The sequence below is a fragment of the Dromiciops gliroides genome, chromosome 1 (genome assembly GCF_019393635.1).
Source record: "Dromiciops gliroides isolate mDroGli1 chromosome 1, mDroGli1.pri, whole genome shotgun sequence".
NCBI classification, from domain to species: Eukaryota; Metazoa; Chordata; class Mammalia; order Microbiotheria; family Microbiotheriidae; genus Dromiciops; species Dromiciops gliroides.
The window spans coordinates 126,075,600-126,219,778 of record NC_057861.1 but is presented as its reverse complement, the minus strand read 5'-3'; positions in this window follow the sequence as shown (position 1 = coordinate 126,219,778).

Sequence of the window (144,179 nt, the reverse complement as noted above, 5' to 3'; positions counted from 1 at the left end):
CCTTGCACATTGGGTATGGAGAGCTGTTATTTGACATGTAATAATGTAAAAACACAGCCAATCTCAGGGGATGTGGCAGAAGAAATGCATGAGATTACAGTACTATAATCAGAGATGGAACAATGTATTAGTACTTCAGCAGCTCAAGAAGAAATCTCTTGGCTCCATTATTTCTATCACTTTGAATTACTCTGGCAGCACAACATGATTATACATATGTGTGTGTATATACTTACGAATACACATATATATATATATATGTGTGTGTGTGTGTGTATATATATATATATGTATATATATATATATACACACACACACACATATATATATACACATACATACATACACACACACACACACAAATATATTTATTGCAGTCTGGATCACCAACCTAATAAGACAACTTTGTTCATTCTTGATAAATTTTGTGAACCAATTCTCTTGAATTTGACCTTCCTTGTGATTTTTGTACAAATGTTGGTTATAGTGATGATCTGTACTGTTCCAATGACCCCTCCTTAAAAGATTTAAGTGAGGTAATTTTATCATATTTCTTGGAGAGAAAGAACATAATATGAAAGGATGATCCTGAAAAAGAAATTACTTCTAAAACAGATACATTTTGATATGCTCATTTTAATAACAAAGTCTTTCTTTAAATGGCTTACCCAGATAGATAGAGGATAAATGATTTAGGCAGTTATTTTTTGCTTTTCCACAATTACAAGGGACTCTTTGCTGGGGCTGTTTGAGACCCTGTTGCATTGACCATATATAGTTCCATGTCATAATCCAAGGGCCATTTTTATATTTTTAAATGGTTATTTTCTAGTCAGTAGCTTCTAGGTGGCTCAGTGGATAGAGTGTTGTACCTGGAGTCAGGAAGATCTGAGGTCAAATATGCCCTCAGACACTTTTTAGCTGTGTGATCTTGGACAAGTCACTTAACTTCTGTTTGCCTTAATCTTCTAGAAAAGGAAATGCTACACTCCATTATCTTTGGCAAGAAAACTGTGGACAACATTGGCAAATTTCATGGAGTCATTAAACATGAGACAGAAAATGTTGGGGCAGCTAGGTGGCACAGTGGATAGGAAACTGGCCCTGGATTCAGGAGGACCTGAGTTCATGTCTGGCCTCAGACACTTGACACTTACTAGCTGTGTGAACCTGGGAAAATCACTTAACCTTCATTTCCCTGCAAAACAACAACAAAAACAACAAATTTTGAAAACTATTTCTACATTTAACTGGAAAATAATGAAACAAACTACTTTTTTAAAAAAGAGTCAGAGAGGACTGAGCATCGGCAAAATATATTCTACCACATGTAGACAATTCTTGTTGAAGAGCTTCAATGGCACATGACATTTTGCAACAGACAAGAGCTTTGATACTAGGGTATTTGGAGAATATAAGCTGAATATTTATATTGGCTTGTTGCCTTTGATTCCAGCAATTTTTGTTTCTTTGTTTGGGGTTTTTTCTTTGTTTCTTTTTGCAGGTCAATGAGGGTTAAGTGACTTGCCCAGAGCCACACATTTTGTGTCAATGTGTCTGATGACAGATTTGAATTCAGGTCCTCCTGAATCCATGGTCGGTGCTTTATCCACTGTGCCACCTAGCTGCCCTAGGAATTTTTTTTAAAGGTTCCAGTCAATTGAAAGAATACTTCTTTAAGACTGTCAATTAAATTCATACTCTAGCATGAGAATTTAAAACTCTATTCTTACTCTATACCACATGATATCAAACTAGAGGCAGCTTAGTAACAAATTCAAATGAGCTCTTGACCTGGACTCAGAAATACCTGAGGGCCAATCTGACTCTAGATATTAAGCAGCTTTGTAACCCTGGGCAAACAATTAAACCTCTTTCTGTCTAGGTAAGCCATTTAATCTTTGGAGATTCAGTTTACTCATCTGTGAAATGGGATAATTATAGTGCCTTCATCAAGGATAGGTCAAAGTGTGATAATATTTATGTATCACTTTATAAACCTTAAAGTGTTATATAAATACATTGTCTCATAGCTGGAAGGGACCTCAGTTGCCATCTGACCAATATTCTCATTTTATAGAGGAGGAAATTAAAATCAGGAATATGAAATGACGTGTAGAGTAAGGTCACACAGTAAGCATCAGTCAGGATTTAAAAGTCCTATGTCTCCAAAGTCAATGTTCTTTCTACTGTCTCATGCCTCATATCAGATGGGTATACTGAAGAATTAGGACAAAGGAAGAACTGAAGTGTTTGAAAACCCCCAGAACAATTTGTAATTGTAGGGCAAATTGAGAAACATGGATTCTTTTTTTTTTTTTTTTTTTTTTTTAGTGAGGCAATTGGAGTTAAGTGACTTGCCCAGGGTCACACAGCTAGTAAGTGTTAAGTGTCTGAGGCCGGATTTGAACTCAGGTACTCCTGACTCCAGGGCCGGTGCTCTATCCACTGCGCCATCTAGCTGCCCCTGCGCCATCTAGCTGCCCCGAAACATGGATTCTTAATAGTTCACACCAAAGGAAGTTAAAACTAAGTTAGAAATCATAGATCCTTTAAATGTCTAAGGGGAAAAAAAGAGAAGTAATGTGGCTTAATGGATAGAGCACTGATATCAGAGTCAGAAAATCCTGCATTCAAGTTCCCTTAAAACACAGACTCATTGTGACCCTGGGTAGATCATTTAACATTTCAATGTCCTTCAGTAGCTCTATAAAATTATAAATGGTTGCTGACCTGTTTTGGTAGAGACCCTTCTCCACTAAAAGTTCTCTAAGCCTCTGTAGTCATGGAACCTGTTGAAATAAAGAGAAATGATATTTAGAGAAAAATAAACTAAGCTAGAGATACATGGACTTTCAAGGAAAATAACACATTAATACATATATTATAAATTCTTCTGATGACTTTTGCATTTGATTAAAACAGACATAATATGTTCTACTAATTCATCTTTCTTTGATGAGTTTTTTAAGCATGTTAGTACCTAGAAATTTCATTGATAGATGTGTGAGCAATACATTAACCAATCAGTTAACAAGCCACTAAAACCAGTAAAATTCAAATAACCCCTTTTCTCATGAAGCTTACACTCTAACACAGGATACATAATGTACACATAAAAGTCTATGAAGATTATGTTGTGGGGAAAATAGGGTAGGGGGTTTGGGAAAGGGGTAGGAGTTTGGGGTAAGGGTCCTCAGGAATGTGTCTTTAAAATTACACCCTCTTGCACACAAATCCAATAGAATAAGATAATAGTTACCTTAGGGGATGGGGAAGGGAGACCAAGAGAGAAATCCTTGAACTTCTTCTCATGGGGAGAAGGTATGACACAGAGCATGGTTCTGAGATACCAATCTCCTCGAGCAGTAGACAGGCAGATATTTTTATAGAGGTGGGATGGTGGTCTGATGAGGTGATCATCTGACTGGCAAGTTCCCCTATTGAGGGAGCACCATCACCCACTGGTGGTGGCTGGGGAAGTTGGGTGAGGGGTGGCTGTAGATCTTTCAAGCCATCTCTCTCCTCTCTGCACAAAGGCAGCAGCCACTTTTCTCCCCAGGGGTGAGGGAGACTGGAATGAAGGTTAGTGGTCCCAGAGCTAGCTCAGTCCGTATCTGCTTCGACTTATCTCTTTAGGTGTGTCTGTCTCTTGGTTTAGTTTCTCAAGGAGAAGGTTCTTTGATGTACCCCATAAAACTTCTGGGCTGCTAGGCCCTATAACATTTCCCCACTTCTCTATATCTAAGGAAAAGGGACAACAATCTTTCTTCTGTAACTGCTTCAGGCTGAGGGGGGTCGAAGAAATCACAGCACGGGGAAGGAGTGGGGAAGTGGGGAAAAGTGGGGAAGGCCTGGTGGAGTGCAAGGAGATGTGAGGTCCTGGGAGTGAGAGGAGACACATAGGCACAGTGGGTAGCTGCCATGAGGTTGAATCCTTGAGCCTAGATGGAACAGACTTAAACAAAAATTTAAAAGAGACCGGGGCAAAAAATGAAAAAGGACTTATCAGATAAGGAGTAAAATGTATCCACTTTTCTTCAGCTGAGGCCAGCAAGGCTGAATGCAAGAAAGGGTGTAGCCTGCCTTACAGGAGTTAAGTAATCAGATCAAAGCTTAATTCAATGGTTCAATGGTTAGACTAAAAAATATTTTTCTTTGCAACTTTTACAAGTTACAAATAATTCCCAATTTAAACTATTCTACCAAGAAAGATTTTAAGAGTAGCAGTAAACAGATCAACAACTATGAGATAGCTATAGGTTATTTCTTCTGGTCTATGCAGTGAACTAAGAGCCCATAAGCTAGGAACTTCTCACTGAGACATCAAGCCCTAATAAGGGCCAAGGTGAAGAGGGTAGAACCAGGGAGGGGTGAAGGAATTTCTGATGCTCATGTATACACATTTATAGGCAACATTGGCCTACGTTTAAGGAGTGTTCCCCTTAAACTCCCCACAACCTGTAGCTTTGATGGAATAGTAGGACCTGAATGAGAGAGTAAGACAGGAGTCACCCCTGTGTCATCCATAGACTTACCTCCCACGTCCAGCTTGACCCTGGGCTTGACCATAGAAATGTCAGTAACAAGGAACTGGCCAGGAGACAGAACTGCAGGGTTTTCTCTCGGCCTACCTCTTGGGGGGCTGCACTGGGGATAAGGAGTTAGGGGAAGTAGCCTCACCATTGAGGAGCATACCCCTCTACTATGTCCCAGTTTACTGCAGGTGCCAGAATCTTGGCCACCTGGAGATCTGCTGGTAGCAGACATGATGGCTGCTGCTATTAGTGAGGCTTATTCTATGGAGCGGGAACGAGCCATCTTTTCTCTCTCTTTGGCTACCACAAGATATCTGCTATAAAAAAATCTTAAAAGCAATATAAAGGGGGCAGCTAAGCGATGTAGTGGATAAAGTATCAGCCTTGAATTCAGGAGGACCTGAGTTCAAATCCAGCCTCAGACACTTGATACTTACTAGCTGTGTAACACTTGGCAAGTCACTTAGCCCCCATTGCCCTACCAAAAAAAAGCAATATCAAGGAGTTGTGAGGGTGGGGTTTGGGGACCCCAGTCTGGAGTTTTCTCCTAATGTCAGGAGCAGATGTGCTAATAAAATGTATACTGAGGACTGTTATTCCTACATCCCTTTCTAGATCTAGATTAGTATATTTTTTTCAGAGAATCCACAAGGCAACTCATGAAAAGAGCTGGGTTTTTGTCTGGCGCTTGTGTGATCTCCTTCACCTTCTCATAATTGACTTGTTTCTTAATCCCTCCCCACACTTCTCATTCCCTCAACCAGTCAGGTGACCATGTGATTTCTACCAGCCCTATCCTCTCTATCGTGATAGTCTCATTTTGGGTCTCCAGCTGGAACAGTTGTAGTTCTAGGATCTCTAGCCCAATATCCAACCTGTGAGTATTCATCAGCCACTTGTACAGTCAGGTCCCAAATCTGTTTTTTGCTTATCAGGGGTACAACAACACTCAAGAATAATTTACAGGTGGGTCCAGGAAAGGTCAAACTGTCACAGACTTAAAGCCATCTATGAACTTTGTGGGTTTCTCTGAGTAATACCCCAATTTCTCTTTAATCTGAGATAAACTGCTCATGGATAAAGGAACATGTATTATGGTTGTACCCTTCTCAATGGGAAATCACCTTAATGGAAGCAGGGGAGCAGTGGAAGATGCTGGTAGGGACCTGAGTAAAGCCAGTTGGGGAGGGGATGAAGGGGCTAATGGAATAGATGTAGTCATGGGCAGAGGTTCAGGTGGAAGCAGGGCCAGGTTAATCTGTGAAGTGGGTCAGGGAGGGGTAGCAGTCTTGGCTGTGGGGTGGGTGGAGGAGGGGTAAAGGAGACAGCAGGGAGTAATGGGGATAGCAACTGAAGATTAGGTAAAGCAGATGAGAGCAGCTGCTGAATGGAAAAAAAATAGGAGAATAGGGAATGTATTGGAGCCCCCCAAGATTATGACAGGAGTATAGCTGTGAGGGGTACAGATGAATAGGTTGTGGAGACTGCGGGTGGGTGGGGCAAATAAATGAATACTGACATCCACTCCCAGGATGGCCGGAGCTTGGCTGTGGAGGGCACAGGAGATTGGTTCTGAAATCAGCCAGTTGGCAAAGAAGGGTCTCAGTCATAGAGTGGTATGACAGTGGTTGACTCATAGTTGCAGAAGCAGGTGGGGAAGAAGTAAAGCAAGGAACAGGTAGTGAATGAGGCTGAGGATCAGGAGGGGATGGGGTCCCAGAGGAGGAGGGTGTGCCAGAAAGTTTAACTAGTCACCAGGACTTGAGGTGGTTTCCTACCAGCAGTAGGATATCATCCAATAAATCATTTAATTCCTGAGCCTCCTTAGATTAAGTTGGTTTTGCTGGGCATATTTTGTTCTGTTCATTTCCTTTTGAGTTCTGGCTTAAAGCCATAAAGGCCAATATGTATGGAATCTCTGTCCATTTCCCTTCATGCGTGCAAAACTTGTCCAATTGCAAAATGGTGTTATAGTTAATAGTTCCATGTACAGGCTGGTTCTCTTGACATCCTTATGGATACTGTGGCCAGTGTTACAATAATAGATCATGCATCTCTTTTTCAAGTTTGTAAATTCTAATTTAGTCCAATCTCTTAGGATGCACCCCAGTGGTGAACCTTTTGGTACACTCCTTTCTGCCCCATGGCTGTACCCAGATATTGTCCTGTCTAAGGAGAATGATCTGAACATGGTTCAGATGTTAGGTTGAGCTTTCTCAAGGGAGGGAAACACTGGCTGCCTGTCTTATGGAAGAGCCGAGTGCTGGCAAGGGATAGACACACAAAGATGAAAGTTGTTATCCAGAAACATGGAGTCTGAGGGTCTGGCTGAGCTTTTGGTGAGGGAGGGAGACCCAGGCTGCCCCCTGCTGTCGTGTACAAAAGCTGACCATATCTACCTCTCCATGACTCAAATAGGAGGTTGAGTCAGGTGGGAAAGGGATAAAAGAAACCCAAAAGGGAGCTTCCTAACTCCAGGTTTTGTGTGCTAAGAGGAAAGAGGAAATTTCCTGTACCCTTCATGTTGGGCACCAATTATATTATGGGGAAAGCACTTGGGACCTTAGGATTCCTCTGTAAAGAATTAGACTCTTGTGCAAGTCCTAGTTAGGCATAAAAGAACAAGCTTATTGGATCCAGTAGAAACTGTCTGGGAGGAAGGTTAAAATACTTTCCTCCATAACTAGACTGGAGAGCACCCTTTTAAAGGGCCAAGATGGCATGGGTGAAAAGTCCCTTATTGGGTGGTGGGTTGGGAGTAGTCTGATGGTGGGTGGTTGCTCTGTCCTGGTGGGTTGCAAGCAGTCTCATGATGGGCAGTTACTCTGTCACCTCCAGGTGCAGCCACACCTAACAGGATTATCTCATCATGGGGGTAAGTAGGACTGGAATGAAGCGTGGTGGTCCTGGAGCTAGCTCAGTCTGATCCTGTGCTGCTTGTCTCTCCAGGTGTGTCTCTCCTTTGGTTTAATTTCAAGGAGAAGGTTCTATGATCTCAAGGGAAAACTCCTGGGGTTTCAAGGAAAAAGTTCCTTGACCTCCCCAGACAACTTCTGGGGTAACTGAGGCCCATAATATTCCCATAACAACTATATATGCAATTAATACATTTATTTTTGGAGGTAATGCACCAGTAGAGGAGAGGAATCAGGAAAAGCTTCATGTAGATGGTGGCATTTATGAAGAATAAAAAGGCATAGACTGTCTCAAATTTGTACTAAAATGTATTTAACCAGTGAAAATTATGCCAATTATCAATTAAATAATTCTCAGCAATATATTCTGATGAACTTTTCAGTGAATTGATCAAATTCACCCTTTGGTTTGCTATTACGTAAATATCTCCTGAAAGAAATCAAGAATACAGGAAAAAGTGGAACAAAAAGTAAAATAATAATAATAATAATAATAATAATAATTCAAAGGCACTTTCTCAAGAAGGAATGAATTAACAGGATTTATTAGTCACTTACCATGCCAGACACTGTGCTAAATGAGATAATATTTATAAAACACAACATAGTGCCTCAAAAATATAAATGTTTATTCCATCCCTTTCCCCCCCCCATTCCCCTAAAAGTTGAGTACAAGAATATGAACAAATCAATCAAGTCCTTGCCTCAAGAAGCTTATGTTCTAATATGGAAAGTTATATGTATATATATATATATATGCATAAACATTCATGTATATGTAAATATGTATTGTATAGAGAAATAATGTCCTCGAAGGAGTGTTTGCATGTGAAGTTCAGGTCAGAGAGACTGCTGATTTGAAAGTATAACAACTGATTTGGCAGCTCATTTGATTTTTACCAAGAATGGTAATGTTGATTTGATCACAGTTTTGAGAGATGAAATTGAATATGATTATGGGATCTATGTAGGGGGGACAGACTCAGGAGGATGGCATAGATATGTCTAAGATGTGGAAATGGCTGGAGGTAGAGATAGGTTTGACACTAGGAAAGATAAAGTAAAATGCACCTCAATTCAATTAAATAAACATTTAAGTGCTAATTATGTGTTAAATACTTGGGATACAAAAGAGGCAAAAGACAGTCCTTGTCATTAAAGAGCTTACAATCTAATGGTTCAGTAATGGGGAAGAAAAGATCACACTCACACACACAGGCTTTACAGGATAAAAAAGAAATAATTAACAGAGAGGACGCTGGAATTAAGGAGATTAGGAAAGGTCCCTGTAGGAAGGGGGATTTTAGTTGGGATTTTTAAAAAGCCAGGGAGATCGGTAGTCACAGTGGATGAGAAGGATCATTTCAGGTATGGGGGACTAGAAGAGAGATGCTCCAAGCCAAGAGAGAGGGTGTTTAGTTTGTGGAACAGCCAGGAGGAAAATGTCACTGGAGAGAAGAGTATGTGTTAGGGAGTAAAGTATTAGAAAACTGGAAAGGTAGGAGGTGGCTGGATTATGAGGGCTTTAAATGCCAAACAGAGCATTTTTTATTAGTTCCTGGAGGCAATAGCAAGTCATTGCTTATGTGTGTGTTGGGGGATTGGAGTGTGATATGATCAGACTTGCCTTTTAGGAAACTTTATATAGTGGTGGAATGGGGAATGGATTAGAGAGGACAGAGAATTTAGGAAGGTCTACCCATCAGCAGGCTATTGAAGTAATCAAGGGGTGAGGTGGTTGAGGTCCGTTATAGTGGGGGCAGTGTCAAGAGGATACAAGGGACATATTCCACAGAAGTTGTAAAGGTGAAATTGGCAGACCTTGAAAACAGTTTGGATTTGGAGGTGAAAGATAGTGAGGAATCCAGGATCACTCCTATTTTGCAAGACTGAGGGACTGGGTGAATGCTGTTGCTCTCTAACTGGGCAGGTAGGAGATAGGGAAGGTTAAGGGTAAAGGATAATGAGTTCTCTTTAAGATTACTGGCTGGTGATTAAGGGAATTTTTGTTTTTGTTCTTTTCTTGAAATTTGGGTGGCAGTATCATGTTGTAGAAAAAGAAGTGACTGCCATTTAGAGGTCCTGTATTTAGATCAATGATGTGCTCATACAGACTTGGAAAGTGTGATGTTAATTCTTCAGTGTGAATATTACACCCCAGAAATTGGCAAATGCTACAAATCAAAGCATGATTTATTGTTTTGTTGATTTTCTGGAGGAAAAAGTATTAGTAATACTGATTATAGCTATGTGTGCATCATAGTTTTGGACTGTTGGTTCTTAAATCAGCACATCCCTGGTTCAAACCCTACTTCTGACCCTTGCTCCCTCTGCAACTTTGCACACATACTTTACCCTCACTTTCTTCATCTTTAGAAGAAGGGGGTTGGACAGGATGGATTCGTAAGCTCTTTTCCAATTCTGCATGTACAAGTCTATGAAATCTAATAATTTTTGCTTTCTTCTACCCAGTCAGGCTTTGTGGAATTCAGCTCAGTTGTAAAAGTCAACTGAAAATAGCAAGTTTTCTCAAAAATGAATCTGGAAATGGAATAGTTTCTGAGGTCAAAACAAGTCACTTGAGCATAAATTATAACTTTTCATATGTCTACTATGTACTCCATCAGTAACTTTTTATTTATTGTCTCAGCTAGAGATTCCATTCTTTATGTATTTTTTATATAAGGAAAGCTAAAAGGAACAAGTGTACTAATAGTGTTAGAATTTCTAAGATAGATAGATAGATAGATAGATAGATAGATAGATAGATAGATAGATAGATAGATAGATAGATAGATAGATAGATAGATAGATAGAGAAATTTCATTTAAAACTGTGGGGACCAATTTTTAATTGGGGAGTGTTAGCTAAGCGGCTCGCCACAATATTAGGGCAAGAAAGGAGACCGGCAGCCTCCCTCAAAACAGAAAAAGATTTATTTTAACAAGAATGAACTTAAAAAAATAAACACAAACAGGATCAGTAGGATCAAGGGAAAGGAAATAAAATGGGGAAAGGGAAATTATAATACCTGAAAAAATACCACCGCCCAGGAATCAGCTGAAAATACGAAGCAGAATGCCTGTTGCTTTCCAGCTTCCACCTAGAATGCCCAATTCTCCTCCCCCCAAATCTAGAAACACTCCACAGAGCCCCAGACAATGGGATGGCCACTCTGACAGTCACATGACTGCCCTCACTAGACTTCCAATCATTACAATTTTGCCAGGCCCATGTAGGCGTCCGAGTGGTGATGACGTGAAGTGCCAGAGCCCTGGCAACAGCTACAACCGTGGTTTGCGGAGCCCCAGGCTAGGGCGCACAGAGGCATAAAAACCTCAAATAACAATTAATTCTTTACAAAGTAATGGTAGAGGGGCAGCTAGATGGCACAGTGGTAAAGCACCAACCCTGGATTCAGGAGTACCTGGGTTCAAATCCAGCTTCAGACACTTGACACTTACTAGCTGTGTGACACTAGGCAAGTCATTTAACCCTCATTACCCTGCAAAAAAAATTAAAAAATTAAAAAATAAAATTAATGGTAGATAATATAAAATACTTGGGAGTCTACTTGCCAAAACAAACCCAGGAACTCTATGAACACAATTACCAAACACTTTTCACACAAATCAAATCAGATCTAAATAATTGGAAAGATATCAATTGCTCATGAATAGGCAGAGCTAATATAGTAAAAATAACAATTCTACCTAAATTAATGTACGTATTTAGTGCCATCTCAACCAGACTACCTAAAAATTATTTTATAGAGCTAGAAAAAAATAATAACAAAATTCATCCGGAAAAACAAAAAGTCAAGAATATCAAGGGAAATAATGAAAAAAAAATGCACAGGAAGGTGGGTTAACTGTACCAAATCTGGAGTTTGATTAAAAAGCAGCAGTCATCAAAACTGTCTGGTACAGGCTAAGAAATAGAGTGGAGGATCAATGGAATAGGCTAGGCACAGGAGACACCATAGCAAATGACAATAGTAATGCAGTGTTTGATAAACCCAAAGACTCCAGCTTCTGGGATAGGAACTCAGTATTTGGAAAAAAAAAAAACTGCTGGGAAAACTGGAAGAGAGTATGGCAGAAATTAGGCATAGACCAACATCTGACACCTTATACTAAAATAAGGTCAAAATGGGTACATGATTTAGACATAAGAGGTGATACCATAGGTAAATTAAGAGAGGAAGGAATAGTCTACCTTTCAGATCTTTGAAAGGAGAACAGTTTATGATAAAACAAGAAATAAAGAATATTATGAAATGCAAAATGGATGATTTTGATTACAATAAATTAAAAAGGGTTTGTACAAATGGAAGCAATACATCCAAAATTAGAAGGGATACAGAAAGCTGGGAAACAATTTTTATGGCCAGTACTTCTGATAAAGGTCTCATTTCTAAAATATATAGGGAACTAAATCAAATTTATAAGAATCCAAGTCATTCCCCAATTGGGAAATGGTCAAAGGATATGAACAGGCAGTTTACTGATGAAGAAATCAAAACTATCTATTCCCATTTGAAAAAATGCTCTAAATCACTATTGATTAGAGAGATACAAATTAAAACAACTCTCAGGTACCACCTGATACCTATCAGATTGGCTAATATGAGAAAAAAGGAAAATAATAAATGTTGGAGAAGCTGTGGAAAAATTGGAACACTAATGCATTGTTGTTGGAGCTATGAACTGATCCAACCATTCTGCAGAGCAATCTGGAATTATGACCAAAGGGCTATAAAGCTGGGCATACCCTTTGACCTAGGAATACAACTATTGGGTCTTTTTCCCAAGGAGATCATAGAAAAGGGAAAAGGACCCACATGCACAAAAATATTTATAGCTGCTCTTTTTGTGGTGGCAAGGAATTGGAAATTGAGGGGTTGCCCATCAGTTGGGTAATGGCTGAACAAGTTGTGGTATATGAATGTAATGGAATTCTATTGTGCTGTGAGAAACGATGAGCAGGAGAAGTTCAGAGAAACCTGGAAGGACTTGCATCAACTGATGATGAGTGAGATGAGTAGAACCAGAAGAACATTATACACAGTATCATCAACATTATGTGTTGATCAACTGTGATGGACTGTATTTTTCTCAGCAATACAATGGTACAAGAGTGTTCCAGGGGACTCATGATGGAAAAGGCTCTTCAAATCCAGAAAAAAAAAGGGGCTATGGAATATGGATGCTGGTTGAACCATACTATTTCTTTTATTTTTGGTGCTATTGTTTTTCTGTTTTGAGGTTTTGCCTTATTTCTCTGATTCTTCTCTTATAGCATGACTGATGCAGAAATATGTTTAATGTTATTATGTATGTGTATATGTGTATATATATATGTGTGTGTGTATGTTTGTGTGTGTGTGTGTGTGTGTGTGTGTGTGTGTATAACCTATATTGGATTGCCTGCTATCTGGGGGAGGGAGAGAGAGAGGGAGAACATTTTGAAATTGGAAGTCTTATGTAAACAAATGCTGAAAGCTATCTCTACATGTAACTGGAAAATAATAAAATACTTTTATTTTTTAAAAAAATAGTTCTGGGAATACTGTATAAAACAATTGCTCTAGGTACCCAAATAACCTGGGTTCTGGTTCTAACTATTCTTAGACACACATTTCACCTCTGCATCTCACTTTTCTCAGCTGCAAAATAAATGGGGTTGGTGTAGGTGATCCCAAAGGTCCTTTTTGCTCTAAAATTCTATGACTCCTAGTCAAGCATAAAGTGTCTTTTGGCTTTGACTCAAGCATTGTATAAGTTGGCTCCGTGCCCCAAAGTGCTCCATATGCCTGCTGGTTCTCAGCTAAAAGCTCAGTTGCTTGTCAGTCTCCCTTTAAATCACTATAAATTTAGTCTCCTTCCATGAATTTAGTTTGAACTCTGGTGAGCTACATTTAGGTATATAGGAATGTTAATTAAAAAAGGCAAAATGCCCTTTTTTTCCTAAACTTTTAAAAATTAATTTTACAAGACCTCTTTGTAGTCTGTCACCTACAATGATTCATAACTGCTTCTCTCTCTGGTGAGCATACTTCTTATAGAAAACAGGGGGCCATGTTGTTGTTTGTTGTTTGTTGTTTGTTGTTTGTTGGTTGTTGGTTGTTGGTTGTTGGTTGTGGTGGTTGTGGTGGTTGTGGTGGTTGTGGTGGTTGTGGTGGTTGTGGTGGTTGTGGTGGTTGTGGTGGTTGTGGTGGTTGTTGTTGTTGTGGTGGTGGTGGTGGTGGTGGTTGTTGTGGTGGTTGTTGTGGTTGTTGTGGTTGTGGTTGTGGTTGTGGTTGTGGTTGTGGTTGTTGTTGTGGTTGTTGTTGTTGTTGTTGTTGTTGTTGTTAGCCCAGATGCTTAAAACCTGTATTTCCCCAGATCCAGATTCAGTAGGTGACACAATTCTCTGATGAGTCCTGGGAAGTTTAAGTGAGCTTGGCAAAATCATTCTGGACAGGAGAACATTAGCACTAAGCTAGAGAGACTGGTTGTCTTTGCCATCAGGACAAAATAAGGAAGATAAAAGGAACCACAGACCTTTTTACATAAGCAGGAAAATAAAAGGTCAAAGAATATGTAGTAATCAATTCCCAAACACATTATAGGAAGCAGATATAATGTAATACTATTTCTATCAACAAGGAGAAAAAGGTTAGGCTGTAGGAAAGAAAGCAAAGGCCTAGATTTTAATTTTATAAAATTCATATTTTGGTCATCTCATTGAGCGATATGGTAAAAATTACATTTGTGGGAATGCTGTCAACCAAAGGTTAAGTTGAGATGATGCTTCTTAATTATAAATTCTCATAGTTGACTGATAACAACTAGACATGAAATTATTGTGTTCCACATTCATGAAATGTAATGCAGTTGGGTTTTTGATAGCGGTTTCTATGGAAAGTGGATTGTTTTGGGGAGTTTGTTATGCTTTTAGCTTAAAGCAAAGGAAAAATGAAACTCATTGAAAACCCATGCCTCAAAAATAAAAAGAATGACAAAAGTTCTTTCCTTGAATTTGTTGGTAATACAATTCCACATGCGAAAGCTTTGGTACAAGTTGAATACAGTTGATACAGTATAAATTATACTGATTATCATAGTCCTTGGTTATATAAATATTAAAATCATGGTAAGAATATCTCTCAATAATTCACTATATCTATGACCTATGATTTCTTTGGTGTGAGATTTAAATTTCTATTATGGGAATTGGCCAATGGGGAATGGATGTCTGATTCTCAGACCAATGTACTCTGCCTATTGCCAAAGAATATGCAAAAGCTTATTAAACCTTCATCCATCTGGAAGTTCAAGATGATGTATGATAGAAAACCCTTCTCTCCACTTCAGACTATATGAAGGTATGATTCTTTCTGGTACACTAACCAGAAGTTAAAAATCAGACTTTTGATTGACTTCTGCATGGATAGACGTGAAATTGAAAGATTCTTTTGGGGCTACTAGGCCCTATTTCCTTCCCTGGTGTCCATTGAAAAGAACAAGCTACTATGGGGCTAAGAATTGTAGATAATCTCATATTCTTTCTCACCTAGATTAAGCATGAAGCCCTAAGTGAATGGGACTACAATTGTGACATTCCACCCAGGTAGAAATGAAGTCTTGAGGACATGAAATTGCAATTGCTTTTATCCATGTTGTATATTTTCATTTGTGCCTTAAGAGAAGATAGCCTAGACAAAACTATGAACCTGTGAGATTCAAAAGATCAGCTTCCAAAGGTCTAGGAATGGGAAGTTCATGCTACAGTTTGCAGACAGTCAAGCCTTATCTGTGTACATTTCCCTTTCTTAGTCAAACTCCTATAAAAATTAAAAAAAATACTCTACTCATTCTCTTTATTCTTCTTCAACTTCCCTTGCAGTCTGACTTCCCACTTCATCACACAACTAAAACTGTTCTCTCTTAAAGTTTCTTAATTGTCAAAACTGATAATCTCTCATTTCTCATGTTTATGGACCTTGTTAATTAACTCTTTGTAGATTTACTCTCTTTCCTAAGCTTTTGGGTTACTCTCTCAGTTTTCCTCCTACAGGAATAGTCCCAAACTTGCATTCTCTTCTGCAGGACCATATCTATGTACTCCTCTCTCCTATCTTTGGTTGTTGCCCTAGGGCTTTGAGTGAGGCCTTCTTATTTGGTATCTATATTATTTCCCTCAATAATCTGGTCAGCTTCTATGTTGTTATGGTTGTTGTTGGTCTTTTCTTTCCAAAGAGGACCAATTATATCATAGGGTAATATCTTTATTTGTGCATGAAATGGATTTAAGTGAGGCAGAGTAGCACAAAAGTTGTCAGCCTCATTCTCTGTTCCAAAGTCATAAAAATCCAGTTGGCAAGACAAAACTCATAATCATTGGCTATAGCCCAGGATGCAGTGGAAGAACTTGGCTTCTTGAATATCTGACCAGTGTCAGCTACTTTGTATTCAATTATCATGTCTATGAAACTCAATGCCAGATATAAAAACATGTTTCCCATGCCCATATATCAAATTTTTTATCGGACATTTCCCACTGGATTTAGGTTAGGCATCTCAAACTCAAGTTGTCCGAATAGAACTGTGTCTTTTTTTTTTTTTTTTTTAGGCAATGGGGGTTAAGTGACTTGCCCAGGGTCACACAGCTAGTAAGTGTCAAGTGTCTGAGGCCGGATTTGAACTCAGGTACTCCTGAATCCAGGGCCGGTGCTTTAACCACTGCGCCACCTAGCTGCCCCAGAACTGTGTCTTTTATCCAAAAATCAGATCCTATCCTTACTTCTGTATTTCTATTAAAAACTATCCATTTAATAGTGCAATTCTTTCAATCATGTATATTCATACATTCTGCTCTGAGTCATTCTTGGCTCTTGACTCTTTCTCATTCCTACCTATTCAAATTCTTGTCAAGTCTAGTAGATTCTATAACAATATTTTTTTTCATCTATCTCATTTCTCACCACTGGTCCCAAACCCCTTAATTCAGGCTTTTGCCACCTCTTGCATGGATTGTTGGTACAGTATTCCCATTGGTTTCCTTGCCAATCATGTTATTTTCCCCCTCTCTAATATGTCCTGAAAATTATTTCCAAATTGATTTCAAAATCTACTTATTACTAGAATATGCTATGTAAAATTATTACTTCTTATTACCAGAATACAAATCCGCTAATTTGAAGCTCACTGTTTCTAGAAGGTTATTGGTATTGGGTTGCAAAATGGAAAAGATACCTGATTTTTATTGGTTAGTTATAGAATGTCATGACCTTGTAAATAAGAGAATCATAACAGCTATTTTAGTGGCCACAGTAATTAATATCCCTAGTACATTTCATTTCATGTCATTGTGTCCATAAAATATTTCAATTGCATTCTACTACCTTTATTTTGGGTAAAGAGAAGTCAGGGATAAAGTAAGGAATAGGTGGAATTATTCAAGAATCTATGACTTACTCAACTTTATTGATATAACAAATACCATACTTCAACATTTTAAAAATGCATACTACAGGGCAGCTAGGTGGCGCAGTAGATAAAGTACCAGCCCTGGATTCAGGAGGACCTGAGTTCAAATCAGGCCTCAGACACTTGATACTTACTAGCTGTTTGACCCTGGGCAAGTCACTTAACCCTCATTGCCTTGCCCCCCCCCAAATAATTGGGAAATGTTTAACAAAAATAAATAAATAATTTAAAAGGGGGGGGCAGCTAGGTAGTGCAGCGGATAGAGCAGCAGCCCTGGAGTCAGGAGGATCTGAGTGCAAATCCAGCCTCAGACACGTAAACAAACAAAAAAAACATGCATACTACATAAAAAATAATTTAACCTCCAATCTATGTAGATCTTCGGGTCACCTAATGTCTATATCAGATATATGTCCTGGTGTCATGGACAAATTGTCTGTCAAGGGAGTGTCTTATTAAACTGTTACTAAATGAAAACAAGATAAAGTACTGGTCATTCCCAAGAAAGTGAAAAACAAAGCTTTCATGTTCCTAATTTTAAAATTCTTATCTTCATAATGATATGGAGGCTATTCTGGGAGCACCTTCATTTAGGGACCATCAGATAAAGTTATTGTAGATCCTTTCATTCCTTTGTCTCTCTAAAATTTTGTCACTTCTCTGTTCTTCCTTGGAAGTCATTTCCTGTTTTTCATCCCTTCCTATATAAATTTTTTTTGTGTTTTATAGAAATAATTTATAGAAAGAATTTTCAAGTATGAAAACTAGAATACTTCAAGGTTACCCTTAATATGTATGACTAAATGACTGATTTAAGTAAAAATGTATTGGTCTTTTAATAAAGAGTTGAAAATAAAATTTTATTTTTAATGATCTAAAATAAGGATGGTTAGGTATCTCATCCAGAACATTTTACAATATTTCAGAGCTTGGTGCCTTCAACAAAAAGGACCTTCTCTATGACCTCATCATCCCTCTTAACTTGGATTCTCTACTGGATCTCCTCCATTGCAAGGTTGGGGCAGTCACCCTTGGCATGCTTCATTATTTGGTGATTTTATCAGCTCCCACAGATTTAAGTAACATCTCTTTGTTGATGATTCTCAGATTTACCTGTCCTGCCCCTGTCTCTACTGATCTCCATTCTCATATTTCCATCTGCCTTGCAAACATCTCAAACAGGTTGTCCAGTAGAAATCATAAATTCAATATATGCCAAATAGAACTTATACCTTAAATTCTCCCCCATTTCTTCCTTCCTTATAACTATAGAGAGGAACACCATCCTCCCAGTTGTTCATTCTTGGAAAATAGGAGTGATCCTTGGTTGCTCACTATCTCTTACCTCCATATCCAAACTGTTTCCAAAATCAGCCAATTTTATTTTTATAACATTTATGGAATATGCCACCTTCTATCTGCTGACATTATCACAACTCTGGTGCAGGCCCTTAATACCTCATAACTTGCATTACTGCAATAGCCTACTGGTGGGTCTGTCTGCCTCAAGTCTTTACCCACTCTAATCCATGCTTCATTCTGCCACAATAGTGATTTTCCTAAAATGTAGGTCCAATAATGTCATTACCATACTCAATAAACTTCTGTAGCTTCCTATTGCCTCCAAGAGCAAATACAACATGTTCTGTTTGATATTCAGATCCCTTTATTGTTTAGCCTCTGCTTGCCTTTCTACTTGCCTTATACCTTATTCCCTGGCATATATTCTATGAGACAATAACACTATGCCCCTGGGTGTTCAAAGAAAAAAAGGTATAATCTCAGCTGTTGCCACTCTGTCTATCTCCCATTCCTGAAACATTCTTTCCTCCTCTTCTCTCAATAATTATCTTGCTGGATCCCTTAAAATTCCAACTAAGATCCCACCTTTTACGGGAAGCTTTTCCTAACCTCTATTAAGTCCAGTATCTTCCATCTGTTAGTGTGTGTGTGTGTGTGTGTGTGTGTGTGTGTGTGTGTGTGTGTGTGTGTGTGTTTCATTTTGTCACTGAAATTAGAGTGTAAGCTCCTTGAGGGCAGGGACTGGCTTTTGTCCTTTTTTGTACTCCTGGTACTTAGTATAATGCCTTGAACATAGTAGGCACTTAATAGATGTTTATTCATTGATTCACTGTAAAATGTAGGCCTGGAAAAAAAAAATAACCTAGGCCTGGGACATAACATCTTTTAAAATATGCACTATTAACCAATAACTGCATTGCAGTAATTCAATTGATCTATAATTGTTATGCTTTCCTTCTTTGATTAAATTTTAGGTTCACTTTATTGTCCATTTGCATGATTTTTAATGAGTGTCCATGTGTGTATGTGTGTGTTAGCAGTATACCTAGTCAAGAAAATGATTTTAAATCAGATCCTTACTAGTGATATGACTTGACATAAGTCATTTAACCTGTAATTGCTTTAGTTATTTCATCTATAAAATAGGGTTAATAATAACACCCACATTCGGCGGAGCCAAGATGGCAGAGAGGAAGCAGCAAGCTGCCTGAGCTCTCCTTCTGTTCCCTCAAAACGAACATTAAATCAAGCCTCTGGATGGATTCTGAAACTACAGAACCTGCAAAGAGACAGAGAGACACAGTCCTCCAACCAGAGATAATTTAGAAGACTTCAGGAAAAGGTCGGTCTGACTCGGGCAAAAGGGAGGCCCAGCGCAGGGCAGCAACCCAGCGCCGAGGGGGTCGGGGCAAGTCAGCAGGACCTGCGGGCCACAACCAAACAACTGAGGCTCCCGGAACCTGGTTCAAAAATCTGGTGGCCAAGAAGGACAGTGGAAAAACTTACCTGCACCGGCCAAGAGGGCCACGAACGGCGGGATCAGACGCTGGGGTCTGGCGCCTGGCTGGCCGAGCACAATCATACAGGAAGTGCAGGGCGGGGCATCTCCACACACCATAAAGGCCTCAGAGTAAAAGCCCGGTCACACAGCACCTATACACCTGCACAAGAAGCCCAAAACAGGGACCCGGGTGCCCCCAGAGCAGACCTCAACTTAAAGAATAAATAAATAAGCTGCAATAATGAGTAAGAAGCAAAAAAGAGCCCTCTCCATTGAGAGCTTCTGTATCAATAGGGAAGAAGCCAACACAAACTCAGATGAGGACAATAGCCTCAAATTGGCTACATCTGAAGCCTCACAAGGGAAGGTGAATTGGTCGCAAGAACAAAAAGCCTTCCTGGAAGAGCTCAAAAAGGATTTTAAAAATCAATTGCAAGAGGTAGAAGAAAAAATGGGGAGAGAAATGAAAGCAAAACAAAAAAACTATGAAAAAAGAATCAGCAGCTTGGAAAAGGAAACTGAAGAAAACAAAGCCTTAAAAAATTCATTTGGCCAAATGGAAAAAAAGCTGCATAATCTCACTGAAGAAAACAATACCTTAAAAAATTCACTTAGCCAAATGGAAAAAAAGGTACATAATCTCACTGAAGAAAACAATACCTTAAAAAGTTCACTTAGCCAAATGGAAAAAAAGGTGCATAATCTCACTGAAGAAAACAATGCCTTAAAAATTAAAGTGGGACAGTTGGAAGAAAAGGAATCCATGAGACACCAAGAATCAGTCAAGCAGAATAAAAAAAATGAAAAAATAGAAGAAAATGTGAAATACCTCATTGGAAAGACAACTGATCTGGAAAACAGATCGAGGAGAGACAATTTGAGAATCATTGGACTGCCTGAAAGCCATGACCAGAAAAAGAATCTAGATACCATATTCCAGGAAATTATTAAGGAGAACTGCCCTGATATCATAGAATCAGAGGATAAAATCATCATTGAAAGAATCCACCGATCACCTCCTGAAAGAGACCCCAAAAGGAAAACTCCAAGGAATATTGTAGCCAAATTCCAGAATTATCCAGTGAAGGAGAAAATACTCCAAGCAGCCAGAAAGAAGCAATTTAAATATCATGGAGCCACAGTCAGGATTGCTCAGGACCTGGCAGCTTCAACATTAAAGGACAGCAAGGCTTGGAATATGATATTCCGGAAGGCAAAGGAGATTGGATTGCAGCCGAGAATCTATTACCCAGCAAAAATGTGCATTTTCTTTCAGGGGAAAAGATGGACATTTAATGACATTGGGGACTTTCAATCTTTCCTGGTGAAAAGACCAGAACTGAATAGAAAATTTGATCTCAACATACAAGACTCAAGAGAAGTTTAAAAAGGTAAACAGAGGGGGAAAAAAAAAGTTACCCTATTAGGTTAAACTGTTTATATCCCTACACAGGAAGATAATACTCATAACTCTTAAGAACTGTAAATGTATTTGGGCAGAGAGAAGGACTTTATATAGAGGGTATAAATATAAATTGTCTTTGATGTGATGATACAAAAGAATTAAGGGGATAAAAAGGGAGTCTATGAGGAGGAGAGGAAAGGGGAGATGGAATGGGATGAATTATATCATATGAAGAGGTGGAAAAAAACCTATTATAATAGAGGGAAAGAAAGGAGGGGGGAACATGGTTTCAACCCTATTCTCATTAGATTTGACTCAAAGAGGGAATAACATATACGTTCATTGGGATAAAGAAACTTAACTCATTCTTTAGGGAAACAAAAGGGGAAGGGAAAAGGGGGGACTGATAGAAGGGAGGACAAAAGCAAGGGAGAAAAGGGTAAAGAAAAGAGAGGGGGGTGATAAAAAGGGAGGGCAGATTGGGGGAGGCAGGGGTAAGAAGTAAAACGTCGGTGAGGAGGAATAGGGTAAAAGAAGGGGGGAAAAGTACAAAGGGGGTAAATAGAATGGAGGGGAATAGACAGTCAGTAATAATAACTGTGAATGTGAATGGGATGAACTCTGCTATAAAACGGAAGCGAATTGCAGAGTGGATTAAAAACCAGAACCCTACTATATGCTGTTTACAAGAAACACATTTGAAGCAGAGAGATACACACAGAGTAAAGGTAAAAGGCTGGAGCAGAATATATTATGTCTCAGCTAAAGTAAAAAAGGCAGGGGTAGTAATCCTTATCTCAGACAAAGTGCAGGCAAAAATAGATCTCATTAAAAGAGATAAGGAAGGAAATTACATCTTACTTAAAGGTACTATAGATAATGAAGTAATATCAATATTGAATATGTATGCGCCAAGTGGTATAGCATCCAAGTTCTTAGAGAAGAAGTTAAATGAGTTACGAGAGGAATTAGATAGTAATACTATACTAGTGGGGGATCTGAATCTCCCCCTCTCAGAATTAGATAAGTCTAGCCAAAAAATAAATAAGAAAGAAGTGAAAGAGGTGAATAGATTACTAGAAAAGTTAGACATGATAGATGTCTGGAGAAAATTGAATGGGGATAGAAAGGAATATACTTTTTTCTCAGCAGTACATGGCACATTTTCAAAAATTGACCATGTATTAGGGCACAAAAACATCATAGTCAAATGTAGAAAGGCAGAAATAGTAAATGCATCCTTCTCAGATCATGATGCAATAAAAATTACATGTAAGAAAGAGCCAGGGAAAAGTAGAATGAAAATCAATTGGAAACTAAATAATTTCATTCTAAAGAATGAATGGGCCAAACAAGAAATCATAGAAACAATCAATAACTTTATCCAAGAGAATGACAATAATGAGACTACATACCAAAATCTATGGGATGCAGCCAAAGCAGTGCTTAGGGGAAAATTTATAGCTCTAAATGCTTACATGAAAAAGAAAGAGAAAGAGGAGATTAATGAATTGGGCATGCAACTTAAAAAGCTAGAAAAAGAACAAATTAGAAATCCCCAATTAGACACTAAATTAGAGATCCTGAAAATTAAAGGAGAAATCAATAAGATTGAAAGCAAAAAAACTATAGAATTAATCAATAAAACTAAGAGCTGGTTTTATGAAAAAACCAATAAAATAGATAAAATACTGGTTAATTTGATTAAAAAAAAGAAAGAAGAAAACCAAATTACCAGTATCAAAAATGAAAAGGGTGATGTTACCACCAATGAAGTGGAAATTAAATCAATAATTAGGAAGTATTTTGCCCAACTGTATGCCAATAAATTTGACAATCTAAATGAAATGGATGAATATTTACAAAAATACAAACTGCCCAGGTTAACTGAAGAGGAAATAAAATCCTTAAATAAACCCATATTAGAAAAAGAAATTGAACAAGCTATTAATGAACTCCCTGAGAAAAAATCCCCAGGGCCAGATGGGTTTACGGGTGAATTTTACCAAACATTTAAAGAACAATTAATTCCAATATTATACAAATTATTTGGAAAAATAGGGGAAGAAGGAGTTCTACCAAAGTCGTTTTATGACACAAATATGGTGGTGATACCAAAACCAGGCAAAGCAAAAACAGAGAAAGAAAATTATAGACCAATTTCCCTAATGAATATTGATGCTAAAATCTTAAATAATATATTAGCAAGGAGATTACAGCAAGTGATCACCAGGATAATACACTATGACCAGGTGGGATTTATACCAGGAATGCAGGGCTGGTTCAACATTAGGAAAACTATGAACATAATCAACCACATCAATAAGAAAACCAACCAAAATCATATGATTATCTCAATAGATGCAGAGAAAGCTTTTGACAAAGTACAGCACCCATTCCTAATAAAAACACTAGAGAGTTTAGGAATAGGGGGAGCTTTCCTTAGAATAATAAACAGTATCTACCTAAAGCCATCAGCAAGTATTATATGCAATGGAGATAAATTAGAGGCCTTCCCAATAAGATCAGGGATGAAACAGGGATGTCCATTATCACCCCTATTATTTAATATTGTCCTAGAAATGTTAGCTTTATCAATCAGAGAAGAGAAAGGAATTAAAGGAATTAGAATAGGCAAGGAGGAAACAAAACTATCACTCTTTGCAGATGATATGATGGTATACTTAAGGAATCCTCGAGAATCAACTCAAAAATTACTTGAAACAACTAACAACTTTAGCAAAGTAGCAGGATATAAAATAAATCCACATAAATCATCAGCATTTCTATACATGACCAATAAAGTCCAGCAGCAAGAGATAGAAAGAGAAATTCCATTTAAAGTAATGGTAGGTAATATAAAATACTTGGGAGTCTACTTGCCAAGACAAACCCAGGAACTCTATGAACACAACTACCAAACACTCTTCACACAAATCAAATCAGATCTAAATAATTGGAAAGATATCAATTGCTCATGGATAGGCAGAGCTAATATAGTAAAAATGACAATACTGCCTAAATTAATTTACTTATTCAGTGCCATACCAATCAGGCTACCTAAAATTATTTTATACAGCTAGAAAAAATAATAACAAAATTCATCTGGAAAAACAAAAAATCAAGAATATCCAGGGAAATAATGAAAAAAAATTCACAGGAAGGTGGGTTAGCGGTACCAAACCTGGAGCTTTACTATAAAGCGGCAGTCATCAAAACTATCTGGTACTGGCTAAGAAATAGAGTGGAGGATCAATGGAATAGGCTAGGCTCAGGAAATGCAGTAGTAAATGACACTAGTAATGTAGTGTTTGATAAACCCAAAGACTCCAGCTTCTGGGATAGGAACTCAGTATTTGACAAAAACTGCTGGGAAAACTGGAAGATAGTATGGCAGAAATTAGGCTTAGACCAACATCTTACACCTTATACTAAAATAAGGTCAAAATGGATACATGATTTAGACATAAGAGGTGATACCATAGGTAAATTAGGAGAGAAAGGAATAGTGTACCTATCAGATCTTTGGAAAGGAGAACAGTTTTTGACCAAACATGAGATAGAGTATATTATAAAATGCAAAGTGGATGATTTTGATTATATTAAATTAAAAAATTTTTGTACAAACAGAAGCAATGCATCCAAAATTGGAAGGGAGGCAGAAAGCTGGGAAACAATTTTTGAGGCCAGTGCTTCTGATAAAGGCCTCATCTCTAAAATATATAGGGAATTAAATCAAATTTATAAGAATCCAAGTCATTCCCCAATTGAGAAATGGTCAAAGGATATGAACAGGCAGTTTTCTGATGAAGAAACCAAAGCTATCTATTCCCATATGAAAAAATGCTCTAAATCTCTAATGATTAGAGAGATGCAAATTAAAACAACTCTGAGGTACCACCTGACACCTATCAGATTGGCTAAAATGACAAAAAAGGAAGGTAATAAATGTTGGAGAGGCTGTGGGAAAATTGGAACACTAATGCATTGTTGGTGGAGCTGTGAGCTGATCCAACCATTCTGGAGAGCAATTTGGAATTATGCCCAAAGGGCGATAAAGCTGTGCATACCCTTTGACCCAGCAATCCCACTTTTAGGTCTTTTGCCCAAAGAAATCATGGAAGGGGGAAAGGGACCCACATGTACAAAAATATTTATAGCTGCTCTTTACGTGGTAGCAAGGAATTGGAAGTTGAGGGGGTGCCCATCAATTGGGGAATGGCTGGACAAGTTGTGGTATATGAATACAATGGAATACTATTGTGCTGTAAGAAATGATGAGCAGGAAGAGTTCAGAGAAACCTGGAGGGTCTTGCATGAGCTGATGATGAGTGAGATGAGCAGAACCAGAAGAACATTGTACACAGTATCATCAACATTGAGTGTTGACCTACTGTGATGGACTATATTCTTCTCACCAATGCAATGGTACAGAAGAGTTCCAGGGAACTCATGATAGAAGAGGATCTCCAAATCCAAGAAAAAAAAAGAAAGAAAGAACTGTGGAGTATAGATGCTGATTGAACCATATTATTTCTTTTGTTCTGGGTGCTGTTGTTGTTTTTTTTCAATTTTGAGGTTTTGCATCACTGCTCTGATTCCTTCTCTTGTAACAGGATTAATGCAGAAATAGGATTAATGTTATTATGTGTATATATATGTGTGTGTATATATATATCTATATGTATATGTATAGAGATATATAGATATATCCTATATCAGATTACCTGCTGTCTAGGGGAGGGGGGAGGGAGGGGAGGGAGGGAGAAAAATCTGAAATTGTAAAGCATGTATAAAAAGTTGAGAACTATCTTTACATGTAACGGAAAAAATAAAATATCTCATAAAAAAAAATAATAACACCCACAATCAAGGTTTGTTGTAAGGGTGAAATGAGATAATTCTTATAAAGCACTTAGTAAATTTTAATGTCCTTTGACCACACAATTATTATCATTACTACAATTATAATTATTATGATTATTATAAGTAAAAAATCATACAAATACATGTATTTATACATAGAGGTCTACATATTTAAAGTCACATATATTCATGTGTGTGTATATACATATACATATATGCACTTATACAAACATATACCCATTCGTAACATTTCCCACATTCTATTGTATTTTGTTTTTACTTATTTTGTTAAATATTTTCCAATTACATTTTGATCCAGTTCTGGTAACACTTAAAAGAATATTGTGGGCAGCATGTGTACCATCTCTGAAAATGGCATCCATGATAGTTCAGAATTTGACTTATCTAACCAAATAGGAAAAATAATAATGAGAAGTAAATGAAGACTATTATCTAGATTCTATTATGTAGTTGTGTGGGGGCCAAATTTAATATAGGGAGAGTTAATTGAGTGGCTCACTGTAATATTGGGGTCCCAGAAATAATGAGGGAACTCTAGGTCCAAAGCTCTCTCCCCTCTGAACTGCCTTTTTTTTTGTTTTTGTTTTTGGTGAGGCAATTGGGGTTAAGTGACTTTCCTAGGGTCACACAGCTAATAAGTGTTAAATGTCTGAGGCTGGATTTGAACTCAGGTCCTCCTGACTCCAGGGCCAGTGCTCTATCCACTGTACTACCTAGCTGCCCTCTAATTGCCTTTCTAGATATTTCTCCCAAGCCAATAAGAAAGAAGCCTAACAGCCTCTTTCCCACAAAGAATCAAGTTTTATTAATGGAATTAAATATATAGCAAAGGTAAAATTAAAAAAAATCAAAGACAAGAGAATAGGGAAATAGAAATATGGATAATCCCCCTAACTCTAAGCTAAGTCAATATAATCCCCAACCTCACTTCCAGTTCAGCTAATTCAAAAGAGCAGGGCTCATATGTTAACTCACCACCTAGGATCTGTAGCTTCAATGGGAAACAGCTTTGCAGTCAGGGCCTTCAGGACAAGACTGCCAAGAAAGAACCTCTTTCTCCCCACTTTTGCAGCTCACATCACCTGAAAGAGAGTGTGCTCCCCTCCCAAGTGTTTACTCTCCCTCCCCCAAAAGGGGAGGTCCTTCAAACTCGATTGCAGAGTGGTTTCTCCTGCTCACATCAGCAACATACGTCACTCAGGCCAGGCCAGGTGTGGCCCATCCCAATCATTCTGCCAAATTATTTTACCATAGTTGGATGAACAACCTATAGAATATAGATTAGTGATAGACTAGATAGAGATAAATAAACACATGTATGTAACTAGAGGTTACTATATCAATATCCATACATATATATCCAGATAAATAGATGATCTCCATAGATTTTACATGTAAATGCAAGTTATATCAATAATAGGCAGAATTCATATACTTAAATTTGTTTTTGGTTTTCTTTTGGATTTGTTGTTGTTTAGTAGTTTCAGTTTTGTCTAACTCTTTTTCTCCCCATTTGGGGTTATTTTAGCAATGAAACTTGAGTGACTTGCCATTTCCTTCTCCAGCTCATTTTATAGATGAGGAAAATGAGGCAAATAGCTTTAAGTGACTTGTCCAGGGACACAAGCTAATCTGAAGTTGGATTTGAACTCAGGTCTTCCTGACCCTAGGTTTAGCACTCTATCCATTGCATTAGCTAGCTATCCTATCTATTTGGATAGATAAGCCAAATACTGAGCGATTCTGACTATTACTTTCAAAAGAGTCAAACATACTGCCCTGAAATATTTCCTGTACGCTTATTATTTTTTCTCTGTACTTACCAATCTTCACGGAATATCTAATATTAAAGTAGTGCCTTTTTGTAAATGTGAACACAAGCATACACTTCTCACCTGTCTGATCTACCATCTAGAAATATTTCAATATTAAAAATGTAAAGAATCCTTGGATTCCTGATAGTTCTTGTAAATAGGATGCTATTGATTTTTCTACATTCCTTGAATCTTCACAAAATATATTGGTAGAAGGTATTGAATTTCACTGTTTATTATTGTATTTGTCAATTTTATTAAGCATCTAACATTTTGTATAATAAAGACACTTTACAAGCACTAATTCCTAGTAAAATATATTACTAGGAGGTATACGAGTTAATATCATTTAACATATAATATATGGTATGTCTCTTCTTAGTTGACTGTTGTCCCTTGGAACACTATTGACATTCTCCTGCTTGCTCCAAATTCTAATAAGGCTCTTTGAAACCCATAAATGATAAATTTAAGACAGCTTTAAGGGCCACTTTGGGAGACAAAAAACTAATATTGCTTCAATAACATGTAAGACCAACAGAGTACATATCACTAAACGATAGAATCATTGGCTCTTGAAAATAGTAGTAGTAGGCTTCCACCAGTCGCGGATGACCATGGTTCAGCTCCTTGAAGAGCCACAGGCCACAGTGTGGCTGTGCGGTCTGGTATGGGAGCCACAGCTCCTGCCACAACGAGAATATCAGAAAAAAAACAGAAAAACTTTTGCCCATCAGTTCCTGCATCTTATTCGTTTTTCTTCCTCCTGAGCTTGGAGGCCCATCTCAGTTGTGCACAAGCTGCTCCTGAGTACTCAACTCCATCAGGTGCGGTCCTTGGCCATCTCCTCCCAGCTGCAGGTGTCTATTCCCAGAGCCCTCAATCTCACTTGCATACATCTCTCTAGGGAAACTGGGGGTGGCTAGCAGGTCTTTGGCCTGAGGCTAACTCGCCACAGAGTATGTCTTTAGGAATGCACCCATCTTGCATGCGGTGCACATGAGCGAGCCAGCGTAGCCGTCTTTGTTTTGGTACTCTTGGAAATAGAGAAGGAACAAAACTATTTCCACCATCAAGTACCATCCCCACTCAACCCCTTTCAAATAATAAATTGAATTTTATGACAGGGCTACATGGATCAAAAACCTACTATGACCAGTATTATATCCCTGTCTTATGTGATATAAAGCAAGAAATTCTTGTCTACAGGATAAAGAAGCAAGTATTTTGGAAGAATGTATAACATAGGACCAGGATAATCTGGAAAAAAAATGGTTCATTGTTTTCAGGGCCTAATTTACTTTAGGGGAGTAACAAAGGTAATTGGTAAATTACAAGATTTGCATACTATTGCTACCCATACCAGTAATCTTGGTCACCCTCTGACTTTCAAAATAATTTCTCTCTTAAACAGAGCTAGAAAGATCCCAGAAATCTTTGAATCTGATAAGGTATATAAAGAAATAAACTGATGTTGCAGAATTTTTATTCCATCAATACCATTACCCAGGTTATTTCCTGAGGTTCTCAATAGATGCTACAAATCAAAATACTGACCTGAGGCAGAAGCCACTTATTTTTCAAGTGAACACTATGGATACCAAGACAACTAAGCTAATTGATCAGGTGCTATAAAACATTTTTAATTCCTGCAAAATCAATATAAAAAATGTTTTTCCAGAATTGGACAGTCCATATGATTGTCCCAGTGATATATCTGAATACTAACAAAATATTTTTAAATAATTTTAAGTTACTTTGGATTTATTTATCTCTTTCTGATATTACTTCTTGAAAATTATGCACGGTAACATGACCCATAAGATGAGGACTAGACAATTACTCTGATCCTTATGATAATAGAATATATATCATGGGATGGGAATAGGATGGAAGGGAAACAGTTAACAATAGTAATCATGAAAAAGAGAAAAGGGGGAAAATTGTACAAAAAATAAGAATCAAGAATTAAGGGAATGTATATCAATTGAGGAATGATGGAAAAAGCTGTGGTATATGATGGTGCTGGAATAGTCTTGTGCTATAGGAAATGACAAACAGGATGATCCCAGCAAAACCTGGAAAGACTCATGAACTGATATATAGTGAAGTGAGCAGAGCTGGGAGAACATTGTGCATAGTGACAGCAGTATTGTTCAATGAGCAATTGTGAATGACTTAACCACTCTCAGCAGTGCAATGATCCAAGACAATCCCAAGGGACTAATGATGGAGCTTACTATTCACCCCCATAGAAAGAACTGATAAAAAGAGCACTTGTGTATTGTACATATATAACCTGGTTGCTGTCTTGTGGAGGGGGGAGGAAAGGGAGAAAAATTTGGAACTCTAAATCTTATGAAAATGAATGTTGAAAACTACTCTTTCATGTAGCTGGAAAAAAGAAAATAAATGTTTGTTGCTAATTCAAAAAAATAATTACTCACTTTAATTAGAAAATGCCAAATTCCTTTACAAAATAGGTATACTGATCCATGCACAGTTTCACTAACATTTCCCTAGTGTCCCCATCTTCCCACAACCCTTCCAACATTGACTATTATCATATTTCATCATACTTTCTAATTAATAAAATATGAAGTAAAACCTCAATGTTTTGATTTTCATTTTTCTTTTTATTAGTAATTTGCAACATTCTCATATATTGTTGTTTCCAGTTTTTCTAAGTACTGTTTTTCATATTCTTTGTCCACTTAATCAGGGGATGCCTTACTAGGTAATAAATATGATGAATAAAGAAAAGCATAGTTAGATCTACTTGAACTGATGCCGAATGAAGTGACTAAAGCCAAGAAGAAATATATTCAATAAATGCAACAATGTAAACAGAATCATTACCAAAAAAATAATCTAAAATGAGTGTTTGAGGCAAAGCCAAAATTGTAGGAAAAAGGAAAGTAATTGAAACTAGTTCTCTTGTCAAACTGCCTTGACAAAGATCTAGAGAATATTCCAGACTCTGATTTTTAAAAAGCTAATAAAAATAACTATGAGTAATTTTTCCTGCTCAGGTGAATTTAGGGAAATAAGCAGGTAGGTCTGTATACACAAGAGGGGATGGTCTGGACAGGAATTTGGCCCAATGGTCACAGTGCTGGGGAAAAATTCCAGTTCCTACAGACTGAGAGTTGAGACAAGGTACCATAAGGTGATTCCAGAGAGTCCTTGAGCAAATACTAGGTGCAGGAATAAGGGCTATCTGACAGATTTATAATCTATCACCCAATATTCAGTCACAGATCCAGGTCAGAGAGGAGTGATTTCAGTCTAAACCTGAGGACAACTTCCAGAATGCAAAAGGTAGCTGGGTGGCTCTGATCCCTGGAGTAGAGTATCCTCAAATGCTCTGAACTCGCAGAGTCCTTCCAGCTGGTCAATAATATCTGAGTAAAGCATCGGTCTGCTGAAACTCAACCAGACTTAAGCTGATAGACTGAAACTTGAGTTAAGAATTTGCAGAACTCATACCAAGAGGAGAGTAAACAGATAGACCCTGGTTCATAGCTCTTTAGGAGCACTGAAAGTTTGCACACACACACATGCTCCATACACACTTCCTCCACCTCCATCAATTTGGACCAGTGAAAGCAAAAGAAATATGAGGACTCAAGCTCAAGCTAGACTCCAATCACCACAAGAAGTACACAGAAATAAGCATTAACATAAAGCAGAAAGTTAAATAGACTAGAGGAATGAGTAAACAAACAATAACAAAAAAATACCCAACAATAAAGAACTATTATGAGAAAAAGGGAAGCTCAAGAAAATTATTTGGAAACATTTAAAATCAAAGTCCCAAATGTAAATGCAGCTGAGACAGATATCCAAGAAGAATTCTTAGAGGATTTAAAGCAAGAAATAGAGAGACAAAAACTATTTTTAAAAATTGATATCAGTGCAGGAAAGGATTGGGAAAAGGCAAGAGCTAGAGAAGAAAGATATGAAAAGACAATTAACAACTTGGATAAAAGGTACAAAATTTAATGAAGTTAATAACTCTTTAAAAATTATTTGATCCAAACTTGATTAAAAATAATTTTAAAATAACATTGGAAGCTAATGACACCATGAGATATAAAAAATAATAATAACAAAGTAAAAACACCAACAATAGAAGAAAATTTGAAATAATTCATAAGAAAAACAATGAACTGGAAAAAGACAACAAGGCCAGATAACTTAAGGATAATTGGACTTCCTGAAAGACGGCAATTAAAAAAACATAGATATTTTTAAAATCATAAAAATGAGCTGATATCAATAGAACCAGAAGATGGAGTAGAAATTGAAAGAATCCACCAATCTTCTCCTAAAAGAAACATCAAAATGAAAATTCGTAAAAATATTATAGCCAAAATCTAGAGCTCCCAGTTCAATGAAAATATACTGCAAGCAGGCATTTTTTAAAAATCCACATATAAAGGAGCTATAATCGGGAACATATAAGATATAGCAGCTACCACTAAAAAGCAAAGTACTAATTATATGATATTTCAGATGGAAAAGGGGTCTAGGCTTACAACAAAGAATAACCTACACAGAAAAACTGAGTATAATCTTATGGAAAAAAATGGATCCTTAATTAAATAAAATCATAGATTCTTTCTGAGTATAATTCAAAACTAATGATAAACTTATAGAAGGATCTTCTAAGCATTCCTTATGGAAACACCTTAACTGAGCTCTAATTTGACATTCAAATATGGGAATAAGGAGAGGCATAAAAGGTAAACATGAATGAGTAATTATAAGGGACTAGACAAAGTAAAATGCTTCACCTTATTTTATGTGAAGAAAATGTATGTAACACATGAGGATTGTGACAATAAAGGAGATTTCTGTTAAGTCTAATTAGAGAAAGAGATTTGGTATGTTTTTAATGTTTGTATGATCTCAGAAGGAGAATGGAATGTTTAGGAGAAAAGAGTGCTCTAGGAAAAGATGGAAGAGAGAGGAAGAATAGGGAAAAAATAGCTCACATAAATGGAGTGTGAAGAAAAGAAGTTTCTATAACAAAGGGAATAGTCAAGGGGGAAGCTTAAAAGAAACATAAAGAAACAAAATCAAACTTTAACCTCCTCTCATTTGAACTGGTTAAAGGAGAGAAGAAGAAACACACACACAGTTGGATACAGAAATATATTGTTCCCAAAAATGAAATAGGAAAGAAAAGAGTTGAAGTAAAGGAAAGAATTAAAAGGGAAATTGAATAAAAGAGGTATTGATGCAAAATAGATTCATACATGTATAACATATACTTTATTTGTGTGTATACACACATATATAGTATATATATATATATATATATATATACTATTTATATTATATGTATGTGTGTTAAACATCTATAATATGCACTTTTTATATATACATGTATTAAACATATATTTCCCCAATTACATGTTAAAATAATTTAAACATTTAAAAAAAGTTTTAACTTCCAAATTCTATCCTTACCTCCCTCCCTCCCTCACTTTTTCCCCCTCTTTCTGAGATGGCAAACAATCATATATACATTATATATGTGCAACGGTGTAAAACATTTACATATTAGTCAATTTATACAAGAAAACTCAAATAAAAGAAAAAGAATAAAAAACTGAAAAACAGCATGCTTCAGCCTGTATTCAATTACTATCAGCACTTTCTCAGGAGGTGGAAAGTTTGCTTCATGATCAATCCTTTGGGATTCCCTTGGATGATTGTGTTGCTGAGAGTGGCTAAGTGATTCACAATTCTTCATTGAACAATAATATTGTTGTTACTGTGTATGATGATCTCCTATTTCTGTTCATTTATTTGCATCGATTCATGTCTTTCCAGGTTCTTTGGAAATCATTCAGCTTATTTTTTCTTATATCACAATAATATTTCATCACAATGATATAACAGTTTGTTTAGCTATTCCCCAGTTGATATGCATCCCTTCAATTTCTAATTCTTAGCCATCACAAAAAGAGCTGTTACAAATACTTTTTGTACAGATAGGTCCTTTCCCCCTTCTTTTTTTTTTTATATTTCTAGGATATAGACTTAGCAGTATTATTGCTGGATCAAATTGTATGCACGCTTTTTTTTGTCTTTTGGGCATAGTTCCAAATTGCTCTCCAGAAGGGTTGGATCACTTCATAGCTCCACCAACAATGCATTAGTTTTCCAATTTTTCCATAGCTTTTGCAACGTTTATTATTTTCCTTTTTTGTCATATTAGCCTATCTGATATGTGTGAGGTGGTACCACAGAGTTGTTTTAATTTGCATCTCTCTAATCAACAATGATTTAGAGCATGTTTTCGTATGGCAATAGATAGCTTTGATTTCTTCATCAAAAAACTGCCTGCACATATCTTTTGACCATTTCTCAAGTGGGAATGACTTGGATTCTTATAAATTTGATTTAGTTCTTGATATATTTTAGAAATGAGGCCTTTATCAGAAGTACTGGCTATAAAAATTATTTCCCAGCTTTTTGCCTGCCTTCTAATTTTGAATGCATTGTTTCTGTTTGTACAAAACCTTTTTATTTTAATGTACTCAAAACCATACATTTTGCCTATTATAATATTCGTTATCTCTTGTTTGGTCATAAACTGTTCTCCTTTCCATAAATCTGCTATGTAAACTAATCCTTCCTCTCCTAATTTATCAATGGTATCACCTTTTGTGTCTAAATCATGTACCCATTTTGAACTTATTTTTGTATAAGGTATGAAATGATGGTCTATGCTTAGTTTCTGCCATACTATCTTCCAATTTTCCCAGCAGTTTTTGTTAAATACTGAGTTCCTATCCCAGAAGCTGGAGTCTTTGGGTTTATCAAACAGTACATTACTAAAGTTACTTAATACTTTGTCTCCTGTGAATAACCTACTCCATTGACCCTCCACTCTATTTCTTAGCCAGTACTAAATAGTTTTGATGACTGGCACTTTATAGTAAAGTTTCAGATTTGGTACAGTTAGCCCACCTTCCTCTGCATTTTTTTTTCATTAGTACTCTTGATATTCTTGACCCTTTGTTATTCCAGATGAATCATCTTATTATTTTTTCTAGCTTTATGAATTAATTTTAGGTAGTCTTATTGGTATGGCACTGAATAAGTAAACTAATTTAGGTAGAATTGTCATTTTTTTATATTAGCTCAGTCTATCCATGAGCAATTGATATTTTTCCAATTATTTAGATCTGATTTGATTTGTGTGAAAAGTGTTTTGTAATTGTGTTCATAGAGTTCCTGGGTTTGTCTTGGCAAGTAGACTCCCAAGTATTTTATATTGTCTACCATTTCTTTTTCTATCTCTTGCTGCTGGACTTTCTTGGTCATGTATAGAAATGCTGATGATTTATGTGGATTTATTTTATATCCTGCTACTTTGCTAAAGTTGTTCATTGTTTCAAGTAATTTTTGAATTGATTCACTAGTATTCTCTGAGTATACCATCATATCATGTGCAAAGAGTGATAATTTTGTTTCCTCCTTGCCTATTTTAATTCCTTTTTCTTCTCTGATTGCTAAAGCTAACATTTCTAGTACAATATTAAATAAAAGAGGTGATATTGAACATCCCTGTTTCACACCTCTTCTTATTAGGAAGGCCTCTAACTTATCTCCATTACATATAATGCTTGCTGATGGTTTTAGGTAGATACTGGTTATTATTTTAAGGAAAGCACCACCTATTCCTAAACTCTCTAGTGTTTTTATTAGGAATGGGTGCTGTATTTTGTCAAGTGCTTTCTCTGCATCTATTGAGATAATCATATGATTTTGCTTAGTTTTCTTTACATTGATACTTTTCCTATGATTGAACCAGCCTTGCATTCCTGGAATAAAAGCCACCTGGTCAAAGTTTATTATCCTGGTAATCACTTGCTATCATCTCCTTGTTAATATTTTATTTAAGATTTTTTCATCAATATTCATTAGTAAATTGGTCTATAATTTTCTTTCTCTATTTTGGCTCTGTCTTGTTTTGGTATCAACACCATATTTGTTTCATAAAAGGAATTTGGTAGAACTCCTTCATTTATTTTTCCAAATAATTTGTATAATATTAGAATTAATTGTTTAAATGTTTGGTAGAATTCACTTGTAAACCCATCTTGCCCTGGAGATTTTTTCTTATGGAATTCATTAATGGCCTGTTGAATTTCTTCTCTAATGTGGGCTTATTTAAGGATTTTATTTCCTTTTCAGTTAAACTGGGCAGTTTGTATTTTTATAAATATTGATCCATTTCATTTAGATTGCCAAATTTATTGGCATACATTTGGGCAAAATATTTCCTAATTATTGCTTTAATTTCCACTTCATTGGTGGTGAAATCACCCCTTTGATTTTTGATACTGTCAATTTGGTTTTCTTTTTTTTTTATTCAAATTAACCAAAAGTTTATCTTTTTTATTGTTTTTTTCCATAAAACTAGCTCTTAATTTTATTAATTCTATAATTTTCTTGCTTTCAATTTTATTAATTTATCCTTTGATTTTCACAATTTCTAATTTAGTATTTGCTCATTTTGAAGTTTATTTTTTTATAGTTGAGGTCTGCTCCTGGGGCACAAGGGTAACTGTTTCAAGGTTCTTGTGCTAGGGTGTAAGGGTTTTGTCACTGTCTTTCTACTCTGAGGCCTCTATGGTTTATGGATTCCTCAATGCCCTGGGCTTACTCCCTGATCATGTTCCAGGTTCTGGGGTGGCCAGGCCCAGTCATGCCTGTCCTGTGGGTGGCCCTCCAGTTGGCAGCGTGTCCTCTCCTCTGGTGCTGGTGGATCTCACAACTGGCCTGCTGAGCCACCAGTAGTGAATAGCAAGATAAGCTCAAAGTGGATATATGATTTAGACATAAAGGATAATAGCTTAAGCAAATTAGTGGAATATGGTAGAAATTACCTGGTGCATATGTGGATAGGGGAAGAATTTGTGGCAAACAAGAGAGAAAGTTTCACAGGAAGTAAAATAGATTATTTTGATCATATAACATTTAAAAGGTTTTAAATGAAGAAAATCAATACATCTAACATTATAAGAAAAAATAGAAACTGGGCTTTAAAATCTCATTTTTAAGATATATAGAAAATTGACTAAAGTCTACAATAATCATAAGAGTCATTCTGACAATGATGAATGTTCAATGGATGAAAATAGTTTTTAGAGGAGGAAATTTAAACTATCAATAACCATAAAAATGTTCTAAATCAATAATGATTAGAGAAATTATTATTTTAACTCTGAGATACCACCTCTCTTTGGTCAGATTTGTTCCAATGATAGTAAAGAACAATGAAAAATGCTAGAGGTACTATGGGAAAATAGTCATCCTAATGCACTGTTGGTGGAGGTATGAGCACACCCAAACATTCTGGAAAGCAATGTTGAACTATGCCTAAATGTTTTTAAAGTGTACTTATTCTTTAACCCAGCAATGCTCATACTAGATCTGTATTTTAAAAGAGATCAAAGAATTAGGAACAGGACATTTATATTCAAAAACATATATAGTAGCTTTTTTGTGATGGCAAAGACTTGGAAACTGAGGAGATGCTCATCAATTGGACAATGGCTGAAAAAATTATTGTATATGCATGTAATGGGATGCAAATTTTCATTTAGAATGTTAAAGGGGATGGTTTCAGAAAATAATTGGTAAGACCTTTATGAACTTATGAAAAGTGAAATAAAAAGAACTAGGAAAACAATTTATATAATAATAATAATATAAGAATAACAAACTTTGAAAGACTTAACCACTTAGTAAAAGAAACAGTAAAAATCATCATTATGACCAACTACAACTCTAAAGAGTTCTAATAAAACAGGCCATCCTCAAAGAGATAGTGACATGATAGACTGAGTACAATTTGAAAGATAGTTTCTTTTCTTTTTTCTTTCCTTTTAAAAAAAATACCCAATGGGGGAAATTGTTTTATATAACTATATATATTTGTAATAGGTTTTGTCATTCTTGGTTCTCAATAGATGGGGTAAAGGCAAGAAGAAGGGACAGGATTCAGAATTGAAATAAAAATAGAATTTCTAAAAAAAGGAGAAAGAAAAATAATATAGGAGGAATTTTGGGGAGAGGGTTTACTATAGTGCTTGGAATATAGTAGCCTCTTAATAAATACTTGTTGCCTTGAAAAAAAAATGAATCTTCCAAAATTATAAAGAATAAGCATGACTCCAAAGAAGATCTGTGAGAATATTATTTCACCCTACCACTTTCAAGAGGTGGGATCTCCACAAATGTTGTATAGTATAATCTTTTAGGGTTTTTTGTTTGTTGTTGTTGTTCTTTTTAAAAAAATATTGATTAGCTAGTTGATTTTTTTTCTTTTTTTCCCTCTTTTTTGTCCCTAAAATAATATTGTTTTATGTGATCATTTTGGGGGGAAAGGCAAGAAAAAAGGTATTGAAAATGGTGATGTAAAAAAGACATCAATAAAAATTTATTTAAAAAGTGAAAATAAACTATGTGCCTTTTCTAGGCTAAAAAATGAAGTAAATTCCCATTATGATATGTGTATATCATTCAGTCTTGGAAGTGGAGAGTTTTTAAGTTTATTGATGTTGTATGTAATTCAACTAACCACTAACAGGTGGCATCTGTAGTCAGTCCATCAATCAGTCATTAAGCCTAAAATGGCTACTAGGAGCCAGGTACTGAAATAAGACAAATTGTCATTTTCAGTTCAATAAATAGTATTAAGTACCTATATGCAAGACACTGTTCCAAGTGATCAGGATAAAGTGATAAATATGTTAGGTAGTCCCTAAATTCATTGAATAGATTTTGGAATTAAATGCCAATTTAAGGACCTTATATTTGATCTTAGAGATAATAAAGAACCACTAATTTGATCTTTCAGTAGAGCAATGATATTCAAACCTGTGCTTCTGGAAAAGAATTTGGGCAATTCTGTGTATTATAGATTAGAGAGTGGAAAGAGCGAGGTAAGGAATTCATATTAGGAAGACAATAACAATTATCTAATAGAGAACTGATGAAAACCTGTAATTGAATGATGGCAATGTAGAAATTGGAAAGAACTTGCTGCTTGCAAGAGATTTGATATTCACTTGTTCTATAGAAACTAATGGTTAAGAATCCAGAGAAACTCACTTATTACCCCAAAAATAGATTTTTTATCAGAATTATTAATAATTAATTTATAATCAAATGTATAATTATAAGACACAAAACAATTTGAAGAATTTCTAAAAAGAAAAAAATAACTTCTAAGTTCAGTAAAGGACTTACTATCTCCCAAGTCACACTTTCTGAATTAAACATCTGATATTTTCTCGGAATCCAAGTGAAAACTTATTGAACTCCTTTTCTTGAGTATGTCTCAAACCTTTTTGAGAGTCTCTTCTTGAGATGGCCTGCTGTGAAGCCTGCTAGGTTAGGTGCTGAAGATTTTCAATTAGTTAAACTTCTCTATGCAATTGTGTCTCTCTAGACTTCAGTTTATACCAAGGCAAATGTTACTAGAGAGAATCTTTCTCTACTTCCAATCTTTTTATGCTGAAAATGAAAAGCAAACTTTCCCAAGCATAGAAAATATTCCTTTCTGTTCCATATTTCTTAGGCAACTTTTTTTTTTCATTCAAAGGACCTGCTTGTGGCCCAGCAGAAATGGTGGACTGCCCATTCTGCTATGTCAAAAGGAGAGTCACTTTTGTCCTCTTCCTCTATGTACAAATCTGCATTAGAAATCAAGAGAGTTGGTCTATACAAGATACATAAGAAACTTGTTATGGGGGAAATAGAGTTGGGGTAAGGGTAAGGATTGGGATAGGGGTTTGAGATAGGGGTAGGGGTTGGGGTTCTTAGGACTTCCTCTTTAAAGAATTATACCCTCTTGCACACAAAACCAATTAGAATAAAATAATAGTTTATTTAGGGGGTAGGGCAAGGAAACCAAGAGAGAAATCCTTGGACTTCTTCTCACAGGGAGAAGTCATGGCACAGAGTGTGGCTCTGAGATACCTATATCCTCCAGCAGTAGACAGGCAGATACTTTTATAGAGGACTGATGGGGGTGATCATCTGACTGTGGAACATTCCCTTATTGGGGGAGGACCATCCCCCACTGGTGGTAGCTGGGGGAGTTGAGTGAGGGGAGGCTGCGGATTTCTCAAGCCATCTCTCTCCTCCTAACTCCACAAAGGCAGCAGCCACACCTAATCTGATCTCCTCAGGGGTGGGGAAGACTGGAATGAAGGATGGTGGTCCTGGAGATAGCTCAGTCCTAATCCAATGCCATTTATCTCTTTAGGTGTGTCTGTCTTTTGGTTTAGTTTCTCAAGGAGAAGGTTCTTTGATGTATGCCAGAAAACTTCTGGTGTGCTAGGCCCATAACAAACTGATAAAAATGTATGAAACTAAGAACCCTTCCTCAATCAGTAAATGGATATGCATAGGTATCAATAGATATGTACAGACAATTATGAAAAGAAAAAATAATCTAAGCTATGAATAACTAACTATATGGAAAAAGAAAATAGCTTTAAAGTGCTAATCATTAGACATATTCAAATTAAAGCAAATTTGCGATTCTATTTCATACCTATGGCATTGGAAATGATGGCAAATATTGGAGCAGTCTGAAAAAACAAGCTGTTCCCAAAGAGCAAGACAGCTGCGCCCTGTCTCTCTCTCCAGCTCACATGCCAGAATGGTGAATCTCTTCCCTTCTCCTTCCCAGCAAACCGGCCCCGCCCCTCCCTGGCCATCTCACACAGCTCTAAGCTAATTGGCTAGCAGCCCTGATTGACAGTCACATGACTGCCCTCACTGGACTTCCGGTCATTATAATTTTGCCAGGCCCATGTAGGCGTTGGCTCCTGGTGATGACTTGTGCTGCCAGCACCATGGAGACAGCTACAGCCAGGGGGTGGAACACTGTGTGGTTTGGAGGGGTGGTGCCTGAGCCCCAGCCGGTCCCATTGCTTCTAATTTTAGCCAAAAGATGGGGTCATAAAAACCTCAAATCACAATTAATTCTTCACATTAAGATATTATAAATGCATAAAATAAATAAATTTATATCAAAATAGTATTTTAAAAGAAATCAGGAGATCTAGGTTCTGTTCCTAGCTCTAATCCTAATTAATCTGTGCTCCTAAAAATTATTTGGGCAACTCTATGAATGAGAAATTGGAGAGTAAGCCTTTTGGCTGGTCACTGACTATATCTGGACATCAGTTCTTTATACCTAAAATGCTATTGCTTCCAAATCAAAATCTATCATTTTAAGGATAAAATAATTATACAGTTTGGACAAGATGTGTACCTTGGATATCTTTTAGCTGAGGTATACTCTATTGTCATTCCTAGCTTCTAACCTCACATTGCATAATTTACATACAGTATGCTACATTGTTTAAGGCAGCTACTGTTCTCCAAATGGTTGAAACTGCTTTTTAGCCCTGCCAGCTTCTTTATCAATATTTCTCTTTTGAGGAATTTGAATAAAACATAATTTACACATATTTGATGGTATACAGTGTCAAATTATGTTCCCTGGAACATAAATGCATAAGGTAAAATCCCAATGTTATTAAACACATGCATTTAAAAAATATCTCTACAAATGCCAATACAAAATATATTTAACACTCATATATACTATTATTTTCCAAGTTTATATTAGTTAAGCTTACATGAAAAACTCACCTTAGTGTATGTACGTAAGAAATTATGACAATTTTACATAAGCAACAGTAATTCTGTTATGGTGGTGGGTTTATGTTTCTTGAAAATTGTAGACATACTTAAATTTGACAAGGTCAATTTCCCATTCTAAGATATCACAAATAGGCCTGGTTATTTCCCTTTTATATTTTGAGCTTATTTTCATTAATCTTTTTGACATGGGCACTTAAAGGCAGATGGCTAAACAAGATAAAATCCCTTCTTTTCTTGTGATTTTAGACCTAATTCAATGATATCCAATGTTTGGGGGGACTTGGTACCTGGTTTGGGGGGCTAGCTTATCCAAAGAATTGGAGGCTCACCACAAATGTTGTAAAATTAAAAGAAATTTATTAGGAGAGAGTAATAAATGGCTGGGAGACAGAATCGCTATGGAAAAAAACTGTCTCTCCTGAGTGAGAGAAGACCTGGTCTTTTGTATGTTTACAAAACCAAGAAATCTGAGAAAACTACAAAGCAAGAGGAAATGCAAGAACTGGGAAGGGCAAGATAACTGGGAGGGGATATTTGAATAATGTGGTATCAGTAGGATAGGCAACATCCATCCATATCCTGATATCATCTTAGAGACCTCTGTATTGCTTATCAGCTTACCAGGATCAAGCTTGGCAACATACATTCCTGGGGTGGGAGACAGGGCTGCTTTTCCCTTGGCAAAGTTTAAGGATTCCTTAGGGGTTGGGGTCTGTCATCCCACAACAAACTATGTCATTGGATAAAACATCAGCATTGCTGAGATCATGAACACATCTCTATTTGGGTACCACTAAGCATGCTTCATGGAAAGAGTATTTTTTTTCTATGATGCTCTTGTTATGGGAATACAGTGGGAACCTAAGAAACCTAAAGATCCCAAATCCCAAGACCAAGGGAAAAGAAGTTCTCTCTCCCACCTCAGGTATGCAGTGTGACAGGACATGGCCCCAGTATACTGATAAACAATACTAAGATCTGCTAGAGGATATGCAGGATATGGTTGGATGATGCATTTCCTACTGATACTCTGTTATCAAAGACCTCTCTTAGTTATCCTGTCCCAGTCTTTGCATTTCCCCTTACCTGGTAATCCCCTTCCCTTTCTTAGTTTTGTAAAGATACAAAAGACCAGTCTTCTCTTATTCCAGTGGGACAGTCACTGAGGTGATCTCTTCCCCAGCCATACTTCTCTCTCCTAATAAATCTCTTTTTATTTTACAAGGTTTGTGATGAGCCACCAATTCTTTGGGTGAGCTAGCCCCTTGATCCTGGTCACAAGTCCCTCCAAAACACTCTGATAGGCAAAAAATAAGTGAACTCAGAACAACCATTTCACAACTGCAAAAATGCTGCTAGAACTATGATTGTGCACAATGGACTAATAAGCAGTCAAATGAGTTAAGCTTAGATATGCTTCAAAGTCTGTGATCTGATTACACTTCAGTCATGTGTAGCAAAGCACAAAAGGCACAGGTGGGTAGTGGTGGTAGATTGTGGTAAAACAATCCTGTCTACAGAAAAAAGGATATCCCCTCCTTCTAGCCTGTATCAGGAAGGGGAAAAAAATTCCTTTGTCTTAAATGTTTATGTGAATTTAAAATTGGAATGAAGAGACCTGCCTGAGCTGCCTTCAGGGAATTGAAAAGTTCTTTCAAATGAATCCAGATTTTTCCTTGCAAAAATATCAACATTCTTCTGGTGCCTTTATATAGTTATAAGTTATAGAACACTACTACAATTTCTACATAAATGAGAGTAAGGATTACCAAAAGAAAATGGAAAGCCTCATGGGAACTCAAAGCAAGTTGAAATGTGTAAGACTGAGAAATTAAGCAGAAACTAAGAAATGTAAAGGGTTTCTATTTTCAGAGAAAAAAAAATGACAAAAAAAAAGACTGAAAACAACATCCCATATGCACCACTCCTATTATCACATAAAGAGAAAAGGAGCTACTGCCCTCAGTATATTTGGTAAACATCTATTTGTAGACTTATTGAAGGACTCATAATAGAATGAGCAGATAGAGATAGCTTTCAGTCAGTATCATTGTAGGGCATGTACATATCCATGAAATCAGAGGAAAATTGTTATATCCATTAAAAAATTATATCCCTGAGAATTGAATTATTATAGCTGGGTACACATTGACCTTTATGCTTTTTTCTTCATTTACATTTATTTAGAGATAATTCTGGAAATATTTAATGTGTCATGAAATATTGCATTAAAAAAAATGGGGGAAAGGACCCTGCTATTATAATGTACAAGAGAGGTTTTCAAATAAATTAAATAATAACAGGCCACTTTTATTGATATTAGTGTGATAAACACAATTTACTAACAACTGAATGATCCTTACCTGGTCTACATTTGCAGGCCAATAAATTGCCCGAAGCTGACCTGACAGTCAATTTTAGTCTCTGATCATTTTGTGGATCTCCCAAACTATCCCCTCTCAGAAGCTCCCAAGATTTCTTCTTAGACTTTAGCTTATCATGCAAAAGAACCTGTCTGTGAGAAATATCCTTTTCTCAGAACTAATGTCTGACCTCTCCATTCTGTTACCCCATATAAACCCTGTCCCCAGTTCCCATCTTCAGGCGTTCTTAGCATTTGCTATGAAATGTCTCAAGCTGCATCTCCTCTTCCCCAATTAAAGACCTTAATTTTATTTTGGTTGTTTTATTAATTTTCAGGTTGACAAGTGCTAAATATCACTAATACTCATTGGTAATAATTAATCAAGTACCTATCATGTGCCAGGAAATATGTGAATAAGTCATCATCCTCATAATGAGCCATATTAGAATGATGTTCATGAGTCCAGGATCATTTTTCATATAACCACATAGGGTAGCTAGTATAAACTTAGCCATCTCCATTTTAGAGATGAGAAAACCAGACGTTCAATAAGTTGTTCATAATCACAGTATATAATGCTGAATTTGGAACTCAAACTTTGATCATATTCCATATAAACTGTTCTTTCTACTATGCAGCATAGTAGAGATGATTTCCCCCAAAATTTCTAATTAAAAATAATGATTAAAATCATTTTTAAAGTTGAGAAACCAGGCAATAAATGGCATTGTCTTTAACAGATTATATGGGGAGATATTATAGATACATGTCTAGGCTAGCAGTTGATTGACTTTCTAACCAAAAATGTCAGAGCTACCCAATCTACCTTCTTTTTAGTGGTTAAATACAGTATCAATTAGGCTATTTTTGACTGATTTAATGGAGGTTTACAGAAGTGATTTTACTATGCTACCACAGCTTGCCCAGGGAGATAAGTTTCTTAACTTCTCTAGTTCTCTTCTTATTAATCTTTCTTGAATAGAGTAGGTTTGGATGGGATAACCCCTGATATCTCTTTGTTTAAATCATAAAAGTATGTTATTATTTTCTAGTTACATGTAGAGGTACTTTTCAACCTTTGTTTTTATAAGATTTCTAGTTCCAAATTTTTCTGCCTCCCTCCCCACCTCCCCCATCCCTAAGACAGCAAGGAATCTGATTTGATGGGTCATTATTTAGCAAGGGTTTTACATCAGTATAAGACAAGCAATATGTGATAATTTGGGGTTAAAATAATTGTAGAATTCATATGTGAAAGAAGCTTTCATTATGTAAAATTCATTGTTTCCCTTAATTCGATTAATATCCTTTCACATATTTCTGCTTCATTTTTTGGCTTTCATAAACAAAGCTCATTGGTTGTTAGTTGTTTCCCCAAGCCTATGTAACTAACCACTGAAAACTCAATGTATTCTTGTCCTTGTCAAAATGTTTGATCCAGAAAAAAAAAAGACCTGTAATTATAGAAAAGCAGATTTGATTCAAATTTTCATAGATATGTCAAAACTATAATAATTAAATAATATTAAATTCCATTAAATAATAGAATCTTAGATCTAGAGCTTTAAGAGATCATACTGATTCAACCATTCTGGAGAGCAATTTGGAAATATGCCCAATACCCTTTAACCCAGAAATACCACTATTAGGTCTTTTTCCCAAAGAGTTCTTAAAAAAAGGAAAAGGGCCTATATGTACAAATATATTTATAGCTGCTCTTTAGTGGTGGCAAGGAATTGGAAATTGAGGAGATGCCCATCAATTGGGGAATGGCTGAACAAGTGGTGGTATATGAATGCAATGGAATACTATTGTGCTGTAAGAAACGATGAGGAGGCAGATTTCAGAAAAACCTGGAAGGACTTACAAGAACTGATGCTGAGTGAGATGAGCAGAACCAGGAGAATATTGTACACAGTATCAACAATATTGTGTATTGTAGTTTAATATGACTGTACAGATACAACCTATATCACTTTATGCAAAGTGCCTGGTATATAGTAGGCACTTAATAAATGTTTATTAAATGAATGAATTAAATGAAAGATAACTTCTCTGAGAACCAATTAAAATAGCTCAGTTAATTTCCCTATTACTAAGTGGGCAATCTCAAAATCTATCTCTTCTGCCCATGTTCCCTGGGGAAATTTGGTTAAAGACAAGATGTTGTAGAGAATTTAGACAGTCAAAAATGTGTTGTTTCTTGTACATATGAAATGTGTACAATGTAACCATGGAAGGAAAGGAAGAGACAGGAAATAATCTCTAGCAATCAGGGGTTTGATGATAAATGTTTAAGAAGTTGCTCTCTGAAAATACATGGCATACCCTTAAGTTTAATTTGTATTATAATTTTCCATCACTTCCTTAAGTCCAATCAACAAAATAAATCAATCCCTCATTTGTAGTATTTGCCAAATTGCAAGGTATAAATGCTCACAATAAAACTGTAAAGGTTTACTCAGGAGCCAATAAAAGCTGACTCTCAAATACCTATCCTAGCAGTTCATTTCCATATTCTTCTCTGCCATGCTCGAGGCTACTCCCTCTGAATATCAACACTATTGTGGTTGTACAGTGCCTCATTGTTCAACTATTTCAATAGTCTCTGTTGTAGGGAGAAACAATATTGCCTCTTTACCTTTGCTGTGTGGTAAAAAATGGAAGTTTTAGCTGAATCATTTGAGAGTTGAGCGCATGCTATTGAAGCATCCTTTGAAGGACCACCCTTTTGGGGAGGAGACCACGAAAAACGGCCGTGTGCCTGCTGCGCAGAGAGCCGTGACCAAGTATGCAGTACTTGCGGGATGCCAACTTAAAAGTGAGAGTAGAACGGAAGTTCGCTCTCTGACTCGCTGACTCTGGCTTCTCAGCTTAGCAGTGGTGGCACATGCGTTTGGCTCTGGTTCTTGGCCTGGCAGGCAGTTTTGGGATTTGGTGAGTTTTATAATGGAATATAAACTAAGCTTAGATCTAAGATATTCATTTGTATTTCTACTTTCCTATTTCCCTATTCAGTATCACATGTTTGTTGTCTAATTAATTCCCAAATAATAAAAGCTAATCCCTCACTGATTAAAGCTCAGAGGCTTCTTTTTCTTTGTGGTCTGGGAGATATATAAGGGAAAAGTTAAAGGGGGGAATTTAATGCTCTTATATCCAATTTTAAATCTCACACCTGCCTCCATCCCAACACAGGTTTGCATGCACACACTCACACATTTATTTAAAGGGGAAGAACATAAAGAGGAGGAAAATCTCAATGTATGCAAGAGTGAAGGAAAAATATGTATCTCAATGGGTCAATCAAAAGATGAAACAGATCATAGGCTGACTCAAAAGCTAGAGAGATACCAACAACACCCACTTTTCTCATCAGACTAAAGAAGTTCTCATTGTTTGAAGTCATGCTATATATCACCCTAGACTTTTTGACAACAAACCAGATATGCTTGAAGGATAACATGATGGTGTAAAGGTATCAGGTCTTACTCCCTTGTGTCCATACACATTTCTGATGTCAGTTAAAGTATTTGAGGCAAGAAAGTTGGATTTTTAAACTTAACCTCTGAACTAAGTTCAGAGACAAAACTATGATTTAAGCAGTTACAGAATGAAAGTAGTTACAGGACAAAATCAATTAATTATAAAGAGGATCAATAAGAAAGGGATGCAGGATCAAACTTAATTTTCTCAATGAATATTATGCAATATATTATTAATATCATGGGGTAGGTGACAAAATTTAGACTCTGGGGTTAAGTGGTTGGCTCTAAAATATCCCTAAATAAGATGAGGAAGAAAGGAAATAACCATTTATTAAGAAGTTAGGATGTTGGGTCCTGTATTATGTGCTTTACATATATTTTCTCATTTTAATTCTCACAATAATCCCATGAAGTAGATAATATTAATATTTTTATTTTACAACTGAAAAAAAATGATTCAGATTTCATTCAAAGGACTTGCCTAAATTCACACAGCTAGTAAGTATATGATACCAGATTTGAACTCCAGTTTTCCTAATGCCTAGCCAGGCATGGTCCCCTAGGTGTGTGTTTTATTTACTAGCCTCCCCATAAAGATTTCTCTGATGGGGCACATAAAACCTCTCATAAGTAATTAGTGTTGAGGAAAGATTTACATTATGGTGTTTATGATTAAAGATGAGTCTGACTATTGAAAAGTAATGTCTCCCTTGCTGTGTGGTTTGACTGGAAGAAAAGAAAGGTCAAATCCAGATTCCATTTGTTAGTGCATATTCCCTGCATTCTTTCAGATAATTAGTAACTTTTTAAAGCCTTCATACATAGATTCGAAATAGTTGTTTAAAGAGCCATATTAATTTTAGAAATTTTAATACTCTGCCTAATCAAACTAATTGTTATTGGCCCTGATTAATATACCAATAAATTAGAATGCTCTTTACTTGGAATTAAGTGGCACTTAAAGAGATGTACAATTCAGTTTTACCTTTGATGTTATCAAGGAAAATCAAAGGAATTGCTTCTACCCAGCCTTTTGTAGACAAATATCTACAGCTTAGAGAAGTAAGCCAAAAACACATTGATTCCAATGAGAAATGTCATCTGCAAAGTGAGATTTAATTCATGTTGCTGAGTTCTCATTATAAGCAATGATCAGTAAGACTGAATTCTGGTGTAGCACTTTTCATCTTCAAAGAACTCTGTAAACATTAACTAGGAAGTCATTAGGGTTACATTTTGTAGTATAGACATATTTAGCTAGGAAATAAAAGAGAATAGATGAGATAAAAGAAGCTCTGCGAATCAGGATAGAGAATCATTGAGGCAGATTCCACTGGTGCCGAAATTAATGGATGCCACCTTAACTCCTTCAGCTCATAAAGTTTTATTTAGAGTTTAAAAATGAATATATTACATTTTAATGGAATAAATAATTCCTCATGTCTCTGTACACCTGCTGACAATGAAGAGGTAAGAATCTTTCCACCAGGCCTAAGGCATGCTTCCAGGATTGTGATGGAAGAAATTAGGTACTAAGTGACTTTGACTCAGTGGGATGCAAATGTAGAGAAAAGCAGAATTATCAGTAATATAGTAGTTATTCAGCAATATGAAAAGGAAAATCAAAATTCTGCACCTAGTAATTTTCCCCTAGTAAGATCCTGTTAAATCACTTTTATTTTCTTTCCATATCTTTTGACACAATCATGGAGATTTTCCATTCATTCTCATTTGCATATTCAAAGGAAGATTCTAAAATTAGTACTTGGAGATCTGTGCTTGTCTCTATCTACACCTACCTTTTCTTCATCATTGTTAAGTGTATATGTCTTTAAGAAAATCACTATTCAATCTAAAGCTGAAAAGGTTTTCTCAGCTATTTCTTTCCAATGAACTTTAGCCATTGGACAGTTTTATTTTGTACAAATACCATGCAGAATGGATAGAGAACTGGCCTTGGAGGTAAAAACAAAAAAAGTCCTGAGTTCAAATATAGCTTCTAAAACATATTGACAATGTGACCCTGGCCAAATCAGTTAACCTCTTTGCAATTCTCTAAGAATATAAGTTTCAGGACAGGTGCCAACCTATATTAGGGAAAAAATGCTTCATTCCTGAGAGTTCCTTATATTAACAAAAGTTCAGATCCCAGTGAAAAATGTTTTGATTTTTCTGAAAATTCATGAATTATGCTCAGCATCAAATATTTTGAAGTACTTACATATGAACATTTTCATCAATCATCATAACTACTCTGAGATATATTGAACATGTATTGTTTTTTTTTTCCATTTAACAGATAAAGAAACTAAGAAGCAAAAATTTTAAGTGATTGGCCCATATTTACATGGAGAGTTTAAAGGCAGATGAATTAGGATAATACATAGAAGGTGAACTTGGGTTAAGAAAACCTGAGTCCAAGTCCTATCTCTAATATATAATAGCAGTTTCACCATGGTGTTATAACTTGACATATTATCCCAGGGAAATCTGCAGGGAATTTGGCAATCTGATTAAGTACAAGGAGTTTCTATGCTTTGAAAAAAAATCATTGCCAAATCCTCTTCGACCCCAACAAACAAAATCAAAAGAAGTAGTATAAGAGTTGGGGCTAGAATCTAGAACCCCTGTGTGCAAGTCCAGACAAATATCTCTTATGTTGAAATAAAGAATAAAATTATAATTATTCATTCAGTATAGTAGGGATAGTAACAAGAACTATAATTTTGATTTTATTGCTATAGAGCAAAGATCCTTAAACTGTGGATCATGACCACATATGGGGTTGTATAACTGAATGTGGGGGGTTATGAAAAATTTGGCAACAAATATTTGATTTGTATACCTTTTTTATATAACTATACCAAGGATCATGTAAAAATTTCTCGTGCAAAAATGAGTCATAAGTGGAAAAAATTTAAGAAGCCACGAGATAGAGAACTCCTGGAAGAACCTTTCTACCAAAATAACATAGTTTTAATGACTTATATAGATTTAATGACTTCTATAGGTTAAACTTCAATGATTGGAAGATGAAAGAATATACCCAAGGTCATAGTATGTGTCAGAGGTGGAATTTGAACTTCAGTTGTTGTGGTTCTGAGATGAACTTTCTACTCAAAATATCATGCATGCCTCTGAACTTAATCAGAATTCATTAAAAATAAAATTAATAAAGCATAGAGTCAGAAATGTACTTGAACACCTAATCCTACCTGAACCTTGAGAGAACATATAGTAATTATTGGTATATGAAGTTATGTTAGGTACTAAAACAGCATTTATTCCCCAACTAACACCTCAGTAAGGCTCTCAAAATGCACAAGAAGGAACAATGATAAGGCTATCCAAAGAGAAACAGTTATAAACTCCTCCATCCAGTCTTGTATTTAACTAAAATGATGCCAATCTTGAAGAGGTTCTAAGTGAAGACAACCTGAGAGATGGGCCAGTCAGAAGATAGAATGTGCAAGCAGCTAAAACTCAAAGAAGGAAACAGAGCCAAACCAAAAGTCAGGGCAGAGACCAAGGCAGCCCATATCTGAAAAACAAGAAGAAACAGGATCTAAGGGGTGCCCAATCCAGAACCTGAAACTATGGAAATGAGTGAACAGAAGAAAAGGTCTTAAACAATGAAGATACACTATGGAGAGAAGTCCTAGAGGTAAAACTAGAAGGGAATAACTACACAAGTTCAAGTAGAGCCTCAGACAAAAGAATGTACTGAACCCAAGGACTACAAGAGTACCTGGAAAAAAATGAAACAAAATATATAATGAAATATCAAGGAAATAAAAAGTGGCAAGAAGAACAAATTCCTTAAAACAGATGGTAGTAAACCTTCACTGAGTACTGAATGTTCTAAAAATTATAATAGGACAAAGGGATAAAACCATGAGACAAGAAATATTAAAACAAAATCAAAATGTTGAGAAAAGAAAAAAACAAAATATAAAGTATATATTATCAGACATAAGTTACATGGAAAACAGGTAAGGGAGAGATAATCTAAAGTATATATCTAAGGTGGAATAATGGATAGAGTGCTGAACTTGTAGTCAAGTGTTCTATCTTACCTCAGACAGTTACTAGTTATGTGAGCATGAGAAAAATCATTAAATATATCTCAATCTCAGTTTTCTTATCCCCAAATAGTGATGACAACTAATTTCCAGTTTCATTTTCAGGACCAAATAAGATAACATATTTAAAACACTTTGCAAGTCCTAAAGCATTATTTAAATCCTAGAAGCTGTTATTTAGTCATTTTCAGTTATTCCTGATTCTTCATGACCCCATTTGGGGTTTTCTTGGCAAAGATGCTGGAATGGCTTGCCATTTCTTTTCCAGTTCATTTTACAGATGAGGAAACTGAGGCAAAAGGATTAAGTGACTTGGACAGGGTCACAGCCAGTAAACGTCTGATGTCAGTTTTGAACTCATCAAAATGAGTATTCCTGATTTCAAGCCCAGGGTTCAATGCACTGAACTACCTACCTTCTCAAAATGCTGTACATATTGTTAACATTAATAAGAGTTTAAAAAAGAAGAAAGTATCTCCAGAAAATGATAACCAAAATATATCATAAATAATACTTCCAAGATTAATGAAAATAAGAGGATAAAATAAAGGAAGATAATTATTAAAATAACCTCATCATCTTTTAAGATCTCTTCAGCCTTGGTAAGATCTCATCACCACTCTCTGTCTCTCTGATTGAAAGAGAGGGCTATGAATTCTAAACATCCAATTGAGGAGAGAACTCAGCTTAGTCATCTCCTCATTTTTCACCTGGTCACATTAATTTCATCCTTCTCTAACTAAACTCTCTACTATTCCCAATGTCAACTACCTCCCTCTATCCAGTTTTTAGCTTCTTTTGTGTGTTTTCTTCCTCTTATGTTGTAAGCTCCTTGAGAACTGGGACAGTCTTTCACTTTTTTCTTCATATTCATATTCCCAGTGCTTAGTACAGTAACTTACACAGAGTAGGCACTTAATAAATGCTTACTGACTGTTAAAGTATATAGTATTTATCAGTCACAAGAAAGAAAACCCCAAATGAAAATTCTCAGGAATAGTCTACCCAAAATTCAGTTTACTGGTCAAAGAAAAAAATCTTACAAACAGCTAAAAAAGAGTATCAAGGAACCAAAGATGGTATCACAAAAGATTTGGAAACTGCCACTAATATGAAGAGGAGAGGTTGGAATATCACCTTTCAAAAGGCATAAGATAAAGATTTATAGTAAAGAATGAAATCAGAGAAAATGGAATAATCCTACAGAGAGGGAAAAATAGATTTTAATTAAATAGAGGACTTACAAGCCTTCCTGGTAAAAAGATAAAACCTGAATAGAATATTTGAAGTACAAACACTGGAATTAAAATAAACATGGGAAGGTAAATGCATTTGATAAACTGGAAAATGCTATACAATGTTAAATTGTCTGTATGACAATATAGGGAGGAAAAACAAGTGTCTTATCAGGGCTATATTTTCCAAGGTAATAATGAAAACTATAAGACAGACTTGGGGGTAAGGTTTTTTATGAACTTTGGAAAATAAGAAAATGTTAACAAAGTAGAATTATACTAGTGAAAATGAGGAAGAAAGGGAGGGAACAATAAGAGTGCATAAGATAAAGACTATTAAAACATGGAGAAAGGGGTAAAGGGAAACTAGCATCCAACTCAAGAGTGGCAATTTCATCAGAACTTTACAAAGGAAGGATGACTATAATGTGCCCATATACCAAATTTTGGTATAGAAATTCAGTAATCTCATTAAGATAAAATAAAGGAACAAGATGAAGGAGAAAGAGAATTTATAGAAGGAAGACAGAATAAGTTTTTCATGAGTAAATCAAACTTCACTATGAAGGGTGAATTAAAAGGAAAGGTAGAAAGAATAGAATCTCATGATCATGTGAGGTATAAAAAGGGAAATAGTAGAAATATAGAGCTTCAATGTAAGATCATTAATATTAAACTCTTTCATCACCTTCTTTTGAGATGAGAGGCAAAGGGAAAATATAAGAGGACAAGGTAGTGGAAAATATGCAATTAACAATCAAAATGTGAATGGGATGAAATAACTCAGAAAATAGAAGATGATATAGGAACATATTACAATGAATAATCCAATAGCAGGTTCTTTCGCAGAAACAAACCCCAATAGAAAACCACTATCATATCCCTAATAGAGATGTATGAAATAGTAGGTTATAGTGGACAGAATAGTGCATTCAGAGTCAGCTTTAATGGGTTTGAATCCTTGCTAGGCTATTTACTCCCTCTGTAATTTTATATCAATTACTTAAACTATCTAGGCCTCAGTTTTCTCGTTTATAAAATTAGTGGGGTTAGACTAGACAATTACCAAGGTCTCTTGTAGCTCTAGATTCTATGAGCATTCCTGGTTGAAGATCACCACTGCATGAGAATTCTCCATTCCCAAAGGCATTCTGTAGTGGTTTTGTAAGACACCAATTGTTTTAAACAGAAAGGTTTTTTCCATATATGGAACTCAAGTCTGGTTCTACCACTTTTGGTCATTGTCCACAGTATCACCTTCTGAACTCTAACATAGTAAATACAATCCCTCTTCTATTTGAGAGTCTTTCAAATGAAGATAAGAATTCATCCCATTATGTCTCTTCTCCAGAATTAAACATCCCCAGTTTTACACACCTACAAGAGATGCACAAAAACATATAGAAGTTGATCTTTTTGTCAATGAGTTCTTTCAACTGATTCATGTTTTCAAATACTCTTAGACTCCTCATTATAACTATAACACTTCTCTGGACAAAAAGCAGGCTTTCTTAACTAAAATGTGGCTTTTAGAAATTAAGATATTGTTGGACATGTGATCTGAAAAGGGAAAAATACAAAGAAATAATCTTTATCCTCATTCTGGATCCTGTTCTTCCATTACTTTCCATTAATTTGGCTTCTTTGACACTATATTTATATTGATGACTTTTTTTATGACACAATTTCATCCCTTTGAGAATTTGCATTTTTAATGCAAAATTCAATATGTCCTCATATGTATCCTTATTAAAGTTTATCTTCTTCTAGTCAACATTCCAATCTATAAAATGCAGATTCTTTTAGAACCCAATTCTATAATCCCAGTTACTTATCTATTTTATGTAGTTTTCTGTCATCTAAAGATTTAACAAATCATCTATGATTTCATTGAAATCTGTGATAAAACCATTGAAGAGCAAAGGGCTAAGGACAAAATCCTGCACAACTCCAATTGAGGCTTTCTTCCGTTATTACATATTTCTGTAATAGACTGATTGATTGATGATTATAGTGTTATAGATATTTGCTTTCATTGCTATGAATCACAAGCAATCTAGGCTTTTTAATTATTCTTGGCCTTATTTTATGTTGTCCGTGGAGGCTCATCCAACATGCTAGAGCAGTTATTACAGACTCTAAACTTACTTTCCCAAACTCAATTATGTTTTAAAAATTTATGAAGATATGAGTAGAGATCCTATAGGTCAGTTATATTTCTCCCTTAAGGTTTTTGGGGTACCCCTAAGGGTGGTAGGGTTTTCTCAATTGCTCTAACTTCAATCTCCTATTCCAGTGGTTTATTCCAATATGAATAGACTGGTTCTCTCAATATCATTAAATAAATAGCAATTAATAGGTTTTCAAGACTTGATTCATATCATTTGAATATTTATAAGAGCCAAAGTACAAGTATTTCCTCTCAAACTATCTCCTTTTCTGCTTTAGTCTGTGGGGACATTCAGATAAAATTTAAAGTAATTGCTATAAAGCTTTAACCCTAAGAAGTTCACTTTCCTATGTAGCATTCCAATATATGGAATCACTCTTTTCCTTGCCCAATATACCATCTTTATAGTGCAAAATAAATTGACTGATGTGGTGGATTGAGTATGTTGCTTATCAGGGATGCTGACAAATTCTTCCATATTTTCCAAAATTTAAAAACTCACAGAGTTGTTCCTTCTCTAATTGTCCTTCACTGAAGAATAGGAAAGAACAGACAGAACAGGGACAATGACAACATGTGTTCATGAGCACTGATATATGAAATGAATATTTCTTTGGATATGTCATTAAAAATATCTCAGAAAATGTCTTCATTTGCCTGTCCAAAGTTGAACTATGAGCTATTCATCCATTTAACTGCAATTTCTTTCTGTTTTTTGGTTTCAGTTATAATGAGATTGTCAAGATGATGTTTCAGATTTTTTTTTTTTTTGGTAACGTCTTTTCACTGGTAGGATGTTGAAACAATGGTTCATGTAGTATTAACAAATAATTTAATTGTATAGATAGTATAACAACTGTAAAACTTAGCACCTCCTTTTCTGTTTTATATATTTTTTTGCTTTTGATATAAAAATGGACCATAGAGGAAATAGAACCATGTTATAGTTTTCTTTGATCCGTGTGTTGTCAAATGCTCCATCTTCTAGCAATGAGCCTCTCGTTACCTCATGCCCTTAGAAATTTGGTACGGCATTTTTTCTGGGACTGTATTGGGAGTGTTTCTTTCTAGGTAGATCCCACACCCCAGAATTTACATTCCTATGTAATTTAGCCTTCAAAAAACAAGTCAGAATAATTATCAGTTTGACACCTATCTATTAATCAGCATTTTTGGTAATTCAGCAAATCAAATTATTACAAATGTAACTTTATTCTCAAATAGACCAAAACTGTATATATTGTCAACAAGGCATGACCTTAGTCATTCACATCAATAGACATATATGGCAATGCAAAGTCATCTTACTGTAAAGTGGCACAAAGTATAAAACAGAAATAAATGCAACCTAATCTTAAAAGTCTTTAAAAGAAAACCATGAATTTCCATTAGGTGGGCAGGTTACTATAAGAAAAAAAATGGTGTATGTATGTGTGTGTATGTATATATGTATGTATGATGTATATATGAATATATGTATATGTGTATATATCATTTTAATCAAAAAAGAGAAACAGTACTATCTACATATAAGAAAGTAAAGTTAGTGTTATTTTTTTCTACTGCTTTCAAAATGATACAAATGTGAGTACAAAATGTTCAAAAAGAATAAAGAATTTTAAAGAAAAAATCTGTCCATGTTGAGTTGTATTATTAATCAGGTTAATATTCTTCAAAGAAAATACTTTGGCAAATTAGTTAGATCCTTTCTCTTGATTATTTCCAAAGTTTTTCATATATCTTGGCAGAAATTGTTTGTAATTTTTAAAGTTTTGTTTCCTTTCATTTGGGTTTTCTGAATAATTGTATAATGTTCTGAAGCAGAAACTTTAGGAACAACACTGACTATTCAGAGGACTTGTGTTCAAATGTCTCGTCTGCCCTGTGTGACTTTAGACAAGGCACTTAAACATCTTGCATCTGTTTTCTTATTTATAAAATGAAAACATTAGATTAGATAGCCTCTGAAATTCCTTTCAACTATAGACCTATGATTCTCTGATCCTCCTGTTTCCATGGATTAAACTTTAATTGCTATTCAGATAACATTCAAATGTATATATGAAATCTTCTCCCATGTGAGCTCCAGTCTATCACCCACTGTCTACTGAATATCTCTACTTGTATATTCTATAGACTTTTCAAACTAATAATGCCTGAAACAGAGTATCTCCATCCCTCCTAAACCTATATTTCCTTCAAATTTCTCTATTTCTAATGAGCATACCACCATACCTCTATACATCATTACCTTAAAACCTCAGAGTTGTCTTTAATTCTTCATTCTCTCCATCTATATATATATATATATATATATATATATATATATATATATATATATGAGAAATTTTTATTGTTGCTTATAGTCAAAATATAACACAGGAAGTGACAATCTAGAAAGTTTAGCCATAGTTATTTATACATTCAAATGTACCTCCCTATATACAGTATGACTATTACTGGAAAAAGTCTGGTAATTGAATTCTTGGAAATGGAAGCATATTTTAGATATATGAAGGGGGATTGCCACTTATAAGATGTCAATGATTTTGCTCTCCCTACCACTTATCAAACTCTTCTCCAATCCACTTTTCATACAGCAACCCAAATGATGCTCCTTGAGTGCAGATTGGACTATTTCACAGTCCTGTTCAAAAAGCTTCAATGGCTTCCTATTGTTTATTTTTTAACATAAATATTTTATTTTCCTGTTACATTTAGAGATAGTTTTCAACATTTATTTTTATAAGACTTCTAGTTTCAATTTGTTCTCCCTACCTCCCCTCCCTCCCCCTCCCCAAGAGGGCAAGTAATCTAACATAGATTATATATCTACAATCACATTAAACATATTTCTGCATTAGTCGTGTTATGAGAGAAGAATCAGAGCAAAAAGGAAAAACCTCAAAAAAGAAAAACAACAACAAAAACAATAGAAATATTATGCTTAGATCTGAATCCAGATTCAATAGTTTTTGGGTTTTTTTCTGGATTTGGAGAGCATTTTCCATCATAAATCCTTTGGGACTATCTTAGACCATTGTATTGCTGAGAAGAGTCAAGTCTATCACAATTGATCAACACACAATGTTGTTGATACTATGTGCAGTGTTCTCCTGCTTCTGCTCATATCACTTAGCATCAGTTCTTGTAAGTCCTTCCAGATTTCTCTGAAATCTGCCTGATCATAGTTTCTTGCAGCATAATAGTATTCCATTACATTCATATACCACAACTTGTTCAGCCATTCCCCAATTGATGGGCATCCCCTCAATTTCCAATTCCTTGCCACCACAAAAAGAGCAGCTATAAATATTTTTGTACATGTGGGTCCTTTTCTCTTTTTTATAAACTTTTTGGCAAAAAAAGACCTAATAGTAGTATTTCTGGGTCAAAGGGTATGCGAAGCCCTTTGGTCATAGTTCCAAATTTCTATCCAGAATGATTGGATCAGTTCACAACTCCACCAACAGTGCATCATTGTTCCAAGTTTACCACAACTTCTCCAATATTTATTATTTTCCTTTTTGTCATATTAGCCAATCTGATAGGTGTCAGGAGGTACCTCAGAGTTGTTTTAATTTGTATCTCTCTAATCAATAGTGATTTAGAGCATGTTTTCATATGTCAATAGATAGCTTTGATTTCTTCATCAGAAAACTGCCTGTTCATATCCTTTTACCATTTCTCAATTGGGGAATGACTTGAATTCTTATAAATTTTATTTAGTTCTCGATATATTTTAGAAATGAGGCCTTTATCAGAAGTATAGGCTATAAAAATTATTTCCCAGTTTTCTATCTTCCTTCTAATTGTGGATGCATTGCTTCTGTTTGCACAAAAACTTTGTAATTTAATGTAACCCAAATCATCAATTTTGCATTTCATAATATACTCTATCTCTTGTTTGGTCATAAAATGTTCTCCTTTCCAAAGATCTGAGAGGTAAATTATTCCTTGCTCTCCTAATTTATCTATGGTATCACCTTTTATGTCTAAATCATGTACCCATTTTGACCTTATTTTAGTATAAGGTGTGAGATGTTGGCCTATGCCTAGTTTCTGCCATACTCTCTTCCAGTTTTCCCAGCAGTTTTTTTTCAAATACTGAGTTCCTATCCCAGAAGCTGGAGTCTTTGGGTTTATCAAACAGTACATTACTAAAGTCATTTACTATTGTGTCCTTTGCCTAACCAATTCCATTTATCCTCCACTCTATTTCTTAGCCACTATCAGATAGTTTTGATGACTGAAACTTTATAGTAAAGCTTCAGATTTGGTACAGCTAGCACACCTTCCTATGCATTTTTTTCATCATTTCCCTTGTTATTCTTGACCTTTTGTTTTTCCAGATGAATTTTGTTATTATTTTTTCTAGCTCTATAAAATAACTTTTAGGACGTCTGATTGTTATGGCACAGCACTGAATAAGCAAATTAATTTAGGTAGAATTGTCATTTTTATTATATTAGCTTGGCCTATCAATAAGCAAATAATATTTTTCCAATAATTTATTTCTTATTTTATTTGTGTGAAAAGTGTTTTATAACTATGTTCAGAGAGTTCCTGGGTTTGTCTTGGCAAGTAGACTCCCAAGTATTTTATATGTTGCTTTTAATGCAATTTCTCTTTCTATCTCTTGCTGCTAGACTTTGTTGGTCATGTATAGAAATGCTGTTGATTTATGTGGATTTATTTTATATCCTGCTACTTTGCTAAAGTTGTTAATTGTTTCAAGTAATTTTTGAGTTGATTCTTTAAGTATACCGTCATATCATCTGCAAAGAGTGATAGTTTTTTTTTTTCCTCCATGCCTTTTCAAATTCTTCTTATTCCATTTTCTTCTCTGATTGCTAAAGCTAACATTTCTAGTACAATCTTAAATAATAGAGGTGATAATGGACATCCCTGTTTCACCCCTAGCTGGCAGCGTGTCCTCTCAGATGGTGTTGGTGTATCTCACCACTGGCCCACTGTGCTACCAGCCTGCCAAGCCAAGATCAAGGGGCTTCAGTTGTTCCACGATCACCTATTGTTTCTCACTGACTTGCCCAGACCCCCTCCATGCTGGGCTGTGCTGTGCTGAGGTGGGCTATGCTCCCCCCCTACCCAAGTGAGACCAACCCTTCCTGAAGTCTTTTAAATTATCTCAAGCTGTAAGATTGTGTCTCTCTGTCTTTTTGTAGGTTCTGTAGTTTCAGAATCTGTTTAGAGGCTTGATTTGATTTTCTTTTTTAGGGAACTGAAGGAGAACTCAGGCAGCTTGCCGTCTTCTTTCTGCCTTCTTGGCCCCACCTCCCTTACTCTCTATCCACCTTTCAGAGGAAGTCTTTTTCAATCTCTATTATTTCTAGTGTCTCTGTTAATTACATATTTATCTTGCATATAGCTTGTTTATACATATTTTTCTGCTTGATTTCCTCCCTCCTTATAATGTTAGTTCCTTGAGGTAAGGACTATTGCTTGCAGTGTTTGGCATACAGTAAGTGATTAATAAATGTTTATTAACTGAGTTGTACACATCATTTGTGGTCATTTGCCAAGCTTTGATAATTATAGTATACTTCCACAAATCTTCCCCATTGCCTTAGTAGCTTCTGCCATAGCTAAACCCTTCTTCATCACCTCTCACCTCTTCTATGGGGCAGCTAGGTGGCACTATGCATAGAACGCTGACCCTGAAGTTGGGAGGACCTGAGTTCAAATCTCACCTCAGACACTAATTAGCTGTGTAACCCTGGGCAAGTCACTTAATGTCAATTGCCTTAAACATCTGGAGCCATCTCCAGTCATCCTAATATATACTTTGCCACTGGACCCAGATGACCCTGGAGGAGAGAGTGAGGTTGGTGACTTTCCACAGCCCTCCCTCACTTAAATCCAATTCACTAGAAGTCATGACATCACCCTGATATCATGGTCCTTTTCGAGAATGAAGGACAAACAACAACACCTGTTCTATGCAACAACATTATACTTAAACCTTAACTTCTAATATTTTTCTTACTAAAGCCTCCAAAACAAAGTTGTCAAATACTCTTCCTAGTAACAAATCTATTTGATGTTTTCAGAACTCAACATTTTACCTTCTACTTCTATACTTTGTCACAATCTGTCCTCTGACACCTATAATGGAATCCCTTCTTCTCAGGACCTCCTCTTATCTTTCCTATCTTTAAAGCTCGATTTAGATGCTATTCTCTAGGGGAAGCCTTTCCTGATTCTTCAAGTTACTAACTAGTGTTCTCTCCCTTCCCAAATGATATCATGTATGCATATTCCTTTACATTTTGTATCTCCCTGGTAGAATGTAAGCTTCTTAATGATTCAAGACAATTCCAAGGAACTCATGATGGAAAATATTCTCCAAATACAGAAAAAAAAGAACTGTAGATTCTGAATGCAGATTGAACCATACTGCTTCTACTTTTTTTTTGTTTTTCTTTTTTGAGGTTTTTCCCTTTTGTTCTGATTCTTCTTTCAAAACATGACAAAAACAGAAATATCTTTGATGTGATTTTGTATATATAACCTATATCAGATTGCTTTCTGTCTTGAGGAGGGGGAGGGAAGGGTGGGAGGGAGAAAAATTGGGAATTAAAATCTTATCAAAACAATTGTTGAAAACTATCTTTACATGTAACTGGAAAATAAAAAAAAAAACTTTTACGATAAAAAAAAAAAAAGAATTTAAGCCTCTTGGAAAGAAGAGCTATTTGTGTGTGTGAGCTTTTTTTGTACCCTCAGTGCTAAACATAAATATTGTTACTAAATGTTAATATATTATTACTAAATGTTTATTAAATGAGAAAAAATATTCTTAACACCTTGCCTAGATTGAATATCTACCAAAACTTTGGAGCATCATAGTTGTCTACGCTGAATATACTAGATTAAAATGCTTCAAAGTGAAATTTTCACAGACCTCTCCCTGATGCAAACAGCAATCTTTTTATTCTCCTTATGCTGGTGCTGTTTTGTTGAGAGAGAGAGAGAGAGAGAGAGAGAGAGAGAGAGAGAGAGAGAGAGAGAGAGAGAGAGAGAGAGAGAGAGAGAGAATAGGACAATTTATTAAGAGTTAAAGTCTTGGATCACAAAAAGTATAGTAGATAGGTACATAGCAGGGATAAGTATTTTACAACAAATTGCCAGTTCTATATTGTGCATGTAAAACAGTATCAGGAATTTCATCAGAGAGATATATGGTCCTAAAATGTAATAGTCCATTCCTGTAGAGGCAGAGAACATACATTCATGTTCCTGTGCACTGAAGTTATCTGATTTTACCGAGAGCACTTTAGCACATTAAGTGGATTCTTGGTGAAGACTTATCGTGGAACTTGGATAAGAATCCATTAAAAAAAAGGCATGAATGCATTGTTATTTGCATTGTTGGAGGAAGTCACCTCATTGTTTTATAATCAACATAAGGAAAAACTAGATACTATATTGAAATATTAAGAATGATATACACAGGGGCAGCTAAGTGGCACAGTGGATAGAGCACCAGCCCCGGAGTCAGGAGGACCTGAGTTCAAACCCGGCCTCAGACACCGGACACTTGCTAGCTGTGTGACCCTGGGCAAGTCGCTTAACCCCAATTGCCTCACAAAAATAATAATAATAATAATAATAATAATAATAATAATAATAATAATAATAATAATAATAATAATAATAATAGGGCAGCTAGGTGGCACAGTGGATAGAGCACCAGCCCTGGAGTCAGGAGTACCTGAGTTCAAATCTGGTCTCAGACACTTAACACTTAGTAGCTGTGTGACCCTGGGCAAGTCACTTAACTCCGATTGCCACACACACATACACACACAAAGAATGATATGTACAGTATTTAACTGAAAAACAAAAGATTTTGTCTCCCACTAATAGATTTATTCCATCCAATTCTATAAAAATAGCATTCATTAAGCATACACAGCACCATTCCAGGTACCAAGAGTTTATATTATACACAGTCCCTTTTTTGGATTCTGAAGAACTCTAATATTCTAACATGACAAGAGACAAAAAGTAAGTCTCTTCCAACATGAGGGGGGAAAGGGTTCATTTGATTCAGTGGACCACTCATTTCTATTGAAAACTTTTTCAGAGCAAAGACAACTGAGAAGAAGATTGAAATAATAATTAGAGCTCTGAATCTAGAGTCAAGAAAAATGACTGTGACAAAAACTGATTGTGACACTTATTGAATATGTGACACTAGGCAAGTCAATGAACTTCATTGGGATTCAGGTAATCATGAGGTGTATAAGTTAAAGAGTTGTAATACCTGTTGGTCTGAGGAAGTTCTCAAGTTCCAGCACAAGGAAAGCACGGATCGTTCAGACATTGACTTGTCCCAAAAAGCAGTGTGTATCAATGTTACATTTTAGTTGAATATTTCATTTAATATGTCTTAATACTATGTTTAAAGTAGACATGGGAATTAGTATATGCTAACATAATACGAATAATCAGAGAAGAATAAACTAAATAACTGAAGGTTTCTTACATGAGTTGAGTTTTATCTGAGCCATTAAGAATGGATCGATATGAGTTGTTAAAGAGAAAAGAAGACTTTCATAATTTGGGGGAATGGGAGTATGGGGGTAGGTAGCATGCACAAGAGCATAGAGATGTCAGGAACAAGACAATAATGTTCTGATCATCACTTTACTTTCCAAAGTGCTTTCATGAACATTATCTCAACAAATGGTGTAAGGCAGATGGATTGTGGATCTGCTTGGCTGAGGGAGAGTATAAACTGAGAAAGAATGAAAAATGACTTCAGTAATATTTGTTGGGGTGGGGATGGGAGCTAAGAATACTAATACTTTGCTTTTCTAATGTCTCTCTCTGTCTTGTGCTTCCACAGGTTCTGGAGTTGACACTGAGTTCTTGTAAGCTATGATATCAGAGCAAAAGTTCTAACAGAAAGCTTTTGTTTGTTTTTTTAGTGAGGCAATTGGGGTTAAGTGACTTGCCCAGGGTCACACAGCTACTAAGTGTTAAGTGTTTGAGGCCCGATTTGAACTCAGGTACTCCTGACTCCAGGGCCGGTGGTCTATCCACTGCGCCACCTAGCTGCCCCTAACAGAAAGCTTTTAAGTACAGGTTGAGTGATAAACACCACATCTAAGAGTTAGCCAAGCTAAAGTATGAAAATGTCATTGCCAGAAGTGTGTCCATGAATATGTCAATTGTTTTAGCTACAATAATTGAAGAAATTATCTCCCAAGATATAGATGGAAATTGAGAGAGGGAGATGATAGTAAAACCATTGCTCTTTTGAAAATTTGAATAAATTGTTCCTGACTTTTAAAATAATCATTTAAATGACAAGTTCTGCTATTACCTAGCAGTCATATTTGGAAATATTTCCCCTCCAGATTGAACTTTTCCTCATAAAAAAGAAAAATGATTAATAAAAAACACAACGTAAGGGGCAGCTAGGTGGCACAGTGGATAAAGTACCTGCTCTGGATTTAGGAGTACCTGAGTTCAAATCCGGCCTCAGACACTTGACACGTACTAGCTGGGTGACCCTGGGAAAGTCACTTAACCCCCACTGCCCTGAAAAAAAACACAACAACAACAACAACAACAAACACAATATATAGTCACTATATCTGACAATGCACAGAAACTTCTGGGCTAATAGTTACTCACCTCTCTGCCAACAGAAGGAAGTATGTTTCACTATCTGTAGTACAGAAAAAGTTGTTTTGTTTTGTGGTTTGGTTTTCTTTTGGGCTTTTTAATTGCCAAAGTTCAACTTCCCTTAATGTAAATTTTTCTACTCATTTAAATTTTGTACTGTCTTTATCAGTTCTATTTTTATACTGTGTATCACTTCATACAAATTTTTTCTCTAAAATCCTTATACTCATCCTTTCTTCCTGCACAATATTACTCATATATACATATGTGTATATACATATATGTGTGTGTGTATATATATATACAGTATGCTTGTGTGCATATATATGTATATAGACATGTGTATTGTGGTATTTAAAATCTAAATTGTGTGATCGCCTTAAATTAGAATCTTTAGCACCAGTCTTTGGGCATTAAACATTTATTAAAGCATACAGGTATTCACATGGATTTCAGAAAGTTAAGAAAAAGCCTATCTAGCCTAGAGTTCCAGCCTGGTCGGTTTCTTCCTCAAGTCCTCTTCCATGAGCCTGCTTCAATCACGAACTCCCCAGCAAACTGATTGTGGAAGATTTTATAGGTCTGGAGTATGGGCAGTCCTTACACACTGCTTCAAGCTGGATTGGTTAGCGTCATCCAAATCTACTCCAGTTAAGTTCAAAATCCTTAGCTCCTGGGAACAATAATTTCTTAAGGACTAGCCAGGTGTGCTTACAATCTAGTTAACTTGAAGTAGGCTAATCAACAGTCAATCACTCTCACTTAATTCAATCAGTTTAGATTGATCTCCAGGTGGCCCTTTGAGTATCTGCTAAATCCCATTATTTTATCACAGTATATATAAATATATGTATAGATATGCATTTATAGATGTGTATATATGTGTGCATCAATGTGTTTGTGTTCATACACACAAACACATAGATGCACACATAGACATTGTTTCAGATATTCCAAAATCAATGGGTATCAGCATAGTTCCTAATTCTTTGCAAGCACTGGTGCTATTAAGACTAATTAGGTTTAAGGGCAGCTAGGTGGTGCAGTAGATAAAGCAATGGCCCTGGATTCAGGAGGACCTCAGTTCAATCCCGGCTCAGACACTTGACACTTCCTAGCTGTGTGACCCTGAACAAGTCACTTAACTCTCATTTGTCCACAAAAAAAAAAAATTAGTTTTACAGTAGACCTTGTTTTACTTTTGACTTCCCTGTGGCTTGTATCCAATAGTGGGATCGCTGCATCAAAAGGTATGGACATTTCTTTTATTTTTCTTATATAATTCCAAACTGAAATCCATTCCATTTAGACTAATTCACAATGAAATGAATATGGTTTTACAGTTTCTACCTTCTCTAACCTCAAAATCAATGGATATTTTATTTATTTATCTATCAATTTTTCTATTTGTGAGGCAAAACTGTATAGTTGTTTTGATTTACATTAATTTTTACTATACTTAATACTTTATGGGCTTTTATGTATTTTAAAAAGTAAGAAATTTTGGCTAATATGACAGAAAATGTAAATGACAAACCCTGGAAGGGATGTTGGAAAATAAAGAGACATGCACCATTGGTGGAGTTGTGAACTGGGCTAACCATTTTGGAGAACACTTTGGAACTGTGCCGAAAGGGCTACAAAACTGTGCATATTCTTTGGCCCAAGAATACAGCTACTAGATCTGTATCACAAAAAGATCACAGAAAAAGGAAAAGGGCCTCTATGTATAAACTATTTATAGTAATTCTTGTTGTGGCAAATATGTAGAAATTGTAGGGATATCCATGAAGGGGGGAATGCCTGAATAAGTTGTGTTATATGATGATGATTTAATAATATTCTGCTATAAGAAATGAGGGAAAGGGTTTTGGAAAAATTTGGGAAGATCTATATGAATTGATGCATAGTGAAGAGAAAAGAGTACCAGGCCTAGAGACAGGAAGACTCATCCTCTTGATTTGAAATCTGGCCTCAGACACTTACTACCTGGGCAAGACACTTAACCTGCTCAAGTTATGTAATCCTGTTTGCCTCAGTTTTCCCATCTGTAAAAATGAGCTGGAGAAGGAAATAGCAAACCACTCCAGCATCTTTGCTAAGAAAATTTCAAAGGGGGTCATGAGAAGTCAGACATGACAGAAAAATGATAAAACAGCAAACAACTGAAGTGAGAAATGCCAGATCATTATACATAGTCACAGCAATATTATAGTGATGATCAACTCTAAAAGATTAAGCCACTCTGATCAATGCAATGATCCAAGACAATTCCAAAACATTTATCATGAAAAATGTTATCTACCTCCTCCAGAGAAAGAGAACTGATGAACTCTGAGTGTAAATCAAGTATAAATTTTACTTTATTTTTCTTGCTTTTTTGGACATGACTAACATGAATTTTTTGCATGATTTCACATCCACAAATGATATCATTTTGTTTGTCTTCTCAGTTTGTTCTTCAGTGGATGGAGGGAAGGAAAGAATTTAGAACTAATTGTTTTAATATTAAAATAAAGTACACGCATGTATATGTATAATTAAAAAAAAAAACATCTCTAGGGGGCAGATAGGTGATGAAGTAGATAAAGCACCAGCCCTGGATTCAGGAGGACTTGAGTTCAGACCCGACTTCAGACACTTGACACTTACTAGCTATGTGACCCTGAGCAAATCTCTTAACCCTCATTGCCCCATAAAAACAAAAACAAAACAGCTCTAAATAACATTTTCTTATTTGATGCTTTATAACAGGGATTATTAGACCCATTTTATAGATAAAATGAAAAATCTTACTTAAGTTAAACAACCCTAACACAGAGCTGAGATTAAGACAAAAATCTCCAGTTTCTTAATTTAGAATCATTTCATCTCAATGCATTATGCTAAACATAGCAAATAAAGTTAAAAGACATGAGAAGAATGGGAGAGGGAAGTGAGAAAAACTGGAATTCATATTTTATTTGAAATCAAATAAAAGAAATATGAAGGGGGGCAACTAGGTGATACAGTGGATAGAGTTCTAGCCCTGTAGTCAGGAAGACCTGAGTTCAAATCTGAACTCAGACACTTGAGACTTACTAGCTGTGTGACCCTGTGCAAGTTACTTAACCCCAATTGCCTCACCAAAAAAAAAAAATGAAGGGTTGTATCAGAAAATTGGATAAATAAGAGAAGAGATTAGGAAAAGAAGATGGGATATCAAATTATAGCAGAGAAGCAATGAAGAGAAAGGACAGACAGCAGAAATGGAAAGAATATGAATTATAGAAATGGTAGGGGCAAGGTAAGTAACATAGGATCAGAGATTTCAAGTTCAAAAGGATTTTAGAATTCATCTATTCCAATATCCTTTTCCTATAAATGAGTACTTGAGGTCAAAAGAAGTGAAGTTCCTCCACAAATAGAAGATTCATAGAGATGAGTATATGAAGCACAATTTGAACCTTGGCCTTCCTGATTCTAGATCCTATTCACAACATCATGTCATCTCTGAATGGGGGAAAGATGCCTCAATATTAGCAAAAGTTTCTTAAGAAATAGAAATGTCCAAAAGCAGACTGGAACTATTAGGCTAAGTGACAGATTCCTCATCAATGCCGATCTCCAACCTTCTAAATCTGAGTTATTCTGGTTCTCTCAATGAGTAAGGGTTCAGATAGCAGTAGTAGATTGTGCGAATAGGAATATCTCCTGAAAATGGCATTAAAGAAGCAGGTGAAACATCACACAGGGAGAGGAAATGAACCTATGATTTCACTGATAAGTTTAAGTCCTATGTAAGGAAATCCTTCTACCAACAGAAGTTGGTACCTAGTAAGTAATTTATAGTCAGACACTGACAAAAGGATTGCTCAGTGTCTTACAGCCATTTCAATAAGGAGATAGACCCAAGTTTTCTAAAATTGAGCTCCAGCTTTCTATGCACTATGCTACACTACCCCTATGTCTAATCTTCCTTGCCTAAGAAAAGGGATAGCTGCAAGCATTTTGAAATTTGTGGCATATAAAGTTTATATCAGAAAAAAGTTTCTTCATGAAAATAAACAATTTAATTCAGAACTTGATTTTTATTTTACTTGTTTGGGGGATAGTGATTGAGGGTGGTGTAAAGTTTCTATCTGTACAGTGGCTAAAATTCTATCTAGACTGTTGAAAAATCTAATGAGTGGTCACCATAAATTATAAGCTTTAACAGGAGTTTAGACTTAAGTATTTATTAGGGATCATAAGAATTTGGTGAGGAGAGAGAAAGAAGCCAGGATTCCTTCATCTGTCTCAGGGAGCCAGCATCTCAAGTTCCTTCAAACCGAGGCCCTGGGCAAAAAGAGCGAGCCCTTGCCCCTTCCTCCTCCCAGAAGCCTCCTCTCCAACAGGAAACAGGGCCATAGACTCATACAGACAGTTCCAAGATAATTGGTTGGCAGCCCTGATTGACAGAACTAACAGGCGGCTCTACAGATGCCAAGTTCTGGATACCTGCCATCTTCTGGATGCTAAAGTCACATGGCTTGTTAAATCACATGTTTTCCTCTCATGATGGATCTTCCCTACAGTATCTCACTAGCAGGGGTGCCATTCCAACTCTCACAGTGGAATTGTGGGTAGAGAAAAGAAATAGAAGAGGATAAAAAAAGAGAATCAGCAAGAGGAAAAGGATGCATCTAAGGATTTAATGATATTGTGGGTGAACCTTTGTAAGCCTATTTATTCAGTGGATCCTCACTCAAATTCAGTAAGTGGCAAAATTCACTTGGGAATTGTTATATTTAATTTGATTCTATAAAATTCTAAGTTATTAAACCTGCTAAACACATTCTTAGAAATCTATGAATACATTAGTCAGGATTATCTATAGGTGAACAGGACTTGGAGCAGTCGAGTAAAAGTAGAATAGACTACATGGGATAAGAACAATATTGGACAAACATTGTTTTCTGTCTCTTTAAGATAATAAATATCTGTATTAAAAATGAAGAGGGGCAGCTAGGTGGTGCAGTGGATAGAGCACCGGCCCTGGAGTGAGGAGTACCTGAGTTCAAATCTGGCCTCAGACACTTAACACTTACTAGCTGTGTGACCCAGGGCAAGTCACTTAACCCCAATTGCCTCACTTAAAAAAAAAAAAAAGAGAGAGAGAGAGAGTCAGCATTCTAGTTTTATTAATATTAATTCTTTTTCTATCAGATAATTCACATTTTTAGATTTGAGCCTGATTTTTTCCACTGAGATTTTGGCTTTTTGTTGAAATAGCTTTCAGTGAGAAGATTGAAGTAACATGTCATATATTGATCACAAAGAAATACCAAATTTAGAAAGCTGTGTAGACTTTCCATTTAAACTATACGTTTTGGTTTGTTAGATTGGTATATGTGTGCATATGCATATATGTATACATAAACACATACATATGTGATCCAGATTCCAGATAAGCCCAGATCATTTTAATGAAATTCTACTGATTGAAATAATGCTGACTGGATTCTGTATATCTGATTTATATTGAGTGTTTAGAAAAGGAAAGCCATTTTTAATTCCTTCAAGAGAAAGGATACATATAATCCCAAAGTTCTTCAAGAGACAAAAAAAAAGACCTTTTTTGCAGATATGTAGGGGAAAGAAGCTTTTTAATCATGATCCCTCAACAACTCAGTCAGCCAGTCAATAATGTTTTATTTGGTTTTGGTTTTGGGGGGTTTTTTTGGGGTTTTTTGCGGGGCAATGGGGGTTAAGTGACTTGCCCAGGGTCACACAGCTAGTAAGTGTCAAGTGTCTGAGGCCAGATTTGAACCCAGGTACTCCTGAATCCAGGCCCGGTGTTTTATCCACTGCACCACCTAGCTGCCCCCATCAGTAATACTTTAATAAGTGTCTATCATATGCTTCTTTTGGTTTTGTTATTGTTCTGTCATTTTTAGTTGTGCCCAACTCTTTGTGACCCCATTTAGGGTTTTCTTAGAAAAGATTAGAGTGGTTTGCTATTTCCTTCTGTAGCTCATTTCGTCAATGAGGAAACTGAGGCAAACAGGGTTAAGTGACTTGTCCAGGGTAACACAACTAGTATGTGTCTAAGGCTAGATTTGAACTCAGGTCTTCTTGACTAAGGCATAGCACTCTTTCCACTGTGGCACCTAGCTGTTCTTGGTAGGACATTTTATTTTGCTGCTATCTGAAGAACTCTTTCATTCTTGCATATTTTCTGGTATATTATAATCTCTATAACTTTTATTTCTGTTATGATTTGATTGGATAAATAAGTTAACTTGCTCATTTCTATTTATGATAATCTTTTTTTCTGTAATTTACATTTGATTGGATTGAGAAAAGCCTACAGCCATAAGCATGAGGAATCCTTTTCTTTCTTAAGAGATAATGGGGGGGGGGGACATCTAGGTGGCACAGTGGATAGAACACCAGTCCTGGATTCAGGAGGACCTGAGTTCAAATCTGGCCTCAGACACTTGACACTTACTAGCTGTATGACCCTAGGCAAGTACTTAACCCCAATTGCCTCAGGAAAAAAAAATAAAAGAGATAATGGCCAGCATAGCAGTTTTCTGTTTTCAGTCAATCATGCACCTGGTCCAGCAGACAGATAGAAATTTTCATAGTCTGGTTCCCCTATTTTTGAGGGAAACAGATTGGCTAACTTTGGGTTTCCTTCTCCTGCTTCCCTTTAGTCAGGAATGTAAGCATCTCTTGGGGAGAGATAAACAAAATCCCATTAATAACTATTAATGCTTTCCCTTGATCCATGTACCTATATAGCTAGATACTAGATATCCTGTGTGTATTTATACATATAAGCTACATAAATATACACATATTATTCTTAGGAGAAATGTAGAAACATAAAGTAAATGTATTCAAATATGTATGATATATTTTCTATATGATATTAAGATAATAGATTATACATTTTTTCACCTTTTAAAACATAGATGTTTTATTGTTTTACTGTTCTATGAATTTCCAGGCTAAATAAAGATAACTTGAATAACTCATAATTCCAATTCAATAAACATTTATTCAGCACTACTATGTGTCCAGCCCTGTGCTAAGCACTGCAGATAAAAATAAGAAAAAAGAAAGACAGTCCCACACTCAAGGAGCTTACAATCTACTGGGGGAAGATGACACACAAAAGGGGGATGAAAAGGGAAAGTGGGGGAGAAGACATCATGGAGTACCTGAACCAGAGGCAGATTGTTCTCCTATACTTGACAACAAAAGTTATAATGTAAATGAATTGTGAAATGTGAATATATGAGTCAATAGGCTATGACTGAGCATAGGAAGTCTGTATTCATTTACATTTTTGAAATCAATATACCAGAAATACTGTCCTTTTTTACAGTATCACAGTTTGTGAACAGAAGTTGAACATTATCTTTGGCTTTCCATGACAAAACTTTTCTGAATCATAATTAAAAAAGTAATATAAAATTGCAAAGATTCAGATCACATTTAAAATGTTATCACTCCAATGATAATATTTCTTAGAATCAGAGAATGTTGGAGATGAAAAAGACTTCAGAGCTCAGATGGTTCAACCCCCTCATTTTGCAGATAAGGAAACAGTATTTTGGAGATAAATTACTTCCCAAAGCTTCCTAGCTAGTTAGTAACTGATTCTCTTATTTTTCTCAATTCCAGTGTTCTTTGCACTATAACACACTGCTTCCTCCCACAAGCCAACATTAAATTAAATGCAAGAAACATTGATTCCCTATCTGCTATATGCAAATCAGTATGCAAGGTGAATAGAGTAAAAATATTTTACTATAAATAAAATCCAAGGTGGCTAGGTGGCGTAGTGGATAAAGCACCGGCTCTGGATTCAGGAGTACCTGAGTTCAAATTTGGCCTCAGACACTTGACACGTACTAGCTGTGTGACCCTGGGCAAGTCACTTAACCCCCATTGCCCTGCAAAATAAATAAATAAATAAACAAACAAACAAACAAATAAATAAAATCCATACCTACAGAGTGATCATTGTGATAGGATTAATTAGGGAGCTGGGTTTCAAGCCATATTTCAGTTGTATTCAAGTCTTTCTAACCCCATTAGGGTTTTTTGACAAAGACAATTGAGGATCTTTTTGTTTTGTTTTGGGTTTGGGTTTTTTTTGTTTTTTTTTGTTTTGTTTTGTTTTGTTTTTACCATTTCCTTTTCCAGTTCATTGTACAGATGAAGAAATGGAGGCAAAAAGGATACAGCGACTTGCCCAGAGTCACACATTTATTAATTGTCTGAGGCCAGATTTGGACTGAGGATGATTTTGACTCTGGCACTCTATCCACTGTGCCACCTACCTTGTCCTGGTCACCCATAATAAGTGACTATTCTTTTAGCCAGGATTATGTTGTATTTTGAAAAACAAAATCAGTGAATATATCATTTAACCATAGAATCACACTGCTTGGGTTCAATAGGACAAGTGTCTGCTTCCCATGCATGCTCTATCAACAGACCTGACAGAAAGTATAAATCAAATAGCAAAGTATTTTATTGGAACAATATGTTAAGGTAAATAACAGGGAAAATGAGCAATGAAATCATATCAACACGGAAAACACACAAATAGATAGAATCTCCCATGGACTTACATATTAATGAGGGAAAAAAACAGGTCTCTGGAACACTTTTGCTTCATATGGGAAAATTTGAATCACATTTCAATTGTAAATAATCCCATTGCATAAAGGATCCGAGTATAATAATTCTATCTTCATGGCCCCACTTTTCATAGATCATTGAAATGGACTAATGAATTTTCTGTTTTTTGGTTCTACCCCATATACATTCTTATTGAGCCATGCTTTGTCACCAACCTGCCTTTCCTGTCTTACCTCTCACTTCTCTCCTATATATATATATATACACACACACACACACACACACACACACACACACACACACACACACACACACACATACACTCCTATATTTCAGCTAAACTGTATGATTTATTGTCTCTCTACTGAGGACCAAAAATCACTGGAGGGAAGGGATATTGTAATGAATCTATACATCTAGATACCTACAAAGTATTTCATATTTTGTCATTGCGTTTTATTGCAAATGATGTGAGATAATGGAAAGTGTATTTGGCCTGGATTCAGAGAAACTAAGTTCAAATCCTACCTCCGAGGTGTGGTATAAGAAAGACCAGTGACTATGGATTCAGAGCATCTGACTTCAAATATATAATCTTAGATTGGTCCTATAAATCATAATATTAATTACTAACTTGTAAAACTTTAGAAATGGCACTTATAATAGCTATTGTTTCCTTGTTAGTAAAATAAATAGGTTGGAATAGAACAGTATTCTTAATGTATTTTTGTTGCTGTATCATGTTCCTCTTTGCCAGTGTGGCAAAGACCATACTGTGGAACCCTTCTCAGAATAATATTTTTAAAATAAAATACATAGGATTACAAACGAAATTAATTATATGTAGTTTAAAAGATCTATTCAAGGACCCCAGTGATTGTAGAACTACAACTGGCATATAGTCTAGTCTAAATTGCTCATTTTATAGATAGAAAAATTGAGGCCCAGGGAAACTTGTCCAAGATAACACAGGTAGTGATATTTATTTGTGTCATCTCAAATTGATGTCAGCATTAATATGATAGTATCATAGATTTTGAACTGGAAAGGATGTTAGAAATTATCTGATAAGGAAGTAGTATAGATAGTGTGAAGAATACTAGCTTTCTAGTCAGAAGAAATAGCATTGTACCCCAACTGTGACACTAACCATGTGACCTTGGGCAAGTCATTTAGCCTCCCTAGGTTTCAATTTCCCAACCTATAAGTGATATGCAATAAGAGATTAGACTAGATGGGATTAATAGAATTATAGCCACTGACAAAAAGCTAGAGAATGTTATTAGGTCTACCAAAAATAATGGAAAATGCATATTGAGTATAAAGATGCCAGGAGTTATAACTATTATTTAAATAATAATTAATATTTAATAGGTGAATTATCATGTTATGTGGTTTTTATACTTATTAAAATTGAAGCTGAGGTTAACACTTAAATTCCAAAAGTAAATTATGTAAATTATATATTTTAATGTGTCATAATCATATCAGCTTGGTTATTTTAATTATAAACTAATTCATGAAAAACACAATAAGATTCCATAAGAACATAATTTTATATTCAGAATACATAAATGTATTTCAATTGTTGTACTTCTATTTTTAGTAAATATAGTGGTATTCTGGTAAATGCTTAAGAACTGGTTTCTAGAAAAAATATGTTCACAGTACATAATTTTAAGTATAAGCTATATTATTATTATTTTTCTCTTCAATTTATTAAGCATAACCCATTAACAAACAATAAATCAATGACCAGTTTTAGGGTTGTTTGTTTGTTTGTTTGCAAATATCTGAAGTATAAATGCACGTGCCAAAAATTTAACAATCAACTTACACAGACTGGTATGAGTTAGCTCCACTATGTCCCCAACTGATATCTAATAAAATTAATTGAAAGGACAAGAAACAATGTTATACTATATCAAATATTTTTATGACTAAAAGGTATTTAAATATCTAAAATATGTAGAAAATGTTATAAATGAGACAGTTGAAAAGACAGATGGAAAGCTTATAAAATTTTTAGATGATGACATAATGGCAAGAGAGACTTAATAAGTAGGTGTTAATGGAGATATCCATAGACAACCACTTTCCTAAAATACAACAGTGGGGCTATCAGCAGGAAACTATCCAATAGGAACTTGTTTATGGAAATCTGGAAGATTTGGGGCTTTTTATCAATAAGAGTATATATATTTTTTTCCTTCATTAATCATCTGATATTTGTACCTTCTTCCTGACTTGTAAATCATTTCACACCATCTATTTCTCACGTGATACTAAATTGTAATAATGCTTTGCTGATAACATTTCTAATCTAGACCTTGTCTTCTTATTCTGGCCCTTTATCATAGTACTTTATGCCTTTAGTAAGCAACTTCCACTCTAACCAACTAAACTCAGAATGGTGTGATCAAAAGCAGACTTGTTGTAGTGTTTTGTTTTTATTCTGAACATATCTCCCTTAGGAGGTATGTATCCCTGTTGGCAGTGCATTGAAAAGATGAATTACATAACCTTGAGAGGTTATGAAATATTCTGGCAATGTTTTTTTTGTCAATTCCTTGAGAATGATTGGTTGATTTCTGACTGGTCAGATTCTGAACCATGGCCCATAATTGGGAGAGAAAGAGGGAGGGAAAGAGAAAGGGATGGGTTGGGAAGGGTCTTGTCTGGAAAAAAGAGCTAAGTCTTGGGAATTGTAACAAAAGAGGGGCAAGAATTCCTAAAACCAACTTCTTTAGGAGTAGAAGGGTATTAAAATGCCTAAATGGCTACTTTGGAACTTAAAATGAATTCCTCCCTTTTTATTCAGAAGGTTTGGTCAAGCAATTTGAGCACATTTTTTCCTCTTCTAGGTAGTACAGGGGATAAAGCACTGGACCTAGAATCAGGAAGACACAAGTTTGAATTATGCCTCAGATACTTATTAGCCATATGAACTTGCACACATCATTTAGCCTCTCTCAAATTCCTTTACTTAATCTATATAATGGGGACAATAACAGCACCTCCTGCACAGGGTTGTTGTAAAGATCAAACGGGATAATTATGGCAAAATTCTTAGCACAGTAGCTGGAACATAGTAGACACTTAATAAATGTTTGTTCCCATGCATTACCCTCAAAAGAAATAGTTTATAATGGATAGTACATAATTGAAATGATGGATAGTCCATATTTATCTGGTTAGTGAAAGCCCTTAGGTGGCTCCCATGATCCTGTTTATGGTCTGGAGATGTAGATTGTCTTGCTTAGACACCATTGCTTTAATGAGAATAATGAATAATGAAAGAAGTATGAATTTGATGGGATTGGAGCAGAAATGTCCCAAAACCTACCTCGGGTATATTATTTATGTATTTTGTGATATAGGCAATATCATTGGACTTATCCAATAAGTTATAGGTGAGTTGAGATGGAACTATATTGGTGTCAGTAGTTCCTATTCTCAGAATTCTAAATTAATAAAATCTCAGATTCTTTGTATTATTATGATTTCTACAGGCAGCACATGCATACAGCTCTCCCCGCCACTGCAGAAATGAACAACAGAATTATTTTATTGAAAACTTCACAGCTATCAGGGCAAGGTCGTAACTTCACATTAATTACCCATATTAATTCATAGAAAGATCACCATTACATAAGAATTAACTTCCGAGTTTAGTGATGGAGGACTTAATTAAATAAAAATAATCCAGTAGGAAACAGTATGTTTCAGTGACTGAACATGACATGAAAAGTTGACCTCATAATTTGTACAACATTTATACTTTGGATATAACCAAATGACTTGAGACGTTTCTTTTTTTTCCTTTTCCATAAAGAACTGGAAATGAAATCAGTCATATTTCTACTACCAACATCTCCTACCTCAAATGCTGTTATCTATCTTCAGTGACTTCTGGTTCTTCCCATATCCAATAAAATCTATATACACACAGCACACAGTATACATTACCCTGATAAAATTAAAATGACTCAAAACTGAGAACACAATTGTTTTTCTTTACCTGAAAAACAATATTTAAACTTTTTAACCTAAATACTGTGCCCTTCTTATTTTATAGGATTGCTTTTCTTAATAATTTAAATGAAAATTTGAGCTTTAGAATTGGTAACAATAGGACATTATAGTTTATGAATATCTTAAAATAAACCCAATATTCAAATCTCATCATATGAATCAAAATCAATTCCTTTATTACTTGGCTTTATCTCTATTTCATAATTTATTCAAATAATTATTTGAAGTGTTTAGAGTTTATAAACATCAATTGACTTTTGGGAATATGAAAAATGAAGTAAAAAATAGTTTGAAATACTATACAGTTTGGGTATTAATGAATCTAGGCAAAGTGGATTATCTAAGCCAAAATATGTACCTTTGGAATAATTTAATAAAAGTTACTTACTTTTATTAAAATTATGGAAAGTTAGCATGTTTTTGGATTAAAGCAGGTGCTTTGGATTACCTAATCCATATTGCTTGATTGAGCCTCCTGGTTTCCCCCATGATCAAGAAAGCTGCCTGTTTCCTTCATATTGTCTGCTGATCCTATAAGAGGTCTAATAATCAGTACCTTATTAATAAATATTTAGTATCATAACCAATGTGAATTGTGGATATGAATATATACATGCACATACTCTATAAATTCTATAAATATATATTGAATATAAGAATAAATGAAGTAGCCTTTTGCAGAATGCTGGACTTGAACAAAAATCTGGGTTCACATACCCAGCTCTTATTCAAGCCTGGATAAATCACTTAATTACACACACACACACACACACACACACACACACACACTCACACTCACACACACAATTTGAAATTTGTCTACAGTCTCTTAGGAATGTTCAAAACAATTATGACTCAGGTAATAGAATAATAGTAAAAATATGTAGGAATTTGTGTACTGGGGATTACAAATCTTTCTCTCTCTGGTTTATGAGAGGTTCCAGCCCAAGGGATGGAAGTAGTATAACATTTTCTCCCTCTCCTACATGTTTTAGGAAGCAGCCTTAGTTTGAATAATCCTGCCTGGATTGCCAGGAGAAAGAACACAAGAATCAGATATAACTTGGGACATAATGTAGTGTTCACCCCACCAAACTGCCATATTTTATAGGAAGTATTCCTGCCAGCATGAGACATACTATTAACATACTACTGGAGAGGACAACAAACTGTAATAAACCTAACATGATCTCATATGATAATAGGGAAGGAGGCTTACTTTTAAGATAAGAAGATATTCTTTTAGCCCAGGGATATGAATTTAGAGCCTGTAAACTTGTTTTTTTATAATATATTGTATTAATACATTCTAGTATAATCGGTTTCTTTTGTAAGAATTATTTTATTATTTTATAGATTTAAAAACATTATTTTGAAATCAAATTAAAAACATTTTAGGTATCACTAGACCACCACAGGCATCAATGGTATAAAGAAAATGTCAAGAGTCTCTTCTTTTGGGTCTTGGAGATTTTTATGTGTGCACCGTAGGGCTAAACCCACTGGCACATCCAGGTCTCAAGGTGCTCCCATCTACCATACCCATAACACATGAATACTTTTTTTGGGTTTTGTTTATTTGGGGGTTTTTATGTTGCATACACAGTCAGTCAAGGCAGAGAATTCTTGTGTCATCTGCTGGATCCTAGAATTCTATCAAGAGAAGCTTGATACAGAGAACAATAACCAACTGCCATCTCCTGGAGACTGCAGAGAACTACAGAAGGACACAGTTGCAGAGATAGTTATGGGACAGTGGAAGATGAGAGAAGAAATGAAGACAGTCTCATGGGCTGTGGAAGTGGGAAAAATGTAGCAGAGCAAACTCCAGATCCCAAGTTGGAGTCCTAAACGGGGAAGTACTACAAGTAGATGATGCTTCACAAGCCTCTCAAGTGAGAATTTCCTACTGATAGATATCATTATTTTTTTCTTTGTTCTTCCCTATGGGTTCTGATATAATTTCTTTCTTTATTCTTTAGCATGTAAATAAATAATTTGGGATTGCAGCTTTTTAATTTAAAGCAACTTTCTTGGCTAAACACTAGGGAAATTAAAGACTCTCAAAAGAGTTGGAAGTGATCTCAGAGTCCATCTATTCCAACCTGGGATTCAATAAGAATTCCATTTCATTCATCTTAATTTTGTTTGAAGGTCTCTATTAAGATGCCCCCCCCAAATCTAAAGCAAAACAAACAAAGAAACAAAACACAGAGCCTTCTGCATTTGGATGGCTCTATAAGAGAGGAAATCCCCCTCCCACACCCCAATCCCATCAAGGCTAAATATACAATTTGGCAAGTTCTATCCTTTTGTTTTCTTTCCTTTTTTTGTGAGGCAATGAGGGTTACTGACTTGCCCAGGGTTACACAGCTAGTAAGTGTCAAGTGTCTGAGGCCAGATTTGAACTCAGTTCCTCCTGAATCCAAGGCCAGTGTTTATCCCCTGCACCCTCCTAGCTGCCCCTTGGCAAGTTCTATCATTTGATAAGTGCCAGATAGCTAAGTTTCCAGATAATCTTGAGAATTACATTGACCAAGATAAGTGAAAAGTTCTCTACCCACATATCATCCCTTTACCTTTAAGAGAAAGCCTCTTCCCCAAATACATTTATGACAAACTTTATAGTAGCAGACTATATTATATACATTAGGTCATTTGAACTTTACAAACTACTGAGGTACATAATACAAGTGTCTACTTTACTATTTAAAAATAAGAAAACTGAACAGAAACTCAAAGCCAGGTTTCCTGTGTCTAAGTATAATATTACATCAGGGAAAGTGACCTAAAGAAGTTTTTACTTATATAAAAATACGTATTAATTCTCAAAATCGATAATCTTTTCCAGCTATAATGGGGTAATGATTATTGCAGAGATCATTGGTTTAAGTCAACAGACAGACTTTAATTAGAGCATCACAGTTAACTCTTTTTTTTTTTTTTTTTTTTTTTTTTTTGGTGAGGCAATTGGGGTTAAGTGACATGCCTAGGGTCACACAGCTAGTAAGTGTTAAGTGTCTTGAGACCGAATTTGAACTCAGGTCCTCCTGACTTCAGGGCCAGTGCTCTATCCACTGCGCCACCTAGCTGCCCCAACAGTTAACTCTTAATCCTGACAGTTTCAGATCTGAAAGAGAAAAAAAGGATCCAGTATATTTGATATGACATTTAGGTTAAATTCCAGTGACTTATTCCATTCTTTTTATCAGACAGGTGACCACAGCTCCATAGCTGCTTAAACTTTTGGCCATTCTAGCATAGTTTCATATTGTAGATTAATATTAAAGTAATCTCACCAAGGGTTGGTGAAAACAACTTTTGTATGGTCATTATAGAAAAATAGTTGTAATCACTTGACCAGATGGAGACACATGAAAGAACAATCTGGCTTATTTGAAATATGTGGTATCCAGAAGTCCTATCAAATCCCAGGAGACACCAAGAGCCCGAGTCACTTTCAGTCTGTAGACAAAGCAAAGTGGAAAATTAGGCAATCATTTGAGTCATTCAGGAAAATGCTATCCAAACAAGACCCACTTATGCCCCCAGATTGTGATATTTAATTTGTAAACACTCAGTGCTGGAATTTTCTTTAATTATTTTTCTTTCTTTCTTTTTTTTGGGGGGATTGAATTATTTAGGTTATTGTTTCAATTCTTCAATATGCTACTGGAGAGATGGTCAGAAGAAGTATAATGGAAAACCAATTTTTTTTGTGCTTATCATTATTTAATTTTCCATAAAAGAATCAAATTATAGTTGTGTTTAGCTTATTACCATATTCTTATTGGTGAAATTGATCAAAATATTAAGATATATTAGTTTATTGAGTTTTATTCTATTTCACTAGATGATAAAAATACAAATCAGCTCAGTGGAAACATTTTATCTTTTTAATTTTCATACCAATTTATTTATATCTTTTTTATAAACCTCTCATTTTTTACCTTGTATAATAGATAATTTTTTGCATATCTTATCTCCTTAGAATGAGAAAAATGATTTCATATAGTAGAAACAGAAACCATATTATTTAACTTTTTATCCTGCCTCACCCAGACCCTTGCCCTCTCCAATACCCTGTAACGATTGGAATGATGCCACCTGCTGGAGACTTACTGTAGAAAAGCTCCACCATGAGGTGAAGGTCTCTGAGGGCAAGACAATGCATCTTTTCTTTGGCGTCAGGAAGTGATGTTTGCTTGTGGGAGGCAGAAGGGGGAACCTGGTCCTCTGACTGGGGCTCTTTCCTGTGGACTCTGGTGGAGAGCGGAGCTAGAAATGCACTCTCCCTTTAATAGATAGATGAATGTAGGCCTTTCTCTCTCTCTTGACCAAATTCTTATTCTCCTTAATAAATGCTTAAAAGCCTAACTCTTACTAAAGCTTAGAATTTATTGGCTACCAATCATTAGATATTTTAGACAGAATAGCTAGAATTTTAGCCTTAACAACCCACAATCCCCTCCCACAGTTAACTAGCATAGTGTTTTGCACATGTAAAAGAGGCAATGTGGTATATTGAAAAGAGCACTGGGTTAGATGCAATGCTAATATTATATATGTAGTATGCAATGTATAGTGAAGGCAGCTTTAAATTATTAGTCTGGATAAGTTAGGTTTAAATCCCATTTCATACAAATGATTACTGTTTGACCCTGGCTAAATCATCTAAACATCATGAACTTTATTAATCAATAAATGTGGAAATAATAGCACCTACATCATGATTGTTGTAAAGATTAAATGAAATAACGTATGCAAAGCACTTTGTAAACTTTAAAGTACTATATAATGGTAATTTGTTAGCTATTATCATTGCTATTCTCATTTAACACATAGTAGGTACTTAATATTAATTGACTGACTTGGGACAGTTAGGTGGCACAGTGGAAAAAGCCCGGTCCTGAATTCATTAGGGCTTGAGTTCAAATCCTGCCTCAGATACTTGACCCTTACTAGCTGTGTGACCTTGGGCAAGTCACTTAACCCCCACTGCCCCACAAAATAAAAAAAAATAAAATTGACTGACTGATTGATTTACTTATTGTCTTTCTATCAAATCACTTAGCTTCCTGGTTCTGGGTCCCCTTGTCTGTAAAATGAATCAATTGGAATAAATGGTTCCTTTAACATTCCCAACAGGCTCTAAATCTATAATCATTATCATCCAGTGGTCCGTATAATGAGGGGGTAGGCCTGGGTAATCTCTAGAATCCTCTCTAGACCTAAATATTATAAACTTCTATGGCCATGTCAGGTAAAGATAATCACAGTCTTTAATGTTAAGATAATACTATGGGTATTTCACTAGTCCTGATTAAAAAAGCTAAACAGTAATTATCTTGACTCAAAGACCAGAAGCCTGACAAGCCAGATAAAGCTTTATCCAGTCTTATTACATTTTTCAGATTTTTCTCATTCTTCTTCAGTGTATTTCATTTGCTTTTTTACACTAAAATACATCAAATTAATTTAGGGGAAAATGACAAAACTATATGTGAATCAGAATTCTGTTAATTTAGTCAATTGAGTTCCATTTACATATATTACTATTAGTAGTAAGGAATGCTTCAGGTCAGTTGATCACTATGCAGTGCCCCAAAAGTCTTAGTGGAGTTTTAAGTTATTAAAGATATTAAAGCTTTAAAGCTTTGAAGAGTTTTGGGATGCCCTGAATGTATTATCTTGACCACTGTGTTGCCTGAAATTTATGGTATGTTTTTTCCATTGAGTGCAATTATATAAGATTATTCCATTTTTCCCCCAGTTTTGGGGATTATTTTTGTCCTAAACTGCATTTAACAACTCATGGGTTATCTAAATAATAAAGCACTGTCAATAAAATATTAAAATTACTTTCTAAGCATCTGATGTTCCCAAAATATTTTATCATTGAAAACAAACCAGCATTTGAAAGCTGAAAATTTCCTGAAATTTTGCATATATTGCTTCCACAATATATGTAGAATACATTTAGAAGGCTTAAATATGACAAATATGATCATTAAAGAAATGAAAATCTAATAAACTCTAATGATGAGAAAAGTTCATTATGCATACAGTTTAAAACACTTCATTTTATTGGTATTATTTTTTTATTATATTGGCTTGGTACTGCTAAATGTCTACTCCTATCTTTCTTTTATTCTATATTATTTTTAAAATGTTATCCTGTTTCTTTTCTTGTTAACTCCTTCTGTAAAGATTTTTCCCCTCTCAAAAAATATTTTGCCATCACTGTCATTATGAATTTAATTTTCTTTAACCTGAAACTGGTCTGTCTATTATACCATAAAGAAAACTGACCAAAGTAGTATTTTCAGGGACTGTTTAAGTCACTTTGAATGAATTATTTTTAATTTTAATTGTATCATCATGACTTCCTTGAGAAAATGTTTTATTAACATTTCTGAGGCAGTTGGGGGAAGGTCTTTGTTCCTTTTAAAAATATAACTCTCTTTAAGAATAGATTGCTTTTTATACTAAGTATAGAATCATAGATTTCCAAGGGACTTGAAGAAGCAATCATTTTGGAAGGATTTTCTCTGCCCTATTTCCAAGAGGCACTCAGAAATATGGATTCTGGTACCTTCCTTGATTATTGAATATAATATATGACAACTTGGGTTATAATATAATATATTACATTGGGGTTGTTCACAAGTTTGTCCCAAAATTAGTTCACAATGCTTTTATCCTTTGGACTTGTTCAAAATTATCTCTTATTCTGTCTACTCCTAACTGGAGAAAATGCTAAAGGTAAATCAGGCTAGTATTCAGCATCAATTTCTATCAATCAGATAGCTTTGTTTTGTAGCCATACCTCTACAATAAGTGACTCATTGGCAATCACAGTCACTTAGACTGAGAAAAGAGTCCCACACCTGCATAATGCAGGTCATTGATACTCTATTTAACACCACTATTGACAGGGGATGCAAAATCCTTAAGGGAGCTCTAAATTTTGAGATTGCTCTAACTTCTGTAATTTTTGCTGAAAGTTATACCTTCTACCTTTTGGTCTATCTTTTCATCCCTTTGGGACCACTAAAAATAAGTTATTTGTTGAACTTTTCTCTCAAAATAGCAACTTTAAAAACTCTTTTTTAAAAAAAGCACTTAAATGGGGCAGCTAGGTAGCAAAGCACCAGCACTGGATTCAGGAAGTACCTGAGTTCAAATCCGGTCTTAAACACTTGATACTTACTAGCTGTGTGACCCTGGGAAAGTCACTTAACCATCATTTCCTAAAAAAAAAAAAAAAAAAAAAAAAAAGGGCTTAAATGTATAATGACCTGGGTGTTGCTTTGATGTAGATAGTGAAGTGCTGAACCTAGAGTCAATAAGTTTCAAGTTCAAATTTCTGCCTTTGACATTGTCAAAATACAACCTATCTGAGCTACATGGGATTCACCTGTAACAGTGGTGAGAATTCCCTAACAGAAAGAAATACACATCTTTTACATATTGATATAAAGTCTACCCTCAAAATATGCTGATTTATGACATAATAAAACACCGATAGGCTCTAGAAATAATTTTTAAAATAATTACAAAGTTTCTGATGCATGTAATGTTAGAAAAGAAACATGGCTAAAGATAAACAGGTTCAAATAGGTGGATTTAATTGAATTTCAGGAATAGGGAAGAAAAGGAGAAGGGGCACTATGTCATGATGCTGATTTATGACTTGCACAAACACTTTTTTGAAGACAATATCTCATTCCATTTTCTGTTTTAAGTATGTCTACATTTTTTTTTAAATCATTTCTCTGGGCAGATAGGTGACACAGTGGATAAAGCACTGGCCCTGGACTAAGGAGAACCTGAGTTCAAATCCAGCCTCAGACACTTGACACTTACTAGCTGTAACCCTGGGCAAGCCACTTAAACTTCACTGCACCTCAAAAAACAAAAACAAAAAAAAAAACATAATTTCTTTTTTTTTAAGATTAAGGATTTTTTTAGTACAATATCTGATCAAGTTATGAATATTGTAAAGAGTGGAATGATGCCACCTGCTGGAGAGCTACTGTAGGAAAGCTCCACCATGAGGAGAAGGTAACTGAGGGCAAGCCATGCAGTTTTCCTTGGCATCAGGAAGTGACATTTGCTTGTGGGTACTGTCTATAAAAGAGGCGAGGCTTGTTCTCTCGGTCTCTTTCTGGAGGACCTCAGAGGGGAGAGGAGCTGGAGACATTGGCTCCCTGAGATGGGCTGCTGAATCTAGACCTTTCTCTCTCTCTTCACCAAATTCTTATTCTCCTTAATACATGCTTAAAAGTCTAACTCTTGCTAAAGCTTATAATTTGTTGGCAACCAATTATTCAATATTTTAGACAGACTAGTTAGAATTTTAGCCCCATACAGATGGCTGACGATGAAGAGGAAAGCTGAACCTCCATCTTCTGATCTTCTGGTTGGGTAAGATATTTCCCCTACCCTGTCTCCCCTCATGTGACATGCATGAAGTCAAGGCATGGCCAAGAGAACAGCTTTTGACAAATGTTGAGGTTGGTTTCTCTTAGTTTAATTTTTTCCTCATAATATGGTACAGATGGCTGGAAGTTTTCATCCCACCCATCTAATTCTACACCTGGCTTCTATGACCCCTCCTATATGCCTGATGCCATGGACATCTCAATCCCATCCATCTGATTAAGTCTGACTCAGTTTTCCTCAATATGTTTGGTGGCATGGATGTATATTCCATCCACCTATTTTAAGCCTGGAATACTGCATGGGCAGTATATATTGCTCAAGTGTGGGAATGCTCATTTCCCATCATTTCTCTGTTCTTTTATGGTAACCCCCACAATTATCTCAGGTGTCATGATAAATACAATGTTGGATTTGGCCTTGACACCTCTTAGCAATTATATTGGATTTTTAAATTTCTCATAATGGCATGAGGATAATTAGGCAGATGATGCAAAAAGTGATGAAACAAAGATAAAAATTATTTTTTAAAATTAATATCACAGCAATTGTCTTCTCAATTTACCCTCCACAAGAGGGGGGAGGCTGTAGTAATATTAAGGTTTAGAGGAGTGTAGTAATATTAAATTTTATAGAATGCTTCCGGGGCAGCTGGGTGGCGCAGGGGCTGGAGCACTAGCCCTGGAGTCAGAAGGACCTGAGTTCAAATCTGGCTTCAGACACTTGACACTTATTGACTGTGTGACCTTGGGCAAGTCACTTGACCCCAATTGCCTCACCAAAACAAAAAAGAGAATGCTACCATTTTTGTCTTATTATATGTTTCATGTGTAACAACTTAGATTCTGAATTTCCTTAGACGTATTTGAGAACTCTCATTGTTTGATTTGATTATTGACAAAGCTATTTTAAAGTTGTGTTAAGCTCAATTTTATAGAAAGTTTCCTGGCTGATTCCCAGCATCTACACATCAAGCCCTGAAAAGACTTCCATTCCATGACTATATCCAGAGGACATCCCAAGAATCATCTGAGAAAAGACTTTCAAAGACTTTAAATGAACAGTTTTGTTTTGTTGATTTTTATTCCCTTCTGTTATTATGCACACCATTTTAATATGTATTCTCTGCAGAGGCCCTCCCTCTGCAGGCCAGTATCAAAGTGCCACTTCATGAGGGACCACCCCTCTGGACAAACTTTCCCCTTTCTCCCTTTTCTATATTGTTATTAACATATTGTTTGTTAGCATAGGGTATTATATTCTGTTATTTTTGACTTTCATCAAGGAAACACTACATTTTTCTTCAATGAAACAAAGGGGAGGACTGTAATGATTGGAATGACACCACCTGCTGGAGAGCTACTGTAGGAAAGCTCCACCATGAGGAGAAGGTGTCTGAGGGCAAGCCATGCAGTTTTTCTTGGCATCAGGAAGTGACTTTTGTTCATGGGTACTGTCTATAAAAGATGTGAGGCTTGCTCTCTTGGTCTCTTTCTAGAGGGCCTTAGGGGGGAAAAGAGCTTGAGACATTGGCTCCCTAAGATAGACTGCTGAGTCTAGACCTTTCTCTCTCTCTCTTCACCAAATTCTTATTCTCTTTAATAAATGCTTAAATGTCTAACTCTTGCTAAAGCTTATAATTTATTGGCAACCAATCATTAGGTATTTTAGACAGACTAGCTAGAATTTTAGCCCCATACAATATGCAGCTAAACACATTGTACATAAACATAAAAGAAGGCTTTTCCAAAATTCCTGGTGCCATTGAGGAAGTAACATATGGTATAAGATCATTTTAACCATTAAGGTATCTTAGAGGTTATCTAGTCCAACTGACACAGAAGGTTTACTGGAGTCTTATTTATTTATTTATTTGTTTGTTTATTCATTCACTCATTCATTCATTTATTTATTGGTTTATTTATTTATTTATTTGATGGTTGTTGTTGTTTTTTTTTTTGGGGGGGGGGGTGGTTGTTTGTTTGATTTTTGTGGGGCAATGAGGGTTAAGTGGTTTGCCCAGGGTCACACAGCTAGTAAGTGTCTGAGACTGGATTTTAACTCAGGTCTTCCTGAATCAAGGTGCTATAGTCTCTGTGCCACTAAGCTGCCTCCAAAGTATGTATTTTTCATGAGTTGAGCAGGAATTCCAGGGATAAAGGAGAATTAGAAGTCTAAGACTAATACAGTTAGAACAACAGCAGCAGCAGAACGAGCATCATCAACAATAACAGCAATAATATTTTATTTTATATTTAATTTTTTTGTTTCATACTCTGACAATTATTAAATACTGTGAGAAAATAATAGGAGTTTTTGGACTTCCAGGGGCCCCAAAACTACACCTATCTGAAAGCTTTGTTCCCGCCAGAGGACCTGTTCTCTGGACTCAGACAGCAGCATGCTTGCACCTCATATCCAGTGAATCAATAGATTTGAGTGATGTGGAAATTTATTTTGAGTTGGGGACCCTACCTTTAGGCTGAGATTAGAAAGCCTTAGACCCTCAGGGTCTCCCCCCTCCTCCTCAGCTTCAGCTGAGTGAAAAAGCCCCGTGGGCTATACAAGACCCCAGGTCAGACAGCTGGGGGAAAAAAAAAAGCCCCCAGCTCCGACCTGAGCGGAGCTATCTTAAGATCCTGGATAGCCTGTGCTGAGGCGCGTGAAACTTGGAGCGCACATTCCCACCCCACCCCCCCAACAGCCACAGCTCTGGCTGGCGGATTAGCTTGGTCTGTGGGGGTGAAGGAAGCCCCGAGATTTGAGTGGAGAGAAGAAAAGGTATACATAGACCTGGGAGTTAGATAGAAAAGGGGGAGGAAGGACAGAAGAGAAAGAAGGGGGGCTGACAGGTTCGGCTAACTAGAGGAGGAAGGAGACCAGAGGAAGACGGACTAGAAAAGAAGGAGCGGGGACGGACTAGAGGAAGGAGACTAGAGGGAGACGGACCAGAAAAAAAAGGAGGGGGACGGACTAGAGAAGGACGGACTAGGAGAGAAACTGACTAGAGGGGAGCCCGGACAAGGACAGAGGAGAGTTCGGTTTGGAAAAGGAGAGACCCGGGCTGACAAGGTTACAGGCCTTAATACAAACCAGGGAAAGTGTAACTTGCCCTGAGGCCTGAGGCAGCTGAGGCCCTTATTGTATTCAAGAAGTTCCAAGCCAGCAGGTGCAAAAGAGACTCAGTGGAAAGAGACCGCAGGAAAGCAGTCAGGTTGTACATTTTATTTCCCTGTATTCCTAATTTGAAATAGTATCTCATAAATAAACTCTGCTTTGATTATTTAGTTAGAGGCTTCTTAATCTTTAGTCTATCAGTTTGGGAGCAGTGTGGTGGAACTTTATCAACAGCCCACATTAAATTAACGAAGTCAGATAGCCAAATAGTCAACAGTCCCCAGTTTAGTCCTCCAGTCAGCCTCAGCCCCCCAAATTAGGCTAGTCATTTTAAAAATATTTCTATAGTGATACTTCCTGATGAGCTTTGAACAATGTGTATGGGTGGGCTCTGCTCCTGCCCTCAGCAAGCTTGCACAGACACTCGCTTTCTTTGTCACAAGAATGGGGTAAGTGCAGACACAGTCCTCTAGGGTTCCCCATTTTCTCTCTTCTCTAGGCTTTCTTATCTTTCAGAGCCATGTGTTCTCTCTTTACTAATATTTAATATACTTTAATAAATATTTAATGCCCAAAACTGGTACAGTAGCCTCTAATTTCTAAGTAATAAATATATTAGAAAGCCCAGCTAATTTTCCCTACACTTGGGATGGGAATAGGCAACCACATTTAATTATACATGTCACAATAAAATTTCCTCTTATCCAATTATCTCACAGGTAAAATTTTCATTGCTGCCCTAATTTGCTTATATCCCCTTTTATGTACAAATCATGTGTCCATTTTGACTTTCTCTTTGTAAATGGTGAAAAATATTGGTCTATGCCTTGTTTTTGCCAAACTGCCATTTTCCCCATATAATTTTTGTCAAATAGTAAGTTTTATCCCCAGATCTTGGCTATTGGGGTTTTTCAAACACTGGATTACTATGGTCAATTACTACTGTGTATTGTGTACCTAATCTATTCCACTGAAGGACCACCTTATTAGCTAGTACCAAATTGTTTTTTTATTACTGCTTTATAATACATTTTGATATCTAATAATGTAAGGTTACTTTCCTTTACATTTTTTTACTGATTCACTTGATATTCTTGACCTTTTGCTCTTCCTTATGAATTGATATGTTTTCTAGCTCTATGAAATAATACTTTGGAAGTGTCATTAGTATGGAATTCAATAAGTAATTGAATTTAGGTAGAATTTTTTATATTATTTTTATATTGTATTTTGTATATTGTATTATATTATTTATTATATTGTATTTATTTTTATTATATTGTATTGGCTTATACATGAGCAACTAATGTTTCTACAATTGCTTAGTTTGTCTTTATTTGGGTGAAAAGTGTTTTGTAATTCTGTCCATACAGTTCCTAGATTTGCTGTTTCAGTTATTTTCAGTTATTTCTCTAGGATTCTCTAAGTATACCTTCATATCATCTACAAAGAGTGAAAGTTTTCTTTCCGCATTGTCTATTCTAATTTCTTCATTTTCTATTTTCTTACTATTGTTAGTATTTCTAGTACAATATTGAATGATAATTCTGATAATGGGCATCCTTACTTCGCACCTGATCTTATTGGGATGGCTTCTAACTCATCCTCAATACAGATAATACTTCCTAATAGTTTAGGTAGATGCTAATTATTTTTAGGAAAGTACCATTTATTCTTCTGATTTCTAGTGTTTTAATAGGAATGAGTATTGTATTTCTGCAAACCTTTTTATACAGCTATTCAGATAAGCATATTATTTTTGTTAATTCTATTTATTGATATGGTAAATTACATTGATAGTTTTTATAATATTGAACCATCCCTACATTCCTGGTATAAATCCCACTAGTTGGATATAGAGTATAATATTTGTGATATATAGCCATAATCACTTTGCTGATACTTGATTTTTTTTTGCCTGAATATTCATTAGGAAAATTGATCTATAGTTTTCTTTCTGTTCTTGTTCTTTCTGGTTTGGATATTAGCATTATGTTGGCATCATAAAAGAAATTTGACAGGACTATGCCTTTTTCCTGATCATTTCTATTGTATTGGGATTAAATACATGTACATGTAGGGGAGGGGCAGAGCCAAGATGGCAGAGGAAAGACATTAAAGAGAGAGCTCCTGATACAATCACCCCAAAAATAGCAATAAAAGAAGCCTTGGGGGAGAAAAACACACAAAAATTCAGGCTGAGAGTTTTCTACAGCTATAGATAGATTTCAGGGGGCCATGCTGGGCCACGAATAAAGCCTAACCCTGCAATCGAGCCAACACATCAGACACCCGCCACAGGAATTTGCCCCAGTGCCTCTGAATTGGCTGTAGCACCAGCATCTTCTGGAACCAAGTGTGCGGTTAGGCTGAACCGCTAGCCTGGAGGGGCAAGTGAAGGGGAACCAGTGGCCTGGGGTAAGGATTCGAATGTCCCACTCCAGTGAGCAACCAGAGAGAAATCCTGAGTGGCTGAAGGCCCAGGTGGGGGAGGGGAGCATGCAGGCTCAACGGAAAGTAAAAACCACAGCACAGAAAGCTTTGCTGGCTGGTTGCTTAGTAAGTAGGCCTGAGGTTATCTTTGGACCTGAGAACAGGCCAGGTGAGATTAAAACCTGCCCCCTCCCCCCAAATCAAAACACCTGGCACCCTCTGAAGCTGGGAACAGGAGCAGAGCCAAGAAGCAGCCCCCACCATCCCCTAGTGGAGAATTTAAAATCAAATGAATGTGAGGCCAGGCAGGCTGAAAAGAAGCCCAACCATCCCCTGGACTATTCTGTAGCTTAAACAGTGTGTCCTGGAAGCAGTGTCACATTTTAAGAAGGAGTTAAAAGCCAAGAAATAGTAAACCTGGATGAGTAGGCAGAGAAAGAAGAAGACCATCGAAAACTTCTTTGGGGGTAAGGTAGACCACAATACAACCTCAGAAGAAGAAGATAATAACAGGGTCAAAGCTCCAACATCCAAACCTTCCAAGAAAAATATGAACTGGTCTCAGGCCATGGAAGCTCTCAAAAGGGACTTTGAAGAGAAAGTAGGAGAAATGGAAAGAAGATGTAGAGAAAGGGAGGAAAGAATGGAAAGGGAAATGAGAGCAATGCAGGAGAGTCATGAGAAAAAAGTCAATAGTTTGAAAAGCCAAATGGAAAAGGAGATTAAAAAACTGTCTGCTGAAAATAATTGCCTAAGAATTAGGATTGAACGAATGGAAGCTAGTGACCTTATGGGAAACCAAGACACTGTAAAGCAAATCCAATTGAATGAAAAAATGAGGGCAATGTGAAATATCTCCTTGGAAAAACAGCTAACCTGGAAAATAAATCTAGTAGAGATCATTTGAAAATCATTGGAATACCTGAAAATCATGACCAAAACAAAAGCTTAGACACCATCCTCCAAGAGATTGTGAGGGAAAATTGCCCTGATATTCTAGAAGCAGAAGCTGAAATAGAAAATGAAAGAATCCACTGATCACCTCCTGACTGAGATCCCAAAAGGAAAATCTCCAGGAATATTATAGCCAAATTCCAGAACTCCCAGGTGAAGGAGAAAATACTGCAAGCAGCTAGAAAAAAGGAATTCAAATACTGTGGAGCTCCAATAAGGATAAAGCAAGATCTAGCAGCTTCTACATTAAAAGACCAAAGGGCATGGAATATGATATTCCAGAGGGCAAAGGAACTGGGACTACAGCCAAAAATCATGTACCCAGCAAAACTGAGTATAATCTTTCAAAGGCAAAAATGGGATTTCAATGAGAAAAAGGTCTTTCAAGCATTTGTGATGAAAATACCTGAACTGAATAGAAAATTTGACTTTCAAATATAAAACCCTGGAGAAAAATAAAAAGATAAACAGGAAAAAGACTTCATGAGGGATATTAAAAGATCAAACCATTTACATTCCTACATGGGAAGACAATACTTCAAAATCATAAGAACTATCTCAGTAAGAAACTCACAGAAGACACAGGTCTGAACTGAATATGAAAGGATGATATCTGTAAAGCATTTATGTTTTGTTCGTTGTGGGGCAGACAGGGTAGGGTGTCTTATGTCTGGGACTGGATTTGGGCTTGGGACCCCTTGGGTCCAGGGCTGGTGCTTTGTCCACTGTGCCACCTAACTAATCCATGATGACATCATTAAAATAGGGTTGAGGTGTAGGAGGAATAAACAGGGGGAGGGAGAAGGGGAGAGATTGTCTGGGGAGAGGTAGTTCACATGAAGGAAACAAGAAGAAAGCTTATGGAGGAGAGTAGAAGAGGAGGAAGGAGTTGGGGAGTGAGTGAACCTTAACATCATCAGAATTTGCTCAAGGAAGGACTAACATACATACTCAAGTAGGTATGGTAATGTATTTTTCCCTTGAGGGAGAGGAGGGAGAAAAGGGGGAGAGGGAAGAAGGGAAGGAGGAAAGGGCAGATTGGGGGAGAGAGCAATAAAAAGCAAAACACTTTCAAGGAAGATGAAGATGTTCTGCATTACTGCACCAGTATGACATATTGAATTGCTTGATCTCATAGGGAGGGTTGAGGAGGGAGGGAGGAAGAAAAATTTAGAACACAGAATTAGCTCAGTGACCCTGAGCTCATTGGAGTGGGCTCATGCAGGGAATAGATTTCATACCCAATTGGGAGGAGTAATCTATTTAACCCTCAAGGAAAGTAGGAAGGGAAGAGGACAAGGAAGGAAGGGTGGAAAAAGGGAGTGCAGAGCAAGGGAGAGGATAGTTAGAAGTAAGGCACCTCTGAGGAGGAATAGGTAAAAAGAAGATAGAGTAGATGTCATGGGAAGGGAGTGGGATGGAAGGAAATAGTTATGATTGATTGTAATGTCAAAACATATGGTACCTACTTTGCTGGGCTTTTATGAAGAAAATTATCTGTCAAGCTTAAGGTACTATATACAGATTATAATGAACAGGATACTATCAGAAAAACCTGGAAAGACCTATATGAACTGAAGCAGAGTGAAATGTACTGTATACAAAATAACAGCAAGAGTGAGGGATGATTTGCTGGGAAGCATGTGGTTATTTTCAGCAAGTCAATGATCCAATACAACCCTGAAGGACTTATGAAGATTGCAGCCCATCTACAGAGAAAGAACTGATAGTATCTGAAAACAGATGGAAACACATTTTTATTTTTTTTTTATTTTCCTCTTTGACAATTCCTTAATCTGAAGTTTTGTGGGTTTTTTGACTGTTTTCTCTCACAACTAGCTAATATGGGAATTTTTCCATGACTACTCATGTATAACTTATTTTGAATTGCTTGAGTTCTTGTGAGTGGGGGGAAGAGGAATTGGAACACAACGTTTTAAAAAAAAATTGATGTTAAAATTTTGTTTTTAATATATATTTTGGAAAATAAAATTCTGTTAAAAATGCAAAAATATTATCTAGGAAGAACTTATTAGAGATGTGTGTTGGAATGTATCTGTCTTTGTATCCTCAACACTTAGCAAAGTGCCTAGTTTATAACAAGCATTTAATAAATGCATATTTACTTTGAACTGACTGATATATACAGTGCTTCAACATTTCATTGTCAGAATATGATAATTTATAAAAGTTTTAAAATGAATTAATTTCAGAGATGAACCTTTTATTTAATATGTTACAAATAATATATATGGAGAGCAATATTTGTGAGGAGCAAGGGGTACACATTAAAATATGTGTATATACATATGTATGCATGTGTACATACATTTATGTATCTATATATGTATACATACACACACAATTGCAAAAATTAATCTCCTAATAGTTCTTATGGAAGTCCCTACATAAATAAAAATAAAAAGCAGACATTATATGTGCTGCACTTTTAAACCACAATATAATAAATTGGAATTAAATAATTTTGGGAGTAAAAGCTATAAGATGGATATTATAAATAATCCACTCAATGGTTATTTAGATTATGAGGAAATAAAAATGGTAACAATATTTAAAAGATTGCTAATAATTATAAATATGAAAAATAAATGGGATGCAAATAAAGTAGGGCTTAAAGGTAAATATAGAATTAATGTCACTGAAGTTCAATATTAAAAGGAGGCAAAATTTATAAAGTAAGCAATTGAAGATGCACAAAAATGAAGCAATAATCTGAAGAATAGATAAAGTGGGTGAGGGTACATTTTATGATTAATACTAAAATTTATAGAATATTAAGGGAATAAATTTAATTTATAAGAAAACATTTTTTGCAAAGAAAGAACAATAAAACTTTTAAACTATTAGCTGATGAAATCTTCTATTAGTTACCAAAATACAACAGCTAATTTAAAAATCTCTCAGAGCATGCTTCCTAGCATGCAAAGACAGAAATTGAGCTGGGAATTGCTGGGGAATCTGGATGATCTGAAAAAAAAAGAAAAACTCATGACTGGAAGTGTCCTTTCAGTTCTGAAAGCAGTAGTCTTTTGTTTTATGACAACCTCTTTCCAACAGGTAATCCTTTAAGGAAACATTCTATACAAATAAGTAACAATGTTTGGGGTTGAGGGTAGGGGTATGAAAGTGACACCAATGCTAATAAAGTCAGAGGAACACAGAATACTGCTTTTGAGATAAAAAAAAAATAGTTTAAACGGTCACAAAGTTACAAAGAGTCTGATGTAGGACTCAAAAACTCCTAATTGTAAGTACAATTTTCCCAGTCCTACTCCCTGATGCCTCTCTCATGTACCTGGACAAGCCTTGATCCTGGCTCAGTGGGCTAGGGGTGTAGCGGGCCACCAACACCAGCTGAGAGGGCAGGCTGCCAGCTAGGGGGCCACCCACAGGACAGGTACAACCAGGCCTGTTTATCCCAGCATGCATGCTGTAAGCAAGCCCAGGGTGGTTGGAAATTCACAAAGCATAGAGGCTTCAGAGCAGAAAGCAAGCAACACAACCCTTATCTCCCAACATAAGAAGGTTGAAACAGTGACACTGGTGCCCAAGGCCTGGACCTCAACCTTAAATGATAATAATAATAATAGTAATAAGCTGCAATATGAGCAAGATACAAAAAAGAGCTCTCACCATTGTGAGCTTCTGTATCGACAGGGAAGAGACAAACACAAACTCAGATGAGGACAATATTCTAAAATTGTGTACATGTGATGCCTCAAGAGGGAAGATGAATTGATCTCAAGAACAAAAAGCCTTCTTGGAAGAGCTCAAAAAGAATTTAAAAAATCAATTGAGGGGCAGCTAGATGGCGCAGTGGTTAAAGCACCGGCCCTGGACTCAGGAGTACCTGAGTTCAAATCCGGCCTCAGACACTTGACATTTACTAGCTGTGTGACCGTGGGCAAGTCACTTAACCCCCGTTGCCTAAAAAAAAAAAAAAAAAAAAAAAAATCAATTGAAAGAAGTAGAAGAAAAAAATGAAAGCACTCAAGAAAATTATGAAAAAAGAATCATCAGCTTGGCAAAAGAAGCACAAAGATTGACTGAAGAAAACAATTCCTTAAAACATTCATTTGGCCAAATGGAAAAGATGCATAATCTGACTGAATAAAAGAATGCTTTAAGAATTCAAATTGGAGAGTTGGAAGCTAAGGACTCCATGAGACACCAGGAATCAGTCAAACAAAATCAAAAGAATGAAAAAATAGAAGAAAATGTGAAATACCTCATTGGAAAGACAACTGACCTGGAAAACAGATCCAGGAGAGACAATTTGAGAATCATATGACTGCCTGAAAGCCATGATCAGAAAAGTGTCTAGACACCATATTCCAGGAAAATATTAAGGAGAACTTCCCTGACATTAAAGAATCAAAGAATAAAATCATCATTGAAAGAATCCACTGATCACCCCTTGAAAGAGACCCCAAAAGGAAAACTCCAAGGAATATTGTAGCCACATGCCAGAATTACCAGGTGAAGGAGAAAATATTCCAAGCAGCCAGAAAGAAACAATTTAAATATCATCGAGCCACAGTCAGGATTGCTCAGGACCTGGCAGCTTCAAAATTAAAGGATCACAAGGCATGGAATATGATATTCTGAAAGGCAAAGGAGCTCTGATTGCAATCAAGAATCTACTACCCAGCAAAACTGTGCATTCTCTTTCAGGGGAAAAGATGGACATTCAAGGAAATAGGGGACTTTCAAGTTTCCTGATGAAAAGACCAGAAATGAATACAATATTTAATCTTAACATACAAGACTCAAGAGAAGTTTAAAAATGTAAATTGGGGGGGGTAAAAGTTATTCACTAAGGTTAAACTTTTTACATTTCTTTTTTTTGTGTGTGGGGGGGAAATGGGGGTTAAGTGACTTGCCCAGGGTCACACAGCTAGTAAGTTTTAAGTGTCTGAGGCCAGATTTGAACTCAGGTACTCCTGAATTCAGGGCCGGTGCTTTATCCACTGCGCCACCTAGCTGCTCCTAAACTTTTTACATTTCTCCACAGGAAAATGATACCTATGACTCTTGACAACTGTGTGTGTGTGTGTGTGTGTGTGTGTGTGTGTGTATATATATATATATACATATATATATGTATATATATGTATATATGTATATATATATATATGTATATGTATATATGTATGTATGTATATGCGTGTGTGTGTATGTGTATATATATATATGTATATATATATATATATATATATATATATATATATATATATATATATATATATAATTTGGGCAGACAGGATTATACACAGAGGGTATAAATATAAGTTGTTTTTGATGTGATGATATAAAGAAAATTAAGGGGTTAAAAAGTAGTTTATGGGGAGAAGAGGAAAGGGGAGGTGGAATGATATGAATTACATAATATGAAGAAGTACAAAAAACCTATTACAATAGAGGGAAATAAGGGAGGGGGAACATTTTTTCAAAATTACTTTCAATAGATTTGATTCATAGAGGAAATAAAACATGCGTTCATTTGGAAAAAGAAACAGCATATTCTTGAGGGAAGTAAAATGGAAAGGGGAAAAGGGAATGCTAATAGAAGGGAGGGCAGAAGCAGGGGAGCAAAGGGCAAAGAAAAAGGAAGGGGGCTAATAAAAGGGAGGGCACCCTGTGGGAGGTAGGGGTAAATTCAAAATGTTGTTGAGGAGGAAAAGGGTGAAAGAATAGGGGGGAGTACAAAGGGGGTAAATAGAATGAATGAATGAATGAATGAATGAATAATAACTGTGAATGGGATGAACTCTGCCATACAATGGAAGCAAATAGCAGAGTGGATTAAAAGCCAGAATCCTACAATATGGTGCTTACAAGAAACACATTTGAAGCAGAGAGATACACAGAGTAAAGGTAAAAGGTTGGAGCAGAATATATTATGCTTCAGCTTAAGTCAAAAAAGCAGGGGTAGCAATCCTTATCTCAAACAAAACAAAGACAAAAATATATCTAATTAAAAGAGATAAGGAAGGAAACTGCATCTTGCTAAAAGGTATTAAAGACAATTAAGAAATACAAATACTAAACATGTATGTGCCAAGTGGTATAGCATGCAAATTCTTAGAGGAGAAGTTAAATGAGTTACAAGAGGAAATAGACAGTAATACTATACAAGTGGGTGATCTGAATCTTCCCCTCTCAGAATTAGAAAAATCTAGCCACAAACTAAATAAGAAAGAAGGTACAGAGGTGAATAGAATGTTAGATATGATAGATGTTTGGAGAAAACTGAATAGGGATAGAAAGGAATATACCTTGTTCTCAGCAGTACATGGCACATATTCAAAAATTGACCACGTATTAGGGCACAAAAATCTCATAGTTAAATGTAGAAAGGCAGAAACAGTAAATGTATCCTTCTCAGATCATGATGCAATAAAAATTACATGTAATAAAGAGCAAAGGAAAGGTAGCCTGAAACTAAATTGGAAACTAAATAATCTCATTCTAAAGAATGAGTGGGTCAAACAACAAATCATAGAAACAATCAATAACTTCATTCAAGACAATGACAATAATGAGAAAACATATCAAAATCTATCAGATGCAGCCAAAGCCGTACTTTCGGGAAATTTTATAGCTCTAACTGCTTACATGAATAAAAAAGAGAAAGAGGATATCAATGAATTGGGCATGCAACTTAAAAAGCTAGAAAAAGAACAAATTAAAAATCCATAATTAAATACTAAATTAGAAACCCTGAAAATCAAAGGAGAAATTAATAAAATTGAAAGCAAGATAACTATAGAATTTATCAATAAAACTAAGAGCTGGTTCTATGTAAAAACCAATAAAATAGATAAACCATTGTTTAATTTAACACAGTAGTAAATAATTTTAGTTAATGTACTGTTTGATAAACCCAAAGACTAGCTTCTGGGATAGGAACTCAGTATTTGACAAAAACTGCTGGGAAAACTGGAAGATAGTATGGCAGAAATAAGGCATAGACTAACATCTTACACCTTATACTGAAATAATGTCAAAATGAGTACATGATTAGATATAAAAGTTGGTACCATAGGTAAATTAGGAGAGGAAGGAATAGTTTGTCTTTCAGATCTTTGGAAAGGAGAACAGTTTATCACCAAACAAGAGATAGAGAATATTATGAAATGTACAATGGATGACTTTGATTCCATTAAGTTAAAACTTTTTTTTTTCCAAACAGAAGCAATGCATCCAAAATTAGAAGGGAGGCAGAAAGCTGGGAAACAATTTTTATAGCCAGTACTTCTGATAAAGGCCTCATTTCCAAAATATATAGGGAAATAAATCAAATTTATAAGAGTCCAAGTCATTCCCCAATTGAGAAATGGTCAAAGGATATGAACAGGCAGTTTTCTGATGAAGAAACCAAAGCTATCTATTCCCATATGAAAAAATGCTCTAAATCACTATTGATTAGCGAAATGCATATTAAAACAACTCTGAGGTACAACCTTAAACCTATCAGATTGGCTAATGTGACAAAAAGGAAAATAATAAATGTTGGAGAAAGAAAAATTGGAACACTAATACATTGTTGGTGGAGCTATGAACTGATCCAACCATTCTGCAGAGCAATCTGGAATTATGCCTAAAGGGTTATAAAGCTGTGCATACTCTTTGACCCAGGAATACCACTATTGGGTCTTTTTCCCAAGGAGATCATAGAAAAGGGAAAAGGAACCACATGTTCAAAAATATTTATAGCTGCTCTTTTTGTGGTGCAAGGAATTGGAAATTGCCCCTTATTTGGGGAATGGCTGAACAAATTGTGGTATATGAATGTAATAGAATTCTATTGTTTTGTGAGAAATGGTGAGCAGGATGAGTTCAGAGAAAGGTAGAAGGACTTGCATCAACTGATGATGAGTGAGATGAGCAGAACCAGAAGAACATTATACACAGTATCATCAACATTATGTGTTGATCAACTGAGATGGACTAGATTCTTCTCAGCAATACAATGCTACAAGAGAGTTCCAGGGGACTCATGATGGAAAAGGCTCTCCAAATCCAGAAGAAAAAAAAAGGACTATGGAATATGGATGCTAATTGAGCCATACGATTTCTTTCAGTTTTGGTGCTGTTGTTTTTCTATTTTGAGCTTTTTCCTTATTTCTCTTATTCTTCTCTTATAGCATGACTGATGCAGAGATATGTTTAATGTTGTTTTGTATGTGTATATGTGTATATATATATATATATATATATATATACACGTATATGTATATATATCGACTATATCGGATTGCCTGCTGTCTGGGAGAGCCGGGGAGGGAGAAAAATTTGAAATTGGAAATCTTATGTAAACAAATGCTGAAAGCTATCTCTACATGTAACTGGAAAATAATAAAATACTTTTATTCAAAAAAAAAGAGTTGGGAGATAGATAAAAAAGACAAAAAAGCACTTGTTCTCAAGGAAATTATCTAAAGGTGGAAACAACCTGTAAACATCTGTGTAAAAGATAGATAGATACATATATGCATGAATAAAAACATTCATACATACATAAGATAAATTGTAGATTATCAACAGAGGGAAGGAACTTACATTATGGGGAGTTTGGAAAGGCATCTTGCAAAATATTCTGAGGCTTTACGCAACCCAGGAGGCAGAGGTAAGGAGGAAGAGAATTCCAAGGGTAGAGGATGGCCAGTGGCAATGCCCAGAGTCAAAAGATTGAGTACCTGGTGTTTTAGTGAAGAGGCACTCTGACTCCATGACATCATGAGGGTAATGTCTAAACTTACAGGTGAATTGGATTTAAGTAAGGCAAAACAATCAACCTCACCCTCTCCTCCAGAGTCATTCAGAGTCCAGTGGCCAAGACATAGGTCAGGATGACTGGCGATGGCCCTGGATGGAGTGTGATGCCTTTCAAGGAGCAATAGGAAATGGAGATTGGGAAACAAACAAACAAAATTCTAGGGCAGGGCCCTTTCACCTTACATCTAGTATATTACAGTAGTTGGCTGCTTGGTCTCCATGCCTCAAATCTCTTCTTATTCCAAACTATGTTCTACTTAGCTATGAAATTGATTATCCTAAATGCAAGACTCAGCATGTTACCTCACTATTCACTATTCTCCTCTAGGATCAAAAACCTTGTTTGTCTTCAAAGCCCTTCATCATCTTGCCCCTACTACCTTTCAAGCCTTACATTTTACTCTTCTCCATGTACTTTGTGACCCAATGGCACTGGTTGCCTTGTTGCTTCTCATAAAAGAAACACTGTTTCTATATTCTACTGGGCACTGTTACTGGCTATCCTTCATGTCTGAACTTCTTTCCTTCACATCTGCCTACTGGTTTTCCTGGCTTCCTTCAAGTCCCAAATAAAATCCCACCTTCTTCATGTAGTGATTCCATATTAATTCTAATGCTTTTCCTTTGTGGCTGTTTCTAATTTATCTTATATTCACGTCTATACATAGTTGCAGTGTCATGCCCATAGTTAACATTCATAAATGTTGCTTTAATGGCTGGGAGAACATACTTTCTTGCTTCAAACACAGATCACATTGCCCTCACCCCTTATCCTTACTATAAAAGGAATTCTAAGGAATATTTGTAAGTGGATTTGCTTCTCTCTTCACTGTCATATATTACTGAATGTTTCTCTGACTTTATCATTTCACAATAACAATGTTAATGTATTATAACCTGGTGCCATCTTAATATCAGAACTTCCTTACCACCATATCCTTTAATCAGTCACCAAAACACAGTCCATCATGATACCAGCACATAGCAAATGAAGTCTTTACTCTTTACTCTTGGTAATAACACACTTAGTACTCTGTACAAACAGTAAAATGATAAGTGCTTTAAGCAATAATAGCACCATTAAAAACAAAAAAGGCATCAAATTGACTTGTATTTAACTACTTTGAGAATATGAATAAAAAGGGAAATAGTTGTTTAAAAAGAAACCTTTTAGCCCATTTTAAACAAATTCACTATCCCATGGTTTGACCTAATTTTCTAGAATTGAGGGGTGGGCACTAAATAAGCAGGATTAGGGGAAATTCTTTTCTAAAACACAACTCAGCTCTTGTCAATTACTCTTCCCTTCCAAGTCATGCACTAGAATTCAGCAATTTTCAATTGTTCTTTTCCTCTGAGGAAAGAGATAATACTCTTTCTAGCTATAGACAAAATATTTCATTTTTTCTGTGTTATTTAAAGCAATATCCAAACTCATTTGAGTCTTTCTAATCCTAGTTATATCTGAAGTTACAAGGTCAGGAAATCATTGAAGAAGAAAGTACTTAATATGTTGTTTCAACTCATTGTCTTTCCATGATAGCAACATTTATTATTATGTTTTTAACCAGGCCCCCATTCACTCTCTGAAAACAGTTTTGGGGAGTGCCAATCAATTTGTGTCTCATATTTGATCAATTTACCAACTATGCTCTTCCTCCTTAACCCCATTCTCTTGGAGTGATTTTCTACTGCAATCACCTCTGGGAATCTTCTGATAAATTCAAGATTTGTATATCCAATACCTCTAATTGGTTATTACAACCATATAAAGATATCACAGCTAAACTGGCCTACTTTCTTTTTCACACTAAAATGCTCCATTTCCTATGGCTATGCCATTTTTCTGGCTGTCCCCCATACCTGAAAAGCAAACATTTCCAACTCATAAAATCCATGGTTTCTTTCAAGATATCTCAAGTCTTGCCATCTAAACAAAGATCATTCCACTTCCATATATACCTCTATTTAATAAATTTATGACTTGGACAAGTCATTTAACCTCTCTGAAACTCATTTTACTGATATGTAAGATAGGAATTGGAATACTACTATATTCATCACATTTAATTATTGAGTTCTATGTGGTAAATAACTTTGAATCTTTGAACTGCTTCTGAGTAAGGCCCACTAAGTAACTCTATGAGGAATATCTCCAAGCTTTCACTTATTATAAAATGGTAAATTTGGGTAACAGAATAGCTAATTCAGTCTTGTATATGATGTGGCAAAGTTTTGTAAGTGTAGTCAATCTCTGCTCCAACCTTAGTAAGTCATTTTATTTTTTACTGGGGGGGGGGGGGGCAATGAGGGTTAAGTGACATGCCCCGGGTCACACAGCTAGTAAGTGTCAAGTGTCTAAAGACAGATTTGAGTTCAGGTCTTTCTGAATCCAGGGCCAGTGCTTTATCTACTTCACTACATAGCTGCCCCCTAAGTCATTTTGGATATAGTTTTCAGTCATGATAGACTCTTTGTAATCCTTTTTGGTATTCTCTTGGCAGATACTAGAGTGACTTGCCATTTTCTTCTCTAGCTCATTTTACAAAGGTAGAAGCTGAGGCAAACACGATTAAGTGACTTATCTAGAGTCACACAGCTAGTAAGTGTCTAAAGTCATATTTGAATTAAGAACAATGTCTTCTTGATTCCAAGCCCAGTGCTTTATTCACTGTGAAACCTAGCTGCTCTTAGAGATAATGAGGTATACTTTTTTTTTTTTTTTGTGGGGCAATGAGAGTTAAGTGACTTGCCCAGGGTCACACAGCCAGTAAGTATCAAGTGTCTGAGGCTGAATTCCAACTCAGGTCCTTCTGAATCCAGGGCCGGTGCTTCATCCACTGTGCCACCTAGCTGCCCCTAGGAAGTATATCTTAAACTTAGAAACTGCAATTGCATCCCAGGTTCAGCTTGTACGGTGACCTATTTCACTGACAAAATATGTTGTATATATGGAAACACACACATACACACACACACATACACACATATATATATATATATATATATTTCTTCATTTGAAAACTACCTATTCATATCCCTTGGCCATTTATTAATTAGAGAATGGCTTAAATACATATATGTTTGACTCAGTTCTCTATACATTTGAGAAATGAGGCCTTTATCAGAAACATTGGCTATAAAATATCATTTTCTACTTTTCTGCTTTTCTCCTAAACTTGGTTGCATTTGTTTGTGCAAAACCTCTTTAAATTTAATGTAATCTAATTATCCATTTTTCATTTCATAATGTTCTCTATCTCTTCTTTGATCATAAGCTCTTCCCTTCTCCATAGGTCTGACAAGTATACTATTTCTTGCTCCCCTAATTTGGTTATGGTATGACCCTTTAAGGCTAAATCATGTACTCATTTTGACCTTATCTTGGTATATAGTGTGAGATGTTGGTCTATGCCTAGTTTCTGCCATACTATTTTTCAGTTTTCTGAGATGTTTTCCAATGAGTTCTTATTCCTACTATCTGAAGTCTTTGAGTTTATTTGACAGATTACTATAGTGATTTATTACTGTGTCTTGTGTACCTAACCTATTCATCTGATCTATCATTCCATTTCTTAGCCAGTGTGAAATAATTTTGATTACTGCTTACTCAGCTATCATCAGTGGCTGTTTATGGGCTAATGAATAAAGCTCAAAGTCTTTTGTTTGACATTCAAGGTCCACTACAATCTAACTCATGCTTCCAACTGTGCCTCATGTTAAATTCCTCCATGTGTACCCTGTTCTAGTCAAACTCAATTATTTCCTGTCCTCTGACAATGACTTGCGCTTTACAACTTTTTGTTTGATTCATGGTATTCACTATCCCAGAAATGCCTTTCTCTTCTTTATTAACTTTTTATTTCTCCATTAAGAAATAACTAAAATATCACCCCTTCCTGGAAACTTTCTCTGATCCTTTCTTTCAATAAGAACTGCCCTTCTCAGAACATATGCAACAACTGGAGTTGAAACTCTAATGTGACTATCTAATATTCTCCCACTTAACACAGTATACTGAATGATACAGTCAGGAAACATTTATTAAGCACCTACTATTTGCTAGGCATTGCACTAAGGTGATAAATTAATATTGTATTGGGAATTATAGTTTACTGTGTTTATGCTTTATCATCCTATTACTAAATAATAAGCTCCATGAAAGCTGGGAATATATTTTATCTAACCAGTGAAGCTTGCGTAAAGCATAGTACAGTGGTCTATACATAAATGTTTTAGAGTATTGAAGTAAAGTAATGAGAAAGAGAAATTTAACTTAGTTCTCTCTAGAGAGCAAATTTCAGAGAAATTGATGGTGAGGCAGATTTGGGCTTGATATAAGGAAAAAACTTGCTATAGTCAAGACATTAAGCCTTTATTACATGCATATTAAGTGCCAGACACTGTGATAAAAAAAAAGAAATATGAAAGGGCAAAAAAGGAAAGCATAAAAAGAAATAAAGAAATTAGGGAGGAAAATCCCTGTTCTCAAAATTCTGATAGTCAAATGGGGCAGGGGGAACATGCAAACCACCATGTACAATTGAGACAAATTGGGGAAATTCTCAAAGAGAAAGCTCAAATATTGAAGACCAATATCAAATTAGGAAATATATATATATATATATATATATATATATATATATATATGTATATATATATATGCACACATATACATGCTATGTATAGTGCTCTCTATATACATATATAGTGTGTATACATATACATATGTATATAGATATATATGTGTATATGTGTGTATAGATATACATATATGTATATGTGTGTGTATATATATATATATATACATATATATTCTAACTGGGATGCATCACTTAGAAGACACACACAGTTGATAGTTTTTAGGAAAGATTTCAATCTGTTGGCTGGGGAATTCCACTCTAAACAGAAGAGAGAAGACCAAAGACCATAATTAATTTTAAATAATAGCATTTGTTTCCAGTGACTTTTGATTTTTTAGAATGCATCTAATTCTCCCATCAACTGGAGCCTTCCTATAAACAATATTTTTTCTCAAAAATATTTTCTGACACACACGTACACATATATGCATGTATTTCTATGTTTTCTGGTATACAAAATAATTTTTAAACTATAAATATAGTATATCATGATGTGGTATTCATGGAATGATTTCTTTTATAAATAATTAAATTATTTACAAATTCATTAAAGGCATATTTGGGTCCTATTCATTAGGTTTATTCATTAATCATCTCATATATTCATAAATATTCTATATAAAACTTTGTTCATCTAAGGATGAACAAAAAGATATACAGTCTGAACAGTAAGGTTATATTACTGATTTTTAGTGAAAAATCTTCCTTTGTAGGTTTTCTTTTTTATCTTTAAAAAAAAAATTCCTTATATGTTTATAACACTTAATTTGTTTCAAATCACATGCATCATCTAATGATATAGCACTCATGAGAAGTCAGGGAATATTGTTCCCATTTTACAGGAAAACAACAACTAATAGGATCATAAAAGCTCAGTAGCTTGCTAAAGATCACAGAGCTAGGGAATGCGGATAGGGGAATCAGGAACTTTGCCTTCTGATTCCTACATCAGTATCTTTGTTCAGTACTCCAAGCTATCAATAGTTTGATTAAATTTTTTGATTTACTAATATTCTTTATTTTATTTTATGTATATTTAGAATAATACACAGTCTGCATTTAGAATACAGTCGACTAAAGTTTAAAATGTTTTTTGAGAGTATAGACTATAGAAATATAACTCCATTAAGAGATGATTCAAGTGATTTTTTTTTCTTATTAGAATGGTATATTAAGGGGGCAGCTAGGTGGTGCAGTGGATAAAGCACTGGTCCTGGATTCAGGAGGACATGAGTTCAAATCTGGCCTCAAACACTTGACACTTCCTAGCTGTGTGACCCTAGGCAAGTCACCTAACCCTCATTGCCGCAGGGGAAAAAAAAAGAATAGTATATTAAACAGGTAGTTCCAATAAGTGCTGATAAATAGAAAGTGAGATAGGGAAGAAGATAGATTAGATAGATAGATAGATAGATAGATAGATAGATAGATAGATAGATAGATAGATAGATAGATAGATAGATAGATAGATTATATACTATAGAAAAGTATCTATGGTATTAGTATATACATGCATGCACACATTTCTACATGTGTGTGCATATATGCAAGCATACATGCATACACAGATATATATGCAGATATGTAGCTTCATGTTATGAAACATCTAAAACATATCCTTTCATGACTACATGTTAATTTATCTTTAAAAATAATTTTTAACTTTTCTGTAAAATATATAACTATTCCATTCTGGTATGCCAACTTTTAATTTCTTTCCTATTAAATTATACTAGAGAGCATTGAGGGTATAGGATTCAAGAGATGTTGGCTTTAATCTTAGTTCTAGTTTCATGATTCATCTTTATCTGAAACTCAATTTCATCATCTATAAAACAGAAGAGTTAGATTAAATAATTTCTAAGGTATTTCCAGTTTTATGATGTTAAGTCCACTTGTAATAATAATAATTGACATTTTTATAGTGCTTCAAGATTTGCAAATAACTGTGCATATTTTTAATTCAATTCAGAAATAATTGATTAAGTGCCTACTCTCTTAGTGCTGAGAACTCCAAGGTAAAACAAAAATATTCCCTCAAGGAGCTCACATTCTAACAGTAGGAAATGAAATTTCCCTAGATAAGCTAAATATATGTGCAAAGTAAATTGAGGGTAGAGATCATTAAAAACGGGGAGTGATAAAAGATCTATAAGACATAACATATGAACTGAGTTTTGCAGGTAGTGATATATTCTAAAAGAGAAAAAAACAAGGAGGGAAATATTTTGTTTATGGTAGACAGCTGATGGAAAACAGAGAGACAGGAAATGTAATAACTTGAATCAACAAGTAGATAGGCTTGACTGTAAAATACAGCATTTAATGCAGAATAACATGAAGTCCATTCTAGAAATATAGATTGAAGACAGATTGTTCAGTATTTTAAGTTCTGGAGAGAGACATTTATATTTTATCCTAACTGTAAAAGGGAGCTACTGGTTAATTTTTAGTAATCCACATATTCATGCCTAAGCTTTAGGAATAGTAAATTTTCAGGAGCTATGTGGATTGGAAAGCTAGTGACAGAGAGACTAATTATGTTGCTATTGTAATAGTTCAGTTAAAGGAAGGTAAAGGCATAAACTAACATCATGGTTGCTTGAGTTAGGAGGAGAGAGAGAGGAGATATTATGGGAGTAGATTTGACAGAACCTATCATATAATGATAGAAATAGAGCAGAAGCCATCTAGTTCAAGGCTCTCAATATACAGATAAAGTGAGGCCCAACTGGTAAACATCAGAAGCAAGATTTAGATACAGGTTATCTGACTCCAGAGACAGTCTCAAGTTGAAAAAGACTCCTAATCTTTCTATTTGCCTAGTTTTCTAATCCATAATTGGAACAGTATAAGTATGGTAGGTGAATAGAGATTTTAGAAAGAAAGAAAGATGTTAAATGGTAAAGATGGGTACAACTTTGCACATTATCAATTTAAGATACCTATATAACATCCTGGGAGTTATGTCCAGCAGGCAATCAATAACATGAGGTTGGAGCTCAGAAGGATGCAGTCCAGATACGGAAATTAAGGAATTACCTGCCTAAAGGTAATATAGTCATTGAACCCATTAGAGATGATGTTCACAATTTTTCTGTGAAGCAGATACCATTGACATAATTACCTACTTTTTATAACTGCAGAAACTGATGTTTAGAGAGATTAAGTCATGTCCTTGATAAGTATCAGAAGGTTTCTTCAGATATAGGTCTTCCAGATGAACTCCAAGTACAGCCATCTATGCACTGAATAATTGTGTGTGTGTGTGTGTGTGTGTGTGTGTGTGTGTGTGTGTATTTCTCTATCCCAAGTGGAATTAGGAAGTTGATGCCAAGTACTTTTTTCCCTTTTCAAGTTACTAAAATATAGTTTATTTGTTCCAGTCCAATGAAGTGCAATAGTAAACTGTAGGCCAAAGGAGCAAGGAGGTTTTTAGGATATCTTAAGGTGATATCCATTTATTAGAGTTTATTTTTTATAGTTGAAGTGATCTATTTCTCTGATGACATCTTACTGGAAGTAAGTACCATAAACATCTTCCTGTGACATGAATATATTTACAACTCTGAACTGTAGAGCATAAAACTCTACAGGAGCAAGTTATCAGTCTTCATATAGAGAATATAGCTTAAAGGGAAATCATTGTTACTTTAATTTTTATATATATATATATATAGTTGATATGATATCAAGAGGATTTTCCCCCACAAGTATATACATAGTAGAAAATAGGTACATATTTATTTCATTACAATGCAGTTTTTTTAAAGCTTCACATACAATTTTCTTTATAAACTAACTATTCCTTTAGAGAAGTAAAGTGATTAGCTTGGAAATTGGCTCTCCACAGTTTTCCTTTCTCCATCTACTTCATAGAGAATGCCGAAGACACATGTCAAAGGAACTCTATAGGGAATCAAACAGCCACAGCAGGATGTTTCTCACATTAAAAACAATTGCTCCATTAGAAGAAAAGTACAAACATCTGCTTCTTATTGCCAACTCCTTTCCTTTGTTCCTTCAATTACATTCCCCAAATATTTAAGTCCATCCCTACTATGTGTAATGTACTGTGCTCAGTGCTAGAGGTAAAGAGACAAACCTGCTCCTCTCTTCCATAATCCCAGACATCAAAAGCCTGCAATGTGGAAGACTAGTAAGGCATCTATGGTTGATGCCTACTACTTGTGCCTTCCATTTACTAAAAATGGATCCAGAGCATCTTTTAGTGAATCTGTGATCTCATTATTATTATTATTATTAGTAGTAGTAGTAGTAGTAGTAGTAGTAGTAGTAGTAGTAGTAGTAGTAGTTGTTGTTGTTGTTGTTGTTGTTGTTGTTGTTGTAGCGATGGTGGTGATATTATTATTCTTTGGTTCAGAGCACAATCCATACTGTGACATGTGTCGATATCTTCCTATTGGTCTTCCATGAAAGATTATTCAGCATATTCGATTCTTTCCTCTGCTTTTTTTTAACATTGTTTTTTAACATGTGAAAAGCCCATCTAATCTATAATCCTTTTTCCTTGCTACATAATTGATTACTTCCTTTTGTGAACCTACATCTTAAATATCTGTGCATGCATCTATATATTCTAAAGGAATGAATAATAGCATAATGATTTAGCCTTGAATCCTTGAAAAAGTGACTTGTACATTACAGACATTTGAATAAAGATAGGATTTCTCTCTCTTCTTCTACTTTTCAGAGCCTTTCAGCCAGCTGATTGGTGATAGGACCTGCACTGCATTGGTCTACTTGTCCTTCAATGAGAAGAAAGTCTGCAGTTGAGTCACCCAGATACAAGCCATGGTGAGGATCTTACTAAGTTCAGAAAAAACACCTGATCTTCAGGATATGATGGCAGGATTCAGATCTGAGGTTCCAGAGCAACAGAACCAATGAGGCTCCTACTGGTGTTAGAATAAGGCTTTTGGTTATTTCTGAAATATATGCTATTACCTGAGGTAATTATTTCATCTGAATTCAAAGCTGGAGAAGGTGAAAATCACAGCCTAGCATCAGTCATTGCTATACCCCAAGCCCCCAGAATAATCTTAGGAAACCAATGGAACAACTCACCCAGGACACAATTTGTGACCCACGATGAAGGGGGAAAATATCATAAGAAAACACAGAGTTAAGAGTTTCCTTCATCTCATGTAATCCCTGTGTGTGTGTTTCTCTGTTTAAGAATTCTAGTTTTGTTCACTCTTCTCACCAATCATACATATTTATGGGAGAGTGCCTGCAAGTCATGTGACATATTTTATTGCTATTCTTCTTACTATGTAATTTTAGGAAATGTCTTTGCTTTAAACTTACTCTGTTCTCTAGCTGAATAAAGATAAGGTAAATATATTAAGGGCAGCTCATAAGTTATAGTATTAGGAGTGGAGACCCAAAGGTCGTCTTGCACGTAGGTTAGTTATACCCTGGAGGACATGTCTTTTGAGTATAAATTGAGGAGAGACAGTGAAGGAGTGAGGAAAGAGTACAAATTCAGTCCTGAGTTAATGTCAATTAGTACTTACTGCTTAGGTTTACTTAAGGTTATATTCATATAGCTGATATTTTTATGTTTCTATGTGTGAAGTTTAAAAATAGCAAAGTATCATGTTATTTATTAATACTAGTACTTGCCCAAATCAATTAAAAGGTTATAGGTATATCCAACATATGAGTTGACAGGAAGCAGATGACACATTCCCTGATAAAGAGAGGCTATAATTAACAAAACAAATTATCTCAATTCATACTATCACCTCTGAAACATAGCTAAATTCAATGAAGTCTTAATAGGCTATGAAATTCTAGAAAGTATTAGTCTTATTTCTCAGCCTAGCATTATAAATTTACATTGAAAGATGATAAGATAAGGGATGTGCCTTTTCTAATATTATCATGCATAGATCAAGAGTAACCAAGAGGCAAGGTGCCTGGGATAAATATTAAATACCAAATTCACATTCAAAGAGTCAACTGTATAAGTAAATAATGGGGAAAGTCTGGTTTAAGATTACTTCATGTGAAAAAATATCATGGAATTTAATTGAACATAAACATAAACAAAGAGTGAGTCAGTCTGTGATAAATCATAGAATCTTAGAGGTGAAAGAGACCTCAGAGGTCATATAGTCCAATCAATAGCTAAATGGTGATCCTTCCATACTGTCAGTGGGTGAACAATGTTCCCCTATAAAAAGAAAGCAGGATGTTAAAAAAGATTAAGTAACATAAGGCAGCAAGTAAGTCTTCAATAATCCAAAATAAACCAGGTAACTCAAATCAACAATTGTGCATGCACGCACTCACACACATGTGCAAATGTATGTGTGTGTGTGTGTGTGTGTGTGTGTGTGTGGTTGCCAGTAATCAGCCAGGAAAATTTCCTAGAAAATTGAGCTTAACAAAACTTTAAAATAGCTTTGTCAATAATCAAATCAAACAATGAGAGTTCTCAAAACATGTCTAAGGAAATTCAGAATCTTAGTTGTTACACATGAAACATATAATAAAAATAAAAATTGAAACATTCTCTAAAAATTAATATTACTATACTCCTCTAAAAGTTAATATTACTACAGTCCCCCCTGTGGAGGATAAATTGAGAAGACAATTGTTATATTAATTTAGAAAATAATTTTTATCTTTGTTTCATCACTTTTTGCATCATCTGTCTAATTATTCTCATGCCATTATGAGAAATTAAAGAATCTAGTATGATTGGTAGCAGATGTCAAGGCCAAATCCAACATTGTATTCATTATAACACATGAGATAATTATGTGGGTCACCATAAAAGAACAGAGAAATGATGGGAGAGGGGAGGGATCTGTAGACAGTCCTACATTATTTTCTCAAATTTTATAACAGGACCTGGCCTCTATTACTTTTATTTTGTTTTGTTTTGTTTTGTTTTTTGTTTTTGCAGGGCAGTGAGGGTTAAGTGACTTGCCCAATGTCACACAGCTACTAAGTGTCAAGTGTCTGAGGCCAGATTTGAACTCAGGTCCTCCTGACTCCTGGGCTGGTGCTCTATCCACTGCACCACCTAGCTGTCCCTTCTATTATTATTATTTTTTTTTTACTGAGGCAATTAGGGTTAAGTGACTTGTCCAGGGTCACACAGCTAGTAAGTGTTAAGTGTCTGAGGCTGGATTTGAACTCAGGTACTCCTGACTACAGGGCCGGTGTTCTATCCACTGCGCCACCTAGCTGCCCCCCCCTATATCTTTTAAAGGCTCCACATCATCTTCATACTCATCCAAATCACAATTAATTCCTTATGACACCATCTCCCATGAGATCTATTTGAAAATCTCTAGTGACAGAGAAACTTTGTACCTTTCCACATCAAAACATTCCACTGTTGGATATTTTTAAATGTGAGAAAATAATTATTAATAATGGATTTTGGGCAGCTAGATGACACAGTGGATAAAGCACTGGTCCAGGATTCAGGAGTACCTGAGTTCAAATCCAGCCTCAGACACTTAACACTTACTAGCTGTGTGACCTTGGGCAAGTCACTTAACCCCAATTGCCTCACCAAAAAAAAAAAAAAAAGGATTTTTTGGGAGACCCAGGGACCTCATTTGTAAAGCATAGTTCTTAGAAACATTAGCTAATCCCTTTCAGGACCAGCCCAGGAGCCCATGAGTGGATCAATAAAAATGGAGATTGACTAAGTGAGATTAGCCACAACTAGACTTCATCCTTCTTGCCCTTCAGCAATGGTCTTTTTGCACACTTTCCCATTAAGTCATTACATCATTAGGTCATAGGTAAAACTAATTTTAATATGGGCAACCCTCAGGTCATGTCAACCAATGGAATTGTATGATTCTAGCCAATTAGCTTTAAACAGTGTGTAAGAGCCACCTCTATCAGAAGAGGAAAAGGACTGAGATCGCAAGGTGAACACCATTCTGGATGAGATTGTCAGTGAGGAAGGCTTTCCTGTAGCTCTCTCTCTGTTTAAGTAATGTAGAGGTTCAGAACTCTGCTTGGAGCAGTGTGCTCTTTCTCTCAGAGACAATATGGTGCTGGGGAGTTTTTGGCCTGTGCCAAATGTGGTCAGTGCTCTCATAACATTTAATATGATTTAATAAGTGTTTACTACCTAAATGGGTACAATAGACATTGATTTATAAATCACAATATCTTAAAAATTCCAGCCTAGTTCCCCAATAATTTGGGCAGAAAAGGGATAGTCCCCAATATTTTCTTTTTGGTGGGGCAATGAGGGTTAAGTGACTTGCCCAGGGCCATAAAGCTAGTAAGTGTTAAGTGACTGAGGTCAAATTTGAACTCAGGTCCTCCTAAATCCAGGTCTGGTGCTTTATCCACCATGCCACCTAGCTGCCCCTAGTCCCCAATATTTCAAATGACACAGACATTTGGAAGTCTTTCTTTACATTTTCCTTACATAAAACCTAGGTCAGTCTCTTTATAAATTTTATTCATTCCCTCTTAGTTATGCCTTTTGGGCACAAGCAAAATAAATTGAATCCTTTTCTTTGGAAATCTTTCAAATAATGTAATATCAAAGTCATGAGAAATGATTGTCCCGTTATATTTTTCTTTTCAGACCAAATAAAGAGCATTATGTTTGAATCTATGAAACTCATTTTGAAGAAACAGACACTCTATGTAACCAGTGGACGACGACCACTATGCAAAAGGGTAAACAAAGCACTTTATATAAACTGACAGAAGGGACTAAAATAAATCAGTGGTAAAATTTTTAAAATAACTTTAAAAATTTTCTTTGTAAAAAAGACTGAATAGGAATATGCATTCTGTGTGGTTATAGATGTGATTAATAATAATAATGATAACTGTAACTAATATTTACATAGCACTTACTATGTACCAGGCACTATGCTAAACACTTTGCAATTATTATCTCATTTTATCTCTCAAGGACCCAAAGAGGTAGGTGTCATAATTGGTAGATGTTAAAAGGAGAAAATTTTATCTTTTTTTTTCTTCTTCTTCTTCTTTTTTTTAGTGAGGCAATTGGGGTTAAGTGACTTGCCCAGGGTCACACAGCTAGTAAGTGTTAAGTGTCTGAGGCCAGATTTGAACTCAGGTCCTCCTGACTCCAGGGCCAGTGCTCTATCCACTGCGCCACCTAGCTGCCCCTGAGATTTTATCTTGATATTAAAAAAAAAAAAACCTTTCCAATAAGTAGTGTGTTGTTTAACAAATGTTTTTGAATATATGTCTAAGGAACTTAATAGATGGATAGATGAATAAAAAAGTTGTAAAAATGGAATTGACTTCTTTGGAATGTGGCAAGTTGCCTGGCAATGGAAGTAAAGATTGATAACCATCTTTTACATATCTATTTGGAAAAGAAAGCCTGAAAATTTGAGCAAGTAACCTCTACTGAATTTTCCAACAAAATTATTCTAGGATCCCTTTCCACATCAAAGCGGTTATCCAGTAACATATTGTCTTTGTGATTAAAACATAGTAAATTGAAAAAAAATATGATCCCATGTTTCTTACGTATAGTAAGCAAATTGAAAATATCAAATGAATATCATTGACAATTGCTGAGAGGCAGAGTATACATAGAGGAAAATGACATTGGAACTATTTGAATACTAACAGCTACAGAACCACAGTTGGAAGTGGACTCAGAGTCTAGACTTAAGCCCCCCCTTCTCTAAAGTGGTCACCAGCCTTCACTAGAAGATCATCAGTGAGGGCATTGTACTACCTCTTAAACTAGGATTGTCAAATTACCTAAAGGATAAATTTGCATATATGAAACAGCCATTCATTGCTCTTAAATTTTTCTTCTATGTCCAAACAAAACAATTCTATTTTATCTTCCATGATATCTTTTAAAATACTTGAAGAAAGCCAGCATGTCCTCTAACCTTACAGGATCTTTTTCAGTTAAAACAACGGCATTCCCTTCAACTTTAGAAAATAAAGTTGAATACTGTAATGTGAGGGTTCAACTAGATAACCTTTAGAGTATCTTTTAGCTCTAAAATTTATAAACTTAAATTAATAATTAAGTTGACTGTCTAACCCTTCCTTATTACAGTATTCAACATTTACTTCATATCAGGTCTCTTTATTCAATTTGTCAATAAAGGAAATAAAGTAACCCCATAATTCAATTGTGTGAAATTAGTGCAGTGTTTCATTTTATTTCAGTTTTGGAGGTAAAGAGCATACTAAGAATGCATCTGTATTGAATATTGAAATAAAGAATTGAATTATAATGTCACAAAACATAAATACCTATAGTAGATTTTTCTCCCAAAGTGTAATCCCAGAATATATTAACTACAAATATAATTGATGAAAATCAGCATCTTTAAAAATCCTGAAACAAGTGTTTTGTTACAATTTTAAAAGATCTTAGCAAATAACTTTTCCTCCATTATGAATACCTTGCCCGAGTGGGCCTATCACTGAAAAACAAATCCCTTAGTTACCTGAGTGCGGTTTTGTTATATGATAATTATTTTTTTTATTGAAATGGATTTTATAAGGAAAATTATGAGCAGTGCAATGGACAGAGTACTGGGCCTGGGGTTGGAAAGAAGAGTTCAAATCTAGCCCCACACATTTACTAATTTTGTAACCCTGAACAAGTTATTTAATGTCTGTCATTCCCAGTCTTCTTATTTTCAAACTAAGGATCATAGAAGTAACTACTTCTCAAGGTTATTGTGAGGATCAGATTAACTATGTGTAAAGGGCCATAAACCTCAAAGTGTTATACCAATGCTATTTAACATCATCATCATCATCAGATTTCTAAGATGTTAAAGAAGAAGAAAAATAGGACAAGGGTTTCCAAATGTCATATTCGGGTTTGTTCTTTTTTCCACTTAGAGTAAAATAATAATTTATTCAGATGCTAAGGAAAGGAAACCAAGAGAGAATTCCTTGGACTTCTCATGGGGAGTAGGCATGGCACAGAGGCATGGCTCGCTGACATACCTTTCTCTGGATTTGTTCTTAAAAGTACTGTCCTTTAACCACATGCTTTCTGGAAGCACTACCTAAAAATGTCAAAAGAGATTTGTGTTCACATTTTTATAATGTTTTAATTAATAAGAATGTATCACTTAACTTAAAAAATATTCATATCACAAGGAGTCTTTGGTTTTAAAACTTCTCTCTGTAATTGCATTTTCAAAAAAAATCACACATCCATAAGAATTCAATTCTTACATTCTTATGTATTGAAAGGTTTTTGTAAGCTTTAAAAATCAATTATGGCTAGAATGCTATTCATTTTCACTGTTGGAAAGGGAGAACTAAAATAAATGAAAGGTTATATTTTGAACAATAAAAATTATTGTTAAATTGTGGGGGTTTTTTGACAAAATGTGCTTATGGTCTGTTCTTCAGAGCTATGCTGTATAGTTGGAAGATAATTTCTTTTTTCCTACTATTTACTAAAGTTTATTTCTAAAGATCCATTGGTAAAGTTGACAGATTCAATTATGTATGGATTAAAAAATATTTTTCCCTGTAATAAATGGAATCTTTGTAGGTTTCATTTTAAAATAAAGTTTACTTTAAAGTTCTTTGGTTACTTTTATCATACGTCCAATGATTTCCTCTATTCTTGACTTTTCACCCATTAATCAACATAAAGAAAACTCATTCTAAGTAATATAAAGTTTGAGATAATGCAATATCTATATATTACTTTCACTTTTAGAAATATTTTTAATTCAAATATTTGTTCCTAATATTTTTTATATTGTTGACATACACATTGTTCTTAAAAAGACATGTTGGCCAAAGAATCTCTACTACAATGAAGTGTTCTTTTCTTTAGTTGGAGGTAAGGTCCAAGCATATATTAAATGCCTACTATGTACCAGCTATGGATCTCAAATATGAGAATACTGCTAAAGAGGAATAGGATTTTAAGCCTGAAATATGAGGGATTGGCCTCCAATTCCCCAGGCAAAAGTGATGACACTTTTTCCCTTTGTGGAGATTTTTAGTCTTCTCTCCTCCCCTTTCAACTTTCCTCAAAAGCTTCTAACTTTAACAAGGTAAGTAATAATTCTATCATTTGTGAACAGTATCTAGCCTATGTGTGATATTTTGCTACACCAAAATTTTAATTGAAAGGCTGAAGTTTAGCTAACAAACTACATGGGTCTGTGTTTTCAGTCTTCTTTTCAATAAAACCTATATTTAATATTTTTTTTAATTATCAAGAATTTATTTTCTCTTTCTCTCATCTCATTAACAATTTTGAAAAACTTAAGAGATCTGATCAACACAATGACTAGCTATGATTCCAGGGGACCACTGATGAGGACTATTCTTATAAACAACTATGTTGCCAGAATTAACATTTACTCGCATGTATGTATGCATGCATGCATGCATGTATATATATGCATGTAAGTATGTGCACATGTGTGCTCATGAGCACAGGTATATATGTATGTACATATACACATGTGTCCATGCATGTACTCACAAAGCACATGTGTGTTTGTATGCATGTATATGTGTGCATTCATTTGCATTGTATCTCTTTATACATAATCTTATCATTATAGCCATTATGATATGATTTTGACAGAACTTATTTGACATCCATTCCGTATCCATAATTAGTCGATTTTTTTTCCCACCTAACTTATTAGTTCCCACATACAACTCTGCAAGACACCAAGATTCAGAATAGTTATTGTCGAGGTCTGATAGAGCAAATTTCCTCATTGGGAATTTCCAGTATCAATGAAGCCACAGATGCAGTACAAAAGGGGAATGTGTGTATAGAGATACATAGAAGAGAAAGTAGAGAAAGTAGAGATAGCTCTATATCTCTCTACTTTTGAATCTATGTAGATAGAGAAAGGGAGAGCAATAAGTAGATAGATGACAGATAGAAGACAGATGATAGATTAGATACATAGATAGGTAAATGGAAGAGATACAGACACACACACACACACACACACACACACAAGGGAAGGAAGGAGAGAGAGGGAGGTAGAAACAGACAGACAGAAACTCTGCAAAACACCAGAATTTAGAATAGGTATTATATTAGTCTGGCAGGATAGATAGATAGATAGATAGATAGATAGATAGATAGATAGATAGATAGATAGATAGATAGAGAGATAGAGAGAGAGAGAGAGAGAGATAGAGAGATAGAGAGATAGAGAGATAGAGAGATTGATAGAGAGAGATAGATAGACAGACAGACAGATAGATAGGTAGGTAGGTAGATAGAGTGAGGAGGAGATAAAGCATGAAATGTATTAAAATGATGTTTTATAATCTGAGTAATTTGAAGTTCAAATTATTTGAAGCACAAGGTGGGGGGAGGGTCGCAGAGAAAGTTGTAAGAGTAAGAGATAAATTTGAACAGTTGGAGCTAGGTTACCAAGAGTGATTAATAACAGAGTAAGAACTTAGACATTATTCCATATATAACAATAAAATATTAGAGTGTTATTAGGAGGAAAATGACATGATCAGTTTTAAAAATTAAAAAGACCATTCTGGCAGTAATGTATAATATTGTAGATGGAGAAATAGATGAATATAACACAAAGCAGAAAGCTGAGACAAGATAGCTGAGAAAAAGTAGGGACTCCCCCGAGCTATTCCAAATTCCCCTCCAAACAACTGTAAATAATGCTTCAAAATGTATTATGGAGTAGCAGAACCCAGAAAAGAGCAAGGTAAAACAATTTCCTAGCCTGTCAATTTAGGAGGTTGGGAGGAAAGTCTGTTGAATCAGGGGAAGACTAGCACCAACCAGGCCCCAGAAAACCAATAGCAGATGTTAGGTATAACTGAATTGGCTGCAGCAGCAGTTTCAGGGAATCCAGGAGTTCTCAGCCTACAGACAGTAAGACAGGATCAGACAACTAGTCAAAAGGATATAACAGGCATCCTTTTGTTTTCACTGTTCAGAACTCTATTGTTTTGTCCATACATGAATCTGATTTGCAGTCCTAGATTTCAGTCCTAGGGTGAGGAGGAGCGCTAGAGAATAAGGTTTTGAAGTTGTAGGGAAGCAGGAATCCTGGTCACAGATACAGGAAAGAAAATGTGCTTGTGGTCACTCACAGGTTAGAGCACAAGACAGGAGAGTAATAAACATAACTATCCTTAGATCATACTAATTTGGAAGAACTGAAAGCTTATAGACCTCCAAGGATGACCTCTGGAATCAGCTCCACAAAAAAATCTGAAACTTGGGATAGTGCCCCCTACACCCTGGAAGCAAAGCCCAACTTTAACATATATTTGAAAGTCAAGAAATAGTTTGGAAAAAAGGAGCAAGCAACTACAAAAGAACCTGACCAAAGAAAGCTAATTATGGCCATAGAGAAGTTCAAAACACAAACTCAGAAGGAGAAAACTTAGTCAAAACTACTACATCCAAAGCCTCAAAGAAAAATATAAATTCTTCTTAGATCCAAAATTAATTCCTGGAATAGCTCAAAAAGAACTTTAAAATTTAAAATTTAATTAAAGAGGTTGAGGAAACATTGGGAAAAGAATAAAAAAGAATGATTTAAGAAAATCTTGAAAAATGAGTCAACAGTTTGGTAAAAGAGGCACAAAAAATATGGAAGGAATAACACCTTAAAAACAGAATAGGCCAAATGATAAAAGAGGCACAAGAATACACTGAAGAGAACACCTTAAGATGCAGAAATGGCCAAATGGAAAAAGTGGTACAAAAATTCACTGAAAAAAGGACTCCTTAAAAATAGAACTGGCTAAATGCGGTGAGAAAATAATTATTAATAATGGATTTTGGGGGTGACCCAGAGATCAGTTTCTCAGTGCTTTCTCTTTCCCACTCCAGAAAGTCCAGTTCTTGAGAGTTAGCAAATCTTATTTGGGACAAATCCAAGGGAACAGAAGAAATGGACATAGACTCTTGTCTAGCTCAGTGAAGGACTGAGGGGATCTGGATAATGGACTTTGCCTTAAGGAACTTCAGTGATGGTCTTTTGCATACCTTTCACTGATGTCATCTGTAGAGTTCATGTTAATGTAGACCACCTTAAAATCATGTCAACCAATGGAATTGAATGATGCAAACCAATTAATTTGATCAACTTATAATCACCTGTTTCTATCAAAAGAGGATATAAACCCTCAGAAGATGCAATTAGAGTCCTTTTGGTTTTAGTGACTCTCTTGACATGTGCTCTTGGCTCTCTGGCTGATAGGTCTTCTGAACTCTCTTAGATCTCCCTGAAACAACATGCTATGTCTCTGGGAGACAGCATGGATCTTTGGGGTTTTTCTCCTGATCATGCTAATTGTCATGCTGAAGCACTCTCCCTGCTTTCTCTACCATTCAGCTTGAGATCATGAGAAGTTAGGGAGAAATGTGCTCAATTCTTTCCTTGTATAAAATATTAAGAAATTCAAATATGCTTACCTCAAACTGATACCTATAACAATAGAAATTTATTACAAACAAAAACAATAGAAAGTAGATGCAAAAGCTTAATGAAGAAAATAATTCCTTAAACATTAGAATTGGGCAAGTGCAAACTTGTGACTCTATGGACATCAAGAAACAAATCAAATCAAAAGAATAAAAAATGAATAAAATGTTAAATATCACATTGAAAAAATACTGATGTAGAAAATAGATTGGGAAATACTTTAAGAATTATTTGACTAACAAAAAGCCATGATAAAAAAAAGACTGAACATCATTTTTCAAGAAATTATTGAGGAAAACTTACCTGATATTCCAGAATCAGAGGGTAAATAGAAATGGAAAGAATCCACCAATCACCCACTGAAAGAGATCTCGATATTAAAACTCCCAGGGATATCATAGCTAAATTTGAGAGCTCTAAGGTTAAGGAAAAAATATTGCAAGAAGCCAGAAAGAAAAAAAAATTCAAGCATTGTGAAGTCAGTCAGGATAACACAAGACTTTAATATACTGTGAAATTGTCATGAATAAATTGACAGCAAAAGAATCATGTTTCTTTTCAAAGGTGGGAGTCAATGCATTTCACTACTCTCACAAATCTTCAATCCGTCCTTATTTCCTGGCTGCTTTCATATTGTCCCAAAATATATCCATACCCCCTCCTCATAAACTTGCATTTTATCTATGAATCCCTACTAGCTAGCTTCATATTTTCCTCCCCTTTGTGGCTAAACTCATTGAGAAGTTTATTTACAATAGATGCTTCTATTTCCTTTCTTCTTGTCCTCCTGACCTCATTACTTGTTAGAAATTGTTCTTTGTAAAGTTACTAATGATCTAATGATACTAATGGCCAATTCTAATGGGGAAAAAGATAAAATTCTACTCCTAACTATCTGGAGAGAAGAATGGAACTTTAAAGGCTCAAGTGAAAAAAGTCTCACTTTGAGTAACTGGCTTTCTTTATTGTAAAGGAGCATTGTGAGAGTAAAGGGAAGGCATAACAGGATGCTATTATTATATAAAAAATAAAGGCATCAATAAAACCTGTTTAAAAGATGCACAAAAGTTGCAAGGCAGGTAAGAGCATGAATAAAATGTATGGGACTCTGACACAAGGATAGTATTAAGAGTGCAAACTCACTGAATGTGATTAGGCTGAAAAGAAAACCTAAATACAATCCCCACAACTATGGTTTCATAACTATATTGAGGGGAAAAAAAGAGGCTCAAAGAAGGAGAAATAAGCAGTACTTACTTGGGAAAAAAATTATAAGTGACAGCAAAGAGAAGGCACAGTTATTTACTTCTTTCATTAACATTTTCTCTCAGAAGGATGTGTGTAACCTGGAAATGTTCCTTCTTCATTGGCAAGTTTTCCTTCTAATGGGATTGTTCACATAGCTTATTCAAAAAAGGATTGTGGTGGACAAAGTTATGGAATTATTGAGAACCCTTTGCCTTTTCTTACATAGGGGAATTAAAATTTATATATATATATATATATATATATATATATATATATATATATATATATGTAAAATCTTGGCGAACAGTTTACCTATTTGGTTGTGATTAAAAATTCCTCAATGAATGTAAAGGGAAAACTTCATCCAAGCTTCATGTAAAAGCATCAGAGAATAATACCTAAATAGAGATTACTTAAAGGACCTTAATTTGGAAACTTCTCCCAATGACATTCCTAGAGAGGGGGAAATTATGGCTGTTTAAGCTGAAAACATTAAATGGGTATGTTACCAGTCTTGAAAAAAAAAACCGTGACCCCAAGAAACAATGCATTTCAAGAGGCTTATGACATCTTAGGTATTTCAATTTATATGGTCCGGATATGCAATTGGAATTGTTGATAATGTCAGATATGGCATCATTCATTTGATACATCTGATTCTGCTTTTGGTTATTTTTATTTTTTAAACAAACAGCCACTGCTACTTTACCCATTATTATAAAGTTTTTAGGATTTTGTGAGATTGTTTTTATGGTATAAAGTCCACCTCAAGAAAGTTTTATACAGTTGTTACCAAGAGTGGTGTGAGAAAATAATTATAAATCATTAATTTCTTGGGGGGGGACCCAGAAATCTGATTCAGTTCCACCCCCCACAACCCCAGAAATTCCAGGAACTTCAGCAAATCTTTTTTTGGGATAAACCCAAGGGAACAACAGGAATGGAGTTTGATTCTTTTGTCTATGTCAGTGAATTGATGGAATTAAATCACACCTAGATACTGGACTTGCCTTTGCACCTAAGGGAGAGTCTCTTCCATTATAAAATCCAGGAGAGGTCATTTTAATTGGGACTACCCTCAAGTCATGTCAAGCAATGGAATTGGATGATGCTAACCAATTAGCTTTGATCAATGTATAATGACCGGCCTCTATAAAATAAATAAATAAAACCCTTAGCCACCAGAAGCTTCTTCTCTCTTGGGTCCCTGGAAAGCTCTTTGGCTTGCCTGCTATCTCCATGTGATTGCTCTTCCTATTAGGACAGTATAAGTTTTGTAGGGCTTCTGAACTCTCCTTGAGACCACATTCTGTCTCTCTAAGAGGCAACATGGGTCTTCTGGGGCTTTTCTCCTGTGTCTACTAACTGTCACATGGTCAATTCTTCACTTGTATATATGATATTAATTAAAAATGAATGTGTACTACCAAAACAGGTACAATAGCCACTAATATATAAATAGCAATTAATTCATAAAACACAGGTTAGCACAATAATTAAAAAAACACAGTGGAATTTGGTAGGAGCTTGTGTGGGATCTCAGACTGCTAGTGTTAATATTAAAAAGTTTGTCCACTACTCTTCCCCACTTGATGTTTTATTGCTGTTGTTCATAATCGAAATATTAATTTTAATTTTTGTTCAGTCATTTCCATGTCATGTTTAACCTTTTTTTTCACCTCATTTGGGGATTTCTTGGTAAAAATACTGGAGTGGTTTGCCTTTCCTTCTGCTCCTCATTTTACAGATGAGGAAACTGAGACAAACATGGCCTGCCAAGGATCACACAGCTACTAAGTGTCTAAGGCTAGATTTGAACTCAGGAAGATGAATCTTCCTTACTTCAGGCTCTGTATTCTATCCACTGCACCAGTAATCTCTCTTAGGTTTTTCTCATTACACAAAGGCTAAAAACTTCTGTAATAACTTGAGGGTTTTCAAGGAAGCATGTAGATCAAACCAATAAATGTTGACAACCTCAATTTGGGAATATTGTAACAGGATTTAGAGCAAGAAGGAACCATATAGGTCATCCAGTCCAACACCTTTATTGAATATTGGAGAAAATTGCTGCCCACAAAACTGCTTTGTTCAAGGCCACATAGATATGATATAAAAGAGACAGAGCATTATTCCTGGTTCTGGGACTCCAAATCCTATAATCTTGGAGTGAAACCACACCTGGTTCTTTGTTACACATCCATTTGTCCAGCCAGTATAAAAAAAAATGTTTAGGGGGCAGCTAGGCAGTGCAGTGGATAAAGCACCAGCCGTGGATTCAGAAGGACCTGAGTTCAAATCTGGCCTCAGACACTTGACACTTATTAGCTGTGTGACCCTAGGCAAGTCACTTAACCCTCATTGCCCCATAAAAAAAATGTTTAATTTCATTAAAATAGTGGGTTCCCTGGATAGAGAAATTATTGCATGGCACAGCACCTTCACTGAAAGTTGTAATCATTAAAAGGTTGAATGACTTCCAAGAAACTCACATTTATTTTTTAAATGGAAAAGATATTCAAATACAATTAGGGTCAGAGGGGTAGCTAGGTGGTATGGTGGATAAAGCACCAGCCCTGGATTCAGGAGAACTGGAGTTCTAATCCGGCCTCAAACACTTGACACTTATTACCTGTGTGACCTTGGTCAAGTCACTTAACCCTCATTGCCCCCCCCCAAAAAAAAAATAAAGGTCAGAATCATTTTATGAAACATTTTTCTGCTTTTCTGGTACCAACCATGTAGGGATGTGATCTAAATAAAAGTAGAATCAGATGGCTTCAGAGCTCATTAAATTCCCTGACCCAATGAGCAAGTGCTAATGATCTAATATCAACATCTAAGGAGGTCTCCCTTGAAGCATTCTAAGGATCCATGTTTTGAGCTTTGCTACTGACCATGTTTTATCAATGGGATGGATAAAGAAATAATTAGAATGTTTGTCATATTTATAGATAACACAAAAAAATAAAGGATAATGCACAAACTGCATGACAGGGCTGGAATCTGAAAAGACGTATTAGAACATTATAATTGGGGCAGCTAGGTGGTGCAGTGGATAAAGCACTGGCCTTGGATTCAGGAGGACCTGAGTTCAAATCCAGCCTCAGGCACTTGACACTTAACTAGCTGTGTGACCCTGGGCAAGTCACTTAACCCTCATTGCCCTGAAAAAAAGAAAAAAAAAACAATATAATTGAGCTGAGTCTAAAGATACATGTCAAATATCAAATGGACTTAAAACTATTTCCATAAGTACAAGATGAAGCAAACATAGTTAGAAGATAGTTTATCTGAAAGAGTTCTGAGGGTTTTCAGAGACTACAAGCTCAATATTAGTTAAGATTATGATATGGCTAAAAAAACCAGTGATCTTCAGTTGCAGTTAGAGAGAGCTATATCTTCCAAGAAATGGGATACAATAGGTTCACTATACTACATCTTGCATGTTGTCTTAACTTTGTGATTCCATATTTTAAGACTATTGAATTATTTAAAATATTGGGGATATAGGCCTGGTTTAGCTAAGTTATTGCTACTTATAAATTAATGACTATTGTACAAGTTTGGGTAGTAAGCATTTATTATTAAAGTATATTAAATATTAGCAAACAATTAACTACATAGCATTTCTCTAACTTCTTCACTAGTCACAGGCTTACAGACCTAAACAGTTACATACTAGGTGTATTTGGTCAAGTAAGAGAGAGGAGAGTGCATGTGGAGAATTCAAGAGAGTACCAGGAAGAAGAGAGGAAACCTCCTGTGCTCCAGAAATTCCTCCTTCCAATAGAGGCAGTTCTTTAAATTGAACAAAGTCAATTGGTCAGCATAATTCAGTTCCATTGATTGACATGACTTGAGGGTGGACCATATTAAAATGAACTGTACCCTGATGACTTCAGTGTCTAGTGTAAGGCAAAGATGCATTCAAACAGGTGTACTTTTAATCTTTTTACTTCACTGAGCTAGTCAGAGATTTATCTCTATTGTATCTCTGGGCTGGCTTTCAAAGAGACAAGCTAAAGTTCCTGAACTAAACTTTTGAAAGGGGGTAAAGAGAAAGCACAGTATGACACAGGGACTAAAACTGGGTACCTCTCCCCAAGAAATCCATTATTAATAATTATTTTCTCACAATGTTTATAATTTGTCCTGAAGAGGACATTAAGTACCTCTCTTTTGACTGCTGAGGAGCTAAGTTTGAGGATCATGGACCATGTGTTAAAAAACAATTATAACATAGTATCAAAAATCATCATATTAAAGTGATAGAAAATATTGGTAATGGGGCTTATGACAACATCAATAAAGAGACCTTGGTAACATCCTTGGAGTCGGCTGGCTATAAAGGAGGTTTCTAGCACTTCAATCAGAGTAGAAGTCTCATTTTTCTAGACCAGAGAAATATTTTCTTTATGGAATTGATAGCTTGGAAATCAGGTCAATAACTGGACTCTTTATAAGAAGAATTAACTAAAGGTTGAACATTTGAGTGTTTTAACAAATGTACGAGTAAATTAGGGAAATTTAAGCCTGGTTTTATTTAGAGATTGACATATCCAAAACTGTGGGACACCTTTTTTGTTTAATCCATCTTTATACTATCAAACTTCTCAACAAAATTATCTGTTTGTTATAGGGCCACAGAGTAGAAGAAATAAGCTAGAGAAGAGAAATCTCAGAAAGACCATAATATCTGTCTTCAGATATTGAAAGGTTGTCATGGAAAGAGAGGGGTTAAATACATTGTGTTTGGTAACAGAGGGCAGAAATAGGAGCAACAAGAAAAAATTTCAAAGAGGAAAATGTGGATTTAATGTCCTAAATATCAATGCTTTCCAGAAGTGGAATGGATGATCTCAGAAGATAGTAAACTCCCCTCACTGCGCGGCGTCAAGCTGAAACTGGATGATCTCTCATCATGGATATCATTTGGGAGATATTTTAGAGGAATTCCCTAACAACTTAGATTCTAGCTACTGTTACCCAAGCCTTAAAGACCTGTTATACCCTCTCAATAGACTGTAAGTTCCTTAAGAGAAGGGACTCTTCTTTTTGCCCTTGCATTCCCAGCACCCACCACAATCTCTTGCATATATTTGGGGTTGAATACATGCTTTTCGATTTAATCTTGCGTGAATGACCATATGTATTCCTAGAGTTATTGGCACATAGACATCAGAAACAATTTGTTTCTTAAAAGTGTGAGAATCAGGGTGCCACCCCCCTGCTGAGAAAGATATTGTGAGAACCAGGGCAAAGCCCTCCTGAAAAAAAAGCATGTGACTAGAGTCCAGAAGCTGCCTGGCATCTGGAAGTTATGTCTATTCATAGACCGCCTATAAGTTATGTCAATCAATGGACCAGCCAATTAGCTTGGAGCTGTGTTCGGACTGCCCCTCTTCCAGTCTGCGGGAAGCTTCCACTGGAACAGACTGAGGATCATTCTTTTTGTGATGGGGAACCAACCGGCATGTGGTGTGGCAAGGGCAGGCAGAGTAGAGAAATCTAACTTTCAGAACTTCACATGTCCACTTTGAAAGCGTAGATAGCTAGGTGAAGGTGGCTTTCTCTCTCTCTCTTTTCTAACCCCTAATATACATATATTTATTAAAATAAATGCTTAAAAGCCTAAATTGTTGCCAAATTTATCAATAAACTTAGTTCTCCCCACACACACAATGGAGGGGCAGATAAGACGATCACATATTTGATTTTAAACATCACAAAATGAAGTTTCAAAATGCCTAAACAACCAACATTATGAAAACTGTTTATTTCTTTTTAAAATAACACATAATAGGGAAAGCCTCAGATTTTCACTAGATTCAAAAGATTGTTTGATGACTTTCATTTTGGAGAAATGTATAAAAAATTATGAGCAGCCTGGCTACTTCTCTAAAATTCAGCCTGAAATTTTAATGCTGTAATACTTGAGATATGAATTTCTGATGGAACTCCAAAGTCTCATAGAATGAAATAAAAGGAAAACAATACTTTGGAATGTGCTAATATCAAAAAGAAAGAATAAACACTGGAAAGGATTTGCTTTAGCGGACAAGAGAAATCCTTATTAGCAAGATTTCAATGTATAAATAAATGTAATGCCCCTTAGTGGGAAAGGACACATTAAAAAAAATAAACAAATATGAATAGATGTTACAGGCTCATTTTCTTCAGCTAATCCAAGCAAACTTACTTTGGCATGCTGCCTAGAAATCCCCCTATTTTGTTCTGTATCCATGTCAAGTGATGTTTTTCTATTATGTGTATTGCTAACTATTGTTCATCAAAATGTGGGATTGCTTCCTGAAAGAACCAACTCTAAAATATTCTGTGATTTACAAGTCTATATGACAACCATCTCTACTGTGGAGAACATCTATATTGGTGGAGGGAATTTCCTCCTATGGAAGTCTAGGTGAAGAAAGGATTAATTCCAAAATGAAGAAAATCTAGTTTGGAGATTATGTTGATTCATTGTATCAATCTCCAAAATTTATAAAACTTCCCAAAGGTGATCCATGATCACTCAAAGAAGTTTATACTAACACATTACATAAGAAAATGAAGTGGATACAGAGTACTTATTATCCAGATGATTGAGCAGAAGGAGTAAAGTAAACTGAATCTCTTTGGAGGAATTGAAAATATTTGAATAACTTCAAATTTCTCCCTGAAATGGATACCCACATTTTAAGCACCACTATACTGATAGTAATATATGATGATGAATCAAGGGAGTCATGGATCCCAAAATACTGAAGTTGTGAATCACTTAAAGGAGAATAGATAGGCATATGTTAGTTATTAGCAGCCTATAGCAAATTACCAATAAGGAATTATGTAGAAGTACTAAAGTATATCATTTAAAATGTGTATGCTCAGAAATAAAGATAGATTGCTTTATTAATCTTTCTCATATATGACATGCCATTTTCTATCTCTGTGCCTTTGTACTGGTGGTGGGCCAGACTAGGATTGCACTCTTTCCTTCCCTTCATTTTGTAGAATTCCTAGCTTTTTTCAAAACTCATCTCAAACAGTACCTCTGACATGACGTTTTTCCTAATTTGCCCTTGTGCTAGTTTTTCTTTGCTCTCATGTCCTTGTATTTATTTTCCATGTTTTGCACATATATAAATATATACATATGCCTACTCCTCTTCAAATATAATGTAGGTTCTGTAATGGGAAGCACTGTTTCATTTTTTTTTTTTTTTTAGTGAGGCAATTGGGGTTAAGTGACTTGCCCAGGGTCGCACAGCTAGTGTTAAGTGTCTGAGGCTAGATTTGAACTCAGGTACTCCTGACTCCAGGGCCAGTGCTTTATCCACTGCACCACCTAGCCGCCCCCACTGTTTCATTTTTGTATTTATATTCCCAGCTTCTAGAATGATGTCCGGAATGTAGTAGGCATTTGATAAATGTTTTTGATTGATTAACTAATACACCAAGAGGGATGAATAATTGATGAATAATCACTGTGCTCAATTGTCAGTTCCAGAAATCCAAGAAAAGATATGAATGTCCTTTCAAGTTGGATGGATTTTCCATGGCAACTATAAAGACATGGATGAGAGTTACAAAGGGCATTAATAAATCAACCAGTAAAAATTTATTAAATCTTTAATATTTGTCCTGCACTATGTTAAGCATTAGCAAAAGAAAAAAAGGCAAAAACAACTTTTACCTTCAAGGTGTTTATTTTCTGTTCGTTTGTTTTTTGTGGGGCACTGAGGGTTAAGTGACTTGCCCAGGGTCACGTAGCTAGTAAGTGTCAAGTGTCTGAGGTCAGATTTGAACTCAGGTACTCCTGAATCTAGGGTCAGTGCTTTATCCACTGTACCACCTAGCTGCCCCCAAGTTGCTTACTTTATTATGTGGGAAGCAGTATGTAACTAAGCACTTACAAGATAAACATAGATAGATAGATAGATAGATAGATAGATAGATAGATAGATAGATAGATAGATAGATAGATAGATAGATAGATAGATAGATAGATGGATGGATGGATGGATGATAGATGTTAGATATATCATACATTTGTATATATAATATATGTATATCTATATTATTCTGAAAAAATTCTGCAATTACTGAAAGTTATCTGTTCTATCCAACAATACACAAAATGCCAAAAGGATGAAGAATGCTTATTGCCATATTTCAATATGCTTTTGAATTGATAATCTATAAAGCTTATCTGATACTAAAAGCGAAAATACATTAAAAAACTGGGCCTTGAGTTAAGATTAGAGGGATGATTTGGATAATTACTAGGAAACTGAACATTTTTAACAAACCCAAACTTCATATTACATTAATGGTTTATTTTTTTAATAGCAATATTTCCTCAGTGTTTCAATATGGCAGTTAGACATGAAACAACAATGCTCAACTAAAATTGAATATTAAAAAGAGGACATTAAGGAGAGATCCAAGATGGGTGTGAACAGATCCTAACATATTAACCAATGAGTAACTCCAAAGAACTGGATTAAATGATGTCATCAAAAAAAATCATATCACTGAAAATAAAGATAGGCTGACTGTGTTCTAAGAGTGAAACATGACAAGTGTTCTGCTTTTACAATCATCATGTTTGGAGAATAAGGAAGTCCTCTGGTACATCAGGTGGATTCCCTTTGGTGAACTTCTGGAAGTATAAGAATTAGAGCCATATAAAATAGGCAGGCATGAACGGGATGCAATTTGCATCACTGGAAGGAATTCTTATTTGATGAGATCACAAATACATTTGATTATTTGAATATTTGAGGAACTGAACATTTTGGTAACGATAAATGACCATGGAACAAATGCTACCATATCTCAAATTCAAAAAATGTTTGGAGGCAATAGTATAAGTATAGATACAGTGCCTGCTCGTGTTCTATAACCAGTGAATTTCCAATAAATATTTTTCTAACTGATTTAAAACACTTTGAATTTCTCTATTTCAAAATTACCATTTTAACTTACAATGACCTCACTACACACATATGAAATATTTTATTGCTAAATGTTATTAAAATTAACCAGGAGCATAATCTATAACTACTCCTCCCTCCCCTGCCATAAAAAAAGAAAAAGAACTTTTGAATAGCTGTGTCCAATAGTTATAGATGGTTAAAACTTTTTTTTTAAATCTTCTCTTTAATTTAAATATGATCCTTCACTCTTTAAAAACTTTGGATGAAAACCTTTAGGCAGGTTCTATAGGCACTCCGGCAAACCAAAAACTTATCTAGAGAATAAATGAATGTGGATTAAAAAAAAATAACAGCAACAACTTCTAAACCTTTCCAACTTTGGAGAATTTTCCAGATATTGGGCTAATCTAACTATAAGAACTTGGTCCTACCTTGAGACCATGATGAAGCATCAAAGTAAAACCTTATTTTCCTGTTAAATGTTACTTTTGTCCTCTCAGAGATAAATTTTATAATATTGGCTTCAAATTTGGCCCACTCTAATTCTCCAATGTACACATGCACATATTAATACACATTTCTTATTATACTATTCAATATTATGATTCTCATAACTTTAAATTACAAAGCTGAATATCATACATGAACATTATACATATACATCAGGAGAAATATTTTCAAGGTACCATACGTACTCTATTTTTCAAAGTTGTTTGAATCTATAGAAAAGGTGTTCCTGTATAAGGGTCATGCTAAATTGACTAGTTTGTCTTAAACTAGCATTTGATTCAATTTTTTTTCCTGGAAAGTGGGGTCTAGTTTCCAGAGAAGAAACCCCTCCTGATGCAACTTAACAACTGTCATTCCACTTATGGTATTTAGTGCTAACTTGGGGCAATGAGAAGTAAAATGATGTTTCCATGTTCAAATAGATAAAATATCATGCTAACTTAAATACAAAGTTCAGGTACAGGGCTTATGTGCTTATTCCTAAGGACAAACTATGGAAGATAGGTGGATGCTCTGTGTTCCATTGCTAAAATGCCATGCATGTAGTTCTATTATGTGACATGGTAAAATAAATTTCATATACTTGATATAATAAATATGGCTTTTTTCTCTTGCTAGTGCAAATTATTTAGCATACACATTTGTATCATATATATGCAAATCATAATTATTTTGAAATTCACACTGTGCATACTAGATCACAATTAACTAATTTAACAAAGCTAGCTCAGTGACTCAGACTAATGCAATTTCTATTTATAATGTAGCAGCAGGAATAATAATTTTGAAAGTCCCATAAAATCAATGCTTTCAATAACTATAAAACCAAAGTAAGAAGAAAAGACCTAATTAAAAAATTCTATTCTACCATCACAATTCCTTATTTTTTTTCTTGGTAAAATCTCATTTAGAATTGAGTTATCTACTGCAAAACCTGAATTTTTATTTTGAAAGTATTATCTAACAGCTTGCAGAATGACAGAAATAACACCATACTTCAAATTAACTACCAAATGAGTTACTAAACTGTTACTGGTACACTCATTTTTTAATAAAATCACCATTTTACTTGAATATATTTTGTTCAAAACAGAAACAAAAGCTATAGTCAATAAATAATATTCATACATTTAGTTTCTCCTGAATATGCATGAGTTCCTTCCATTAGTGTGGAATAGTGATGTTCCAAAGAACTATGAAAATTAAAGCATAATACATGTGGTACTTGCATGTGGTCATGCAAATAAATTTGCTATGCCAAGTTCCATCAATTCTTCCCTTGATTTGCTTCCATGTTCTTTTATACTCCCATTCTATCATCTCAGGGAATATATCACATTCAGAATAGATACAAGGTCACCTACAAGTCATTAATATTTTGACATTTCCCCCTAAAATACCTAGTTTTTGTGTATGTATATATTTGTTTTATTGATGAACTCTCTATAATTATTATAATCATTGATTATTATTATTGCTATTACATGCAGCTGTGACTTGTTTCAAAATAACCAGTGAAGTGGTCCTAAGGTTTTACTGGCTGTCACTCAGATGTGCCAGAGTCATGACTGATAGACTTTATTATGCTAGCTAACTTTCAGCCTAAGCCACAGTCCCACCTGTCTGTACACAAAAAGAAATAAATCTTTTGATCTTTTTCTAGTGACTCCTTCCTACAATGTATGTAGTTATACCTCTATCAAATACTCTTTTTCCTGCTTCTAGCTTTCCCCTAGATCTACCTACCCTCACCCAAACCATTCTCTGTATTCCATAGTTGATTCTATTCAGTTCTTCTATATATGGAGTAAAAATATATGCTCTCCATTTTATCTATCAATCATTGGAGGGAGCTCCCATTCTCAACTCTTTTTATCATAAAAGTATTTTATTATTTTCCAGTCCCATGTAAAGATACTTTTCAACATTTGTTTTCAAAAGATTTTTAGTTCTAAATTTTTCTCTCTCCTTCCATGCCTCCCCCCCCTTCCCAATACAGAAAGCAATCTGATATAGGTTATATATGTACAATCACATTAAACATATTTCCATATTAGTCATGTTGTGAAAGAAGAATCAGAACACAAAGGAAAACATCAAAAAAAGTAGGAAAAGTATGGTTCAATCTGCATCAAGAATCCATAATTCTTTTTTACTGGATTTCTCATTTTCCATGATGAGTTTTTTGGAGTTGTCTTGAATCATTGTATTGCTGAGAAGAGTTAAGCCTATCATAGTTGATTATCGCACAATATTTCTATTACTGTTGTACAATGTTCTCCTGGTTCTGCTCACTTCACTCAGGATCAGTACACTTAAGTCTTTCCAGGTTTTTCTGAAATTTGCCTGCTCATCATTTTTTACAGCACAATAGTATTCCATTACGTTCATATACCACAACTTGTTCATCCATTCCACAATTGATGGATATTCCCTCAGTTTCCAATTTTTTGCCATAACAAAGGGAACTGCTATAAATATACATGTGGGTCCTTTTTCCTTTCCTATGACCTCTTTGGGATACAGAGCTAATAGTGCTATTACTGGGTCAAAGGGTATGTATGCACAGTCCCTTAGGCCTTTGAGCATAGTCCCAAATTGCTCTCCAGAATAGTTGGATCAGTTCACAGCTACACCAACAATGTATTAGTGTTCCAATTTTTCCACAGATTCTCCAACATTTGTTATTTTCCTTTTTTGTCATATTAGCCAATCTGATAGAAGTGAGGTGGTACCTCAGAATAGCTTTAATTTGCGTTTCTCTAATCAATAGCGATTTAGAGCATTTTTTCATACGGCAATAGATAGCGTTGATTTCTTCATCTGAAGACTGCCTGTTCATATCCTTTGACCATTTCTCAATTGGGGAATGGCATGCATTCTTATAAAATTGTTTCCCAACTTCACTGAATCCTTTCTAATTTTGACTGCAATGCTTCTGTTTGTATAACCCCTTTTTAATTTAATGTAATGAAAATTATCCATTTTGCATTTCATAATATTCTCTGTCTCGTGTTTGGTCATAAATTGTTCTCCTCTGCATAGATCTGAGAGGTAAACTATTCCTTCCTCTCCTAATTCACCTATGGTATCACCCTTTATGTCTACATCATGTATCCATTTTGACCTTAATTTAGTACATAATGTAAGATGTTGGTCTATGCTTAGTTTCTTCCATCCTATCTTCTAGTTCTCCCTGCAATTTTTTGGCAAAGACTGAGTTCCTACCCCAGAAGGTAAAGTCTTTATATTTATCCAATGGTAGATTACTATAGTCATTTACCACTGTGTCTCCTGTGTCTAACCTATTCCATTGATCAACCTCTGTATTTCATAGCCAGTACCAAATAATTTCCATGACTGCCACTTTACAGTATAGCTTCAGATTTGGTATGGCTACCCCACCTTCCTGTACATTTTTCATTATTTACTGATATTCTTGACGTTTTATTCTTCCAGATGAATTTTGTTGTTATATTTTTCTAGCTCTAAAAATAATTTTAGGTAGTCTGATTGTTATAGCACTGAATAAGTAAATTAATTTGGGTAGAATTGTCATTTTTATTATATTAGCTTGGCTGATCCATGAGCAATTGATAACATTCCAATTATTTAGATCTGGTTTTATTTGTGTGAAAATATTTTATTATGTTCATAGAGTTCCTGGGTTTGTCTTGGCAGGTAGACTCCCAAGTGTTTTATATTGTTTAATATTGATTTTTTTTTTATTTATTTCTTATTGGGCAATTTTGCTAAAGTTGTTAATTGTTTCAAGTTATTTTTTAGCTGATTCTCTAGGATTATCTAAGTATACCATAACATCATCTGCAAAGAGTGATAGTTTTGTTTCCTACTTGCACATATTATAAATCTTTAATTCCTTTTTCTTCTCTTATTTCTAAAGCTAAAATTTCTAGCACAAAAGTAATTAATAGAGGTGATAATGGACATCTCTGTTTCACCCCTGATCTTATTGGTAATGCCTCTAACTTATCCCCATTATATATAATGTTTGCTGGTGGTTTTAGGTAGATACTGCTTATTATTTTCAGGAAATCTGCACTTATTCCTATGCTCTTTAGCATTTTTAATAGGAAGGAGAGCTGTATTTTATCAAAAATTTTCTCTGCATCTATTGAGATAATCACATGATTTTGGTTAGTTTTGTTATTGATGTGGTTAATTATGTTGATAGTTTTCCTTATGTTGAACCAGCCCTGAATTCCTCGGATAAATCCCACCTGGTCATAGTGTATTATCCTGGTGAAGAATTGCTGTAATCTCCTTGCTCATATTTTATTTTCATTTTTTTGCATTGATATTCATTAAGGAAATTGGTCTAAAATCTTTTTCTCTGTTTTGGCTTTGCCTGGTTTAGGTATCAAAACCATATTTGTATCATGAAAGAAATTTGGTAGAACTCTTTCAACTATTTTTCCAAATAATTTGAGTAGTACTGGAATTAATTGTTCTTTTTGTTTTGTTTTGTTTTGTTGTGTGTGTGTATTTTGTTTTGTGGGATAATGAGGGTTAAATGACTTGCCCAGGGTCACAAAGCTAGTAAGTGTCAATTGACTGAGACCGGATTTGAACTCAGGTCTTCCTGAATCCAGGACCTAGGTGCCCCCAGTCGTTCTTTAAATGTTTGGTAGAATTCACTAGTAAACCCATCTGTCCATGGAGATTTTTTCTTAGGGAGTTCATTGATGGCTTGTTCAATTTCTTTTTCTAAGATGGGCTTATTTAGGGATTTTATTTCCTCTTCTGTTAATCTGGGCAGTTTATATTTTGTAAAAATTCATCCATTTCATTTAGACTGTCAAATTTATTGACATAGAGTTGAACAAAATAGCTCCTAATTATTGATTTAATTTTCACTTCATTGGTGGTGAATTTACACCTTTCATTCTTGATACTGCTAAGTTAGTTTTCTTCATTCTTTTTTTTAATTAAATTAGACAAAAGTTTACTTTTATGGATTAATTCTATAGTTATTTATCTCTCCTTTGATTTTCGGGATTTCTAATTTAGCATTTAATTGGGGATTTTTAATTTGTTCTTTTTTCTACCTTCTTTTAGTTGCATGTCCAATTCATTGATCTCTTCTTACTCTATTTTATTCCTGTAAGTATTTAGAGATATGAAAATTTTCCTAAGCACTATTTTGGCTGCATCCCATATATTTTAATATGTTGTCTCATTATTGTCATTGTTTTTTTTTTTTTGTTTTGGTTTGGCTTTTTTTTTTTTTTTTGGTGAGGTGATTGGGGTTAAGCTACTTGCCCAGGGTCACACAGCTAGTGAGTGTTAAGTGTCTGAGGCTGGATTTGAACTCAGGTCCTCCTGAATCCAGGGCCAGTGCTCTAGCCACTGTGCCACCTAGCTGCCCTTTGTCATTGTCTTTTAATGAAGTTATTGATTGCTTCTATGATTTGTTGTTTGACCCATTCATTCCTATTTTTTTTTTGCGGGGGAATGGGGGTTAAGTGACTTGCCCAGGGTCATACAGCCAGTACGTGTTAAGTGTCTGAGGTCGGATTTGAACTCAGGAACTCCTGAATCCAGGGCCAGTGCTTTATCCACTGTGCCACCTAGCCGCCCCCTCCATTCATTCTTTAGAATGAAATTATTTAGTTTCCAATTAATTTTCAGTCTACCTTTCCATGGCTTTTATTGCATCATGATCTGAGAAGGATGTAGTTACTATTTCTATCTGTCTACATTTGACTTTGAGGTTTTTGTGCCCTAATACATGGTCAACTGCTTAGAAAGATGTCTATTCCTGTCTATTCCCATTCAGTTTTCTCCAGATATCTATCATATCAAACTTTTCTAAAATTCTATTCACCTCTGTAACATCTTTCTTATTCATTTTGTGGCTAGATTTTTATAGTTCTGAAAGGGGAAGGTTCAGATACCCCACTCGTATAGCTTTGCTGTCTATTTCTTCTTGTAACCCATTTAACTTCTCTGCTAAGATTTTGGATGCTATACCACTTGCTGCATATATGTTTAGTATTGATATTACTTCATTATCTATGGTACCTCTTAGCAAGATGTAGTTTCCTTCCTTATCTCTTTTAATTAGATCTATTTTTGTTTTTGCATTGTCTGAGAAAAGGATTGCTACCCTGCTTTTTTGGCTGCAGCTGAAGCATTATATATTCTGCTCCAACCTTTTACCTTTACTCTGTGTGTATCTCTCTGTTTCAAATGTGTTTCTTGTAAACACCATATTGTATGATTCTGGCTTTTAATCCACTCTGTTATTCACTTCCTTTTCATGGGAGATTTCATCCCATTCACAGTCCAAGTTATGAAGTTATGATTACTTTTACATCCTTTTTTCCCTTTGTTTTTACTCTTTTTTCTTCTTTCACTCTATTCCTTCTCACCAGTGTTTTGCTTCTGACCACTGCCTCCCTCACTCTGCTCTCCCTTTTATCAACTCACTTCCTTTTTCTTTCCCCATTCTTTCCTTGCTTTTGCCCTCCCTTGTATCAGTGCCACACTTTTCTCCATGCCCTTTTACTTCCTTAAAGTATAAGCTAAGTTTCTTTATCCAATTGTGTGTATATGTTATTCCATCTTTGAACCAAATTTGATGAGTGTAAGGTTGAAACAATTCTCACCCCTCCCTTCTTTCTGTTTTTGTGCATCTTCATTTGAAGTAATTAACCCCATTCTATCTCCCCTTCCCTCTCCTCCCTCTATTCTCTTTTTATTCTGCCCCTCAAGTTTCTTTATATCATCACATCAAAGTATATTTAATAACTATACCCTATTAGAGATGCGGATCTCGACTTAAAGTATTAACTTCCCTCATAGGGATGTAAACAACTTAAACTTATTGTATAACTTTATTTTCCCCCTGTTTACCTTTTTATACTTTTCTTGATTCTTGTATTTGAAGATCACATTTTCTGTTCATTTCTGTTCTTTTTTTCAGAAAACCTTGGAAGTACCCTATTTCATTGAATATTCATCTTTTTCCCTGAAAGATAATGCACAATTTTTCTATGTAGTTGATTCTTGGTTATAGTACAAGCTCCTTTGCCATCTGTTAAATCATATTCCAAGCCTGTTAATGGTTTAATATTTAAGCTGCCAGGTCCTGTGTAATCTTTTTTTTTTTTTTTTTTTTTTTTATACATGAGATCTCTTTATTTGTAAAACAAGACAGTTGGATTTGGTTCACTGTGAGGCCTCTTTTAGGACTAAATCCTATGATCCCAAACAACTTGCTAAAAATAAACAAATGGCTATCATCAACTCCAGAAGTGTTACCTGGCCAGAATGCATGAGTCTGCTAATCGTTCTTCTGTATTGCTCAGTCACCAGCATAGAAAAGTCAAAGAGGAGGGACTGTCCCCAGTTTCCTGTTATGGAAATAGCATTGACTTTGGAGTTAATAGACTTGGGTTCAAATCCCACTTCTAATGACTGGTTCTACCTCCCTACTTGTCTGATCTAGGGTGCATCCCCTGGGCCTCAGTTTACTCATCTGCAAAATGAGTAAGTGATTAGATTTCACTTTTTTTCACATTTCTTACACCCTATTCTATGTGTCAAGTCACAGTCAAATTCTTGGAGGCAAGAAGATGGATAACATGACCCCCTGAGGTCTGTAGTAAAATATGAAAGTTTTTAACAGTCGGTTAGGATAACTGAAGGACGCCAGTTTTTCAAGGACCACCCTTTTGGGGAGGAGATGAACAGTCCGCCTGCTGCGCATGTCAGACTGCCTGCCGGGTGCAGTCCGCCTGCTGCGCATGTCAGACTGCCTGCCGGGGTTTTTTTTTGACTTCCGGGGTGGAGAGAACGGAAGAGGCCTTTTTGCCTGCTTGGCGGGACTCCTGGCGGCGCAGGACAGACGGTCTCCCTCACTCCAAAGGTGGCCTTTTTTGGTTTGGTGAGTTTTTATAAGAAATATAGACTAAGCCTAGATTTAAGACGATTTCTACTGTATTTCTACTTTCCTATCCTTCTAATCAACAACACCTTATATACAATAAAGGCTCTATCTAGAAAACCAGAAGCTTCCATTTACTAGTCTGGGAGATAAATTAAGGGAAAAGTTAAGTAGGGGAGATTTATGATCTAATATCCAATTTTAAATTTCACAGTTTGGCGACCCCGAAGGGACCTTAAGGACCCTCCCACCCTCCCTAGTTTGGCCATAAGCCGGCTAATTCGGTGGATTTTCCGAATACCCCCCCCCCCCCCCCCCCCCCCCCCCCCCCCCCCCGCCACGGACTTTCCCTTTGTCTAATCTCCCTTAAAGACTTTAAGCCTCTAAAAGTCTTGCTTTAAACAGAAAAGCCAGCCCAGTTTAAAGGGCAAGATGCTCGAATATTCTACTATCCCTTTGATTTTTCTCATCGGAATGTATTGGGACAGCATAACGTCCCGACTTAGAGGAATAGTTTACTCAATGGTCCTTCAAAACATTATTGGTTTTTTCCTCATTCAGGCAGCAAAAAGTTTTTTGTATAATAGTATAAGTGAGAATCTTTGGGAAAATACGTTTAATATAAGTAGAAATTTTATGCCTGCAATTGAAATACCTTTTAATACCACATCCATAGTTCATACGACTAAGGATTTTATTTTTTTTGGGTTTTTTTTGTCTTGTTTTGTTTTTGTTATTATCATTGTTATGATATGGGGGAAATTCTCACATATGGAGAGAGTCCTCAAAATGAAATACTCACATATGGAGAGAGACCTCAAAATGAAATTCTCACATATGGAGAGAGACCTCGAAATGAAATTCTCACATATGGAGAGAGACCTCAAAATGGCTGTTTCTACTAGAGATGATCCAAGTTTAGAATCAGATCAACAGAAACTACTCCCTCTGCAGGAAGCTATAGAACATAGTAAAAAGGGAGTGCCAATTCAAGTCAGAAAATATAGCCCCTTTAGACCAAGTGACTTGAGCGCATGGAAATCTTTCATCCCTAGTTTTGAGAAAAATCCAAACACTGTAATTTCACAGTTAAGGACTATATTTAATGCATATCAACCCAGTTGGGCTGATGTTACTTGCCTTTTGGAAACTTTACTGTCCCCAACTGAGATTACAGATATTATCTCAGCAGGAAATGCCCTTGTTGCGAAAGGTAAGGCCAATGTGGAATGGCCTCTAAAGGATCCAGAGTGGAATTATAATGATGATAGGGATTTCCAAAGATTAAAAGATGCTAGAGAAACACTTCTGAAGGGAATGGAATCTTGCTCTAGAAAACCGGAAAACTGGCAGAAATTTTTAAGCCTACCTCAGGAGGCTAATGAAAGACCAAACAGATTTTATGATAGACTTTGTGAGGCCGCTAGACAGTACACCAGATTGGATCCAGTAGATTTAAGAGATTCCTATATCGTTCTCAACACATTTGTTTATAATTCACTGCCAGAAATACGCAGATACTTTCTGAAACAATGTCCAGACTGGAGAAATCTCACAGTAGATAGAATTAAGGAACTTGCAAATTATGTCTTTGACTCACGTGAGGAAGATCCAGATCACCCTAAACAGAGCATTCTGGCACCAGCGATTCCTAGTCAGCCATGTGAACACCGGAGCAAGGACACTAAGGTGTGTTGTTACTGTCGTAAGGAGGGGCATGAATTGAGAGAATGTAGGACTTGGAGAAGAAATTCTAATTCTAATTACAGGCGAAATCAAAATAGAAATAGATCTTTTCGGAGGAATACAGAAAGGCAGTACCAGAATAATGGTAACCAAGGTCCCCCTCAGAAGAGGACACAGGAATGACGGTGTCTTGGGGAGGAATGGAACATAGATAATGAAAGCCATATATTCCCAGATCCGGATTTTTTGAATGCACTTGTGCCAGTCCATTCACCTCCCCAGAGTAATGAACCACATGTCACCTTAAAAGTGGGGGAGACTTATTATGATTGTCTGCTAGACACAGGAGCCTCTAAATCAGTATTAGTAAGCAAACCAGATGCTGGGTGTAGACCTGTAGGATATTTAAATGTAGTGGGAGTCTCAGGAAAGAGCCAGAGAGTGGCAAAATTGAATCCTCGCATGGTATCTATGGGGCCCTTAACAGTAGAACATTCATTTTTACTCATGCCTGATGCCCCTGTAAATTTATTAGGTCGTGATCTCCTTTGCAAGCTTAGAGCAACCATATCTTGTGCTCCAGATGGGGCTGTCTCCTTACAATTGCCAGAGGATACTGTTCATTTATTACCAATTTTACTTACAGAAGCTCAAGGAACAGCAGGGGAGGTATCCAAAATCCCCTCTGACATTCCTGAGTCTTTATGGGCCTCATCCCCTAATGAGGTGGGGCTCCTTAAGTCTGCCATGCCTGTTACCTTTAAAGTTAAGGGGGGACCACCCCCCTCCATTCCACAGTATCCATTGTCTAGGGAAGCAATAGAAGGGATCACCCCTATAATTGAGGCTTTGAAAAGCCAGGGTATTATTATTCCATGTCATCACTCTCCATGCAATACTCCCATTTTGCCAGTTAAAAAACCCAAGCCTGGGCCAGATGGTAAACCTGTTTATCGCTTTGTGCAAGATCTTAGAGCGATTAATAATTATGTTATTCCTAGACATTCTATAGTCGCAAATCCGGCTATGATAATTTCCTCAATTCCCTATGAATCTACATGTTTCACAGTGGTAGACCTTTGCTCTGCCTTTTTCTCCATACCAGTACATGAGGACTTCCAATATTTATTTGCTTTTACCTGGAAAAATAGACAGTGGACCTGGACTAGACTCCCACAGGGATTTGTAGACAGTCCCACATTATTTTCCCAAATTTTACAGCAGGATCTGGCCTCTATTACCTTTAAAGCCTCCACACTAGTACAATATGTTGATGACTTACTTTTGGCCTCTCCTAATGCTGAAATTTGTCAGGAAGATAGCCGTCACTTACTGCTGGAGCTGCACAAGAGAGGACACAAGGTTTCCAAGACAAAGGTACAATGGTGTTTGCCCCAGGTAGAATATTTAGGATTTATTTTGGCTGCTGGAACTCGCTCTGTCTCTTCTAAGCGAGTCCAGGCCATTCAACAACTCTCTGCCCCCACTACTAAGAGGCAGTTGAGAGCCATTCTAGGAGCAGCCGGGTACTGTAGACAATGGATACCCTCTTTTGGTGAAATTACTAAACCCCTCATAGCTCTTACAAAAAGTTCTGTTCCAGACAGTTTACAGTTGGATCCCCAGCATCTCTCAGCCATAAAAGAATTAAAACGGGCCTTGTTATCAGCACCTGCCCTAGGACTGCCAGATTATAGTAAGCCTTTCACTCTCTTTGTGCATGAACAAAGGGGGGTGGCTTCTGGAGTCCTGACTCAGTCACTGGGGCCTAACCAGCGTCCTATAGCCTACTATTCAATTCAGCTGGACCCTGTAGCGGCTGGAGTGCCACCTTGCCTTAGAGCAGTGGCGGCCACAGCGCTTTTGGTAGAAAAAGCCTCTGATTTGGTCCTAGGTAACCCTCTAACTGTGCAATGCCCTCATGAAGTGGAGGCTCTCTTACTACGTCACAGGACACAAGCCTTTTCAGATCAAAGGCTGGCTAAGTATGAAATAACCCTGTTAGGTAATGAGAATATCACTTTAAAACGCTGCACAGTTCTTAATCCAGCAACACTACTCCCTAATTTACCATTCTCGGGGGAACCGTTGCATGACTGTGCTTCTTTAGTTGATATGGCTGAAAAACCCCGTGATGATCTTTTTGATACACCTTTAGAAAATCCTGATCTTGTCCTCTATACAGATGGTTCCTCATTTATGAGAGAGGGAACCCGTTTTACTGGAGCTGCTGTAGTTTCTGATTATGACACCCTCTGGGCAGCTTCTCTGCCTTGCCATTTTAGTGCACAGGCTGCTGAACTTGTGGCTCTTACACAGGCCTGTAATATAGCCAAAGGTAAGAGTGCCACTATTTTTACTGACTCGAAATATGGCTTTGGCATATGCCACTTTATTGGTATGATTTGGCGTCAACGAGGCTTTCTAACATCCTCGGGCAAGGCTATTGCCAATGGGGACCTTATCAAGGACCTCTTAGATGCCCTGAAACTGCCTTCTTCCCTAGCTGTTGTACATTGCCCTGCCCACACAGGGAATAGTGATCCTGTTTCAAAGGGAAATGCACGAGCCGATTCTGCAGCCAAGCTTGCTGCATTAGAAGCTCCTGAACATGTATTTAACCTTTCACCTTCTGAGGATATTCCTTCCAACCTAACCTATGACGATTCTGAAGTAGAAAAGTGGAAAAAGAAATTTAAGGCGAAACAGATCAATGGCATCTGGGTGTCTCCGGAAGGTAAGCCATTTCTTCCCCGGAAATTCTACCACCAGGTATGCCTCTCTGTTCACAGAAAAGGCCATTTTGGTACACAAGGCATTGTAGACTCTATTAAGA